We start from the raw sequence: 140,397 nt of genomic DNA, 5'->3' as shown, positions 1-140,397 counted from the left end.
GTCTGGTCCTAAAGTATTGGGATTACATTACAGTCTTGCACAGAATTGGGACGTCCATTAGCTTGAGTCAGTTGGTTTGTTCATACCTAATATAACTTAAAGTTATGCTCTATATATGCTACAGTTAATTTAAAGTTAGCAAAGAAAAATACCACCGTGTATTTCATTGAGTACAAATGCTCTTATTTTACTACTCATCTGTAATGTGATAGACATAAATTTTAAATATTATTAGAAAATATTAACATAGCAACATGACATATGTATATTGTCCTTTCCTTCCTTTAACCACACTTATGAAAACTTTCTTAAGTAGACTGCTCTGCCCTGGGGAAGTGAAAATCCCAGCTGACCCCATGGATTCTGAGAGGTCTCTCTGAAACTTTTCTTCATGTATCTATAACCATTCACAATAAGATAGTTTATATTCTTTCATTGCTGTCACAAGGAATGTTTGAGAACAGAGACTACTATATTTCAAGCATTACATGAATAAAGAAGCTAGATAAATTTCAGTAGACATTTGACAGAGCTACGGTGTAGGAAACTGCCCTTATATTAAGCGCAGACACTGGTGAATTTAGGGCAAAATTAAGGGCAATCCCAGAAGACAAACTGATCCTGGAATCTTCTGCTTGCAAAGCTGATATTCGGTCATTGACTTGTGATTTATTACTGATATGTTTCTTACAAACGTCAAGGATTCTTGCACAACAAATTTTACTATGGCATTTTTAAAAATTTGTTACATTTTTTGCCATTTACGATGGCAAACTTTACAGTACATTTTCTGTATTGTACATAATACAATCTTGTCATAAATCCTTTGATGCTTTTGCTCATACAAAGTAATGCTGTCAACCATCCAGCAAAGTTTGTATGTGTCCATGTTGTTTATATGAGGAATATATTTTGTTTGCCATATTGTTACTTTAGGCTATATGGAAAAATATGAATTCTGTATTTTTTGTTTTCTATGCTATTAACAAGCACATCTTGGTGATCTACAGTTTTGCAAGCTCATTTCTTAGTATCAGATAGATTTCTAATACCTTATCCTGCCTGATTTTGAATGCAATATTTAATTAAGAGAATAAAAATGTACAATAAATCAATACATTTAAGCCATGATCTAATAACTCCTTAGGTTTCTTGAGCCTATACATCTAAGCTTAGTGTAATCCTATTATCAGGAGACCTTGAGTTACAAGTGTAATGGAGCCTACTCACCATGATGGTAACTATACATGCAGCCAGATGCCAAGTAGCCAAGGTGCAGCCACATGATAGGGGCTGACCACTGGAACTTTAAATCGAGATGATAAGTCTCCCCAGAAGATCTGTCATAACTTCAAATGGTTGTAAATTAGAATAGAATAGAATAGAATAGCAAGATGAAATAAGTGCAAAGCACAATATTGGGCTTTATGCTTGTAACATACTGGCCCAAATGTGCCAAAATTGACCAATACTGTCTTTACCATTAACATGTTGGGGCATGGATACAATTAAAGGTGGTAGTCTTGACTACATAGTCTCTATTTTATCTTACTAAAAAGCATTGCAAGACTAAAGTCAAAGTCATGATAGTCAGGGAAGATTAGTATCTATAAAGCCATCTAGTGATGACCATGTAGAATACTAAGTCTTAGAATATAAGAATATAAATGAAATGAAAGAAAGAAAATAGATATATGGTATAATTGTGAAATTAAGAGAAAGACAAACAATATTACTGAAGGTGATCTGATCTTGTGGAGTGTGTTAAGGATAGAAAAGGGAAGATGATGGTTTAATTGTGAATAAAAGGCCTTAAATAGATGGGGTGTATAAATTGATGTTAATCTCTGGTAAAATGAAAGGGAAATGGGCATAATGAAAAGTATATGGAAACTGCTTTGAATAGTATAAAAATTATATCACAGTGTGCTATTTCATGACTACGATGATATACTAAAGGGAAAAATGAAAAATGCTTAATGGAATTATGCAATAAGAGAGTCTGGATAAGAAAAAAATACACATAAAAGAGTATAATTAAATGTTAAGAGAAAGATCCAGACTTTTGGCTGACATCATGGTGAGATCAAATGTGAGGAAAGGGCCTCCATGCTCCTGTGCTAAGTTCTCCACATTGGAGGGCTCTGAAAGAAAAAAGAAGAAAATCAAGAAAAAAAGACTCTTGTTTGTTAAAACAGCAAACAATTATACAGAGAAAAAATCCTAGACCCAAAAGGAAAGAACTAAGGGGAGAAAAGCTAAAGACTTTTTAAAACATAGAAAATTTCAAACTGGGTAGGCGGTGTTTTGGAAGGGCATTTTAAAATAGTGGAATCATCTACTTGAATAATTGACTTTGCTTGTATAAATTGAATTAAAATTGGATTAAATAATTTGTTACATTTGAAACAACACTGAAATTTAAACAGAGACACCACCTACTGATGAATGGAAAACATACCATACCCCTACAAGCCTGGGAAAGTTTCTGATAAGAAAAATAAACAATATTCATCTAGAGGACTGTAGTGTACTTACTGTTCTATAATTATCTACGTTATGATTACTAGAGACTCAACTGTGGGAATAAGGAAGACTCTTAAGTAAAGTAAAGTGACTTCTGATTTTGGGAAAGCTTCCTGGACTATCTAAATGGAACTAATTTAATCCTGGAACATAAAGAACTATGAGTATTCTACTTTCGGAGGAGCAACATTAGGCTTGAATATATTGTTTTTGGACTATTGGGTAAGAGCGGGACCTTCTAAAATAAGACAAGATGCTCACCGGGGGAAATAAGTGAAAATTCAAAAGAATTGGCATTGATGTTCCAAAGCATTAAGGATACTATGACAAAGAATTACAGGGAGATAAAGAAACTATTGTATGGCATAAATGGAAAAATAGAAAATACCCTGCAACTGATAATGAAGACCAAAATTCCAGGAAAAAGACGAGACAACAGAAAAAACAGGAAAAGATAAAACAGATAAACCAGCAAATAAATCAAGAAGATGAGAAGGAGAAAATAATAAAGATAATAATGACTAATGAAATAAACCAAGGGAAAAGTACTTTAAGAGATTTAAAAATGGAATCGGATAAGCAGGAAGATACTTTTGAAAGGAAGATAGAGGTTTGGGTAGATACTTTGGAGGCCTGGCAGCATAAAAGGATTGAGATGGGAGAAATGTTTAGACTGAACAGTGAAGACATAGATGTAGATAGAAGCAAGGATCCAAGAGAGGAGTATGGGAGGCAAGCTAAAAAATGAATAAGAATTGAAGTATTAAAACGGACAAAAGATGGTGGATAGAAAGGAATTTTTTTCTAATATAATGATGGCCTGGTTAAAAACTAGAATAGTGGTAGAAATAAGAATACACACTCTTATATAAAGTAATAGCTAAATGGAAAGATTAGAGTTTGAATGATGGTATTATTAAGTATGTTTAAACAATATGGTGATTGACACTAGAATGGCATATTGAAACATTAAATAATTAAATAATGAAGGACTATATTTTAATATAAACCTGTGTATTAACATTAGTTTTTTTGTCTTGCCAAAAATGTTTTATAAACTGGTTCTTTAATACCACCTTGAGCTCTATCTAAAAGAAAATACAGTAATTGCTGCATTGTCTACTGAAAATTACTGTTGTAATTTAATCAACCGCTCTAAAATTAATGAGATGCTTACAAAAATCTTCTTATGAAAGTGTTTCTAAAAATCTGAAGGATGTTTTATTTTAAATTTCCTGATTTGTACTAGGTATAGTAACAGTTAATAGAGAATCATGTTTTTTTGTTCTCAAAGCTCAATTATATATTCAAAAAATGCCTAAAATTATTTTTACTATGACAGATTTAACCTAGACCAGAGATCTTTTAGCACAGGGGTATCAAACTCAAGGCCCGTTGGCCAGATCTGGCCCGCAAGGCCATCCTGGAAACAGCAAAGGACCAGCCTGTAGTGCCTCTGCTAGCAAAAAAGTTCTGTTTTTGCTGGTATAGGGTTGCAGGGAGCTGTTACAGCTGGAAATGGAGTTTGGGAGCACTCGGACCATCACAGGTGCACTCAACATGAATGATGTCGAGCTAGCTCTGCCCACCCTGGCCACACTCACCCTGCCCTCCCAGGTCAAATGCAACCCTGATGTGGCCCTCAATGAAATTGAGTTTGACACCCCTGTTTTAGCAGTTGGATTTTTTAAAAAAATGTTCATAACTTTCCTTACCATGAATGCGAATCTAAATTAGGCTATTAACTTGATTTTTCTTAGCAAGGCTACATTAAATTGACCCAAAAAATAAATTTCAATTCAATACTGAGTACTAAATAATGCACATCATACTTGATATTTGTGTATGTTGCCTAGAGTAGTCACACAGTGAGATAGGCCACAAATAAATTTAACAAAAAATTATTAGATGTCTTTTAAATCCGTTTCTTTATTTTCATTTTATAAAAAGCTGAATCTCTGTACTTTTGGGGCAATAGTTCAGAAATGATTTTCTATTCTGAAATGTTTTTTCATTTATCTACTTTAGTATGGGATTTCCAGTCTCATAAAAATCCAACTAATGAACCATATAATCCAGAAGAAAGTTGATATTAAATCTACATACTAAACAGAAGCAACACAGAAACATACAGATGATAAATAAATAATAAAATAAAAATAAAATACCCTTTTTATTAATATCATTTGATGTATAACATCAAGCCTCTTTTTCAAGAAAAACATAATATGTCATGTGATTTCCCTAAAGATATGGTAATTGGTTAACAAAGTAGGGTTTAATACTGACAAATTAATGCATTGGGATCATTATTACATATTAATTCAATTTTCATACTTATTAGAAAAGGTTTTGGGAGGATAAAATTTAAAGCTTGAAGGAAACTCTATAGTGTATGTTAAACCCTGAAAAGCAGGAAATGATAACATGCTTTAAGAGTAATACAAAATAAAGCATCAAAGAGCTGTTTATATCTCTCTTACAAAAAAGATATTGCCTAAGTTACTAGTTTGCAAGAATAGAAATGGTGAGGCAGAAATACCTATGTCCTGCATATACATGAAATACATAGGAATTTGGCTAATTAACATTTCAAAAAGTTGTGGTTTCAGACTCCCAATTTATAAAATGTATATCTTAAATAGCAAAAGCATGTACTGAAATATTGAGGGGAGTTTTTCTTTTATTCACTACCTCATTTGGCAATTTTTATCTTGAAATACGTCTACCCTTTCTTCCTTTAGAGCAGTGGTTCCCAAACTTTTTCAGCCCACCACCCCCTTGGTGCTACAAACTCATCCTTGGTGCCCCCTATCCAGGGGCGGGATTCAAATTTCTGTGGGCATGGCCTAATTTGAGGGTGTGGCTTGCTGGTCACATGACCGGTTAGGTGTGGTTTGGTGGTCATGTGACTGGGTGGGCGTGGCCAGGTGACTGGCAAACAAGTGGTCCTCACTTAATGGCTGGTTGTTTAGCAAGTGTTCTGATTCATGACTGGCCTCCCCAGAGATACTTGACCTGTTTTTGGAGTTTTCACAGCCATGCACACACATACACACACACTCCCTTCTTCTAACCCTGCTGGAGCAGGTCATTGCACTAGAATCGGCAAAGCATCTCTGATTAGATTCTAGTAATGAATAAAATCTAATCAGAGATGCTTTGCTGATTCTTGTTGATTTGTTTTATTTGTATCTCTTTATATTGCTGAATTGCATTGACATGTGTCCCTTCTTGTGCACAACCCAGAAGTTTTTGTGATTCTTTGCAGCAAAAATTACCGACCTCTGGCTTTGCTCTACTTTTCAAACATGCCGCCACTGCCGCATTCTAGGTGCCGGTCCCGCAGGTCCACCCATTGAGCCCACTGCACTGGAGGGACCTGCCCAAGCAAGTCAAGTCAATGTGGTGAGCCTGAGAGAGGGAAAGAGAGAGAGAGAGAAAGGAGAGAAAGAGAAGGAGAGAAGGAAGAAAAAGAGAAAAGGGAAAGAAAGAAAAAGGGACAAAGAAAGAGGGGGGAAGGGACAGAAAGAAAAAGAAATAAAGAAGGAGGGAGGGAGGAGAAAGATAATGAGATATCTATTCTAGTTCAATCACCTGCCTCAGCAGGGTTAGAAGGGTGTGTGTGTGTGTTCTTGTAATTTATCAGTACATTTTGTTTTTGCCGTCTTCTGAATTGGCACTGTAATACATTGGGAAAAAGTAATTTTTAGGGTGGAGATCTGGTCCAATGGATCCTGTTTAAAGCCTCAACAAAATGTGAGAGCTTCCTGATAGTCTTGACCATGTTTCGTCCACAAAACCTTTAATAGAAGCCAAAGATGTTTCAATGTGGAAAAGGGCCTCAGTCTAAACTAGGCTATTTCAATCTGATGCATCAGGTCTCTCTCTCTCTCTCTCTCCCTCCCTCCCAGACTGGCTTTGCTCTACTTTCCTGATGTGCCTGCGGGGCCGGCTCTTCGAACATGGATGGATATTTGGAGAGAGAGAGAGAGAGAGAGGTAGATAGGTAGGCAGGCAGGCAGGCGAGCAGGTGGGCAGGAAGGCAGGCAGACCTTTTGGATGAATGTATGGATAGATATGTAGGTGGCCAGGCAAGCAGGCAGAAAGACAGACCTTGGCAGCATCCCCACTATCATGTGATCAAAATTCAGATACTTGGCAACTGGTTCATACTTATGACCATTGATTGCTGTGTCCTGTGATCACCTTTTGCAACCTTCTGACAAGCAAAGTCAATGGAGAAGCCAGATTTACTTAACTGGTTTACTAATTTACCATCTGCAATTATTCACTTAACAATTGAAGCAAGAAAGATTGTAAAATGGGGCAAAACTCACTAAATACGTCACTTAACAGAAATTTGTGCTAACTTCTAATCTTTGTATGAATGTTGAAAAATATCTTTTACCAAAAGGGAAAGAAAACAAATTCAAAAGGATTCGGTGTCTAGGAATTATAAAAGTAAATGTATCTTTCAAAGAAGATGTTTTTGAAAATGATTCTTGTTTACCTGCATAATTGGTTATTTAGTGAGAACAGAATACTAAATACGTAGATCTTGATCTCACCTGGACACGTTTTATGTCATTAATGCAATAAAACCCCAGAAAGATAAAGTCAAATATTTATCTGACCAATGATCCTAACATTAGGTCCCTCCCTCCCCTTACTTCTTTAAACTCTGCCCCCATTATGCTTTTATAGACCGGTTTCCAGATTAAAATGTCTTCAAATATCATCATCAATCAAAATTTATTTATTGTCTAAGACCAAACACAAGGAGACCAATCAAAAACTGTAAAAAGTAATTTAAAAAATTGTTTACAATATTTAAAATAATTAACATCTAACAATAAATAACATGATCTCAAAATCTAACTGATCAGAGGTGGAACTCAACCGGTTTGCACCTTTTCGGATGAACTGGTAGCAGTTATTTGGTGTGGGTCGCCTAACCGGTGATGACCCCTGGCTGGCCATGCCCACAACCCGGTCACCCAGTTGCTCCCTTTGCCCAATCATTCTTCTAGCTTTCCGTTCCCCACGTCCTCTTTCTCCCCCGGGGGAAAGAAAGAAAGGCATGGATGCTACAAGTATCACTTTCCCTGTGTGAGTTAAAGTGCCTCCTCAACTTTTTTCTTTTCCATAATAGTGATGTCAGGCATTTGTTAATTTAGTATTCCCAGTAATTTTTTGCTGCATTTGGACCCAAACTTCTGGCAAAGCTTCTGATGCAAAAGTGGCATTTGCTGTTGTTACTGACATATTCAATTTTTGCTTTTATGGAATTGATCTGCAGGACTTGTTCTTGTGCAGCCAAAATGAAGCCTTCAGCAACCCTGATCTCAACCATCTCTATGTTAGATTTGTATTTTCTTTTCCTTCAATGTCTTTCAGGTATAGCCTTCTTTTCCAGTTAGAAACTTGATGCTCCTTTTCAATATTCAATTTTCAATCTCGCTGTTTTCAAGAGGTTTCTCTTGTTCACGTCCTTCAGCAGAAACTCTTATGCTTTTTTTTAAAAAAAAAACATAAAATAAAACTTTATACATTGTTATCAACATCAAGACATCTTCTGTGTCTCCTTACATTTTTAAGTATATGTATTTACTTATTCCTTTACCATTACATCTTACTCTTGCTATAAATCAATATCTTTTAACCTTACACATCAATCTTCTCTATGGTATATTTACATATTTACATATTCCCTCATTCTTTTTCTAATTGCCATTTTATTTTCTTTTTATTTCTAAACCACTCATACCAGGCATCTTATGCTTTTTTATGTAGTCATTTAAGCCATGTTTTTCTTGTTTCATAGTTTGTTTCACCTGTAAGTGTCCTCTGCCACCCTGAGATCTAGACAAGTACAATTCATCAGAATCACCTTTTGAGTACAGAGCATGGTGCATTGTCATTAGTTTTCTTGTCTTTTGAACCAAGTTGTCAAGTTCCAGCTGAGTACAATCAATTATTTCACTGTGAATTGTTACAAGCACTGCCCAGGTGTTAATTGCCTTTATGATATTTCCTCCACTTAGATTTGATGTCAAAAATTTCCATACTCAGTTTATATATTTTGTTGAAGTAACTTCTCTGACTTGGTTAGTGCAACAGATCAGAAGCTTCCAAGACTCTAAGTGCTTTTACCCTTCTTCTGGTATTCTTCTATTGCTCTTATCAGCTCTTCATTGTCAAGTTAGAATACATCATCTTCAACAATTTTTCCAACCTTAACAGCAATTGTTGCACATTTGTCAATGCCAAATGGCATCTTAATGTCTTTGCTAAACTTCTCAGTGCTTTTTAGCAGTGACTCAATTCAGCTTTTGTAATTCCAAACAGTTTTAAATCATCCATGTAGAGGAAATGGGAATTTTTCAACCTTTTTTCCCACCTAATCTATAGCCACAGTTTGTTTTGTTTAAAACGCTTGTTGTTAGTGGTGCCATTGAAAGTACAACTAACAGTGGTGACAATGAGTTACCTTGGAATATTTCTCATTTTATTTCAACTTCATTAAGTTCTACTCCACAGGCCATCAACTTCATGTGCCATAGTTTCATGGAAGTCTTCAGGAATTTCTGGAAGTGGCTGCTAATTCCCAAAATTTCCAAGCATTTCTCAATCCAGCTATGTGGAACAGAATCAAATGCTTTCTTATAATTAAGTCAATTCATAATGAAATTGATACTGATATTTGCAGTAGGGTGGCAACTGGGTCCTCCAAGCAGTGGCAGCCATTTTTAAATCTTCCAACTATTCCAAAAATTATGTTAATACCTGTAAAAATATTGCAATAAAATGAAAGGGGTAATAGAAAGCCAAGTTTTGTTTTTATTTTGGAGTAGAAAATAAATAGGAAATAAGATGTCTATTCCATTATTTAAATGTTTATTTTATTTTTTTAAAAAGCTTGGTTTGGCTCTGCTGCCTTTTTTGCCATTTTCAAATTGTTGGCTTCCAGTTATGCTCAGCACTAAAGCTGGCAAAGTACTTTGCAATATAATCCTTTACATAACTTTTCCCCACAGTTTTTCCTATGGTGCTCAAGACACATTACACTCAAAGTGTAGATAAGATAATCACTGGCATTCGTATAAAATTTAAAAATATGTGCTGAAAAGGCTAAACTCTGGGACTCCTGCATAGCTCAATTTAAACTCTAAAAAGACAATTAGGTAAACAATATTGAATAAATATAGAATTAAAACTATCTCTGCTGAGGTAGCCTCTTCCCATGCTCTGCCTTTTTCCTATCCATGGCATATACTTTCAGGTTTTTTTTATGGTATTAAAGCAACATGCCCCATCCCCCTCGTAATTTAGTAATAGCCAAGGATAATTCCAACAATGTATTAAATCTGTTAGGCTTTTCCACCTATTGCACAGGAGAGAAATCAGTTGTCTGATTATGGCTTAGAACTGTAGAGACAAAAATAACTGTCAGTGGGGACAGTACACCTCATGCTAGTATAGTTTTCTACCAATTCAATAATGGGTGAATATGATTTAAACCTAGTAGTACAGAAAAGTTCTCTCCTCCAGTACATTGTAAAAGCAGTTCCTTTTAGCCTCGGAGCCTAATGGAACAACAAATGGTAGAAGGAGCCATCTATTTGATGCCTTCTGTGCAGTGGTGGGATTCAAAAATTTTTTACTACTGGTTCTGTGGGCATGGCTTGGTGGGCATGGCTGGGGAAGGATACTGTAAAATCTCCAGAGATTTGCTAGTTCTCCGAACTACTCAAAATTTCCACTATAGGTTCTCCAGAACTGGTCAGAACCTGCTGAATAGCACCTCTGCTTCTGTGTATTTTGGACTTCAAAAGCCATCAGCCCATGCTCACATAGACTAGGTTAGGGATTGTGAAGGTGTCTCCTATGGTGGGTGATAGGTAGTAGGTAGGTGTCCATACCTATTAGAGAACCTTCCATGGCTTTGTACTTTGGCTTTGTACTTTGGCACTGAACACATTCATGCAATAACATATGATGGCTCCCTATTCATTTTAATGTGGTTAAAGTCTATAAATCATCTTATTTTTCTGATTAATTAAGTTTTTGTGCTTATCAAAAAGAAAGGGGGACAAGGCTTGAAGGAAAAGCTGTTGGTTTGGTGGAAAAAATGGTGATTAACAGTTAATGTGGATAATGAAGTACTACGGTGTAGCTTCAGCTCTGGTTTAATAAAAGAGTATTAGGAAAGAATCTGTTTGACTAGTTTATCTTCGAAGTATGGTATGTTATTTTTGTTTTATGATAGCATAAATTATAATTCCCCTTTGATCCTTAACATTATTGGAGAAAATTATTAATTTGAAAATTATTAAAATAATTATGGGCTTTGAACTAAACTAGTCCCTGAGATACCAAAAACTGCAATTCAAGATTTATCATTGTAGTTCCCAAAATGTGAAGGGTAGAAAGAGACAACCATAACTAAGAAAAAAAGTGCACCAGAAAGCCAGATACATGAGTGAGATTTTATGAGTCCTTAGTAGGCAATTGCGTGCTTTGGGAAGAATTATACTATATACAAATGTAGCCATTTCATTTTTACTACATTCTTTAATTCCATAATTCTCATTTTAATAATAAAAATATAAATGGTATTGAGTTCTTGATTACTGAGCTATTTTTCAGTTAGATATTATTCAAAATCTGCTTTTTAAGATACAATGAACTCAGACACTGCTTATTTTAATGTAAAATTAAACCATTGTTTAATATACTGTGAGTGTGCATTGTCTTAAGATCTGGAAAAGTTATTTCTGAAAATACAGTAACAAGTTTTTTAATAACTGAAAGCACACTGTAGATTAATTAAAAATTATAATTCGATAAAATAATCCACAGATTTTGTTAAATGTATTTAGTTACATTTTACCTCTACCCCACCCCACAACATTTAGACATATTAACAAACAGTAGATTAAAACAAGGGTTCCAAGTTGTTTCGTGGTTGGCAAAGCAAGTAAAGAAGAGACAAGCTTTGGTTTTGATGATTGCTCTCACATTTGGGATTAAAGATTTTGGGAGCAAGATGCCACAATCAGCAGCTCCCTTCATTCTGCATGAATAAATACTTTGAGTTACTTTGGATACTAGTCATACTTTTTCAATTAAGTGATTTACTAGCTATAAGACATTGGCAGCATTTCCATACTGATATTTAACCCAAATTTGTTTCTAGAAAGTTGACAACCACTTACATCACAGCCACCCCAAGTTTTTTTTAAAGTGGGTTGACTACTGATGCATTGCGGGTCCCACTGCCGGGATGAATTAGTCAGCTGACGACCTGCACCCAGGCAGACTGTCCGGGCGGGCTCCTCTTAGTGGCAAAGATGGCAGCGACACAAAGGTTTCTTTTGGTGAGAGGAAGCACAGATAGTACTACACACCTCTCTTTTATTGTGCAGCAAGCAGGGGGGGGGGTGTTATGTTACACATGAGGAAGTTAGGCAGGAATAGGGAATATTGCCATATATGGCTACACCTTATGCTATAGCCAACTCACGTTTTACACATTGCTGTTCCAATAGTGTCGCCCTATATGTGTATTGTATGTGTATTGGGTTTTCTGTGTACATGACTTCCTACTGATGTGTCATGATATTGCAACATCTCCTCTGTTTTTTATTATTTTGAGACCTCTCTATTCTTTATGCTGCAAGATCTAGTCCTCCTCCGAGTCCAAGTCCTGCCGGCATATTAGAATGCGAGGGCCGTCTCCTTTTTCTGGGTATTCATCTTCGTTCTCCTCCGAGTCCAAAGTGAATGCCAGTAGAGACCTTTTTTCTGCTGGAGTGTTGATCTCGGACCTTATTTTTACAAGCATGTTTATGTTGGTAATCTCAGAATCAATAATGGCCAGTCGTTTTTTGAGGAATTGCATTATTTTCCCAAATACACAAGGGCCCATGGCACACAGCAATAGGATCAATATTAACGGTCCGGCAATTGAAGAAAGAAGTGTTGTGAGCCATGGGGAGAAATTAAACATATTATGATACCAAGTGTTACCTGCTTCCCTTTCCCTTTTGCATATTTCCAACCGCTCTTTTAGTTTATCTAATGAATCTTGTACTAAGCCGGTATGATCAGCATAGAAACAACATTCTTCTTTTAATGCTACACATAGCCCTCCTTCTTTTAAAAACAACAGATCAAGGCCCCTTCTATTCTGCAAAACAACTTCTGATAAGGATGTAAGAGATGTTTTAAGGTAAGAAATAGACTGTTCGAGAAGTTTGAGATCTTTGTCTATATCAGCACGCAAAGTTTGGTATTGATTATTACTAACTGCTAGACCGGCAATTCCGTAGCAGCACCTGTAGCTCCTAGTCCTAGTAATACAGCAAGGGTAAGGGTGGTGACTACCTCTCTTAGGACGCGCAAAATTGGTGTTATCCTGCAGAAAGGTTTGGCCGGAGTGGTAAGTTATTTTTGGGACTATCGAAACGAGAACACAGTAACCATTCCTTTGAGTGATGGTGGGGCCGTGAGCACAAGCGGTAAGGCCAGTGTCACAGGCCCACCATGAATTGTTGTCCGGAACAAAATACAAGTTCTGAAAAACAGTAGTGAAATTCCCACCGGTACTCCAAAGTGCCCTTGAAGTACCATTGAGCCATAAGTAAGTCTGGTTACAATGATGACTTGTGGTGTTAGGTACATTTCCCAGGCAGTATCCTGTACCTATAATGTTACCAATGGTTTGAGTACCTTGTGACCAACGACAAGATGAAGTTTTGGGCAGTGAAATTGGTGGTGCTACCAATGGCCTCATAGTAAGGGGGGCCTGCGTTAAGACACAGCCAACTATCATTGGTAATTGCAGGGTTGCTGGCATTGAGGAGGAGGTAACTAGAGTTTATTAACCGTAGCAAAGGTTGAGGAACTGTATGGCCTGGACGATATTCTACCAGGGATATGTTTCTATTGGGACCTACTTGGATAGCGGGCCGCTCAATGACGAGTTTTATGGTAAAGGTATTGCCATAGTCGTACCCATCAGCATAGATCCGGATTCCCCAGGTAAGACCTGCCTCCCACCGTGTAGTCAGCCTTTTCCCTCCCGCTGAAAACAAAATATACATGGGATTACATGGAGTCCATGTGCCCCCTGAGGGGCAAATGGCTTGATGCCAAGAACCATTTTGGAAGGCAAAGATATAATCGTCTTTGATCCGTGGCGACCAGGAGATAGAACCGGTGGAGAGACATGACCAAGCGGCACAGAAGGCGTCTGCGGGGCCTCCGCAAACACGAATATTCTCGCGAGTCTGCTTATGTCCGGGGCAAATATAAAATCGATAGCGATGGACGAATCCCGGAGAAGGTGTGGGTATCTCGGTCGTGCTGGTGTAGGCAGTGAGGCCTACCAATATCTGTCCGACGTCAGCTTTGAGGGTAGGCCACCAGGTGTATGGGTGAGTGGTGTTGCTGATGGAAAATAAGACACGATCGTAGGCATCATATATTGTTCAAGTTTGTTTCACTGGCTGGTGTAGATTGAGGGGATTTGCAGGCAACGTTTGTAGGAAAAAGGAAGAAAATAATGCAGTGAAGAAGAGGAGGCAATTATTCATCATGGAGCTTCAGCCAGTGGAGATCCAGAGGGTCTGCGTTGGGTTGTGGCTGATCAGGTGGGAGGTGTGGCAAGGGCGCACACAGCGACCAGGAATCCAGAGAACTTTTTCAGGTAACTGAATTGCAGCGTAGCCTCGCCCCCAGGTGATAAGTTCAGCAGGACCCTTCCAAGCTGGATCTGGGAGTTGCCTGTAATAAACAAGTGGTCTTGCAGTGGGGAGAGAGGGTTTAGTGAAATGACGAGACATAGCAGACGAGGGAGGGTTTCCAGTGAGGTTAAGGAAATTAAGAGTATACAAACAGACATTTAACAGATTTTGCAGTGTCGGGAGGTTGGGGGGGCTAATCCCTTTTGACCCCGTGTACTGATCAAGGGCTTGTTTAAGCGTTTGGTTTGCCCTTTCTACAATAGCTTGACCTTGGCTATTGAAAGGGATTCCAAATTTGTGGTTAATGGACCAATGATGGCAAAACTCTGAAAAGGCGGAGCTTGTGTAGGCAGGTCCATTATCCGTTTTTAGTATTTTTGGACATCCCAACACTGAAAAGGTTCGAATACAGTGGTTGATTACCTGTTTTGCATTTTTGCCCCTTTGGGGCGTGGCCAATATGAATCCTGAATAAGTATCAATGGTAACATGAAGATATTTCCATGGGGCAAAAGGAGGCTATTGAGTAACATCCATTTGCCACGTATCACATGCCTGAAGTCCCCTGGTGTTAACCCCTTGAGGGATAGCTTTCGCTTGGAGACTGCATGTGGGGCATTGTTGGATGATAGCAACTGCTTCAGCCATGGTAATGCCAAATTGTTTGACCAGAGCCTTTTTATTTTGGTGAAAATAAGCATGGCTTTCTCCTGCCGTTAAGGGGCAGGTTGTGTTTGAGCAGCAAAAACCTGTTGGCAAGCAGTATCGGCTCTGACATTTCCCTCGGAGAGGTAACCCGGAAGGTGCTGGTGGCTCGAATGTGAGCAATAAAAAAGGATGTTGACGAGCAGTAATGAGCTGCTGTAAGCAAGAGAACAGTTTTAAAAGGAAATCTCCACGGAGGGGGAAAGATAAGAGCCATATATGTGAAATACTACTTGAGTGACATACAAGCTGTCAGAGATAAGATTGATTGGGATGTGAGGAAATTTTTCCAAGGCTAAGATGACGGCCGCTAGTTCTGCTTTTTGGGCTGAGGTCTGAAGAGTTGTACGACAGGAATGCCATTGGCCATCTTCCAGCCAAGTACAGGCACCAATGGTCTTGGAACCATCAGTAAAGATGGTCAAAGCTTCAGAGAGAGGTTGTGTGGAGAGGGTGAAAGAAAAGTGATGGGTACGGTCTTTATAATTTGAATGCGAGGATCAGCTGGCAAATGACACGATACTGATCAACCCAATCAGCTAATGCGTATTGGAGATCCTCTGAATTTTGAAAGAGCTGTTCCCAAGTATGTAGTTTGGGAGGAACATATACAGTGCTGGGTTCTATACCCATGAGGGCTTTGAGACGTGTTCGGCCTTTTTGAATTAATAGGGCCATTTGCATGGGTTTTGTGGTAATTGTTGCACGAGGGTGTGTGGTAAGTGCAACCATTCAATGATCGCAACACGCTTGCGGAGGAAACAATTTGTAATAATATGGCTGTAAAAAGAGCACATGTTGGAAGGATGGCTGAAAAACGGGTACATCTGGGTGTATGCGGTCAACCCACTGTTCTCTTAAGGCCTGGTTAATTTTGGTTAGGCAATCTTTCTGTTCTTTGGTTAGTGGAATTTTCTGGGCTGGCTGTTGACAGCCAGTAAGAACTGAAAATAATGGGAAAGATCATTAGTAGAGATAGACAGGAAAGGTCTGGCCCAATTGATAGTACCTAAACACTGTTGGAGTTGCACCAGTGTGGGGCTAGGGGAAGATTAATAAGAGGAAGATCTGGTGAAGCAGTAGATCGTAGAGTTTATGGCCTAAATATTGGAAGGGATAATGGGCTTGTATCTTCTCAGGCGCTACATGAAATCCTGCAGCGGTGAGTTGCTGTGTGAGTTCAGGAATGGTTTTTTTGTACGGTGCCTTTTGGCCCTTCAGCTGCTATCAAGATGTCATCCATGTAATGATATACTAAAAATGAGGGGTGACTTTCTCGAAAGGGGGTGAGAACCTGGTCTACATAATATTGGCACATAGTTGGGCTATTCAGCATGCCCTGAGGTAAAACCTTCCACTGATATCTAGCAGTAGGTTTAGCATTGTTATATTCTGGCACCGTAAATGCAAACAAGAGGCGATCACTTTTATTCAAAGGTATAGAGAAAAAACAGTCCTTCAGATCAATTATAATGAGGTCATAATTATGAGGAATAATATTAGGATTAGGCAAGCCGCATTGTAATGCCCCCCTGGGTTGGAGGACGGTATTAATGGCCCTCAAATCCTGAAGGAGCCTCCATTTCCCTGATTTCTTTTTTACGACAAAGACAGGAGTATTATAAGGACTTTGTGATGGCTTGAGGTGACCTAAAGTAAGTTGTTCCTTGACTAAACCCTGTAAGGCTGATCGTTTTTCTACAGGTAGTGGCCATTGATCAATCCAGACTGGAGTTGAAGATTTGAGTTGAAGTTTGAGAGGGGTAAGAGTTGCCATTGGCTAAGGAATGGTTAGCGTGGCATGAAATTGAGAGAGAAGGTCCCGTCCCCACAGATTAACGTGAAGAGGAAGGATGACAGGTTGAATGTAAGCAGTAGTGGAGATGCCAGCAGAAGTGGCAGAAAGCCACTTAGAACTGACCTTTGCTGTTTGAACACCGCCCACTCCCCGGACAGAGGGGGATTCTTTGGTTGGCCAGGTAGGAGGCCACTCAGAGGTACGGATGACGGAAACGTCTGCGCCTGTATCAACCAACCCTGTAAAGAGACGACCATTTAATTGGACGGTCATCATGGGCTTATTTCCTTCCACTGGGCGATCCAAAGCTAACAAATCAGAAGGGGGAGGAAGAATGACAAGGGTGGCAACAATAGAACCCTTGACCATTGAGAAGGGGCGGTCCCCTATGCAGGCCAGGGAAAGATTCGCTAAAGATTGATCATCATAAAGGAACGGGGCTGCCACCACTCCTTCAATAGTCAGGGTGGAGTTAGGAATAATCAGCAAAGGGTGCTGTGAAGGGACAGGAAATGCTACTGTCAGAGGAAGGGTGACGACAGATCCAGGATCCTCATAGACAATGGATTCGGATAGAAGAACTGGCAAGGAAGTAGGTACAGCCTTTGGAGTGGGGCTAGCTGTTGGCCCGAAACTAGTTTTCCGGCTGTTGCTGAGCCGGCGGGGATTGGTGCGGCACTGGCTGGCCCAATGGAAACCATTGCGGCAGCGCTGGGCACACAGTTTTGGTTTAGAACCGGGGCTGGCCACGCCCACGCGGGCGCTGCCGCCACCCGAGCACAACACTGTGAATGAAAATGGCCAGGCTTCCCGCATAATTATAACAATTTCCCTTTAGGCGAGAGGTGGACAAAGCAAGAGTAGAAGAAAGAACTGAAGCTAAAGCCGCAGTGCGGTGAGATTCCGTGCCTACTTCCTGGCACGCGTGAATATAATCCGCAAGATTTTGAGTTGGCAAGGCTTGAAGGGGCTTGAGAATTTTCTGACAGTCCACATTAGCATTAGCAACGGCTAAACGCATGAGAAGTTCGCTCTGAGCGGCAATATTATCCACCTGCCTGCTAATGGCATCTGTGAGACGATCAATAAAGGAGGTATAGGGTTCAGAGGGCCCTTGAAGGATAGAAGTAAAGGAGTGGGTAGGTTGAGAGGTGTTAGGGAGCCGCTTGAAGGCGTTTAGCGCAGCTTCCCTCATAATTGGGTCCCCCTCCGCTCCCATAGTGATCTCTTGCGCGGGTTTTGCACCGTACCTTGGCATAAGAGATTATCAAGAGTAACTCCTGCTGGTAGTCCGGCTGCAGCAGCAGCGTTAATACCGAGGCGAAATTCATTGTGCCAGGTGGCAAGCGAAGCAGGAGAGAGAAGCATAGAAGCAATAGCTTTCCACTCTGAAGCAAGAACCAGATGATGCGTAGAAATGTTGGCTAAAAGTTGGCGGGTATACAGGGAGTCGATGCCATACTTAGAAGCAGCAGTTTTTAATTCCTTTAACAAAGTCCACTCCAATGGGGTATAATGAGGGACAGGATTACCCCCAGCAGCGGAGGTTTGAAGAATCATAGGGAAACAAGAAAGATCATCTGCAGATAGCTTTCCTTCCGCCAAAGACGATTGAAAGGCATTACGGACAGGAGGATCTGTTGCCATGGCGGAAGGAGGCAACGGAGAAGAGGGGTTCGGAGAAGAGTCAAGGGGTGGGGTGGAGTAGGGTGGAGGTGCCGAGGCAGTAACAGGACAGAGTTCAGCGGAAGGTGGGTCTGAGGAAGACTGGATAGAATCATCAGGAAAGAAAATATTAAGGGCGGCCATAATGGCACGCCAAGAACAAATCATCTGAGGCGGAGCCCTGGGTGGTTCATGCATCCATTTACCCATCCGTTCCCAAGAGGAACGTTTAAGAGTGCCTTCCGCGGGATACGTGGGGCAGAGTTGTTGGACATAACTAAAAAAAATCATCCAAATACTTTTTTGACAGAGGATATACATTTGTGCCGTTAGCCTTCTGCAAATAATTTGCCTTCTTCACTAAAGCGAGAAGTTCATCCCTATGCTTGAGTTGAACTTGAGAAAGTGAGGAGCCCATACTTACGATGCGCGAGCCTATTCCAGGTGCGTAGTACAGGAGTGAAGGAAGCGCATTCCTAGACAAGAATCACGCTTTGTCGGGGACGTATCTTTGAGACGATCACGTCGGGGTCACCAGTTGATGCGTTGCGGGTCCCACTGCCGGAATGAATTAGTCAGCTGATGACCTGCACCCAGGCAGACTGTCCGGGCTCCTCTTAGTGGCAAAGATGGCAGCGACACAAAGGTTTCTTTTGGTGAGAGGAAGCACAGATAGTACTACGCACCTCTCTTTTATTGTGCAGCAAGCAGGGGGGAGGTTATGTTACACATGAGGAAGTTAGGCAGGAATAGGGAATATTGCCATATATGGCTACACCTTATGCTATAGCCAACTCACGTTTTACACGTTGCTGTTCCAATAGTGTCGCCCTATATGTGTATTGTATGTGTATTGGGTTTTCTGTGTACGTGACTTCCTACTGATGTGTCATGATATTGCAACAACTACAGTCCTTGATGCTGTTATAAAAAAAGGAATATAATCTTACATACAAATTCATACATTGTTATTCAGATTTTTCCTATGTTTTTGCCATCAGCTAACACTCTTGTTTTCATGGCTCCCAGAGTTTTCATCAACCAAAGCTGCCAAAGATGTCAATAGAATCATTTCCCTGACATTTTCTAATGAAAATGAAAATTGTAATACAGTCCCTTAAATAAGCATAGCACAATTTTTAAAAATTATATTTTCTTTTTACTAAAGTTAAAAATATTGTTTCAGATCTTAAATGTGATATATCTTTGCCCTCTTGACATCATTCTTCCTGCTTTAAAAATGCCCCCACTTTTGCCATTCATATTCATTCTATTGGCATTGTTGCAACATGCTAGATCAGGGGTGCCAAACTCAAGGCCCACAGGTCAGATCTGGCCAGCCGGGTGCTTAGATCCGGCTTCTGGTACCAGCCTGGAAATAGCAAAGGATCAGTCTGTTCTGATTAAGGCTTCCTGAAACAGTAACAATCAAACACTGTTCCCCAAAACCTTGTTTTTATTTCAACAGCTGTGAATTATATGCATTCATAGCCCGTAATGAGTCCCAAACCGTTTATGAATAGTCCAACAGAAGTCTGCCACAATCTTTTGGGATAAGGCTGATAAGCACTCACCATTATCTCCCTTGAAATGCTGCCAACAACTATTTGCCAATTAGCTGTACAAGGCCAAATGTCAAAGTCAACAGAGAGCTTCAGATTTTACTCACCAGAACAAAGTTTCTTCCTGCAAAGGCTCATGTCCCTTTGCTCCTCCTGTATGTCTTATGGGAGGGGCCAATCATCTCCAAGCCTTACTACTGAGTCGCTCCTTTGGTCTTAACTGTTTTTGCCTTCTGACAGCTCTATTTTGTATTTTTTAGTATTTATTTGATTTGTCAATCGCTTACAAGATACAGGTATAAGAAAAAATATAGTTTTGAATACATGAGATGGATACTTATAAGAAAAATAAAAAAAAACAATAGGACAGGGACAGTAGGCACGATTAGTGTGCTTATGCATGCCCCCTATGGGGCTCTTAGGAAGGGAGTGAGGTCAATAGTAGACAGTCTAAGGCTACCCCTGTTCCTCTGCCTCATTGATGTCAGATTCTGGAGGCTCTGGAGTCAGCACATAACTCTCAGATGGCCCTGAGAGTCAGATGCAGATCCCTCATCTGAGTCCTCCCCACTGTCCAGCTCTGCAGGCCACCAGTGGACCACAACTCCAGCTGCGATGCCTCTGCTAGCAAAAACAGCATAGGGGGGCCAAGGAGGGCCCTGTGTCCCGTTTTTGTCTGAACAGACTTCTGTAGCACTCTCCTGGCCAAAACAGAGCACAGGGGTTAGGGTGGCCTGTTTTGGCTGGCTGGGTGCTGCAGGAGGCCATCCAGGCTGAAAATGGAAGTAGGGGGCGTTCTGCAGCCCCCCTATTTTGGCCGGCAGGGTGCTGCAGAAGACTATGTATCCTCCTCCCCCCCCACATCTGGTCTGCAGAGGACAACTACAATGCTGACCCAGCCCTCCAAGAAATCATCGTCATTACATCAGCCTTACATTGCATCAGCCTTATATTGCATCAGCCTTATATTGCATCAGCTCTTAAATCTCAATGCCTTAACAAAAAAGCTCCTTTGCTTGCAAAAAGCTGCCTTAAATACCAATCATTAGATTAAAAATGGGGGAATACACACTGAAGATCAATGTGTCACAGTTGTCATGGAAAATTAAATCATTCTGTCTGAATACTTTCCTTTTCATCAGCAATACCTGCAACCCAGAGTTACAAATCAGACTGGGTGCCAGAGCACCTTGAGGAATTAAAATAGTTAAAATGCAATGATAACCATCAGCAGCCAATTCTTGGTCATAAAGTGAAACCCTTTAGCAAGGGTTGCCACAAAGAAGAGAGAGTCAAGCTATTTTCCAAAGTACCCAAGGGTAGGAGAAGAAACAATGGGTGGAAACTTATCAAGAAGGAAAACAACTTAGAACTAAGGAGAAATTTTCTGACAGAACAATTAATCAGTGGAACAACTTGCCTACAGAAGTTGTGGGATTGCCCCTTCCCATCCTTAATTGAGGATGGAGGAGGTAAGGAGTGGCTTCAGCATTGTTGTCACTTGGAAGGGGATTCTGCCATGTTGGAAGTATACACCAAAAGGATAGTGCCAGGAACCATGAAATCAGTGTAAAAAGCTTTAAAAAACCCTCCCCCTTTAAAAAAAAAAGTCAAGCCGCAGAATAAAAGGAAAAAAACAACTGCAGAGAATCAGCTCTGGCTACGGAAAGTCTGGGTGTACTGCCAAGAACCATTAATGGGTGTTATAATGCAATGGTTGTAACTGCAAAGGCAGTTTCTGAAAACACTTAAGTAATAAAGATAAGCAGGATTGGGCTAGAAACATTACTCAGAAACAGACTAGAATGGCTCCTTCCTAACAAAAGGCTGTTGAAAGGAGATTTCTTCCAACAGCTGGTTCTCTAAAATGCTCAGAAAATTAACAACCTGAACTGGTGAGAACCGGCTGAATCCCACCACTGCTGTCAGGCATGTGTAATTGATTTTATCCTGTTATGGTATGTATTGCTTCTGGCCTGTCTTTCTTAATGGACCAGTGTTGTTTCCACTTTTCTCAATGAATGAGGTTCCTTAACCCCATGATTGCAATATTGTTTCTCTTTCTATTAGGGGAAGAAAAGAGAAAAAAAGGAAATGGTGTTCTTTTTGTGTGTGTTTGTTTTCTTGGCTTCTCTGTTTCTTAAGGTTTTTGGGGGTGTACAGAAGGAGGCTTTTGTGGGGCTAGCTGCATTTTCTTTCTACACTTCCAACATATAAAATATATAGTCCATATACAGAAGAACAGAAGATTAGATTTAATCTGTGTAGTTTAATTCAGATAGCAAAAGAATTTTCAGAATTTGGAATAAAACTGCTGGTGTCATCCATATGATGCTTGTACATACTAGTATGTTCATGGATACCTCTTTTGAAGCATGACTGTTTTCCATATCATGCCATAAACATTTTATGTTTAAAATATAAAAGTATACATTTTTAAAATTAAGTGCTTGACATATTCAAATTAGTAGTCTCCTGAGTAATTCCATCCCTGTGCCCTTACTTCTTTTACATGCCTGTTAATATTTTACTCATAACTCCCCCCTTTTTGGTAATGCTTTTATCATGTATATCAAACAGAATTGTTATGAAGCTGGGTAGCCTTCTAAATTTATTATATAAGGCAAGTTAATTTAATTTCTGATTCAGCTTTGGGTAAGTTTCACTTATTTTAAAAATAATTATTTAAAAAAATTCTGCAAAGAATAGTTACAAAACCAAACTTCATAAGCTAGATATCTGGATTTTATTTTATTTTTTTATTTTTTTTGGGGGAGATGTGGGATTTTTAATGCAGGTTAGAAAAAAATAACACATTAAAGACAAAAATATTAACACCAGGAATTTTTTTTAAAAAATCATCTTCTGTTACTAACTATATTTTGCTTTTTAAAAATATATGGCCCTTGAATACTTACTCAAAAAGCTTTAATTACAAAGCTGGTAAGACATATCAGTATATTTTATTGGCATTCCAATTTTCAAATAGGTTTTCCTCTTCTAGATGTTCAGAGAAAGTAAAAAATGTAATTTAAAATATAAAATAATTGGTAGTTGTTTACCCTAACATTTGAAAATGTAGAGGCTGAATCTCAGCTGGGAAGCAATGTGCTACCATCATATTTTAACTATGCCCAAAAACGGGAACACATTTTCTGCAACACATTTTGAAGTTCTGCCATCTCATTTCCTAGATGGGAGATTTAATAATAATCCTTTTAATAACCACCCTTTTTTTCTTGTGTTTTTAGAATTGTTGAAATAGTTGCCCTCCATTATCAGGTCTTGTGGTTTTGATAGAATTTCAGGTAATGACTTTTTTATTTCTTCCTTTCTGGGATGTCAAATATTTTTTTGTTGCTTTTCTTTTGTTAAATAAAAAGCCTATTCTACTTTCAAGGGGAAGTAATTAAATTCTGTTTTCATCAGTGAAGGTCACCCAAAAGTAGTAGTGGAGTCTAATAATTTGCAAATAGATGATCTATTCTTTTTTATTTTCAAGTTTTATTATCTATCTATCTATCTATCTATCTATCTATCTATCTTTGGTTGTTCGGGTTTTCTCCCGCGTAAGATTCGAAGTATCTAGGCAACGTTTCGATGAAGTCTCATTCATCATCTTCAGGCTTCTGTCTCCGGCTCTGTGCTTCTCAGAGTGATGATATATATATATATATATATATATTCCAATCAAACAGTGTGTTGTCTGGGTACAATTATTTTTAGGCAATCATAATCAAGGTGTTTACAATATCGTGCATCACAATAACATTAATACTGTAATAATATTTTGTTTGTCCATTTTAACAATTTCCCATTTTAACATTTATCCTTTTTATATCCCTTTCTTTCTAACTTCTGTTTTTATTGTCTAACCATTGATAAAATGAGTTCCATATCAAAAAAATATTTAGTTACTTCTTTGTCCTTAATAGTAAGCATGTCAACCTCCAAAGAAAAAGACTCCAAGACTAGGATCCCTGCACAAGTGGATAGCTGCGTTCCTGTCAAACAAGCAACAAATAGTCAAAATAGGGAGGACTGTATCAAATCCGGCACCAGTTAACTCTAGTGTCCCCCAAGGCAGCATTTTAGGACCCACACTCTTTCTGCTTTACATCAATGACCTATGCGATCATATTAAAAGCAGCTGTGTCCTCTTCACCAATGACATAAAATTATTTAACACCACTGACAATACTGCTGCCTACAAAACAACCTTGACTATGTGTCAGAATGGTTGTGTAATTTCAACTAATAAATGTTCTGCCCTACACATTGGCAATAAAAGTCAGAACACCAAATACAAGTTGGGCAGAAACTATCTTGTAGGTGACCCACACTCTGTCAAGGACCTAGGAGTACTCATCTAAAATGATCTAAGCCCCAGAGCTCACTGTAACAGCATTGCCAAAAAGGCATTAAGAATTATTAACCTTATTTTGCGAAGCCTCTTCTCCGGTAAGATTGAATTGCTAACTAGAGCATACAAAACCTTTGTCAGACCAATTCTTGAATACAGCTCATCCACCTGGAACCTACACTGTATATTGGACATTAACACAATTGAATGGGTTCAGAGGTATTTCTCGAGAAAAGTACTCCACTTCAATTTTAGGCTTGGAGAATCTAGAACTGCCCCGCCTGTGGTCCAATCTAAGCATAGTACACAAAATTGTCTCCTACAACATCTTGCCTGTCAATGACTTCTTCAGCTTCGACCACAATAATACACGGGCAAACAACTGATACAAAGTCAAGGTAAACTCGATTGCAGAAAATATGACTTTAGCAACAGGGTTGTCAATGCCTGGAATGCTCTACATGACTTCATTGTTACTGCCTCAACCCCTCATAGCTTCAACCTCAAACTGTCTACTGTGGATTTCACCCATTCTTCAAAGGTACTGAAAAGGGACATGCATAAGTGCACCAGCATGCCTACCGTCCCTGTCTTACTGTTCCCATTTATCTGTATTTACTTCCTTGGTTCATATTTATGTTCATACCTGTTCGTATACTTGTTATCTTGTACATGTTTGGCAAACAAATAAATAAAATAAATAAAAATATAATCTTCCCAAAGATCCATTTTATTAGAGATGTCATATTGGCATATTGGGGGGAAACCCGAATTGGAAAGTTCTGGGTTTTCCCTAGCCCAAAGGAAACCCAAAATCCAACCCCACATCCAATAGTCCATCACATGGTCCAATTGCTACTTTGTTCCAACTGGAGACTATCCCCAGTCACTCCCCTCCAAATGCAGGGTAACATGTCCTTGACTTTCTGAGAAAGGAATGTTATTGTGGCTAATCTTCCACTGCTCCTTTAAGTCACCCTCCTAAATTCCCAGGCACTGAGTGTGGCAGCCCAGGAGTCTCAAAGAAAAATGGCTTCCAAGATAACAAAGGCAAGTCTACCCATTCTGCACATTCTAATATTTTCTTAATTACATTCTCATCTGTTCGGGATCTCATCCCACGTCCATTGTTCAGCATATACAATTCTAGCTGCAAATAACATTTTTGACTATCTGCATATCAGTTCTTTCCATCAACACTTTTTTGTGTATCTGTGAGATTTTTAACTAAAATCTTTGTCATGTCTTTGTTTATTTTCAATTCAGCAACTTACCCATACTCTTCTATCTTTTTAATTAACTTCAGTCCAGTTTCTAATGGGTCTTCTAGACCAGGGGTCACCAACCTTTTGACCTCAGGGACCACCAAACTCATAATTTCAATCCTGCGGATCACTAGTATGAATTTTGCCTGACAGTGGATTGCTGACGTTGGTGGGAAAGTTGGTCCCATATTCCAGAGCTGCAGTCGTCACAGGACTGGCCTGTCATGGATGAGCTGCTCTGGGATGACCAAAGGGCCAGTCTTGTGACTACTGCAGCTCTGGAATATGGGACTGGCCCATGTTGGGGTTGCAAATCTCTGCCATAGGAGCTGGCACCTGTAATGTGCAAATTTGTGGATGGTGCAACATGCAAAAAGCAGCGCAGCCCTCACTGACCAGGATGAGGTAATGGTACTGTTGCAGCAAGAGGGGGCTGGCAGCACAGGTGGGCTGAAGCAGCAATGAAGATGGCCAGAAGGTGTAGGAGCACCGTGCTACTTGCATTTGTGTGGCACTCCCGCACCTTCCAGCTCACCTCTCCTGGCCTGGGCTCTTCCTCGATGGCTGCGGACTGTAGGGACCACACAGGGCAGGAAAAGTACCAGCTGGTGGTGGGAAGGGGAGGAGTGGGCCTGTGCTCACCCTCTAGTTCAGAGGCCCAGAATGGGGCAGAGTTGGTGTTAGTTTTCTCATCCCTTTCATCCCACACAAAAGGACTTCCCAAGAGATGTCGGATTGTGTCTTCTGACACTCTTGCACTTGCCTGCAACTCTCCACTTTCCTCCAGACCCAGCTTGCTGAATGGGGGGAGCAGCTGTGACTTCTCTGCTGCCCCCCCACCATCCATCCCAGTCATCGCTGCCTGGGGGAGGCACAAGAAAAGAAAGTGAGCAGAAACAGAAAGTGGCGTTTTTCAAAGGCGGCAGCTTGTGTCTTCTGTTGCCTGTGCCTTCCTCGATCTCAGCTCTTTCACCTCAACGAGAGCTGTTTCTGCTCACTTTCTTTCCCTGTGCCTTCCCCGGGCAGCAATGGCTGGGGCCATCCTCAGTGTGGAGGCCGAAGGGGGGTGTGTTGAGCCCAGAAAATCAAGCTCTCACCTGCACCAACAGTGATGAGGCAAACTATGGGGCTTCCAAGGCGCTCAGCTCAACCCAACCCGGAGTTTCCATCGGTCCCAGAACAAGTTGGCAGTGAAGGTCGGATGCCCATACCAAAAGTGCACCGAGGAAGACATACTCCTAATAACCAGGCAACACCCACACCTTCAGCCTCCACACAAGAGGAGTCCCCCGAGGCTAAGCTCCAGTTTACTCCTGCCACTTTTAAGTAGAGAGGTCCCTCCCTTCAGGCCTCAAAGCCTCTCCCTGGAGCGTGTGTGTGCTGGGCTCTCCCCACAGGGTGAGGGCATCTCCCAAGGAGGCATCCACCCCCAGCATCAAGCCCAGGTCAGAGGAAGGGGTTATAAGTGCCTGGCCGTTGCGCTGCACCCCACCCTTAGCAGAGCAGAGCATCGAGAAGGATGAGAAAACTGATGCTGATACCCCATTCCAGGCCTCTGAACTGGATGGTGAGTGTAGACTTGCCCACTCTGCCCCCTCCCACCACCACCAGCCAGTAATTTTCCTGCCTGCGGCCATTGAGGAAGAGCCCAGGCCAGGAGAGTGCTACGCAAATGTAAGCAGCATGATGCTCATGCACCTTCTCCATTGCCACTTCAGCCCGCCTATGCTGCCAACCCCCTCTTGCTGCAACAGCACCATTACATCCTGGCTGGCGAGGACTGAGCTGTTTTTTCAGGTTTGCTCTCGGCCAGCGGGTGGGCAAGCCATGTGGGCAGTGCAGCCTTGTGTTTCCGCACAGCCTGGATTAATTGCTTTGGGTGGGACATTTCTCTAGAGACCACCAAAATTTTCTCATGGACAACCAGTGGGCAATGGCCCACTGGTTGTTGACCATCATTCTAGACCAAGTTGTCTGCAAACGCCTTCTCTCCATATATCTTAAATTCCTATTTCTTCTGTCATTTTAAAGAAGGATTTAGGGGAGTGATTTTCTAACAGTTTTACCTGTTTTGCTACTTTTATAGTCAAGTTCTGTATCTATAATTGCATTAACGTCTCCTACCTTACAAATATTTCATATTCCAATTCTATAATTTTCTTACGAAATCTCCCATAAAACTCATCTTGGTTGTTATTAGGTGCTATTAACAACATCTGTTTTTGGTTCATTGTTACCTCCACCATTAATATTCTCCCATCTTCATCTGCAAAGTTTTGTTTAGCCTTTATGGTTTCTTTAATATATAAAACCACCACCCCTTTTCTTTTGTTGTGCTAATTAAAAATACAGTTTCCCAATTTTGGGTTACTCTTAATACTTTACTATATTGTCTTTTAATATGTACCTCTTAGAGAGAAATTATATCTATTTTCAATTTTTCTAATTTATTAAAAATCCTTTTCCATTACCAGCTCAGCTACGAAATAAATGAAATCATTATAAGTTAATTATTTTTCCTATGGTAAGATTCCAGTTTGTTGTTGGAGAGAGTTTTGCATCACTTTTCTTTTGAGCTCCTTTAGGTCCTTCAAGTCTCCTCTATCTGTATGTATTCATAGTTATATGAAGTTACTTCTTAAAATTTTATATTCAATATATTATTATGGTTGGTCACATAGCCAGATATTTGGACTGGATTTAGCATTTTTGTCCACCTTGAGTCCTTTCTAAAAACCTGGAATAGGCAGATGTGTGAAAGGTATCATCACAGAATGTAGGTTGTTCCAACTAAAGCTTCCTTTGCAATTGACTGATGGTGATTTTGTCAATGCCGATGACGTTCAAATGGTGTCCCAGATGTTTGGAATTGCACCTCTTGCCTATTACTACTGGTACTATCTTTGCTTTTTTTCACAAATGAAGGTGAATATAAATGTCCCAACATAATGTTGCAGGATCCAATTGGGGTCGATCACTGATACCAAAGGTTTTGTCTTCTGAACTTTTGGACTTGTGATGGAATCCATCTTCAGGGAACTTCTCTCTTTGCTTTCTTTTGCCATAGTTGTCCTATATCTATTTTCAGGTCTTTGTATTTTGTGATTTTCTCCAGTTTTCTATTCTGTGGTCTCCAGATACCACAATGTCCATTATCTAGACTTTTTTGTCTTTCTTGTCATCAGTTGTTAAGTCTGAAGTATTATGTGGTAAGTACTTGTCTATTTAAATTCTAAAGTCGCAGAGCACTTCAGCTTTTTCATAGAGGCCGCTCCAAAACATTTTGGATACTTATAGCATACCATATGTACAGCTGAAACAGTCAAAAACATAACAAAACAGCCCAGACAAGAAAACAGTCATAGCAATCAAAAGAACATTACAGTAGTTCTACAAAGATACTACTCTTCGATCTCAGGATAAAGTTAGGAAAGTGAAGATTATCTGTATCTCTTGGGGAGAAGCTCTTCTAGAGGGCAGGGCTACAGGTAGTCCTCGACTTATGACACAATTGAGTCCAAAATTTGTTGAGGGAATTTTCTCCATTTTATGATTTTTCTTGCTACATTTGTTAAATGAATCATTGCAGTTGTTAAGTTAATAATATGTTTATTAACTGAATCTGGCTTCCCCGTTGATTTTGCTTGTTAGAAGGATACGAAAGTGATGACATGACTCTGGGACACTGCAATTGTCATAAATATGGGTCATTTGCCAAACATTTGAATTTTGATCACTTGACCAGGGCATGCTGCAACAGTCACAAGTGTGAAAATCGGTTTTAAGTCACTTTTTTCAGTGTTGTAACTTTGAACGGTCACTAAATGAACTGCTGTAAGTTGAGGACTACATTATAGTAGAGGAGGCATGTTTCTTCAGTCCCACAAGATTACCATGTTCAGTTGAGGGTATCTAGAACATATCTATTCAACCTGAACATGTTGCTTGGGAGAAAACAATAGGAAACGGGAAACATAGATAATTATGTGTTGCTTTTGTTTTATCTTCATCAGCTGAAATGAATAATCAGAAGGAAAAATCACAGAAGAAAAATTCAATCTTAGTTGATGGAGTTATTTTAAATGGCCCAGTAGCAGATTCAAAATCAGGCGAGAAATTTGTGGAAGAGGTCAGTAAGATGATAATGGAAGAAGTGATAAAGAAAGCATCTGATGCAACTGAAAAGGTAATTTTTTTAAATATAATTGGAGTAATATCTTCTAAGTACATGATATAATTGAAACTAATTAACTAAATCTATGTTTTTCAACCTGAGCAAATTTAAGAGATCTGAACTTCAACTTCCAGAATTCTCTGGCCAGAGTCCAGACTTCTTAAAGTTGCTCAAGTTGAGAAACACTGATCTAAATAAAGAAAGCAAATTATTAACTCAGTAATCATATTCAGAAATATGTATATAAATACATTGCTACTGATAAATGTTAAAATACTTCTGATATAATACTCATAATTAAATGTACTGAATTTTTAATAACCAGAAATGTTTATATATCATGCTTTTACTTCTTAATTTCTTGGATTTAGTAGTAGAAGAACTTAAGATCTTCCATGTTTGTGCTTAAATTATTTGTGAATCTAAAACATTTTGTAAAAACTATAAAAATTTTCACAGATATGTTGAAATTCTAGATTACTTAAATAAGTAAACCAGATGTTTTTTTAAAAATAAATTTACAAGAGGATTTTAAAAATTATTTAGGGCACACTCTGATTAACTTTTAAATTCTCTGATCAACATTTCTTTCCAATGACTTCATGCAGGTGTGTGAATGGCAATCTCCTGAGAAACTGAGAACACTTCTTGACTTGGAATTGAAAGACACTGGAGAGAATCATCCCAAACTCTTGCAGTTATGCCAGGATGTTATACAATTCAGCGTCAAAACCTGTATGAATTTAATATTTCCAATTGCTTTTTATCCTTCCAATTGCACAGCAAGACTGCTCTTGCTTTTATTTATTTAGAAAAATGTAGCAATTTGGCTTTTCTAGCCAAATGCAGAAGTTGACATGAAAAGGAGTGGTATGTCTACATAAAAGACTACTTCAGTATTTTCATAATTTCATCTATACAATGTAGATCATTCTTTTTTTTTCAGTTCTCATTTAACATCCTGGTTACTGTTAAATCAGAATCTTATTTCAGATGTGACAATACTCATTTTAAATAAAATGAAATCTTCATGTTGAAATTTTTGTGTTGAAAGAGAAAGAAGGATAAAATAAAATCTAAACACTCCTTCATGGTTTCATAAATACTTGGAGTTTACATCTAAAATGGACCACTGAGCTGGTCTAAAATTATTCCACCTTCATGGTGATTGCTGATAGATTTTCTGTCTCTCCTGCATCTATTACAATAATATAAAACATTACTCATTGCATGAATGGAAGTCCTACTGTAATGAGTTACTCTGAAAAAAATAGTGGTTGGTGATAATGGTGATTCAAAGCATGTTGAAAATTGATAAAAGTCACTTGCAAATGAATAACAAAATTTAATAAATAAAACTAGTGTATCATAAGTGAACTTTTTAAACATAGTATGGAAATCTAGGCATAATTGTGACAAAGTGTGAATGCTTCCCTGGGAGTGGAATGAATTGACTGTGGTAATTGAAGAAGACAATTTGGAACATACAGTGGCATTTGCAACAAAACATTTTACTGCTTATCTTCAAGCTCTGTTGAATAGCTATGTGAGTACATTTTTATTAGTTTTTTAAATTGAGTTTAGTGTCTACCTATGATTTGTTTTATTTAAAATTGTTTCCAACCTGTTTATTTTACTTAATCCTAAACAATTCATAGGAACAACAAATATATCCAAGGTCATTGAAATATATATGTGCAAAAATGTAAACAGGGTTGGAAATTCTAAATATAGAATTTGGGAAGCAAGAAGAAAAGGGGCCTGGAACCTAGTTGCAGACATGTTAGCAGAGACAGATCAAAGATGTAATGTGATAGAAAGATTTTGAAATCATTGGATAACAAGTATACTTTTTAGTATTCCTGCTAATTTTAAGTATACTAGACTATCTCCCTTTTTATGCTTTATATTTATACAGTAAATATGGATATAATTTGAAATGCATTGGGGATCTATACAATATAAAATGTTCACAGAATAGAGATTTTTTTCAATTAGCCTCTTAAATTTCTGATTGCAGTTATTGATCAGCCCATACAGACAATATTCAAATTCTTTCCATGTTTGTTTGATTTGGGCTTAATATCTTAGGGGAAACTCAGACACTGAGATTTGTAATCCACAAGCCTCTCTCTTAGTCCAGTAGTTGGGTATGAGGCATTGGTGCCATATTCAATAAGCTGTGTTTTAGTTGTCAGAACCTGTAAGCATCTAAAGCAGTAATTCCCAAAGTGGGCGATACCGCCCCCTGGGGGGGTGGGATGCCTTAAGGGGCACTAAGAGGCAAGTGGGGCGTTCAAGGCGCCGGCCCGTCAGGCTCACCCCATTGACTGTTGCACTGCTCCGTAGCCAATGCCTCGAATGCGGCAGCAGTGGAATCTTATGTGCCGCTGTGGCTGCGTTTGATGCGCCAGCTCTGCAAGTTCACCCCATTGAGCCCCTTGCACCATTCCAGTGCAGCCTGTGGGGCCAGTGCCTCGAACACACCCTGCACTACTAGAATCTAATCAGAGATGCTTTGCCGATTCTAGTACAATGGCCTGCTCCAGCAGGGTTGGAAGGGAGTGTGTGTCTATGTGTGTGCATGGCTGTCAAAACTCCAAAAACAGGTCAAGTAGCTCTGGGGACACCAGTCATAAATTAGAACACTTGCTGAACAACTGGCCATTAAGTGAGGACTACTTAGATTTGGTTTGCCAGGCCACGCCTACCCAGTCACATGACCCACCAAACCACATCTACCCAATCACATGACCAGCAAGCCACACCCACCCAGACACATGACCAAACCGCATCCACCCAGTCACGTGACCAGCAAGCCACACCCTCAAATTAGGCCATGCCCACAGAAATTTGAATACTACCCCTGGGTGGGGGGCACCGAGGATGAGTTTGTAGCACCAAGGTGGTGGTGGACTGAAAAGGTTTGGGAACCACTGATCAAGAGTTACAGTCTGAGGCCAAGAGGAGATTTTAATACCTAAGATTAGCAACCCATTAAACAAGAATCAAAGTATTATCTTCAAAACAATGTTTATTTTTGTAAATAATGGGAGTGATCAAAAGGTTAAGTACTTTTCTGGAACGCTAGCTAATGAGAATTCACAGCAATTTTCTGAATATAATAAGACTGCTAAAGAATATTATTTAATCAACATTTATATAAAAGGAGCACTTAATTATATAGCTGTTTAGAGGTCACTTTTATAAGAACATTGACCAATAATTCCTTTATCACTTAGCTTAACATATCTTTAAGTAAACTTTAAACAAGTTTACTTTGTTATTGAAAAATAATGTCCAGCCAAAGTACCCATTACACTATTCATTAATTGATGAAAGATTCAGAGGTAACATTTCTAAATTTATACTGTATTTTTGTTGAGATGAATCAAAATAGGAAGTCTGGGGTCTGATTCATGCTGTTTTTTTATCTGAACAATTATATATAGCTTTAAGATAGTTTTCTGATGCCATTTTATCTATTATGTAAAGCCTTAAGCTATCTCTGTGTAAAATAACCTATTCTAATTGCTTAATCTCTAAATGTATTGAAAAATACATAAAATAGGAATTATAGGAAAGTCAAATTCAAATCTTTTGTGATATTGTTTGTTAAATGATGGACCATTTATACATCTCTTAATATATTTCTGAAAGGGCTGACACTATTAAAATAAATAAAATTAATTAAAACTGAACATTTTAAATAGGTAACTTAAGCTCCATTCTTCCAGATACATAATTAAAATCTTCTCAACTAATTTTTTTTGGATTATCAAATACAAAGTTGAAAATAATAAAACTAGGAAATAAATATCTTAGAACATCCCTTTAAGAAAAGGAAACTCAAATTGGAGTAGATACAGAGGATTCACTCTCACGTTCAAGTTTCTCTGTGCCTTTCACTGTTTTCCTTTCTCTCCTTTGCTAACAAAAAGGTTTACATTGTATAAGAAAAATCTGACTGCAAACACCTATTATAATGAAGAAGTTCTGAGTTGGGTTCATGAATCATCTCTAAACCACTACATTTTTTTATTGTATGTTTATGGATGAGCTCTGCAGCTGCACCTTGGCAATATGTGTGAATTGGATTACATTATCTTTTTCAATGATCACTAGTGCTAATCAGATATATATCTTTGTCATCATTATTTACAGATCACCCAAGATTTTTAATCAGCTCTATGCTGGTATTGATTATTATTCTTTAGCAGCACGTTTCATTATGGAGGCATTAAACCCAAGTGTGTAAGTGTATTTTGTTGAATTTGCAGTGCAGAATCATGGCAGATTCTATTTCCTTTAAATTTCTATTAATAACATTGATGGGGTGCATATTGCAGATATTGAGTGGATTGGTCTATTAACTCCCTAGAGAGCCTACATTAAAATTATAAAGGATTCTTTGAATCTATTAATTAGAAGTGTTCTTTTTAATTGGTTCATTTTTAGTTCTTATTTTTCTTCTTTCCTTTAAAAGATTAAATGTTCTCTAAATATTTTTCTCTCTCATCTTTCCTGAGTTTATCTTTTCATAACTGTATGAAGCACTCTATTTGACCAGAAATCATTTGTTAACAGAGCAGTTAAATACAAGTGACCTTTTAGTGACGATATTTGGACCAGCAATATCATTATACAAATTGGTAGCTAAGTGAAACCATGATGCTTATGCTTATTATTTTAGTTCAGTTTTCCTTATTTACAGACCAGTGAAAGTTGTAAATGTAAGACTTGGTCACAAAGTTACTTTTTCAAAGTTACTGTTGTAACTGCAAGTGGTTGAAAAATGAGTCAGTGACTATATGAGGGTGCATTGTGTCCATATGCCCAGAGATGGTATTCAGCTGGTTTGGACCGATTTGGGTGTACTGGTAGCAAAAATTTTGAGTAGTTCGGAAAACCGGCAAAGACTATCTCTGACTGGCCCCGGCCACCTGCCCACACTCTTGCCCTTTCCTGCCCTAAATAAGGTTAAAAACCCTTGTTTTTTAGCTCAGCTGATTCACGTAGCAGAGCAGATTGCTGTGCCTTAGCTGAGCTAAAAATAGCTCACTCGACCAGTGCTGACACCGAGAGAGGTCTTTGATTACTGTTCTGCTCCTGTGCAAAGCACTCTCTCATAGAACCAATTAAACCACTGGCTGGCCCCACCCAACCTGCCCAGTCCTGCCCACTCTACCCTGACCTGATCTTGCCTTCACCATGTGGCCCAGCTAATCTCTGTGCCTCGCCTCCTCTGCTCACCAAAGGTAAGCAATGCATGCCACCCACTCACCATTTGCCTCAGCCAGGTCGAGGAACACACCATTCCCTGGCTCTGCCCTTGCCACTACCCGCTCACTGTTCACCTCAGTTGAGTTCGGGAATGCACCATTCCACAGCTCCAGCCTTGCCCTGGGCTTCCACCTGCATGCTGCTGCCCCTCTGGCCTTAAACTACTCCCATGGGCTGAAGCAATTTATTCAGCCTGCAGCCTTCCATGCTAGATCGAAGGGTTGCTGGGGGTGTGGGTACAGAAAGGCCAAAGTGATTTGGGAATGGATCAGATGGTTCTTCTTATCTTCAAGAAGATCCATCTGGAAAGCATTGCAGCAGAGTTGCAACCGCTTCTTCCATCCCTTGCCACCGAGTCTTCGCTCATGGAGATGCTCCATGTGCTCTCCAGATCAGCAGGTGCTTCTCTCCACTGCTGCTCTTGCTAGGAGAACAGATTGTAATTTAGCAGCTGTCAGTCACCACTTTGGGTCCTCTTAAGTCCCATCTAGAAAGTGCTGCAGCTAAGAGAAACAGCTTTCAACATGGCTGCTGCTTCTCTGTGCTGCAGCGCTTTCCAGATGGCACTTAGAGGACACAAAGTGGCGGCCGACAACTGCTAAATTTCAATCTGCTCCCCCAGCAAGAGCAGCAGTGGAGAGCAGAGATGGAGCAGAGCAGCCCCCGAAACACTGTTCCATCAAGCCTTGCTGCGTGGCAAAAGCAGCACATGCATGGAAGCCGTGCGCTTGTGCCTCTATGGAAGTCATGTGTGCATCCCTGCACAGAAGCCATGCGCAAATGCCTGTGTAGAAGCCATGCACACACATCTGCGTGGAAGCTTTGTGTGCACACATGTGCACACACTCACATTTTCAATGAACCAGTGGTGGATTTTGATGCTTCAAATTAAAAAGTCCTTTGTCTCTTTATAAGAATTAGAAGAAAGTACACGTTTTCTCAACTGAGATAGGACAAGGTGAATCTGGGTACATGTATCTCAACAGTTCTTAGAACAACATGTCTCTTGCAATGTTAACATACCATGCACTTCAACTGCTGGTTGAAATCAAGCAAGTTGAAGTCTACACATTAAAATTGCCAAAATTGAGAAACGGTGTCTTAGATGAACTGAACTTTGTTTTCCTAGGAAACTGTAATCACACTGTCCTTTATTCAAAATCACAGTTCTCACAAACTGTTTTCACAGTTTATTTTTGTCTGTATCCTCTCACTTGAATGCTATAAGAACCTCTAGATCAGGGTGTCAAATTCAATTTCATTGAGGGCCACGTCAGGGTATGGTTGTCCTCTTAGGGCCATTTGCATGTAAGACTATAATGAGGCCTCCTTCCTTCCTTCCTTCCTTCCTCCTTCTTCCTTCCCTGTCTCCTTATCATTCCCATCTCCTTTCTTCCTTCTTTCCTCTCTCTCTCTCTCCCTTTCTCCGTGTCCAGGCCACATGCTGCTGGTAGCCGTGGCTTTCCCACTTAGAGCAGGGGCCATCCCAGTGAAAGATGAGTGCTTATGGACTGTGGGGCCAACTGGAGGCTGGATCGGCAAGTGGGCCATAGAGGTGGTGGAGGTGCTGGTGGCAGGCGCTACGCTGCTAGTGGGGCTCTACTACACACTGATCTACATCAACTTTGTGCCAGCCACCCAGATCGGAACATAGTCAGCCTTAGATCTGGCTGTAGGGCTGCCTTAGAGACAGTAAGAGGCTGTCCCCGACACCTCAGCCCCTGTCCACCTCATCCCAACCAGGTACTCTCCCTGGGTGAGGTGGCAAGTGCATGGTGGCTGGCATCCTGGGTGACCGTTTTGCCACATAGGTGTTCTGATTGCTTCCTTTTCACTGGGGATGCAAGCTCCTGTGCGCTCGCTGCCTCTTGTGCTTGTGCCCAGGGGAGTGACCCGTCCAGGGCAAAGGTGGCTGGAGCTGGTCCTTCGATATCTCCAGGATGGCCCCACAGGCCAGATCTAACCACATCATGGGGCAGATCTGGCCTGTAGGCCTTGAGTTTGACATGTCTGCTCTAGATGGTAAATGAAATTTACAAACTACAAAATTTAGATTTAATAGAATCTGTGTATTAATTGTTCCACATTAATTTTATTTGCAACATATAGCAACATTGGTCAGATCAGGAATATGTAGATATTTTGTTGACCTCTGGGTCTACAATTTTAAATGGTGGGGTGAGAGAAATTTACACGGCCAGATTGTATATTAAGGTCAATATAATGATACCAGTATTCTATGGAGCATAATAAATTAACAGGAATTAGATTCCAAAGGATTTGAAATACTTCAAATACAGGGCATGGATGGAGAATCCATTAATTACATCCAACCTCGATTATGAACTTGGGAAATGAAGTAGTAGGACTTAGCATTTAAAATGATCAAGACAGACTAGAGCGATTTATATCTCAAGTTAAAATTTTATGTCATCGATGTCTTTCAAATCTATTATAAAAATCTTGGCTGCATTGCAGAGTAGGAAGGAATCAATTATATACTCATACTATCTGCTAATTTTCTTTTTAATTTCATACATTTGATAAAACTCAACTAAGTAAAACAGTTTCTTGTCACATTCTCCTTCGTTCAGATATACCTATGAAATTTCTCCAGTATTTTTGCTAGTGGAAGAAGCAGTCCTAAAGAAAATGATTGAATATATTGGATGGGAAGGAGGAGATGGTATATTTAATCCAGGTATGATGTTCCTTAATGTAAGAAATATGGCAGTGGCTGCATAACAACTATATAATTTATACATTGTAGCATCATGTATTGTTTTACCTTCTGGACTATCCTGTTGCTTATAGCGGGTGGCTTTTTATACATGTAGTTCACATGTTAGGATCAGGTTAAAATGGCAATTGGAACCAGAATTGCCATTGATAAGCAGTGCTGTTGTAAAATGCAACATCACTTGCACTTAGTGATGGTAATCCCAGCTGTCTCAGTTGCCATAATGCAGAAAGGGATAGAAGAGCCAGGTAAACAATAAGGAGTTGCTCAAAAGGGGGTGGGGGTGGGGATGGGAGGTTCTATTGGCGGTAGTTGACTAGGGAAAGTTCTAGGAGGCCTGGCAGAGGCACTGCATGGGCAGTGATGTGCTGTGGGTGGGAGCTACTTACTGGAATGAATTTTGACTTTCCTGCTAACTTCCCCCCATTGCCTTTGCTTGTGGGGAGCCAACAGGAAAAGTCATAAATAGATCGTGTGACTTTGGCTCCATGCAATGGCATAATGATGAGCTACTATCCAAGCACCTGGATAGTGATCATATGACCATGGGTTGCTGACAGGGCTAGAACTACAGGAGCTAGTCATACATCATTTTTTCAGCACCAGTGTAACTTTTAACAGTTGCTGAATGAATGAAGTCAAGAAATTATTGTATTACAAAACTCATTCTAGTTCTTACAGTGTTATGCTGTCTGAGACGTAAATATTCTGCTTGTAGTCATATGATTTTCTCAATGTGCAAGAAGCACTTATAGCCATACAACATTTATAGCTGGATACTTGTAAATTTTACAGCTGAGAATCTGAAATATTTATTAATATATGTAATTGTTTTTTAAGGTGGCTCTGTTTCCAATATGTATGCAATGAACTTGGCAAGATATAAATATTTTCCTGACATAAAAGAAAAAGGCCTTTCTGGGATACCTCAGTTGGTTCTGTTTACATCAGAAGAGGTAATTAACTTTTCTTACAACTTTTCTAGCATAGTACTTTTGAGCAGGAAAATATGCATAAAAGGTTGCAAAAAGAACCAGCATATATGTACACAGACATTAAATCAAAACTAGGATATTAAAAAGGTTCTGGCAAGCAATATCTAGTCTGACGTGAAGTACTGGTAAGATTTGAAAAGTCTCAAAAAGCTTTATTGGAAATATTTCTGCTTACTGAACCTTTGTTTCCTTTACTGAAGTTCTAAACCAGGGGTGTCAAACTTAATTTTTTGAGGGCCACATCGGGGGTCGAGGTGTCCATGGCTGGGGTAGACATGGATAGGATGGGCATGGACAGCTCAATGTCACTAGTGCCAGGGCACCTGTGGTAGCCAAGTGCTTTAGTTTATTTTACTAGTCCTCTGCCAGTGAAAATAGAGCTGGGGGGGGCATGCCCATCCCCCGGGTCCTGTTTTTGGCACATTGTCTCCTGCAGCTCAGGGAGAGGGCCATGCAAAATGGAGCCCAGGGAGCCCCCCTGAACTTCATTTTTGCTGGCAGAAGTGGTGTGGGCCAGTCCTTTTCGATGTCCAGGGCAACCCCATGAGCCAGATCTAAGCACCCCCAGGGTAAGAGCCAGCCTGTGGGCCTTGAGTTTAACAGACTTTAAAAAGTCTGTACTTCAACTGCTAGAATTCCCTTGGAAAATGTTGTGCAGGTAGTCCATGCATCTTAAAGCTGCTGAGTTTAAAAAATACTGGTCTAGGTACTGTAGAAGGTTCATTTTTATGCTTTTCCAGAGAGGAAATATGACATTGCATTTTGGCAGCATAATTCATTTCCAAAAATTAGCAGCGCAGATATAATTAAATAATTAAATTTTTAAAAAGCTCTTAAAATATTACGAGCAACCACTTCCTGTTAGTGTTCTATGTCTTCTACTTGATCAAATGCCACACCTAAAATATTTTAAGTGCAGTTTCTAATTGAGGTTGCTTAGCTGACTCTGCTGGTTTTTGATAATTAGCAGGTGCTCCTTGGTTCTTGGATAAATAGAATGGGAAAATTGAGAAAACTCGTGGTAACTTTTTTCCACCTATTTTTGTATGTGTTTTTCCTTACTTCTTCTTTTTCAATTCTCCTAACTGGCAAGTTGCTCTCTAATAATAGTTTTTAATGAAGAAACCAGTTCATTTATTATTATTTTTGGTTCTTGCGAAGAGTCCAAGACTCCATTCCGTAGGACGCCATTCTGAACGGGTGAGAATTGTAAAGAACTGGGACTGGCAGATAGCAAATAGTGTGGATAGTGCAAAGAGCATGCAGAGAGTGGAGAGTGGAGAGCAGATAGTGCAAAGAACCAGGACGAGCTGGGATTAGATGAGAGTGTGATTCTGACACAGAGAAAGTGATTCTGAGAGTGAGCCATTCTGAGTGGCATGGAATGAGTGGCATGGAATGAGCTGTGACTGGTGGAGAGCGTGATTCTGAACGCAGTAAAAGAGATGAAACTGACAGAGAAGGTGATCCTAAACATCCAAAAAACAGCCGGGACTGGACGAGAGCAGGAGAGTGTGATTCTGAATGGCCGAGAATTGCAGAGAACTAAGGAGAGTCACGGAGAATCGATAGATCCTATCTGAGAAGAATAATCTCTTAAACAGGCTCCATTTAAATCACCCAACTGGTCAGCCTCCATTAAAATCCCAATCAGCTGATTGGACAGCCTCCACTTAAACCCACCCAAATCTCATCCATTCCAAACTCCCAAGTAGATGATTGGAGAGTTCATTCAAATCTTCTTCATTCAAATCTATCAAGCAGCTGATTGGAAGATCTCCATGATCTAATAATACGTAACTGATAAAAGAGTCTTCCACAGAACACTAACAAAGCTCCCTGAAGCAACACTTCCTCTTTAAAAACAAAACAAAACAAAAAACAAACAGCGTGGCTTTAAAGAAAAACAAAGGAACTTTTCACTACCAACCTCCAATACTTCACTACCTCCACTATTTCATTAGCTCAAGACCAATTATTGATAATGCTTTGTCTAAAATAATTGATTTATTATTTAATAGTATAATAATTAATTGTTAAATGACCAATAATTTACTGATTTATTGATTGATAGTGATTTAATACTGTATAATTGATTATCTAGTTGATTGATTGTTTTACTTTTTGGTAATAAGTAAGCTTACTTTTGATTTGTTCTTTAACTTATCAATTAACATTTATTAATTACTAACATTCATTAAATAATTACCTATCACATTAATTAGCTATTGTAATTGTTTAGTGTACTATTGTCATTGACCATGCCAGTCAAAAATTCCAAACCCTCCACTACCAAACACTAACAAAAAAATAATATCTCTACCAAAGACCTCCCAGACTCCTGCACATGCTTCAAATGTCTTGAAACCATCAATGAAAGCAAAAATAACATTAAATGCCACCTATGTGACAATCAAGCCCACCTTACCTGCTTAAATTTAACCAAAAACCTAGCTGATCTACAAACATCAGATACATTTCCTTGTCTATGTCCATCATGTTTACCTAAGCTAAACAAACTAAGTACTCTGTCTGACAGAGTGAAAGCTCTGAATCATTCATTCATTCAATAGAAGAACGCTTAGCAACATATTTTGAAACAACTATACAAGCAAGCCTAATCTCTCTTGAAAAAAAAAATACAGCTCAGATAAGCGAATACCTTACAGCTCAAAATCAAATCCCAACTCAACAACCATTACCACAATTACTACCTCAACTACAATCACAACTACAAACAAAAATAACCATAAACTACAGCCACAAATAATCACTATCCCATCAAATAATGCCACAAATGATATCCCCTTACTCATCAGAGACATAATGGAATGTGATCAGAAACATCCAAATGCTGTCTTATTTGGTCTTGAAGACACCAACAAATCTCATGATATCACCAAAGTTCACAATATCATAAGCAACTCCAATACAACAAACATCTCTCCTGAAGATATCATTGAAATAACCAGAGATGGTCTTGAGTTCAAATACAATGATGGCTCGGCGGCTCCAAGATTCTGTAAAGTTGTTTGCAAAAATGAGTCCAGCAAACAGATATTTATTCATACAATAAATGCCATTGTTAAAACCAATCACATCCATAACAAACTTCACTCATGACCAGACTTATCCATACTGCAAAGAATCCGCTCCCGTGAACTCTGCACAGAACTCAAAAGACATCTAGACAATGGAGAGAAGGATCTGTACATTGACTACCGTGCTGATTGTATCAAAAGTAAGTCACACAACCCACAACTCCACATCCAACCCTATCTCATACAATCCACCATCACTCAAAACTAGGCACGCACACCCCTAACTACCTCAATTCCAACTACAACTAGCCTTAAATGCAAGCTACTCAATGCAAGAAGATATCATTGAAATAACCAGAGATGGTCTCGAGTTCAAATACAATGGTGGCTCGGCGACTCCAAGATTCTGTAAAGTTGTTTGCAAAAATGAGTCCAGCAAATGGATATTTATTCATACAATAAATGCCATTGTTAAAACCAATCACATCCATAACAAACTTCGCTCATGACCAGACTTATCCATACTGCAAAGAATCCGCTCCCATGAACTCTGCACAGAACTCAAAAAACATCTAGACAATGGAGAGAAGGATCTGTACATTGACTACCGTGCTGATTGTATCAAAGGTAAGTCACACAACCCACACAACTCCACATCCAACCCTATCTCATACAATCCACCATCACTCAAAACTAGGCACGCACACCCCTAACTACCTCAATTCCAACTACAACTAGCCTTAAATGCAAGCTACTCAATGCAAGAAGCCTTGTAAATAAAATACCTGAATTTCTCCTCTTACTAAATATGGCTAAATTCGACATCATATTTGACTGTGAAACATGGCTCAATGCATCTCTCCCTGACTCCATTACCACAATAAGAGACTATCATGTTTACCAATCAGATCATGAAATCCGTAGAGGAGCTGGTGTTGCTATCTTCTATAAAAAGTCCCTACATCTAAAAAACATCCTAGTTACCCAGGAGCTTGCTCTTCCTGATACCATTGTCTGTGAACTGTCCTTAAATATATATTTTGATTCTTACTATGTTACAGAGCCCCTTATTATGACATCGAACATGAAACAAGTTAAATTCACTACTAACATGGGCAACATCCTGCCCATACGCTTTTATCTTTTTTGGTGACTTCAATCTACCTCATATTCACTGGACCCTAAACGAATGTACAACTGAACCCATACATACCCAAACCTAAACCATTTGGTCTGAATACTTTCCTTTTCATCAGCAATACCTACAACTCAGAGTTACAAATCAGGCAGAGTGCCAGAGCACCTTGAGGAGTAAAATAGTTAAAATGCAATGATGACTATTAGCAGCCAACCCTTGCTCATAGAGGGGAACCCTTTAGCAGAGAATTCATTTAAGCTCTTCAGAAAGTGGGTGGGCACACTTGGGCTACAAAATGCCAAGCTTAAGAGACAAATTTATGAAGTATACAGGGGGCCCAGGCTCAACTCTCTGCCCTTCCAAGCTTGTCAGGATCACAATAAAATTAGTATATATCGCATATATTTAAATAAAGTTCAAGTCTAGTGTCATGTTACTAAACCTTATTATCATGAGAGAAAACTAAAATGAATTGGAGGGAGCATCCACACCCCTATCTCCTTTTTTTAAAAAAATCTTACTATCAGTGAGTAATCATGTGCCTTGGCAACTATGAAGCAATGCAAGAGACTCCTGTCCCAAAGGTGCTTTTTCAAAAGGCAACTGGGATTTCTGAAAATCAAGAACTTGCATAACTGAAGAATTTCTATAGAGAAGAGAGTGCTCAGTGAACTGACAAAGCACCCTTTCCCATTCAGAAGTAATCCTTAGATCCATTTTCAAAATACCGGCTGATCTCACTTGCCTCAAAAGATATCCTAAGGAAATAATCCAGATTCAAGGAAAAATCACATGCCTCCATGAAGGAAATAAAAATATCAGTGCCAAGCTTGCATCCAAGAGGTAGGAAGTACACCCCAAAAGGACAGTGCCAGGAACCAGTAAAACAACCATTTCCCTTTAGGAAAGTCAAGCCCCTAATAAAAGTACCAGCAAAGAAAAAAAATGCAAGAAAAGCAGCTCTGTCTACATTAAGTCTACTTGCAAAAAACATTACCAGTTACAATGTAACAAAGCTTAATGGCAGAGGCAGTTAAAATACTTAAGCAGGGCAATAAAGATAAGGATTAGGCTAGAAACACCCACACAGGCACACCAAAATGTCTCCTTCCTGCCTTCCTGACAGGAACTCTGTAAGGTGGGAAAACAAAACACTGTTTCTTCCAACAACCAATTTGCTGAACTGCTCAAAAAGTTAGCTAACAGTTCACCGGAATCGGTGTTAACTGGCTGAATCCTACCATTGTGTATCCATATGTATATGTATTTATTGTTTAAAGGGACATTTTGCACTTTGTTGATTCTGCAGTTTTCCTGGCACAGCAGTTTAACTCCCTTTTATGTTCCTTTTATGATCACTATGCTTGGTTGACTTTGTTCAGTGTCAGACATAATGATAAACAATGTTATGTGGTTACAAAAATGCCAGCATAAGACAGTGTTAACTGTCTTCCCCTTTCTTCTCTCTTTCTCCCTTCCCTACTTCTCTCTCTTTGCTTGCCTATCTCATGCATATGAGAAGATTAGAAGTGCCAATTTTCATTTTTGTCCTAACTACATTTTCTCATTATATTTGGACTAAGTGGTGTCTTTTTAAAGAAAAATAATAATAAATTGGCTTTGAATCCTGAAAAAATCAGTTCTCTTCCAAGATTGGTGATTCAATGGTCTGACTTTATAGCACTATAGATTTTGCTGATCTCTTATTATCTGAGTGTGAAGAGGTTTGGCATTTTCTTGGAATTTAGTCTCATACTTCTTTCAGCTAAGCTTAATAGGTGAATAAAAATAAGATTCTAATTCCAGAATCAAAATCTTAGCTGAGTACACTTCAGCAGGTTCAGCAGATTCTGACCAGTTCTGGAGAACTGGGAGGGGAAATTTTGAGTAGTTCAGAGAACTGGCAAATACCACTTCTGACCGGCCCCACCCCTATCTATTCTCTGTCTCCCAAGTCCTAGCTGCTTGGCCGGGTCTTCTTTTGTTGTCCTGCACAGGAGAATGGAGCTTGAAAGCAGGTTAGTGGGGTGGGGAGGGAATGAGGATTTTGCAGTATCTTCCCTGGAGTGGGGTGAGAATGGAGTTTTTACAGTATCCTTCCCCTGCCATGCCCACCAAGCCACCCTTTTATCTTATACATCCCTCAATTTATTCCCCTTTAATCCATAATCAAAGTTTATCATAATATAATCACTATATAATTATCACATTCTAGTCTAATAACAAAAATCTCCTAACTACTATATGCATATATGTATATTAAGCAAGATTTTGCATGGTATTCTTTTCTCTCATTTACTTTTTAAATCATTAATTATTTCAAATATATTGATCTATTCAATTAGTTATAGAAACTGATATTAGTCTTTTCACTGGGATCCTCATAATTCATTTTAACTGTATTAGTTTTATTAAATATAATTCATCTTCTTATCATAGCTTCACATTTATTTGTTATATCCATATATAAATTAACAATATTCCTTAAAAAAGAAGCCAATTAGAACAAAATATATCAGTTTCATTAACTTTTAAAAACTATATTCTTATGTATTACAACACATTGCAGAATGTCTTTTCTTTATTCTTTATCTATCCATTGTCTCTATGTGTCCTGACTAAACAATTTCTTATTGTTTTTGTTTGGTTTCCATATCTCCTTGTTTTGTGTTTCTTTCTCTTATTACCTCTTCTCCCCTTCATTTTTTCCTTCCTTTTCTTATTCCAATTTTTAACCCACTCCCTCTTTAAAACTTTCTTCTGTAATTCCCTTTTCTGCAGTTTCCTTTTTCTTTGTTTGGCTTTCAAGACATTTCTCTTTTTAATTACCTCCTCAAACCTCCAAGTTTTAATTCCCATTCTTTTTTCCCTTTGTTTTAATGTTCATTGCTCCATTTGTTCATTGAAGCTGGCTTGTTCTTTGATCAGCTCCTCCCCTTCTGGCACTCCTTGTTGTTCTTTGTTCTCCAGAATCGCCATTTCTATTAATTGTAAGGCAATATAGCACGATTCATTTCTTTCATGTAACATTTCCTTTATATTTCTTAATTCCATTTTTAGTTTTGCCATTTTTAGACACTTCTTTTATATTTTCTTTATCCCTTTCTTTATATTTAAGTCCAAACCAATTGTCCAGTATTTTAATTCGACCAGCATCTTTGATGTTCATTTCCAATGATCAACTTCTATTAATTCCTCTTTTAAGTTTTTTCCAAAATCATCAAATAGTCCAACATCCATAAGTTTAAATTTATGTCAAAATCACCAAGCAGTCCCAGAGTAATTTCTTCACGCTTCTTTCTTTTATCTTAATATTCTATGTTGTCATTTTTCAGGGTTTCAATTTTATTGTAACAAAGTTCCTCTTGTTTTGTATCAAGTTTCAATTTTGAAAGAACCAGGCACTTTTTTTAAAAAGTCACTGCAATTTTCCTTTACCATTAGGTGGCACTCTCTGTTACATCCAAATTCCACCCTTTCTTTCCACTTTTCCAACATTTATTTGAGGCTTTTAAGTTTCAAAAATTCAATAAGTCCAAATTATTAATCATTTCCTTTAGGCACATTCAAGTTCAATGTTTAATTATGCCTATTTAGTGCCAGAATCATATGTTTGTCCAAATTTTCTTCCAGCTTCCTCCTTCAATTTAGCTCCTGTCAAAATTCAAATCCCTTTTTATTTATTTCCACCTTGCTTTTCTCTCTCTCTGATCGCCACTTTGTAATCCTTTTAGAAAAATTCTTTACACCTTAATTCTGGGGTATCTTTATGTCCATAAATTATGCATGGTTTCCTTGCTGTCCACTTCTTCACAGCTCCAGCTGTCAGGCTACAGAACGTTTCCCAATCAATCAACTAGAAGGAACTTCTGAAAACTTACCAAAACGTATCAAAAGGAATCCTTTATTGAGATGAGACAATTCATGTAGGGGTTAAAAGCAGCATCTAAGGTCTCTCAGGTATGCAGAGATAGATAAGGGAGTTTAAAACCCATCCCCTTATCTTGATGTGTATTTAGTAAAACAAAGAGCCAACATGTTAATTCCCCCCCACCCCCTTTTTAGAACAATCTTTTTCAGAATTTCCCATGGCATACCTAATTCCCCCACCCCCTTTTTAGAACTATCTTTTCCAGAGTTTCCCAGGACACATCTCACTGTGGAATTTTTATGGTCTCTTCATCTCCTGGCTGTCTCTCTCAGAGGTGATAGGTTCTGGCCATCTGGGTTTCATCCCTCCATTGTATCATGTGTAGGTTATACAAATTCAATATAAGATTAAATATATTCAGGTTACATCAAGGATTTCTTTATCAGTCTCCCCCTCCCTTTTCTTCTTTCATTGAAGAAATGACAGATACGTATATCTGACACTAGCACAAACTTAATTCCCAGATAGCTTCCCGTCTTCAGGGCAGCCATTAAAGACAGCCACTTACTCCTGTCTTTGAGGGGAGTATACCTAGTCAGGAAGGGGAGATGTGGCTCCCCTCGACCCAGCTGGTGGTCTCCTCCTCTTTCCCCATCCCTCTGAGATGGATCCTGTTCTGTTTGGGACCCCTCCAACAGGACAAATATGGATCAAAGCCACACACAATCATGGTCTCAGTCCATTACCGATGGAAGCACCACCCAGGCTTATTTCATTATTGATGTAATTCAGTAACAGAAGATTATTTATTTACCTATGTATGTTATTCAGAAAGCAGCACAAATTAATAAATTCCACAGGTTTTCGGAAAGTGTCATATTAGAAATGACTGATTGATGGTAGCTGATGCTATATTTATGCACTTCATTAAAAATAAGGGAAAAAAGACTTCCTTGTGCAAAAAAGAGGAACTATCATGAGTTGATTCTCATTTAAAAAATGAGACACACTGAATAACTTTAATATATTCATGCCACATATTGAAGTGCTGCAGATTTTTCATAATTATGTTCATTTATAATTACATTTGTGTGAATTCTCTGGAGGAAAACTGAATTAATTAACCACCTGGCTTTACTTACTATATGTAAAGAAACAATTTAAGACTTTGTTCACCATTGTTGGCAAATATATTAACTCTTAAATAACACTAAAGATTTGCTCTATTTCCTCTGCTTTTAAAGAGTCAGATTTATTGTTCTATTGAAAAGATCTCAAATCTCATAGACTTTAGAGATCATTTGGGAACTCTGTGAACCTCTGCAGATTTTTTGGGATTCATCACTGAGTCAAGTCAATAATTAAAAATACCCATGAACGTGCAACTTTTGTGCACTACTTTATTAATGTGAAAGTTGTAGGTATAGGGCATTTCAGGTGTACTATTTTTCTAGTTGTTTTGAAATTGAATCCAACTTTTCCAAGGAATGCAACATAGATTGACCTAAGCTTTTATAGTTGTTAAATATGAGAACCAATGTAAAACAAAGAATCATTTTGTTTGGTAGTCATTTTTGATGAAGCACATATAGTGATAGAGCATGAAGGTGCAGAGGTCAACAATATGATTAAGCTTCTGGACCATTTGGACGTTTCTTGCTTTTATTCTGAATGCCTGTGAGGAAAAGGGCCCACTCATTTTTGAGTATTTCTGCTTTTAAAATACTGTACAGATGATAAATTCCATATTCTGAGGAAAGTCTTTACATGCTATTCTTGTTTTATATAAAATATGTGTGCATGTTTTCATGACAAAGGGGAAATTTTATATCCCAGCGATTAAAAAATGAAGAAAAAAAACATAGAAGTTTTGGCCAATAAGTTCTTGTGATCATATTATAATAACTATTTTTCAGAATCAGGAGTATCACTTTGAAATGATAAGAAAGATTTTGAGTCTGGTAGATGATCATGAGCAGGAAGAAATAAAGATTATTTGATTTGATTTGAAAAACTTCCTAATGTTTCATGATAAGTCTTTCATTAACTATTACATATAGTCTTAGCTTTCTCATGAGACTTAACACATCCTGTTTCTTTAATATGTCTGTGAACAGGACAGTGGTGGGATTCAAATTTTTTTACTACCATTTCTTTGGGTGTGGCTTGGTGGATGTGGCAGGGGAAGGATACTGTAAAATCTCCAGTCAGAGGTGGTATTTGCCGGTTCTCTGAACTACTCAAAACTCCCACTACCAATTTGCAGAACTGGTCAGAACCTGTTGAATACTACCTCTGGAACAGGATCCCTTGCCAGGTTTTTTTATTGACTTGTAGAAAATATATTTAAAATTATTCCAAGCTTTTTTGAGGCATAGCTGATTAATGTTTTTGTTACCTCAGTTTCAGATATGGAGTACATGTACTCCTTCATCAGGAAATATTTTCTCAAGAAAGTATGATCAGCATAGCTAATTTGCTGACTGAAAAAAAAAAGGAAAAATGGATTAAGTTATTTAAATTATGTCCTCACCAGAGACACTATTCCAGTTCAAGTGCAGAATTAGATCTGCTTAAGATTTTATTAATTACCAAACTATTGAATTCATTTCCTAATTTACCCCCTTGAATGTGTTTTCTAAAATTATTGACTTCAATATTTTAGTTATTTCAGCCCACTTAGTTTTAATTCAGCTGGTACTGACTAGTTTGTCTTTTCAAATTACTTTGATTTTGATAGTTCTGTTTGAAATAAGACTAAATTCAAATAAAATCCAATGTGATATTTCTAATTGAAAATGTTTCTACAAACATTTTCATGAATCCATGAATTTGTCATGAACCCAGAATACCTTATCAATGACAATGATATAATATATGTAGTCAGTAGAAGACTTACTAAAGTCAACAATGGACTGCTTTAATATCTGTCACCTAATCTGATTAAAGTTATGAAAGAGAAATAGAAGGAAATAGAATAGATGGAAAGATAATAAAGAGGATTTTCATTCAACAAAACTATTTTTCACATATCTTGCTTTTTTACATAGTGTCACTACTCAGTGAAGAAGGCAGCTTCCTTTTTGGGAATTGGCACACAAAATGTTTACTTTGTCAAAAGTGATGACAGGTAAGGATTCTTCACATTGAATTGATTAAATCCATTTTACCATGCAGTATTACTGTAAACAATTACCTGTTGAACATAACTGAAAAGTTTTACATCTGTGTCCTATAGAGGTAAGATGATTCCTGAGGAACTGGAGAAACAAGTCCAACAGGCAAGGAATGAGGTGAGAAGGGGAAAGTATGAAAGAGTCTACATGTGAATTTTGAGAATGCTAATCCTTTGGGCACTTTGCTTGGAAATGCGCAGAAATGGGAGTAAATGCAAGATAAAGCAGGAAAGTACACACATGGGATAATGTTTTCAGTCTACAGATTGGTCAGTGGAGCTGTGCATATCATCTAGAGCAGTGGTCCCCAACCTTTTTTGTGCCGCGGCCCGGTACCGGCATCATAAAATCATCCACGGCCCGGTACCGGCATCAGCACGCATAGCAAGGCGAGCCGAGCGACCGGCCAGCCAGCCGTCCCCTGCTTCTCCCCGCCACTTTCAACTCCTCCTTTGTACCTGTGTCGATGGGCTTCGCGACGGCTTCGGGACGGTCACTCGGCTCACCTTGCCATGTGTGCTGAAAGAATCCTCACACCTTAGTTTTGTTTGAAGCCACCACCCCCTCGATGAAACTAAGGCGCGAGGATTCTTTCAGCACCCAAACGCCACTTTCTACCCGGAAAAGCTCACCGGAAGCACTTTTTCATCAAAACAAGATGGCGGCGCCCAGCAAACCGGCGGCCCGGTAGAAATTGTTCCACAGACCGGTACCGGTCTGGGGACCGGTGGTTGGGGACCCCGATTTAGAGTTTTGGTTTGCTTTGAAGTATGCCTTCAAAATTTCTGTACTACATAATGTAACCTTCCCCCTTTTACATAGTGAAAGTGCTTTACATTGTATCACTCAACACTTTTAATAGCTGAAACGGTTGAAGAAGGATGCTGTCTCCGATGCATATAATGCTTTAGCAATACGGTTTGGATTATTCCTATAGTAGGCCTTGTCAAGGTAAAGTATCTCTACTTTGCATAGATCTGTTGCAGTAAGTCACATTTTCAAATGCTTTGATTTGCAGAAGATCAAAATGTTGGATATGTTTACAGTATGGTAGAGGTTTCAGAACATCAAAGATCCTTATGTTCTATCCCAATGACTATTGTCCATCCCAGTTCATTTTTGAGGTCTATCGATGTTATTTATAGGAAGAAAGCATAGATTTTTGTTTTAGCTTTTTATTTTATTGTAATCCATAATTATAAGGGGGGGAGGTGACCCTGAATTATTCTAGTTCCTCTCTTTCACTCTTGGTATTATTTTCTTATTTCAATAGAGTCTCAAATTGGCATTGAAAATGGTCAATATTGCAGCTCTAAACTTTTCTCATTGCTTATTTCACTGCCAGTGTCAAAATAAGGAATATCTTGCTTATTCTGTGCTTTAAGATTGTTGAGAATACCTGCTTTAACGGTGTTCATTATTTGATCAGAGATTTCATCCAATTTGAACAGAAAAAAAAAACAAGCTACCTATTTTTGAAAAGCAAACCAGTCTTGTATTAAATAACTATTCTATTCATTGTCTTAAGAAAATATCAATGAAATTTTTATTATTTTAAATGAAAATAATTGCAGGGGTGTTCTGTGTTTTTTTAAAATAATAATCATCCATAATGAAAATTAACTTGAAATAGAAACTATAAGAAGTTGAAATATTATTTTATCTCACTGTTTTACATCTAGCATTGGGGCAAGTAATATTTATTGTGTTGCTTAATAGATTATAGGAAAGTCTGCATTTCTATCATTTTCACCAGTTAACCATATGAAGGTATCACAATAGAAACAACTGGAAGTCCCAAGTTACTCGAAAATGACATAATGTCTATATACCAATAGAAATATAGACATAAGAAATATATTGTTTTTAAACATTTCAGAGTTTTGTGGTCTGGAGAACTGGATACAATCACAGATCAGTTTCAAACTGCTTAAGGAAGCAAAAATACAAAGCTGGTTTCATGTTTTTTTTAAATTCATAAGAGATTAGTTTGACCTAACATGAAGTGTGGAGACAAGAAAGGGAGTGGAATTTTCTAATATACAGGATGTCTTTTTTCTTCCCACACTTGATTTGTTATTTATTTGTAAATAACAACTTTTTACTCCTTTTAACAATTGCAAAGCTGTGTGCAGTTCAATTAAACTAAAAATAAATCACTTGGTTTTAAAACATTTATAATTAAAATTGGATAAGTCTACCAGCTTCTCACATGAATAGAATCATATAATTGGAAAGGACTCTTTAGGACATCAAATCCAACTCTGTAATCAACACAGGAATTCAAATTGAAGTGTTCTCTACCATCCGTTGGACCTAACTAGGCATTTCTTTCTCTCCTAATGTTTAGTCAGAATTTGCTTTCCTGTAATTTAAACCTGTAATCCCATGTCATACATTCTGGAATAATGGAAGGATATATGTATGCACACATATCAATCTGTGTGTCAAAAATAGCATCATATCTTGTCTGTTTTAACGTCTCCCTTCAATGGATTCGGTTGTTGACTGTCTTCTGTGGTAGAAGAATAGATATGAAAGTATTCTTCAGCATCCTCAAGGCTAAATATTTCCAATGTCTTTAATCTTCTTCTGGGGAGTTAGTTTCTTAGTCATTTTCATTGCATTTCTGTGAACTTCTTCCAATTTTTCAAAATCCTTTTTAATGTGGGATTCCCAGAACTAGGCACAATATTCAGAGTGGGCTTTGACCAATACAGAATAAAAATAAACTATAATTTCTTATTATCATTTACATTCCTAATTATATTTCTATAATTACATATTAACCTATTGTTTATGCAGCCTAAAATTATATTGCTGTTTTAAAAGAAATTTCCCCTGGCAGACTCATATTCAGCTTGTAATAAACTACTGTTTCAAAGTCATTTCCCAATTTTATTACCAAGCTAATTTGACTCATTCTGTACCCATGTATTTGATTTTTATTTCCTAAAGCTATTTCTTTTTTCTATGAAGATTAATTTGAATTTAATTTCTGTCCAGCAAATTTTCGTGATGTGTATTCTTATTATGGTTTGTTGTACCATCAACCAGATATTTAGATTGGGTTTGGCAATTTTGTCCACCTATTGAGTCCTTCTCAAGGACCTGAAATGAGATGTTATTTAATAATATTAAAAATATTATCAGAAGATGTAAACTGTTCCAAGTAAAGGGGTCTTTTACAGTTGACTGATGGTGATTTTTCAGTGCTGACGGTATTCAACTGATGCTCAGGATGTTTGGAATTGCACTCAAGGCAGCTATTACTATCTTTGTTTTCTTTTGTCACAGTTCTACTTCTATTTTATTCTTTCTGAATACCATCCAAGATTCTTTTTTTTTTTTTAATAAAAGTTTTATTTAAGTTTTCACAAAACATACAAATACAAATAAAATATCTTTTTTTGAGAACAGCGTGGCCCCGGGTTATCACTTCTCCATACAGACAAAAACTCAATACATATTTATCTTATACATTCTAATCCATATCTTATAACTATTTTTGCAATTTTTTTCAATAGCTTTTCCCTTCCTTTACTTCCTATAGCCTTATTTTAAATTATCTCATTCCTTTCTTAATTCAATTACATATCTTTTCCTAATTTTTAAAATCTTTCTAATCAATGTTTTTATACTTTTGTCTGTCCTGTTTACAATTTCATATTATCTTTTCTCATAAAACAAATTTTCCCCTGTAATTACTAGACTGGAGTGTAAGACCTTTGTATCTTTTTTCAAATCTTATATAAAAATTTAAGTTACACCTTTACAGTTATAACATTCATTTTCTAACCTCTATTTTATAACACATACCTATTTTCAATTGAATTCTGCTTGGTACATTCCCTTAAAAATACACACTAAATTCTTAAAAGAAAAAAGTATATATGTATATATATCTGAGTATATATGTATAACAATAGTAAATGGAATAATTATTCTATTCAAGTACAGCTCTGCCATTAATATTAATAACAATCTTTTACATTTCTATTTCTTTTAACAAACATTACCTAATAATATCAGTTGTCATTTACTTTAATCATCTATATTTCATATTTTACTTATTACTGCCTTTAAATAAAAAAACCAAACAATAGTTATTAACAGTAGTCAATAAAGTTATTATTCTTATTCAAGTTCATCTTGTCAACTGATAAAAATCTTCCATGTTTCTTTTCAGTTTTTTTTAATTGTTCTTTTTAAATCATTGGGAGCCTTATTATCTTTACAAACAAATATTCCACTACACATCAATAGTATTTTTTTCTATCACTTTAATCATCTAACATATTTTCTAACCCTTTTCTATTTCTAATATAACAATGCTATCCCATGCACCCTTGCAGAATCCTCTCAAGTTAAATTTTAACTATTGCCTCTGTGTCTGTTAAATAGGTTTATACCTTTAATTCTTGTACACTTTTCCTGTACCGCTATATCTTGTTTCTGTCCTTTGTAGCTTCTTTTCCTTTCCCTCTTCCCTCTCTTCTTCTCCCTCCCCTTTTTATTCCCTTTTCTATCTTCTTCTTCTTCTTCTTCTTCTTTTTCTTCAGCATTTGTCTCGCGCTCGGGCGAGGTCCGCTAAATTCCCTTTTCTATCTGATTCTGTGATCCTCCCTTCTGCTTCTTCCTGATATTATGATTACTTTTCAAATTACTCTTTTTTTTGGTTGTTGCTTCAGCGCTTAAGTTTTTAACTCCCTTTCCCCCCTTTCCCTTTTTTACCCCACTTAAAATTGCTTGGTCATTAAAGATGACTTCTTCGTTGTCCTGCCCTTCTTGTTCTGCCAGCGTTTCTTGTTGTTTTTCATAGTTCAAGATCTCCATTTCTAAAAATTGAAATATGAAGCCAAACGATCCTCTTCCATCTTGTGCTTCTTTTTGTTCTTTAAGTCTCATTTTTAACTCTTCAAGGATTGATGCCATTTTAAAAAAATTTAAACAACCCCTAATTGATTTTATTTTATTTCATTAGGATCCTCCGTCCAAAGTTCTAGGAATCATCCAATAATCCAAAACTGTTTCTTGCTTCTTTTCTCACTTTGTCTTTCCAGGGGCTTTGTTATCTTGTAACAAAGTTTCAGCTACAATGTATCTTTTGCAAGCCTTGTTAAAATTCCATTATCAACTTTTTTTAAGTTCCAGGTGGTCTCCTCCATTTTCCAGATTCCACCCTCTTTTTTCTTTTTTCCCTCCACTGCTTTCTTTCTTTTTTTAAAAAAAGTTTTTAAATTATCCAAGAATCTTTATCCCTTTGACACTTTATTTTCAGCTAGAAATAGCCTATTAATGTCAAAGTGGATTAGTATCAATTTCTTATTCAAATCTCTTCTTCTTAATGTTCCAAGTCAGTTAAAACTGTCAATGTTAGAGGGAAAAAAGCCAATTGCGTTTCCTTTCCTTTTCTCTTTTGCAGCTTAAAATCTTTTTTAGGAATAGTATTAGTCTTTAAAATTCAGGTTCCAGGTACCTTAAATAGATGTTCTCTGTTCAATCCGGTCAGTCAAACTTTCTCCTTTCAACTTCCTCCTGCACAATCTTGTCCGGTCGGGTTCTTCTTTGAGGTGGCTATTTCTGACCACCACTGCAATCGCCTTTGGGAAAGGGAGTAATGGCCAGCCGAAGAGGAGAGATGTGGCTCTCCTCAACCCTGCTGATGGCTCCCCCTTCTTCACCACCTCTACGGAATGGCTTCAGCCCTGAATCCGGGTGGCTCGGGGCACTCCAGCGGCAAGCACAGATCAAAACCACGGACGATCATGATTTCAGTCCATCGCCGAAGAAGCCCAAATCGGAAGTTCCCATCCAAGATTCTTTCTTTATGGTACCTAATGTATTGATAACCTATGGGAACACTGTGGTCAGTTTATGCCATAATCTTTCAACCTTAATTTTCAGATTGTGATACATTGTGATATTTTCCAAATCTATGTCTTCTATTCAACTATTTCCTGGTATTGCCACATCAATATTCACAGTCTCTTGATTTCCAACCACAGTCAAAACTGATGTGTTCTCAACCAAGATTTTATCAGTTTATATTTGGAAATCCCATAATACTTTAACTTGCTGTAGACTGTATTGGTTCCAGTCTATTTAAAGTCCATTCATTAACAATGCAGGAACCTAAAATGTCATAGTTATTTAATGTAGCTTAGCATTTGTCTTTTACAAGTAAATAGTATATCAATCTGTAAACCATAGTTCTATTTTCATTTGATTATGTCTTCTCTTTGAAAGGGCATGGTATGTTCATGCTGCAAGTTGATTTTTGTTTTGTTTGAAGGAACATGGTGATTTGATCATGGCATAGTGGAATTTTAACAAAGTGTGAGTCTCCTTGGCATCTGTGTAGAAATAAATGCAAATTGTTTTTCCATGTGCAACTCTCACAGATTCTTTAGCAAGATTCATTTTAAAAAGGATGGAATTACAAGAATTCCACCAACTAAACGGTTTTTCTTCTACAACCAATATATCCCAAAGTACATGAGAGCAACCTTTATCATTTTCTTTAAAAAAAACCTCCTTTTCTCTGGGTGGGTAAACAAAAAAATTTATGGATTACAAATGAGTTTGCAGATTGATTAGGAGTAAGAAAATAATGTGTGTATTATTTTATAATGTGTGTATCAATCTTGGATTAACCTCCAATTAAAGAAAGAAGTGGCTTGCTTTGGATTTAAGGACCAAGACATTATCGGTCTGTGAAAGAGCTGGTAGTAGATCTTTGACATTCTAGTATTTAAGTAATCCAGGCTTCAGATATGTAATTTTAAGAATCATCTCTTTGGAGAGAAGCTGGCTGTTAATATTATTTTTGCGAAAATGTTGATTTCTCTAGGGTTCCACACCATTTTTTGTCAGTGCTACAGCGGGTACCACCGTTTTGGGAGCATTTGATCCTTTGAATGATATTGCTGACATATGTGAAAAACACAATCTTTGGCTGCATGTTGATGTAAGTTAATTTTAATAACAGTGGATTTTTTTTCATTTATTCTCATACTTCTTTTTCTCGCAGAAATATTTTCACATTCATTAGGATGCTGAAAGAGTTGGGCAATATTTTCTGATAAAATTAATGGAGAGCACTGTTTTGGTGGAAATATAATGACTTTAGGCAAAGCTGTCCAATGTGTAAAAATTTCCATCCCAAGAATTTTATCAGCTTCCTTACTTTAATTATTTATAAATGTTTCATATTTTGTGAAAGATTATGTTGGCTTTAGCATTTTTCTAATATAGCCTTTTTAAAACAGACACCTATCAACTATGCTTGAAGACAGAATTTCTTTTGATGCCAGTTTACATTCAACTACATTTAACCATACAAAAGCTTTTCTAATCTGGGGAAATCCCTCTTCCTCCCATTCTTCTTTTTTCCATCTTTCTTCTTTCTTTCAAAAAAAAAATAATAATAATTCTAAGATTTTAGCAACCCCACGTTTTCACCAAAGGTTGCAATTTGTTATAGTGATTGAAGTTGGTCATTTCTTTATTTGTTATTTACATTTATAAAAACAACTTGTTTTTATACTGCTCTAATCAATCAACCAACTCTGGTAATGATACAAGGTAAAATAAACAACCCATAATACAATTAATGTTATTCTGTGTTTTAAACAATGCTTATTTACAGGTACTAGGAAGGTATTATTCAAGATTGCCAATGAAGTGGGAGGGAGAGATTGTCCTTGAGCAGCACAGATTCTCTTATTATCTCATATGCACAAATAGAAAGAAAAAGAAAAGAAATAACTGATCCTCTATTTCCATCTACAAGGCAGCTTATAAAAACTGAAAAGAATTCATAAAGCACACAAGGGATTTGCATGTAGCGCCTCTTCAGTATGAACTCTTGTCAATGTCACCTGTTTCTCTTCTGCCTGAGCTATTGTGTTGGTAGGAACCGTTTCCAGTTTGATCATTTGTTTCTTCTTCTTAGGAGAAGAATGTCTGCTGTTAATGAAGTAATGAACATGGTTAAAATCTCCAAACTATGTTCTCAGAAGCCAAACACAAGGCTGATTAATTGGATCACTGATCTTAGCCCACTGTGGCAATTATTAGAGATGTCATTATCCTACTGTTTAATGGGGATTGAGTTATTTCAGATGATTATCTAGAATTATTCTTAGATTTCAATAACAGCTATTTTCATTTATGAAAACTCTATGGAATTGTTTTTGGTTAGTGTTTCCAGAGTCTAAACTGGTTGGGTACATTTCCACTTACACAGGAGAATGATTGAAAAATCATTCCCTGCATACAATTTATGTTAATTTGTGGAAATCAAAGTAAGCGAGATTAATGTATAAAGGTTTTATGAAATAGATCCTATTATACACTGCTCAAAAAAATAAAGGGAACACTTAAACAACACAATGTAACTCCAAGTCAATCATACTTCTGTGAAATCAAACTGTCCACTTAGGTAGCAATACTGATTGACAATCAATTTCAATGCTGTTGTGCAAATGGAATAGACAACAGGTGGAAAGCATAGGCAGTTAGCAAGACATCCCCAATAAAGGAGTGGTTCTGCAGGTGGTGATCACAGACCACTTCTCAGTTCCTATGCTTTCTGGCTGATGGTTTGGTCACTTTTGAATGCTGGTGGTGCTTTCACTCTAGTAGTAGCATGAGACGGAGTCTACAACCCACACAAATGGCTCAGGTAGTGCAGCTCATCCAGGATGGCACATCAATGCGACCTATGGCAAGAAGGTTTGCTGTGTCTGTCAGCGTAGTGTCCAGAGCATGGAGGCGCTACCAGGAGACAGGCCAGTACATCAGGAGATGTGGAGGAGGCCATAGGAGGGCAACAACCCAGCATCAGGACTGCTACCTCCGCCTTTGTGCAAGGAGGGACAGGAGGAGCACTGCCAGAGTCCTGCAAAATGATTCCAGTGGGCCACAAATGTGCATGTGGCTGCTCAAATGGTCAGAAACAGATTCCATGAGGGTGGTATGAGGGCCCGACGTCCACAGGTGGGGGTTGTACTTACAGCCCAACATCGTGCAGGATGTTTGGCATTTGCCAGAGAACACCAAGATTGGCAAATTCGCCACTGGTGCCCTGTGCTCTTCATAGATGAAAGCAGGTTCACACTAACTACATGTGACAGACGTGACAGGGTGTGGAGATGCCATGGAGAACGTTCTGCTGCCTGAAACATCCTCCAGCATGACCGGTTTGGCAGTGGGTCAGTAATGGTGTGGGGTGGCATTTCTTTAGGGAGCCGCACTGCCCTCCATGTGCTCGCCAGAGGTAGCCTGACTGCGATTAGGTACCAAGATGAGATCCTAAGACCCCTTGTGAGACCATATGCTGGTGCGGTTGGCCCTACCTAATGCACGATAATGCTAGACCTCATGTGGCTGGAGTGTGTCAGCAGTTCCTGCAAGACGAAGGCATTGATGCTATGGACTGGCCCGCCCGTTCCCCAGACCTGAATCCAATTGAGCACATCTGGGACATCATGTCTTGCTCCATCTACCAACACCACATTGTACCACAGACTGTCCAGGAGTTGGGGGATGCTTTAGTTCAGGTGTGGGAGGAGATCCCTCAGGAGACCACCCACCACCTCATCAGGAGCATGCCCAGGCATTGTAGGGAGGTCATACAGGCACATGGAGGCCACACACACTACTAAGCCTCATTTTGACTTGTTTTAAGGACATTACATCAAAGTTGGATCAGCCTGTAGTGTTTTTTTCCACTTTAATTTTGAGCGTAACTCCAAATCCAGACCTCCATGGGTTGCTCAGTTTGATTTCCATTGATAATTTTTGTGTGATTTTGTTGTCAGCACATTCAACTATGTAATGAACGAAGTATTTAATATGAATATTTCATTCATTCAGATCTAGGATGTCTTATTTTTGTATTCCCTTTATTTTTTGAGCAGTATATTTGCTGTTCAGTAAGTTTCTGCTTTTCTTGTTGGTGAATTATCAGAAAAAAATAAGATGTTCATATTCAGAATGTATTATCCCTTGTTTACTTGATAATAATTATTTTAAAGTCTCTTTGTTTATTTTGATTTAATCATTAAGAGAAACTAAAAATTCCTAGTATTGTATTTCAAGCTAGCTATTGATATAGCTGTGATAGAGATAGTGTGTTATTATCAGCAAATAAGAAAGCAACTCTCTCCATTTCCTCTATAACTGTTATAAAGACTTATCCAAAGTTAAACATACAAAAATATGGAAAATGCTTTACAGGTACAAGCTGTAAGCTACCTCCACTGTAATTTATTATTCTTCCATTCTAGCTTTCAGAGAAGAAGCTAGATAAAATGTGCTAAATCTGTAATGGCTAAAGACAGATTCAAATCACCAATAGGATGTTATTTATCATCTTAGTCCATTTTAAACAAAATGTCAGCACAACTTATTAACTGAACAATATCATTTGAATGGACTCTATATAATCCACACTAAATTCAGCAGAATTTTTTCTAGATGTTATAGAATTGTAAATTAGTTTTTACTGAAATTTATATTTGTATTTCTATATTTACCATGCATTTTAGGCAGCAGGCAATTTAGGTATGATAAAAAGTTGTGTTGTTTTTTTCTTGGTACTTGACAGAGATACTAATGTTGGAAAATGACATCATGTGAGACTATATCTTTAAGAGATAGAAACCTCTGGCTTGCCAGATGTTGTTAAATGACAACTATAATTTCCTTTGCCATTGGGTTTTGTCACTCAACAACTTTTTGTAGGATCAAAATGCTTCTTGCTCTATTTTAAGATTTCTGTCAGAAAATATGATTGTTCTTAGAAACTTGTTCATAAAGATATAACGTTTATTCACGCAGAAATTTAAAATAGTTTCTCCTCTTCCAAAATTTTAACATTTTTAATCCATTCTCCTGATCTACATCCCTACAATTCTTGGATTTCCTTACCTTGGCCATGTTGCAAGTCTCCTTGTAGTTTAGCTCTTTTTTATCTTTAACCGTAACCTCTTCCTGTTAATTTACATAATTTGTCATGTAAAGATTCCTTCTAGTTCCATGCATTCTTTCTCTTTCCTAGTTTCTTGTTTACAGATTATTAGCACCAAATTCCTATTTGATGATGGTTGTGGTGCATTGATGATGTTACCTAGTTTTCATTAATAATAAAATGTCTCAATATAACAAACAAGTTCAAGAACAGCAAAGAGCCTTCTTAGTATCAGTCTATTTTTTTATTTCTTTGTCTGTCTGTCTATCTGTCTGTTGTCTATCGTCTATCTACATATACTTTCCCCATACCCACACATAGGTACAAACAATTATTCATTCTTTCTGTACCCAATGCTTATAATCCCACTACTAGAAGTTGTATTATCAGTTCTGCTTCATTCCCAGATTGTTGCAGATCTATTGTTGGGAGAAATATGTTGACTCTATAAACTGCTTAGAGAGTGCTGTAAAAGCACTGTGAAGCAGTATATAAGTCTAAGTACTATTGCTATTGCTATTCTCTTTCAATTCTTTAGAACATATTTTTATTCAGTTTTCAGACTTTCTATTGTATCCCATCAACTATTTTCTATCTAAACTCATCTTTCTTTTCATTTGCATGTTCTCAATGTTTTTCTAATTCTGGCAACTGGAACTTGCATGCATATTCATGATATCAAAGCCATTTCATTTTAAGTTTGTATAGGAAACTTGTAGTCTTGTATAAGAAACCTAATATTTCCTCAGTTTTTAAAAAAACATCAGGCTAAATAAAAGAACTTTTTTCCATGTCTGAATTTATGCCATCTAAAAAAGGATAAAATTTTCAGAATGCATTGGAAACATTGTTATAGTGAAAATTGGTTGTTGATTGGCATAACATTTAGTGAGTATTCTTTCTCTCTAAGATCACCACCAGTTTGTATGACACCAAAACACATGAATAATTACAAATCATTTTTGAAGAATTTATAGGTTATGGGGCACTTAATAGCTTTTCTCTAGCATTTCTTAGAATTGTGAATGTGACAGACAAAGAATTTTCTTCTGGGATGGCATTTTGAAATCATGGCCTGTCCATCCATTCATGTGTTAAATAAATGTATCATTGCCATTGTTTTCTTAGGATTGCCATTTATAAGAGCAATGAATATAAATATAAAATATTTATCTAGCTTAATCTTTTGAATATGCTGCAAGTGAAAAATTAAGAGATTCAAACCAGTATATTATAGAAGATTCAAACCAGTATATTATAGAAGATTCAAACCGGTATATTGTAGAAATATTGTATTTGAGGACAGGGGAAACTTTTTTAAAAGTTTAAGTCTACATTCAATCAAAGAAACTCACTTGTGTCAGTTGCTATCTCTCAGCCTACCTTATAACTTTTAATGAATGATTTTTCTCCACAGGCATCATGGGGAGGCTCAGCTTTACTGTCAAGGAGGCATCGCAAGCTTCTTCATGGCATCCACAGGTATATCCATTTTAATTGAAAATTTAATAGTTTATGAATCAAATTTTATACATTTTGCTATTTTAAGTTGGAGCAACTTTGCAATCTGTTGTATGAGAATTTCAGGGTCTATAGCAGTGACTTCTGACATTACTGAAAAGAGTGGGGCTTAAGCTTCTGACTCTTCCCTCCCCTTATTTTATTTTTATTATTTATTTATTTATTTATTCATTTATTAAATATGCCGCTTGTCTCATGGTTTGAAGCAACTGAGTAGTTCAGGAATGTCAAATTCAAGGCCCACGAACTGGATCTGGCCTGTGGGATGCTTAGATCTGGGCTCTGGACACAGCAAAGGCCTACAGTGCCACTGTCAGTGAAAATGGAGCTCTGGAAACCCTTGCGAGTTCTGTGCCAGCCCAACCCCCCGAGGTTAAATACATCCCTGATGCAGCATCAGTGAAATCAAGATTGACATCCCTGGAGTTTGTAAAAAGAAAAAGGATTAATATATTTATTTGACTGCTTATGTGTGTCAGAAACCCCACAGTCTTGTGATCAAATATTAATGTTTTCTAACTGAATTTCACTGCTGTGTTGGTCTTTAGATTCTCCCTTTGTTGAATTAGAAATGAGCTGCTTCCCGTTTTGTTTGATCTATGTGCCTTTCCTTATACATATCAATGGCACAAACATTGCTGCCATATCTTCATTACATGGAGAGATTTTTTTCATCAGGAATGACTGAGGTTATGGAACTCTTGCATTGGTCTCTATTTCATGTCCTGCTCATGAATCAGATAGGCCTAAATCCTCTGTGTATTGGGATTAAAATTGTATTTCTTCCCTTATTACAGTTCCAGTGGCAGTCTCCAATGACATATAAAAGCTATTAGGCTTTGTTATCCATTATATTGGGGAAGAAAGGTTGGTGATTTAGCAGCAACACGAAAGAGAGGAAAAGAGTGACGAGAAGGATTAGTAATGGGAATAGCAAATTTCAGTTTGTATGTTTTTTTCCTCCCAACTCAAGGATGGATGGCATACACTTCAAGTCAGCAATGAAGACAGATTTCTGTTTAAATTATCTATATGTATATTTTTGCATATACTTTAAAATGAAGGCAGTATGAAATGAAATATGAATTTTTTTATTTTTAATTAATTAATATTTTTAATTTTAATTTTCTCATTAAAAGTTTTCTTCTTACATTTCTTACGTTTATAGGTCCACTTCTGTTGCATGGAATCCTCATAAGATGCTTATGGCAGGAATCCAATGTTGTGCACTTCTGGTGAAAGACAGTTCTGTAAGTCCACTTTATTCTGCTACAATAAAAAAGAGAGAGCAAAAGTTCCTCCATTAACATTGTAAGTACATAGTATAATACAGCAGGAATGTACAAAGAAATTATTTCTGCGGTTGCCTATAAATTAAAAGTTTAGTTTTCTTAATAGCTTATATATGTAGCTTATATTTCATACATTACACACACATATACAGAAATTGATTACAAATTGAAAGGTCTGTAGGCAAAGTCAGTGGGGAAGCCAGATTCATTTAACATGTTATTAAGTTAACAATTGCAGCGATTCATTTAACAACTTTGGCAAGAAAGTTTGTAAAATGGGGCAAATACTTACACCAGTGCCATGGTCTTTAAAAACTAATAGTGTTTTTTCTAAAATGATAATTTGGCTACTCAAACAACTACACAATTCAACTTTAAATCCTGTCCCTCTCTTTTGAAGAATATTGGTGTTGCTGAATTTGTGGTTCCATGATGTCTTTTTTACCTATTTTAAAACAATTTCATTTTGTTTCTAAAGATACTAAGTTATGCAATATTAGCTATTTTTGTTATATGCTAGAATTTAATATGTTGTCCTGAACACTGTAAAGATTTTTAATTCTGTTTCATTTTGTTTTACATCTAAAACAGGACTTGCTTAAGAGATGTTACTCTGCCAATGCCTCATATTTGTTCCAACAAGACAAATTTTATGACATCAGCTATGACACAGGTGATAAATCCATCCAGTGTAGCAGAAGAGCAGATGCATTTAAATTCTGGATGACATGGAAAGCTCTGGGGACAACTGGCCTTGAAGAAAGAGTAAACAGAGCCCTTGCTTTAGTCAGGTATGATCTTTCATTGATAAAAGTTTTTGACACACTACTTAAAATATCAAATTGGGTGAGGTTGGGATAACTCCTATAAGGAGTTGAAAATTGGAAATATAGTTCAAATGTACTTAGAATAAAACCTTGGTTTTTTCAATTGAAGAACAAACATTCTCACATTTTCCTTCTGTTTTCCCTCATATAAATATATTTGAGAAGTTAAATTATGTTTTGCATTATCTTGCTTTTTTCTGTTTGTGATTTTCAATGGATATTTTAACTTTTGATTTATTTTATCTATTGAAAACACTGTCTTATAACAAACTCTAGGTAACCCTGACAACAGTTAACCATCAGGAGTCCTTGTAGATTAAGGCGGTGTATAAATAAGAAAAAAATTCTAGCAAAGTTGATATTGTGCTACGTTCAAACCAAGGAAAACTGTTATATAAATGTCATGTTCGGGTGTTTAGTGGTAAGAAATGCAGACAACACAGTTCAATGTGGAACTTTATATCTTGCAAACCAACAATTATATAAAGAAAACTAAGTAAGTGCTACTGTGGTTTAACCCTCCATCCTTAAATGCTTAGATCTATCCCTCCCCAGCGGTCATACCCCTTGGACCCTGCTCCTGGACCCCATCCCATATATTCCTCACCCGCTATGCACCACCCATTCGTCTACTACATTTCTGCAGTGTTACAGCTGCTCGTAAAGTTTCCAGCAAGCTCCCTGCACCTGCACATGGTCCGCCATTCTGGCACTGCCACTCAGCTGTTCTACCGCATATCTGCTGTGGGGGATGCCTGTGGCTCAACTGATTGTCCGAGATGGTCCCATAGTGGTGGTGGGCTTCCAGCAGGTTCCCATTCTGCCACGGCTCAGCTGAGAGATATGCTTTCGGCAGGCTTCCTGTTGCATTGGGTGTGCTGCTTCTCATCTGCACGGAGCAATGACGGTTCCTCCCAACCCAAATGGCAGCCTCAGGATGGCATAGCCATGGCTGGCTGAGATGTGGCCCTTCCTATCATAAGGACGACACCTGAAAGGCAAAGGAAGCCATGAGACGTCTCTTGGCTGCAACCCCCCCTCCACCTGGTTTGCAGAAGTTTTGTCGGTGAAACCTTTTCACTAACCAAGATGCCCTTATATCTCCACTCCTCAACCAGGAGGCATCTGACAGGGGATATCCTTTCCATTGTACTAAATACTGTAGTACCCCACTATGCCTTCAGCAGCCTAAGATCTGTGTGACTTTGTAGTGAAGCTCCCCTCCCACTTGGATGGGCCAGGGCACCTGGCTTGCCCCCCCCCCATATGTTTGCCATCCTCACAGGCCATAGCAGCCTGCTATGGAAAACTGAGTGGATTTTACCTAACAGCCGAGGGAGTGAACACCTAGCCCTAACTATAACTAGATTGATAAACCTCACAATGGGGAATGGCCCAAGAATTTTGGGGCTAGCTTTTGGCAAGGTACCTTGAGATTGAGGTACTTAGTGGATAGATACACTTGCTCCCTGACTTGGAATGGGACTTGTGGACTATGCTTCCTATCTGCGTGAATTTTGTAGGCGTCTGCCTCATTCTATAAGGTTCCCCTCATGTCTTAGTAAAAACATAGTTTTTAATCTTCCAGTTCAGTACCTTATAACAAAATATTGAATTATGGCACAGAAAGTAAAAGCATTGGAGTGATTTTATTAGAAACAGATTAGTATGGACTAATATAGTTTTTTATTCAATAATATTTCTAATACATTTGAAAAACACATCAAAATATTTTTAAAAAGCTTAATATACATTTGATTGTATCAGCAAAATTTTTATTAGAATATTACTGAAAATGACAATATTCCTGCTATTCCATAACAGTGTTCAAACTTGTCAGATCCATGTTTCTGCCATTCTTCAATGGAAGAAGTGGGGGGAGTTGGTACAACTAATCCTTTTTGATGTAACCTGAATATATTAAATCCTATATTGATTCTGTATAACTTGCATATGATATATAACTGGAGGAGTGTAGCCAGATGTCCAGAAACTCCTGGGAACTCTGCTTAGATATGTTCCCAGAGAAGGGGAGGGGGGAATTAACATGTTGGTTCTTTGTTTGACTAAATCCACATCTGAATAAGGGGAGGGGTTCTAACTTCCTTTATCTATGACTGTACGCCTGGGGATATCTTAGACTCTGCTTTGTCTAGTGTTGAGATAAAATCCCTTTCAATAAAGGATTCCTTTTGAAACACCTGGTCTTCAGAAGTTCGTTCTTTTCAATTGAAGGGAAAAAGTCCAATGGTTATTTAATGTTATTTGGCTAGTAATGAGTTAAACAGAAGTAATGGGTTTCATATAAGTAACAAATTAATTACATCTAAAACAATATTAGCTGTATTTAATATTGGTGTATTGTTTAAGTTATAATCTTTTATTAAAGTCCCAGTTACTGGTAGATTCAATAGGCTTTTTTTTAAAAAAAGAATAATACTGTATAATTTTCAAAAAGCATATGCAAGAATTATTTTAGAAAAAGTGCCCACCTTTTTAAATTTTTTGCCTAAAAGCCACTTGCCAGTCTCTGTAGAGATAACATTATATATGACTAATGCTATAATTGTTATAAGGAATTATATTCACTACATTCCCTCTAAACCTTGGCTTTTTCAAAAGCTAGTTTATAGGATAATTATTAGTGATGTAGCAACACAATAATGCACCTTACACTTAAACATTCTCTAAAAGAAGTGTCAACATTTTGCTAAGAATTGGAAAGATCATGCAATTTTTTGTGCTAAATGACCTTCAGTTAAAATTATTATTGTTATTACAATATGTGTGTCAGTAAGCAAAACTTAGAGCTCATGTTATGTGTAAGAAAAACAAAGCACTCCATTTTAACAAATGTTCCCATTTATTCTGTTTTAGAAACTAGATAAGGGAAAATCTTCAAAGAGAACTTGTCAGTTAATAACATTGGTAACTTTAAAATGAAATGCTATTGGTGAATTGCTTAATGTTAGATTATAAACAGAAACTCATTATGATGCTTATTTCTTGAAATACATTTAAATGTTACTAGATTATTACTACATCTTACTAGATTGTTGCTACTTGTGGTTGGTCTTCCTCTTATTCTTCTGTAATAGCGATAATAGCTATGTTATTATCTTCAGTGGTGTTTTGTTTCTGTTTCAGAACACCAAAGAAATTCTAAGGCTGTATTTCTCATACTTGTTAGCTTTAAGGGATATGTTGATGGGGGAATTTTGGATTTGAAATCCTACAGTTGCAATATTTGAGAAATACTGTTCTAAAGCAAAAAAAAAAGTATTATATAACGAATATAATCTAATTTAAATATGAAGTTCTTCCCTTCCCTTCTGCCTTTTGGTGATAGAAAGAAAAAGTAAGTTTCCTATAAATATACGTATCGCTGTTTATATGTATCATAGTGATGATTTAGTTCAACATGTTCTATTGCAGAGGTGATATTCAGCAGGTTCTGACCAGTTCTGAAGAACCGGTAGCGGAAATTTTGAGTAGTTCGGAGAACCAGCAATACCACCTCTGACTGGCCCCACCCCGTTCTATTCTCTGTCTCCCAAGTCCCACCTGATCAGCTGGGTCTTCTTTTGTTGCCCTGCACAGGAGAATGGAGCTGGAAAGCAGGATAATGGGGTGGGGAGGGAATGGGATTTTGCAGTAATCTTCTCCCAGGAGTTGGAAGGGATGGAGATTTTACAGTATCCTTCCCCTTGCCACGTCCATCAAGCCATACCCACCAAGCCACACCCATAGAACCAGTAATAAAAAATTTAAATCCCACCACTGTTCTATTTTAATTGTAAAATATAGTCTCTTTTTCATGCTTTCTGTTGTATAAAGAAAAGGAGCTCTCTCTATTAAAATTCCTACACACTTACATATGTTTATAAGAAATTATACTGTAGTTCATTCCTCTCAAGCTCTGCAATTTCTTTTTGCCAATCAAAGCAGCAACATCATCCCAAAGTTTCTAATACTTTATTGTCTTCCCTGAGTATCTATAAGTGATTTGTTTGAAAAATGTTCAAGAATTATAATTGAATAACAGAGTTGGAAGTAATCTGGGAGGTCTTTTGTCAAATTCCCTTCTCGGGCAGGAAATCCTATATTACTTTAGATATTAAGTAAAAATACCAGCAAGTGACAATTAGCAATATCAATGTGTTTTTACATAAATATATATTAAAAATATTATGTACTAGTACATGGCATAAAATTATATTACACTATTTTGTCAAGCCTTTTATTTTATATTCTTTATACATATCAATATGTGAATGGTGCGATACCTGGGTGTCATACATTTTGATATAAATAAGCATAATATTATTGCTCCCAATTATTACATTTCATTTTCATTATTTCCTATTATTTATGCATACCTTATACTTCCACCCTTCATTTTCTAAGCCGCCCTCTTGTTCTTTCATATATCTTGATATGTACTATTGTTCCCCACTTATTTCTAACTCTCTTTTAATTTTAATTTTCCCCCATATCATTGTAATATTCAAAGATTTGTCTTTTTAATCATATTTTCTGTATTTATGTCTTCCATCTATTTGTGTTAATATTTCATCCTTCTTTCTTTCATTAACCAATATCTATGTACACTTCTAGTACCAATCACAATCATTTAAACATTTAAAATACTTCTATACGTCTATTCATGTTCTTACAATCATCCAATCCATGTTTCTACTGTTAATACCTATATTTACATTAAAATATATTATTTCATTATTTAATCATCCATTGTTTAATTTTATCATTTTACTGCTAATCATATTTTATGCATATTTAATAATGTCATCATCCAGTCTCTAATTTTCCAATTAATACTTAATTTTTATTCATAATTCCCATATTTCACGCTTCGTATCTATTTATCTTAAAATATTATCCTAATGCCTATCACACTGCATGCAAGATAGTTATCCAGCCTAAATCTACTCTAATATTTATACATCTATGTTTATTAAAATGTATTCATGGGAGATTTTTACTCTCTTTTGTTTTTTTATCCATCATCTCTTGTTTGCAACATAACTTTTATTCTTATTTTTTTTTACTTGCCTCCCATATTTTACTCTTAAATCTTTTACTCCATCTAGTTCTAGCTCTATATTCTGATTCTGCAATCCAACTTGCCCTCCCTTCTTTACCCTTTCCCATTGTCTGTTCTAGCCTCTATCTCTTTCCCCCAGATATCTTCCTGTTTCTCCCATTTCCTTTTTAAATCCTTTAAAAGTTTTCCCTCCTCCTTTTCCCTCATTAATCATTATTAATTTTAGTAATCTCCGCTTTGTTGTCTTCTTTCTGCTCTTTTCTCAGTTCCGCTTTTTCTCTCCATTCTTTCTGATGGCTCCTTTCTTTGTTCCTTGTCCTGGTCTTTGCTCCATGTCCCTTGTATAATATTGTCCAGTTTTTGGTCTATATGATCAAATATTTTTACCATTGCCTTATGTTGTTCCTGTAAAAGGTCCTTAATGCTTTGAAACATCAGTTCCATTCCATTTAAAACTCTGCTCCTTTCTGCCTTGCGTTGTTACTGATTTGGTTTAATAATTCTTTTTGGCCAGGATTTTTCGATTCAAAACAGAGCTTACCAGATTACAATTTTTAATATTTCATCACTAGTCAGTCAAGTCAATTTTAAATGCACCAGGATGTTTTTCACACCTCTTCAAGTCACTTTTGTACATTCAGTAACATTCAAGGGTCTTTTAATGGAAATTCTTGTTTATTATTCAAATTTCCAGTGGTCTTAGAGTAGATGCATGTAATCCAATGAGTATTTTCAGCCCTTCAGATGTTATTTCCAGACTTGCGCAGTTGCCCTCTCATCAGCAGATGGCACTCAGCCTGTTTCAACCTCTTTGCTATGTTGTTGGCAAATATGATTTTAATCATTTTAAATTATAAATCCAATAAATAGGCAGTATTTATAAAAAAGATTTTTGGTCCATGATTCCAGCATTTTAAAATTGCCTTCTCAATACCATATCTTTTTACTTTGAGAGTTCAATTTTTATATATATATATATATATATATATACATACATATACATATACATATACATATACATATACATATACATATACATATACATATATATATATATATATATAAATTCTCTTCTTAAATTCTCTGGTATTTTTCCAAGGTGCTTGTTCGCTGCTTTCAGAAATAGTTCTGGATTCATATTCCCCTTAAATTCTTTGGGGTCAGATTTCAACAAAAGCATTCTCTCACCCAGTTCACACACCATTCATCGTCTTTTCGCTCCTACACTGTCTTAGGTATCAGACTACTCCTGGCTTCATGGCAGCCATATTGCTGCCACTGCACCTCGTCTTTGGATGAGGGGAAAATTCCAAATCAGGGAGGAGAGATGTGGCTCTCCTCAACCTGCATAGCAATCCCCTTTACTTCACCACCCCTCCAAGGTGTCTTCGCTCCTTATGGAGCCCTCCAACAGGGAGAGCTCGGAGTGGGGCCATAGAGTTTGCAGTCCTCACTTCCGAGAGCGCTGGAAGTTCAGTCGGAAGTTGGCATAAAATACTTAAAATAATAGATGAGATGATAAAGAAACCCCCATGAAATAAAGTAATTTGAATAATGATGTTTAAGTGATCCTGTCTTTCTTGTTATATTTAATTTCTGCGTAGGAGAACATAATTTCCAGATTGTTTTACATGGCGTTTAAATTCTGATAAAAACATTCTTTTATGTAAAAATAATTAGGGCTATGTGACTCAAAAGTTATCAGTCTCTCAGAGACATCATGCACTACCTCAAAGCAAATAGTTTGGGATCTACATAGCCTTAAGAATAATATTAAAATATAGATATTTTTAAAATATGCCTCGGTTGTAGATAAAAGCTGAACTAGTTTAGCTATTAGCTTTAATACAAGAACATTTATCTGAAAGAAATGTGTTGAAAATAAAGTCCAGGTATAATTTTAGTGGTTGAATGTTCCTTAGACTTCTTAGGTAATTAATAATATATTTGCATTATATTTTATTAAATCATAGTATATTCAGATTTGGCAGCTGATTCTTCCTATAGGCCAGTGATGGCTAACGTTTTTGACACCGAAAGCCCTAAGTGCAGGCATGCATGCATATCTCCAAAATGCAATGCACACGTGTCCCCTGCACATGCATCCCACCCCCCACATGCACTCCCTCCCCCACATGCACAGCAGAGACCTGAAGACCAGCTGGCTGGCGGGAGGTATGTGCGCATGCACAGCAGAGCTGGGCTGGGCTGATGGCTCATGTGTCCACAAAGAGGACTCTGCATGCCACTTCTGGCATGCATGCCATAGGTTCACCATCACAGCTATAGGTCAAAGTCTTTACCTTTGCTAGTTGCTAGTCTGGCAGATGTTTTTATATAGACAGCAGTATGGTTTGGTTTTTGAATTAGCTGTTGTATGTATTTACCATTTTTCTCTTGCTTTCTGAAGAATATTGAATTCCATGTCTTCAAATTCTACAGATCTGAGAATGGTATAGACATTTTCCTTGCAGGGATACATAATATTTTAGGATGATTGCAATAGAGTGCTCAGTTGATCCAATAGGAAATATTTGTGTACTTTACAGATATCCTGTCAAACTTCTATAGTCATCTGTGCTTGTAGTAATATGTTCTGAAGCAATGTTTGCCTCTGTTACAGTGCTGCCACCGTGCAATCTTTGATACCCTGGGGTAAAGCAGTAACTTTCTTAATTTCTTTCTGTCCTTAAAAAGGTACTATAACAACTGTCTTTTGGTGTTTTTTGAAGCAAGTGGAACATAAGGTGCATAAAATATTATTTAAATGTATAATCCCAGGAATATGTTGATGAATATAAATCAAAACAGTACTTTTAATTATTATAGCATTCATTTAGATAGTGTTTATGCTAGTGGCAACAGAGCACCATGGCAATCTGGTTGCATGGATATGCACTGAAGAGGGAAGAGTCACATATACTTGCTCATTAAAAACAAACATCTTGGCAATTGCCCTTGATTCAGTATGAATAATTTCTTTGTTGTTCTCTTTAATGAATCCCAGGACAATCTTTGCAAAACATTATAAAAAATGTGAGATTGTTATATAAGTTATGATGTAAGTATTTAAATTCAGTATTTTTAGAAATATATTCAATGTTGTAAATTTATTTTCTGAGCATTTCTCCAAACAAAGTTTTGTCATATGTACAATTTTTAATCTAAGACGATTCCTAGAGTTAAATTCTACATGCTTGCAATGATTAATAGATTTGGGTGTAATTCTGATCCATCTAACTAATTGGCAGTCTTAAGAAATGCATTATCTATTTCATCTTAATTCAAAATGTCAGCTGTCCAAATAGTGAACCCAAAACAAGAAAACACACTTGGGAGAATTGAATTCCCAAAAGTAAAACATTATTGGATACAGCATATTGGTACTGAAGATACAAAATGAGCTCCGATTTTCACGTGCATATGCTTGCCTAGTAAAACATTAGCTTCCCCTTTTCCCCATGCTGGGTGATCACATTGTCCAATTATTAGATGTCTTCTTGTTATGGAAATAGTCCATCTCTTTCTCAGCATCTGTAGTCGTGACTTTGATGGTTCTCATACACTCATGATCTCCGCATACAGTCTCCACATTCCATTTCCCCCTTCCATCCCCGCAGTTCATTGGCAAGTTGAAAAGCATTAGGCTTTGAAAGAAGCAAAATGATTCAATCTTGACAAAAATATAGATAAAATATTCAAGAGTAATATAATATAATTTCTGTGCAGAAAGAGCATAGTTTCATTTTTAACTATCAGCTTCAATTTGATTTTGGAATTTGTTTATTCATTCAATATCTATAACAGCCCAGCCCATCTCAGCCACTGATTTAGCCAGTAACTTTGAGCGGCTTACAATTCTAAAACTGATTTATTTTGGTGCTTAATAATTCTTGGTAGCTCCCAGCAACTAAATCGACTAAAAAACCTATAACAAGTGAAAAATAAGTGAAAAATAAAAGCTGTCAAAATTACAAACCGACTAGGAACAAAGCAAAGAGTCACCATTCTCTCTTGTCAAAAGCCTGGGTGAAGAGCCAGGTCTTCAAGGTCTTTCTAAACAACAGTAGAGTAGAAAACAAGCTGGATCATGGCGGGGAGGCACCTGATTGCGGAAGCAAGTATTGCTGCAGAATTGTCTCCTTGCTTCATTTATTTTGGCTAATATTGCTGGCTGGAGAATTCTGGGAATTGAAGCTGCACATCTTCAAGTTGCCAAGTTTGAAAAACATTGGTCTGTTGGCTTACAAAATGGATAAGATTCCATCAAATCTTAATTTATTTGGAATTTTTTGACAATATCATAAAAATGATTTATCATTGCCTTCTTTAAGTGTGTAAATTTGACTTCCTAGTCTACTTTATACCGCTGCAATTTCCTCTGACTTCTCATAAAAATAGGATAACAGATCTAATCCTTCTTAGCTTTTTTGAAATCAGAATATCTGTTTATAAATTGACATGAAATCTACAGCACGGGGCATCAACCTTTTGGACCTCAGGGACCACCAAATTTATAATTTTAAATCCTGCGGACCACTAATATGAATCTAGCAGGCTGCTCGCTAAAGCGCCTGGACTCCCACTGATGGGATGGGGTCTTTTAGGCACCTAGCTTGGCTGCCCTGTTTCTGCAACCTTAAATTCTCAAAGAGTCATTTGGACCCATTTCCCACAGAAAACAAAACACTGAGTCTCTCTTCTCTCCCCCCCTCCCTTTCTCATTCCCTCTTTCTATCTCTATCTTGTCTCTCTCTCTCTCTCTTCCCCCCTCTCTCAAAAGCGATGTGCTGAAAGCCAGTTGGCTGGTGGGGAGGTAGGGCAATCCTGCAGTCTCCCTAGCAAACCCATGTCATGGCTGCTGCCTCCTGTCTTCTGCCTCCTGCCTCCCTGCATCGAGGAGGTTGAGCAGCAGCAGGAAGAGCGCAGACCTCTTGAGCTGCAGGAAGCGGCTGCCAGCAATGCCCAGCAATGTGAAGATGTTGCAATGGGAGGCTCAATCCCTCCCCTCAGGAGCTGCAAAGCGTTCACTGCCCCACTGGGACCCGCAAAACCTCCTCCTTCCTTCTGGGCATATGAGCGCTTCTGGGGAGGAAGAAGAGAAGACAGTGGGAGGAGGCTTAGCGACTGCCAGAGGGGTGGTGAGCACTTTGCTACTCCTAAGGAGAGTGGCATGGGAAATTGTGCCCTCCCCTTGCAGGACAGGGAACACCCAGGAAGAGCTCTGATGTCGCGATCTCCTGTGCGTTACCCTCTATCCCCGCGCGCATCAGTCCATCTGCCAGCGGTATTACCCCTGTTGCAGACACGTGTGTGCTGCTGACCACCAAAATTTTCTTATGGACCACCAGTGGCACACAGACCACCGGTTGGCGATCTACAGTATGCTAGTCTTGGGGCTATTGTATTTTGATTGTTTCAAGCCTTTTAAAGGAGGAGGAAATAGATATATCTATTCCTTTTCATTTCTAGCACATAAGCCGGCAATATTGTGGGTTTTCCTATGGTTTTCACATTGAAACCACTCTTGAACATGCTGCATTTCTCTGATTTTCTGCTGTTTCTTCCATTTCTCCCAATCTCTAATGATCTTTCTACCCTGCTCACCAGGATTTATAATTATATCCATCACCTTTGCTTCTTTGGCAAGCCCCTGATCATTCTTCCTGGCTTCAGATTAAGATAGACCTGGAAAAATGGGAAAAATTACAACTATCACTGATAGGGAGAATAGCAACAGTTAAAATGAATATATTACCAAGAGTACTATACTTATTCCAAACAATTCCAATAAAGTTGGGAAAATATTTTGATGATTTAAATAAGATAATATTGAAGTACATATGGCAAGGGAAGAAAGCTAGGATTAAACTTAAACTGTTACAGGATACAAGATTGAGAGGAAGATTTGGACTACCCAATTGGGAATTATATTATCAGGGCATGGTTTTGATATGGATGAAAGTATGGATTGCATTAAGAAACCCAAGGCTTTTAACATTAGAGAGACATGATCTACAATTGGGTTGGCACGTTTTTTATGGTATAAGAAAAATAAGAGGGCAGAGCTGACATCGCGACGATACGGCAGGTCTGAGATTGCAGCCGATATCTTTGCCTCTGGATGGTCCCAACAGACCTAAACTGTCCCGAAGAGACAATGATAGTGAAGGGTGCATCCTGCTGATCCCAGGGATATCGCAAAGTCCCTGGACGATCCAGGAGAAGCCCTTCTTGCCAGCAGCAGAGAGGCAGCCATTAAAGCTGCTGAAGTTGGGACAGCTCCGGAACGGAAGAGACTGGAAAGAGAAAGTGTGTCGGTTTGTTGAGAACCTTTTTTTAATCATTATTCTAAGACTGAAAGGGACACCCTAAGGAAAAGAAAAAATCTGTAAAAGTTTTGACAGAACTGAATAAGCAGTGGTTTTTAAAGGAAATGGGTCAAAGTGAGGTTTGGCTTTTTATTTTTTTATTTTTTCTTATTACTGGACTTGTATTGTGATTTAGCATTTGCTAACTGGACTGGCTTCTTTCTTATTTACATTTATTTTTTTCTTCTCTTTTTTGATTTTGCAACATTTTAGGTTAGAGGCTCCCTTTAGTTACTTTTCCTTTATATATATATATATATATGTATATACATACATACATACATACATACATACATATATATATATATATATTCCCTTTTTTTAACTTCTATTACGTTTTGCCTGGGAAAGGAGGGGGAAAGCGAGAGTAAAGAAACTTTGTAACACTGTCAACTAGAGGCTTGAAAATATTTTAGATGAAACTGAGAAAGCTCGAAAGAAAGATCAGAGACTACCTTTCAAGGACATTGCAATGTGGTAAGAGAGGGAAGAGCACGGGATAGTGTTATTGCAGGTGTTCTTCTGGATTTCTATCAACAATTGATGCTTGGTTTTGAAGTCTGTGGAGAAGAGAGTTATAATAAGAGCCTTGGGTGATTAAATAAAGTGCAGTGTGTCCTTTTTATTTTTTTAAGTTGTGCTACCCTTCCTTACCAGCTTTACTGTATTCTTTAAAAAAAAAACCTTTATTTTTGTAATATTTCCATTTTTTCCATTTTTTTTGTAATATTTCCATTTTTTCTATATATTTTAAAGGGAAAGCCTCAAAAATTTTCCTCTTTTTTTTCTTCTCTGGGATTTTTTGCTTTTTCTATCCATACTCTTGGTTCATTTTTATGTTCTTATTTTTTCATTTTTGAGACCTCTTAATTGGATTAAGGTGGTGAAGAACCTGAAGAATTCTTTTCTCTCTTTCTTTTTTTTGTTCTTTTTTTGTTCTTTTTTAAAAGATTTGTTTCTTCTCTTCCTTTTTACTTAACTATTGATTGGATTAAGGCTTAGAAGAACCTGAAGAAATTTTCTCTCCTTCTCTTTTTATTACTACTGGGCTTTTTTCTTTCTACCATTTTTATTTTTCATCTTGGATTATAATTGGCTACTTCATAATTGCATTAAGGTTCAGAAGAACCTGAAGATCTTCAATTGTTTAAAATGAGCAGGAAATTGATAGCTTCTGGCTCCTCAACTTCTACTTCCGCCTCCCCACCATCTGGAGGACAACGTTCAATCCAGACAATATTAAAGCAAGACAAAGAACAAGAAAAAGTGACTTTACAGATGATCATGCAAGGAATCCAAGACCTTAAAACAAAATCAGATACTATTGAAAAGAGAATAGAGAACATTGAGCAAAGAACAGAGAATATTGAGCAAAGAATAGGGAAAACTGATGAAAAAGTGGAGAATATTCAACAAATGATGGTGAAGTATGATGAGAGATTCCAAAAAATTGAAGAAGATAAACAAAGAGATAAAAAGATTGGAGATATTGATACCAGATTAACAGTGATTGAACAAGATAAAAGTGGGATGCTAAAATGGGAGATAGACAAATCAGAATTTTATCTCAGGTTTCAAAACATAGAGGAAGAAAAAGGACAAAATCTAGCTGAGATAATGATAGAAATATTGGCTGAAGCTTTGGAAATAACAGAAGAGAAGATGATGGATGGAGTAGATGAGGTATATCGAGTTTTTACAAGATATGCGATGAGAAATAACCTACCAAGAGAAGTTCATTTCAGATTTACAAAAAAAAACCATTAAAACACAAATATTCCAAGTGGCAAGAGAGAAAACGCTGAAATACAAGGGCAAAGAGATTGTGGTCTTAAAACAAATACCCAGAAAAGTGAGAGAGATAAGAAGAGAATACCGATTCTTGACTAAAATGTTACTGAAAAAAGAGGTGAATTATAGATGGCTAATTCCAGAAGGATTAATGTTTACATGGCAAGAACAGAGACACAGAATTGATTCAATTGAGAAAGCAGAATTATTCTACGCAGAATTTTTTGGAAGGAGAGAGGAAGAGGCAGAAAAAGAGGTCTCACTAATTGAATTTCAAGAGGAGCAAATGGAGACTGAAAAAGAAGAAGGCGCAGTAGGTGGACAGGTGGAAACTAAAGAACAACGTGAACCAAGATCTACGAGAGCTACCAAACCTAAATGGACTTAATTCAGCTGCTAAAAGAAGGAAAAAAATTCACAAATTAGAGAAATTAAAATTTGATATAATTTGTCTACAAGAAGTACATATTAAAAAACAATATGAACAATTGTTGGTGCAGCCAAAATTAGGGAAAATATTTACTTCTTTGACTCAATGTAAGAAAAGAGGAGTGGTTTTATATATTAAAGAGACCATCTCAGCAAAATTGATCCATACTGATGAAGACATAATTGGACATAATTAAACACAAAATGGGTCAAATAGAGAAAGAAGAATTAGCACAGAAAATTAGAAGTGCTAAACAGAATTATTTTGAAGATGTAAACAAACCAGGTCGATGGTTAGCATACAAATTGAGAAAAGAGAAAGAATCAAGGAAAATATTGCAGTTAATAGATGACCAAGGTCAAGTTTGCCATGGTAATAAAGAAAAGAAGGAAATTTTTCGAGACTTCTATGGGCAACTATATAAGCAAGAGAATATTGATGAGGAAAGAGTCAAACAGTATTTACAGAATGCTAATCTACCTAAGATACCTAAAGAGACTGAAAAAACGTTAGAAAGCAATATAACAATGATGGAGTTAACTGAAGAAACAAAATAATGGAAAGGCACCAGGTCCAGATGGACTTCCGGCAGAATTTTATAAAACACTACAAGAATCGTTGAACCTTCCATTGCTAGAAGTCATGAATGAAGTTATGTTAAAGAAGAAGATACCTAAAACATGGTCAGAAGCCTATATTACACTTATTCCAAAAGAAGAGGCTGATCCATTGCAAATTAAGAATTATAGACCTATTTCTTTATTAAATGCAGATTATAAAATTTTCGCTTCAATATTGGCAGAAAGACTCAAAAAATATTTAATAATTTTATTCATCCTGACCAAAATGGATTTCTGCCAAAGAGACAAATCAAAGATAACATGAGAGTAATTTTGGACACTTTGGAATATTATGAGGCACACCCCGAAAAACAAATGGCTTTGATATTTTTAGATGCACAAAAGGCATTTGATAATGTGAATTGGAGTTTCATGTTATTATTATTGGAACAGATGGGTTTTGCTAGAAAATTTATTCAAGCAATAGAAGCCATATATCATAAGCAAACGGCAAAGATGATGATAGAGGGAGAATTGACAGATTCTATTAATATAAGAAAAGGTACAAGACAAGGATGCCCACTATCACATTTGCTATTTGTATTAACTTCGGAAGTGTTAAACAGAAATATTAGAGACGAAAAGAGTATAAAAGGAATGAAAATTAAAAAGGAAGAATTTAAGCTGCAAGCTTTTGCAGATGATTTGGCTTTTATTTTAGAAGACCCTTTAGAACAGTGGTCCCCAACCTTTTTGTACCAGGGACCAGTTTCACGCAGAAACACTTTTTCAAGGACCGGCGGGGGGGGACTTTTTCAAGGAGGGGGAGGGGAGGGAGTCCAAGTTTGGTGGTTTGCTTGCAGACGCTTCATTACCTGACTAGATAACATCTAATGTTGTTACCTAGTCGGATAATAAAACGTCTGCCGGCAAACCACCAAGTTCAGGGAGGCTCAGGACAAGTCCCTGCAGGATGGCTGAGAAGCCCCGCCTCTCAGCCCTGCCTCCCTCAGCCTCATCCCTCAGGTGTCTCCCTCCCTCCCTCAGCCTTATCCCTCAGGTGTCTGCCTCGTTCCTCTCTCAGTCACTCTCTCGCTCCTCCACCAGCCCAGGAAGAAACTGCTTCAAAGAAGCCAGCAGGGTGGCTTTTCCTGTCGGTGCAGCTCCTTCAAAGCGCCTGTTCACCCCCACCCCACCGCCCGCGGTTCAATCCAGTGCTCTGTTCTGCCTGCCTGCCTTCGTTTCTGGTTGTTTCGGAGTAGCTTTGGCTGAGAATAATAACTATTCGCCTCTTTTACTCAGCCGAAGCTGCTCCGAAACAACCAGAAACGCAGGCAGGCAGGCAGGCAGAACGGAGCACTGGATTGAACCGCGGGCGGCGGGGTGGGGGTGAACGGGCACTTCGGAGGAGCTGCGCCAACAGGAAAAGCCACCCTGCCGGCTTCTTTGAAGCAGTTTCTTCCTGGGCTGGTGGAGGAGCGAGAGAGCGACTGAGAGAGGAACGAGGCGGAGGAAACCGGCCGCTGAGCCGGAGAGCAGGACAGGCTTTGGTTGCTTCCTCCCTCCCCCTTCTTTCATTTGTGTCCTTGATCCCTGATCCCAGCAGCATTCACCGAAGGCGAAGAAAGCTGCCATTTTTATTTTATTTTTATTTTCTTTGCGGTCCAGTACCAAATGATCCATGGCCCGGTACCGGTCCACGGCCCGGTGGTTGGGGACCCCTGCTTTAGAAACAGCACCAAAACTACTGGAAAAGATAGAGGCATATGGCAAGGTGGCTGGTTTGAAAATAAACAAAGATAAGACAAAGATTGTGACAAAGAATATGCTATTAAGACAAAAACAAGAATTGGCAGACTTATTGAAAATTCAAGTCACGAACAAGATTAAGTATTTGGGGATATATTTGACAGCAAGATATAGTACACTAAAAGAGAACAATTACATTAAACTTAAACAACAGATAGTGTTAGACTTGACGAAATGGGAAAATCTACAACTGTCATTAATAGGGAGAATTTCAACAATCAAAATGAATATTTTACCCAGAATTTTATATTTGTTTCAAACAATACCAATTAGGCTTGGAAAGGATTATTTTGAAGATTTAAATAAAAATGTATTGAAATATATATGGCAAGGTAAGAAAGCAAGAATAAAGTTAAAACTTTTACAAGATGCTAGAATTAGAGGAGGATTTGGTCTGCCTAATTGGGAGTTGTACTACCAAGCTACAAACTTGATGTGGGCTAAGGAATGGATAACATTAAGAAATACTAGATTGTTGACATTAGAAGGACACGATTTATTGTTGGGGTGGCATGCTTTCCTATGGTATAAGGGAACTAAAACACAGGGCTATTTTAGAAGACATCATATACGGGAGTCTCTGTGGTTAAATTGGGAGAAGATTAAAAGACAATGCTATTTGAAAATTCCAGTCTGGTTATTGACTATTGAAGCATTTTCCTATCCTATAATATATAAGAAGGATCAAACAGTTAGATATGGGGAAATTCTGAATGAAAAGGGTGAACTTAAATCGATGCAAAATCTAGAGGAATAAGGTATAAAGATGAATTGGTTTTCATATGTGCAAATACATTCAAGGTATGATACAGATCTTAAAACAGAAGGATTCTATGACAAATTGACTGACTTAGATAAGATTTTGACAGGTACTGATGAAAAGGTGATTCAAAAACTACGGATATTTATTAGAAATTAAATTAGAAGAAGAACAAGTTAAAGAAACTATGATTGCTTGGGGGAAGAATTTTAGATATGGGATTGATTTAGAGAAATGGCAAAAATTGTGGTCTCAAAATTATAAAATGACAATGTCAACAGCATATGAAGAAAATTTGAATAAGATGTTTTACAGGTGGCATTTTCCCCTGACGAGAATAGCAAGAATGTTCAAGAATAAATCTGAAAAATGTTGGAAATGTCATCAGATACCTGGCTCAGGGTGGACCTGTGCAGATGCTACAAAAATACTGGACTAAAATCCACATGTGGTTGGAAAAAATGACAAAGAAACATATAGACTTGAAACCAGAGATATTTTTATTGGGAATTTTACCTGATACATACAGTAAAGATTTGAAATACCTGATTGTAAATGTATTAACAGCAGCTAGGATTGTATTTGCTAAAAATTGGAAAAATGAGAAAATACCATCGCAGGAGGAAACTATTAAGAAAATATTGGAATGTGCTGAAGTGAGTAGATTGACATTTGAAATTAGAGAACAAGAGGATAAACAATTTTACAAAATCTGGAACCTTTTCTATCAATGGTTAGATAATAAAATACAATAATAGAATATGTAGAATTTTAGAAAATAATGAATATATAAAGATGTATTTCTTTTCTTTTCTTGTTATTATATCTATAAAATGTCTTTAGGATAGATTTGAGAAGACTATAGGAATTGTTATAAAATAAACTAAGTAAATTATAGTTATCTCGCAAAGTATGAATGAACAAAATTACAGTCAAGTGATTGTTTAATAGTGATACTAGGGTATTCAATTTTTGATTGATAATATGAGTTATTATGCAATGTAAGTGTAATTGAAACTATGAAATGGATGCACAAAAATTTTGTAAACCAACCGACACACTGCTTGTACACTTATGAAAGAAAGTTGGATATTTTTATGTTTTGTTTGTTTTTGTTTGTCTTTAAAACTTGAAAAAAGAAAAAAGAAAGAAAGAAAAATAAGATACACAGTTATTTTCAAAGACATTATGTTAGAGATGCTTTATTGTCAGTATGGGAGAAAATAAGGTAACGACGTTATATGAAAATACCAGTCTGGTTATCAATAATGGAGGTGTTTATATATCCAAATGTTTTTAAAATTGTTAGATATAATTGTTAGATATAATGATGTTTTAAATGAAAGGGGTGAACTCAAAAACAAAGCAAGAATTAAATGAACAAGGAATCGATATGAATTGGTACTCATATATGCAATTACATTCTAGATATGAAAAAGATGTTAAAACAGATGGGTTTTATAATGAATTGACCGATTTAGATAAAATGTTAACAGGCACTGAAGAAAAGATTAAAAATTGTATGGGTTTTTTTTATGAGTGAAATTAGAAGAACAAGTCAAGGAGACAGTGATAGCCGGGGTGGTGGTAGAATTGGCTATGGGATAGTCTTAGTTAAATTGCAGAAACTATGGGATAGAAACTATAAATTAACAATGTCAGCAGCTTATAAAGAAAATTTGTATAAGATGTTTTACAGATGGCATCTTCCCCTGGCAAGACTGGCAAAGATGTTTAAAGACAAATCAGTGAAATATTGGAAATGTCATCAAATACCTGGATCATATTACAATATTTGATGGACATGCACAGAAGCCAAAATATATTGGACAAAAATACATACATAGTTGGAAAAGATGATAAAACAACATATAGACTTAAAACCTGAGATATTTTTACTGAGGTCCTACCTGAGAATTATAGTAAAGAAAAAATATATTTAATTATACATACATTAACAGCAGCTAGAATTGTATTTTCTCAAAATTGGAAAAATGAAAAGATTCCAGTGGAGGAAGAGGTGATTAAGAAAATATTGGAATGTGCAGAAATGAGTATAAACATTGGCAATTAGAGAACAAGAAGAAATTATTTGGGATTTATTTCATAAATGGTTGGAAAATAAAGTTAGAAATGAAATGATATTGCTATAATGATATATAATGCTGAAAAGGTTATAATATGAATGTAAACTTAGTAAGAAATGTATACAAATATTAATATGTGCACAAGATACTGTATAACTGAAAGATGGTTTTATTTTTTGTTTTTGTTATAAAAATAAAAAACTTTTTATTAAAAAAATGCAGCTGGTAAGATAGGAACCAGTGGTTCCCAAGCTAGAGAGAAGTTTTTTTTAATGTCAATATAGATTACATCCCTTGCAAATCTATCAAGATACTAGTTAGATATCCACTGATTAGAAATGTGGGGGGCGGGAAGCCACACATTCAAACTTTGAAGCACGCATGTTTGTAGAAGTTTGGTTCTTGTGTATTGTAATGCAGAATTCTTTCTATTTATGGCTTCATTCTTAAATTATAAACATGTATACTTTTATTGAGAGTTTTGACAACAGTAAGAACTAATGCAAACTAAAATGAAAAGGAGTAAAAAAGAAAAGGCTAAAAGCATAGAAAAAATATATATATAAAACAGACAAAATATATAAAAATGTGGCTTCTGACCTTCTTCAGAGCATTTATAGGTACAATTATATTTTACTCTCTCTGTGTAAAGTTGTGCCATAAGTTTCTTCTTTCTATAATCTATTCTATCTAATCATCAAAATCATAAAATTTCTTTTTTCTTTTTTATGCATAAGTCCCTTCATCAATAAATGTAGATATTGTCTTTTCCTTAAATCAATGAAATTAATTTAGCCATTTCAGCAAGTTCTGTCATTTTCACCAAGCATTCCTCCATTGTAAGTTTTGCCACATCTTTCTATCTTTGTGTATAAAAATGGCATTGGACGGCTCTTTATTACAATTTAATTAACTTTCAGTCCTAGAAATAAAAATTCTGGTTTCAATATTCTAACTGGAATTTCTTTAAGCACAGTTGCATTGGTATTATCCATTTTCAGTCTAGTATTAAAATGCTGCTTAGTCTCTAGACTTGTTTCTAACAAAGTACGCAAGTATATTTCTTGGGATATTTTTTTAACTTTACATATTTATCCTATCCCCTTTACTGATTTCAGCCTCTGTGTCTCTCATACGATTCTAAAAAAAATGAAAAATTTACTCTAATATTTTTACCAGAATTCTCTGGATTCACACTGACTCTCAAGCAGAGTTCTTTCTCCCTCAATTATATTAATACTAAACCAATTTAAACTTTTTTCATGTTTTAACTTCTGCTTGCTTTCAAAATGTCCACTTTATCATTAATTTATTTTACCTCTCCAAAACTTACTTCCATTTCCTCTTTCATCTTTAGAAGTCTTTCTTCCATTCTCTCTTCAAAAACTGCCCAGTTAGTATTAACTGATTCAGACATCTGCTTGCTCAATAACTCCAAGTCATGAGACAGTATCTGTGTGAAAGCTGGCACTTTTAATTCACTTGCTGCAATTTGTTTATGTTTTTGTGTCTTAAAATGCATGTTTGCATTTAAATTAAATTTTTTTAAAAAGGGTTATATTATTAGAATAGCTAAAAAAACAAACAAACGAATAGTTGCAAATGTATATTTATCACCATGCCGTACCATTGAAAAGACTCTGCAATTTAAAAAAAATATCCCTCACACACTTTCTTGAAATATTGCTACTCTTTTTTTAAAAAAAGAAATACAAAATGTAATGATGCTTAATGTTATTGCAGTTGGTTCAGAAGTAGCAATCCACACAGTTCTGGGGGCTCTTAGGGTGGCACCTATAAGACCAGAGATGTGTGAGCTTCATTATTTATCATTGCTACTCTAACAAATTCAAGATGCTATATGGCATGGTTCCAGGGATCTAAGAAATGTCTCACCCCAATGGGACTAGTCCATCCCATTCATGCTAGTGGAAGAGGCCTGGGGATTCCATTTATTAAGGCAGGGGTCCCCAACCCCCAGGCCATGGCTCTTTTGAAATTGGACCGCACAAGTGTCAAGCGATTGCTCCATTTGTGTGAGCAGTGTGTGCCCGACATGCGCCTGCCACTGACACAGAACCATTTATCTCCCCCCCCCCCCCAAGCTGAAAGGTTGGGGACGACTGTGCTTACAAATTATGTGAGAGTGGTCATGGAGACTTTTTCTCTGTGGCTCTGAACCCGGGGAACACTCTATCACCAGAACTGAGAACTGCCCCCACCCTGTTGGCCTTACAAAAGGGTATAAAACTTGGCTTTTCCAGTTGTCTTGGTACCTCAAAGATACCGTATTTCCCCATGTATAAGCCACCCCTTTTTTCCAAAATTTTCAAGCCCAAAAAGTAGGGGGGTGGCATATACAAAGCAGGTACACTTTTTATACATGAAAAATGCATAAAATAATAAAGTAGGAATAAACTGGTTTTCCAGCAGTATGCTATACTTTTTGTAAAATTGTACGTGATGATACGATTACGAGTGCGGTATGCGATAGAAATGCATACGCTAGGCATCGGCCTGAATGCTTCGTTCCTACTCGCTCCAATGCGTAGATTGCTAGCGCCGCCGCACCGCTTTCGGCGTCATGACCGGTTGTAGATCTAGACGTCGAATTTTGTTTCTTTGTAAATTTTCTTTCTTCATAACTTGTTTCTCTAATAAAATATTTTTTTCAAAACTTCACAGTCCAAAAATTGGGGGTGGCTTATACAAAGGGGTGCTTATACATGGGGAAATACGGTAGCCCTCACTACTGGAGGTGGCTGACAGCGTAATAAGACATCATCCTTGTAGCATCCATCTCTTGGTTCCTGGGTTTGTTTTTTGTTTGTTTTTTGCATAGTGTTAAATTTTAATTCTTTTTTATTCATCTTTTTATGATTTGTAAGCTGCTTAGAATTGCCTTTTCAGGAAAGTAAGCAATACATCATCATCATCATCATCATCATCATCATAATAGCAGCTATTATTATTATTTTAAAATATACAGGGACAAATATATAAAATAAACAGTGATCCCATCTACTGGACTTAACCTCACCTATATTTGGAGTGTTGTTTCTCAGGCTGAAGGAAATTATAGATGCATCTAATAACCTGAAATGTGAACATCTGTATCTATGTGTACATTATTAAATTAACTCTAGACATTATGCTTTTGTTTTTCAGATACTTAGTGGATGAAATTAAGAAGAGAGAAGGATTTCAGTTGCTTCTGGAGGTAAGTTAAATACAGTTTGTTTATTTATTTGTTTATTTATTTAGTTTATATTGCTTCCTATGGCGACTCGAGGTGGCTAACAGGATGTAAAATCATATTTAAAATTAAATAAAAATAAAAAACAATAAAAACTAATGAAAAGAATCAAATAAATTAATAAAGTATAATAGAACAAAATCTGGAATAAATAAATAAATAAATAAAAATCACCACACCACCCCCAATTCCCACCCAACAAAGTTTAGCACTTTGCGCCATCATTTTGGAACTAATGATACAAGGAATGCTAAAAGGTATGAAGTATAGGCAGTATTTTAGATCATCACCTTGATTACTTGTCATTCCTTATTTAGATAATAAGAAATAATTCACCATGCAATTGAACTGAAATAAAATAGAAACAATTGGATTGAAACAAAATATGGTATTTTACATAAGGATGTTTTCCTCCTTATTTCTTAAAATAAAATCTTCCTCATTAGAATAGAATATTTCGAAATAAATTTTTGTGTTGCATATGAAAGATAAAAATATGTAAAGCTTTAGATGTTCTCTTGATAAGCTGAGTACTTTAGAATAAATGACTGCTGTGAATTGATTATGAATTTCGCACTATCCTAAACCGTCACATGTAAGGAGCCTACAGTATCATGCCCCAGTTATTTGTAAGACAATTTCTGTAGGGATTATTACACTGACATGAGTCTCCTAGTTCCCAATCTAATCTTTCCAAAATTGATGTACTATCCACGTTGACTTGAAATTGATCAGAATTGCTATCCAACACATCAGGGATCAGATTGGGAAAGCTGTTATAATGTGAAGAGTGGGTAATGGAATATTAAAAAAAACCAGGAATGTAATCCTGATAGTTATTTTCTGAGACATGTAACATGTAATCACTTTACATTAAGTTCTGCTATATATCGGAATTCTCTTAAGCCAACTATAGCATCTACAGCTGTTCTAAAACATCTTAGCTTAGTATTTTAAAACATCTTTTAATTGAGATAACGAGCTTAAAATATATGAATGTCTTCATGCTATCCTGTAGCATATTTCTATGCCAAAAAAGGCTAATTCTACAATCTGTTTTATTTGTTATGGACATTAAGTTGCTGTCATTAACAACAGATCTTAGCTGTTTAGTAAGCTAGATTTGGATTCTGTTCAAGCCTAAGAATAACATTTCGGAACAATGCCAAAAGAAAGGAAATGAGATTATGATATTATGGAACCAGATCTCTAATGCTGTCCCATTATTTCTAAAAATTTAATATCTGTATATATTTATACCAAGCAGAAATATAAAGTTGCAATTTCCTTGTAGTGTAGTAATGGAAAAAACATCTACTGCAGCAAAAGTGCTATGCTTCCAGATCAAATACAGCTATAAAAAAAATAACTGTCAGCAACAGGATCATTATTTCACCTCTGACTGTACAAAATTTCAAGTTTCTTCATGCATCCATGATTATGGATGATTAGTGTTACATTCTGACCTATCTGATGACCTCTGCATTAGGCAAGGCTGGTCTGCAATACCCCCAAAATATGCAAAAGATGCCAAGACCCATTCTTAATTAGCTTTCCTAAAATTATGTTTCTCGCAATGTCAGCAAAGAGGAGATAAAATGCATGGGTTGCCACACTTCCATTTCTAGACTTCAAAAACTTAACTTGCAGAAATAAAAAAGAAACATGGAAGTCTTTCCAGTGTCATGCAGAATAATATTCTGCTACTATTTTAAATTGGAGTTAGGATTAGAGACAATTCTGAACAAGAAGTTAGAAATAAATAATAGAAAACCAGACAATATAGACACATAGGTGGTTAAAATATAAATGAAAATTAGCTAGCATCCAGAGGAAAAGTAAAGGAAAACAACTGCATTTCTCTAGATAAGGGGATTTGGATTGCAGATTCTGGTAATTGCTGACTAGTGAGTGCTAGGATTTTAATGGATTTCTTGTTTTAATTTCAAAGCAGTACATCCAAACAAAAAGTAAAAAAAAGGCTGTTTGATGTAAAAACATCAATGAATGAGAAAACTTCACAGAATAAGCAGAAATTAACAGAGAATTGATTGTCCAGAGTTTACTTATTCAAGGATAGATTAGGAGTAGCAATATCAGCACATGTGGCATAGTAAGTGATACATTGAAGGAATAATAATGTGATATATAGTCTAGGTAGGACAGAATTAGAGGGTCATACTTCTGTTTATACTTAATTTAACACTTCTGCAACGAGTCATTTTCAAGATCAAAACTTGCTTGGGAATTTATTTATTTATTTTTTTGTTTGTTTAATTTGTCAATTGCTTACAAGATAATACATATTAGTATAAACATGATTAAGAATACAGAAAATAGGTATGAATAAATGGGGACAATAGGACAGGGATGGTGGGCATGATGGTGTACTTATGTATACACCTTACAGACCTCTTAGGAATGGGGTGAGGTCAATAGTGGATAGTTTGAGGTTAAATGAGTGGAAGTTAGAGGATGTAACAACAGAGTCAGGTAGTGCATTCCAGGTATTGACCACTCTGTTGCTGAAGTCATACTTTTTGCAATCAAGTTTGAAGCGGTTTACATTGAGTTTGTCTCTATTGTGTGCTCTTATATTTTTGTGGCTATAGCTAAAGTAGTCATTGACTGGTAGGGTATTGCAGCAGATAATTTTGTGTGCTACGCTTAAGTCTAACTATAGGTGGCGTAGTTCAAGGTTGTCCAAGCCCAAAATCTCAAGCCTGGTGATATAGGGTATTCTGTTGTGAGTAGAGCAGTGTAGTACTCTTCTTGTGAAATACTTCTGGACCCGCTCAATTGTATTAATGTCCGATATGCAGTGCAGATTCCAGACTGATGAGCTGTATTTGAGTATTGGTCTGGCAAAAGTTTTGTATGCTTTAGTTAACAATTCAATATTTCTGGAGGAGAAGCTTCATAAGATTAGATTTACAACTCTTAATGCCTTTTTGGCAATACTGTTACAGTGAGCTCTGGTGCTTAGGTCATTTGATATGAGAACTCCAAGGTCCTTGGCAGAGTGAGGATCATCAATGAGGTCATGTCCACTTAGTTTGTATTTGGTGTACTGAATTTTTTTACCAATGTGTAGGACAGCGCATTTGTTGGTTGAGATTTGGAGTTGCCAGATGTTTGACCATTCAGACATGTAATCAAGGTCTCATTGAAGGATAGTAGCATTGTCGGTGGTGTTGAACAGTTTTACGTCATCCGCAAAGAGGACACAGTTGCTTATAAGTTGATCGCAAAGGTCATTTATATAGAGTATAAAGAGTGTGGGTCCTAGAACGCTGCCTTGGAGGACACCGCTGTTAACTAGAGCAGGGTTTGATATAGCGCTCCCTATTTTTACTATTTGTTGCCTGTTTGACAGGAACGTAGTAATCCACTTATGAAGGGATCCGGAAATGCCATAAGAGTTTTGTTTTAACAGTAGTTTGTCATGTACCACTGAATCAAAGGCTTTGTAGAAGTCTATGCAAATTGCATCTATAGCTTTACCCTGGTCAAGTAGAATAGTCCATATGTTTTTGCAGTATAGGAGTTGAAGATTGTTACATAATTGATACTCATACCAGATAGTTGCCCTAGGAATCTTTTCATATTCATAGAGTGACTATTTGGTTACTCAAAACATATCCACTTGATGGGGGTAAGCAATTGATCCTTCTTGCCCCAACCACATATACACATATATACGTAAGTACATATATGTACATAATTCATAGATATGTACATACATTCCCTAAATTTCTGTTCCTACTGCAGCTTTTTATTGTGGGCTTCATAGGTGTATAATGAAACAGAAAATTGTGCTGGATTCCTCATTTCAACTCTTGAGTTTTCCTTTTTTAGTAGAAAATCAAGCTGTTTACAACCCCAACTAATAATCTCGGTTTTTATGTGTTACAAGTACTTTGTGAGAACTTTGAAACATTATTGGAAATAAAGCTAATCCTAGAGGCTGGCGTTTTCTTTTTTCTCTTTTCAACATGTCAGATTCCCATTTATTTTAAAATAAAAGGCTCTTTTAATTAAGCGAGTGGACAGACAGTCTTATGGATAATCAATATTTCAGACTCACCATGATACCCGTTCTTATCCTGCCATCCATACCAAAAGGTCTCTTGATTGTTTGAAGTGTTCTGTAACTTTGTCATGTCTCCTTCTTAGGGAAAAATATGAAATAAAACCAAAAAGGAGGTGGTAGCATCTGTCAGTGTTCATTTTGCAAATTGTACTAAATTAGGGTGCACAATAAATCACAATCTGTTGGGTTTGCAAAAGATATCAAGATAACTCAGTTAATGCAGCACATGAAGACATAACCAAAATAAACTACTTTTAGTTTGGTTCTATGTGAGCCTTCCCTCTCCATTTTTATTAATTTAGTTACTCCATATTTCAAGTGACTAGTGTGTTTACAGTATAATATATAAAAATAAAGCATAAAAGAAGAAAAAAATCCAACCTAGCATCTATAAATAATGACAATAGCTCTTACATAATTCCAGCTTGACAGTGTTTTTAAATACAAGGAGAGAGGGCACCATAGTTTTTGCTCAAGTAGAAAACTTGGTAATGATTGCCCCAAAAAAAGAAGAGGAAAATGAACTGATTGTGTAAATTAGAAAAACATATTTCCAGATAATTTGTAATTCTTTTCTATCTCATGAGAGCTAATATTAAATTCAGTATTCTAGAAGATAAAGATTACTTTGTCTGGATGTGCTTAAAAAAAGTCATTTTATTTCATCACTACCAATAACACACTTGGCCATCTCTTCCTGCTGACAATGGAATTATCCTTGATAATTAAATGTATTTAATATATTCTTTGAAAGAAGGAAAAAATGATGTTATAAACAGAGTAAGTGCTCTTTCATAAAAGAATTCAGCACTGTTAGTAGTTTCTATTCATTTGGGAGGAAGAATAGATTGTAATGGAGATAGCGTTCATTTTCACAAAAATAGAATACACGCTAGCTAAATCCTTCTATCTCTTTCCTGTTTTCAGCATTTCCATTCTGATTTAACCTCATAAGTATTGAGAACAAGTTATTCAACTATAACAAGAATATCATGTCAAACTTGCAGCCCAGGGCTGGAGGGTAATGTTCTGGCCACGCCCACCCCCAGTTTAGTAAAGGGGGGAAAGTTGCGCTACTTCATGTGACGACACCATGTGGTAACGAGTTTGACATCCCTGTCACAGAACAACATTCATGCTGAAAATGCAAAATACAAATTTAACAGATATAAACTTTACTCAGGAATTATCAATGGTTAATTATACAAGCCATCATCATTTTATATAAACACTGAATTAGATTAACAATCTTTGATGGAATTGATAACAAAACTTTTGTGTGCATTTGTGTATGTGTGAATTGAGGTAAGATTGCTCTCTACCCATTTGGACAGTTACATTTGTATTGATTTAGTAGTCTGGTAAATTTTCTTTTTATGTATGGAAGATTATTTTTCCTTATCTTTTCAGCCAGAATATGCAAATATTTGTTTCTGGTATATTCCACCAAGTCTGAGAAAGATGGAGAAAGGACATGAATTCTGGGAAAAACTCAGTTGTGTGAGTACTATGCTTTGCTAAGAAATGTCTTTTCAATAACCAGATTCCTGTTTTTTTAATAGATACACAACATTTCCTCCAATGTTTTGTATTAGCATACTGGTACGACTGTGTCTGATGAATATCTGCCTAGTACCCTCTTCTTTAAGACACAGAAGAGAGACTTGTTAAAGAAAATATTGGAAACGTGTGCATTGTCTTAGAGGTTTATATTCCATTTATGGTTTGTGATAAAATTAAGCTCTGGTCTTTTAAATATTTACAGAATTAAGACCATCTGGGTCTTAATTTGAACTCTGGATAAGAATTTATAGCATTTAAAAAAAACTTTATCATGATTTCAGTTTAGGCAAGGCCAACTAAATTTCTCTATTCATATAATAGATGCAGACATTGTGCCATTATTTTTCTCACTTGCCATCAAAGCTTCTAACAGATGGGAGAGCTAAGAGAAGATAAATGACATTGTCTGCATCCATTGTCTATTCATTACCTGTTTTAGACATTTAATATTGTCCTTGAGACTCACTTAGCATTATTGGTGGATATTAGGACTAGGAAAATGTTTAGGAATAATTTCCGATGTCAAATATCTTGCATACAATACAGAGAATATAGTAGTTCATGCTGTTCATGGAAGCCAGTTAAAATTTTCTTCTTTGCATAGAAAAAATATTAGACAACCAAATTGGATCAGCTTTAGGAACATCCTGTAACCTAATCTTAAACTGTCCCACACTAAGAGAGTAATTTTAAAAATGTTATAGCCTACATAAGCTAGAAATTTGTAGATGCGTCCATTCAGTCTTTCATTTTTTACAGTTATCACTTAAAAAAAAGCTTACATTAATATGAATATTTTGTTACACTTTTTTTCTAAAATGTGCTAAAATTTTGTTAGCAAAACCTGCATACAGGCAAAAGTACACACAGTATATTTTGTACATTGTTTTCATAATATATGTATTTTTATACAAATGGATTTCTGATGTATTTTTTTATATTTAGCAAATGCCACAACAAAATACAGGGAAATGCAGATTTTGAATTACAATTATCTGATTTACAAATAATAGGATAACAGAGCAGGAAAGGATCTTTGAGTCTTCTAGTCCAACTCCCCCTGCTGAAGTAAAAACCTCCATACCATTTCAAGCAAATAGTTGTCTTCTTAAAAATCTCCATTGTTAGAGCACCCACAACTTCTGGAGGCAAGTTGTTCTACTGATTAATTGTTCAAACTGTCAGAAAATACAAGAATAAATTGGTCTGCATTCAGATGTGAGCCAAATAGGTTTCTGTCCCTGTATATTTTCTCTTCTTTCCAACACAACAATCAAATATTGTGGTAAGTTGGTAGTAGTAGACTAATGGCAGATTATGTTATACCATGTGGAAAGAAGCCTTGAAAATACCAATACTGCAGTGTTGATGTGTATATTCTTGTATAGTATATGTGGCATTTCTGGAATATGGAACAGAATCTGGTAGCTGAAATTCACATACCCAGATTTGCTGTTCTTGTCTTAAAAACTGGGATTACTCAAATAGAAATGTCTATCCAGGGAAGGATTACTGATTCACCAAATTAAAACAGTAATTGTGTTGCTGTAGTTGTAGGGATGATACATTTATGGTATTGTACATTACTGATCACAGTAATCAGTAATCACATAATTTTTAACACATATACTAATGACTAGAATAGGCAACCCTCTTTGGAATGTTAAGCTTCTTACCAGAAAGACCTTGAGGAATACGCCAGTCAAAAATGACACTTAGAAGACAAAATGATGAGGGTGCTTCCTATTACCTCTTCCGGACTCCTTTAATGTGTTCTACCGGCCTTAACATACTAATACTTTTTTCCTTGGATTGGGGACCAGATTAGGTAATAAAATTAAGTAGAGTTATTTTGAATCACAAGATGGATAATAAATAAATAATAAAGGATTATGTTGCAATCGCTTGTCATTACTATTCTCTAAGGATACATTTGGAGCTTCTGGAGAAACCAGAGGTTTAACTTAAAAATAAAGATGGTAAATATTTGTGTTTTGTTTGTAGTATGTTGTGTTCCCTATGTCCACAGAGGTTTCAAAACATGCACTAAAAGTTTTTTTTCCATTCACCTGAACTGTCTCTCCCACCTGGAGAATAAGCAATGCAGCATTAAGAGTTAAAGTGGCAATGCAGAGGGAGGGGGAAGGCCTCACTTGCTGAGAATTATAGCAGCTCAGGTTTCAAAATGTGCACTGAGGATGGAAAAAGGAAAAAAGATGCCACTAAAATTCCCCCAATGGTCCAACAAGAGAGACTGCTGTCCTTCCTTTCCCCCACCTCCTGAGCTCTTCAGATCTTCACAAGGTAAGCAAGCCATTGGGAGGTGGCTACAGACACCCCAAAGAGTGGGAAGTGGAACATAGGGTGTTTCAGGGATGGGGGCAGGCCTTGGGAAGCCCATGGCAGGCATCACTGATGCACCCCATGCACACTTAATGTATGCATTATTTAACATATGCATCATTTAACATATGCATTCGGGACTCCAGGATCAGAGCATGTTCACATAATCTGATTCACTTAAGATTATCTTGAATTGTGACTGAAATATTCAGGCTCTATGACTGTCATAACTCGAGAATTATCTGTATTTGTCAATTTAAAGAATAAATGAATGAATATAAGCTTGACAGAGTTTTGAATAAGTCTAATTCACTGTTCCTTGGTATTGATGCAATTACTTATAAATTACATCCTTTAAAGTGATATCCCCCTGCCTCTGTTCCTATGCTCAGACTTACAGGTATCTTCACTGTGCCAAGGGGTCAGTGGGCCACATCCATCCCCAGGATTATTTGGGGGATAAGGCTTATATTAGGCCCACCCACCCCCCAAAAAACCAGTCTAGGGCTTATTTATGGGGTGGGTCTTATTTTGGAGAAAACATGGTAATAGGAAGATTATGAGAAAAGTGACATCTAATTAGGCTTTATTCATAAGATTATATCTTTTGCAATTAGTTCTGAGCAGTTAGATGTTTGTGAATTTTTTTAAACTACTGAATAAGCATGATCTTGCAGGGATAATATTTATTTCACTAGCTGATAACCCGGCATTGCCTGGGTATTTATTTATCCCAATCCTGTATTAGACAGGAAAAGGAATGAATTATATCTATAGTGTCAAATCAAAGTAACTTTATTTACAGGGTTTTAAAAGTTTTAAGTAGAGTAAACAAATTACAAAGGAAGCTGTATATGTAACAGCTCTATCTCTCCTATAGTGTAGTCAGGCTGCACAGTGTTGTACTGTCTCTAAATGTCTAGATGTAGCCGCTCTCTTACACAGCATCACAAATCTTCCATTCCTCTCCTTGGGAGTTTCTTGTCTACACTGGAGTTTCCTTTTTGTAGCCTTTGATTGCACTTGGCCAATTACCTGACATTTCCTTGGAGGCATAATTTACAGCAGTGAAATATATTATTATGGAATACAATAAAGTAAATATAAGAAAAAGACACTTTGGCCTGGCCCTGTTGCCTCAACCACTGTGGTGAGAATTAGAGACCTAATTGCCCTGGCCAACAGCCTTGGAAAAATTCTACAGGGAACAGCCTTTGAGGTGGTTATCTGAGTTAGCAGGCACCTTCCCGACAACTTCCCCTCTTTGCTTGAAGCTGAGGGTCCAAGGTGTTATTTTTAAAGAACCAATCTTCCTTACCAGAGGGAGCTCCCTTGGTTTTTTTAAAGAACCAATCCCCCTTACCAGAGGGATTCCCCTTGTGGAGTACTATAAAGTCGTTACCATGGCAGCTCCACTGTGCTGTACAGTAGAAGCCATTTTAAGGCACAACAGGCTGTATCTTAACAGAACATGAATCCAAATATATACTATCACTGTCAAAAGTACTGTGATTTGACACTATACCGTGTTTCTCATATAATAAGGCCAGGTCTTATTTTTTTTTGAGCTCCGAAAAAATGGCTAGGTCGTCTTTTCGGGGGTGACTTAATTCCCCCCCCTTGCATCTTCGGGTGGGTGGGCGGCAACAGCTTGGATGTTGACCTTGGCGTTGGTGGGGCACTTTGTATCGGGGTCAACGCAGGCAGCACCATATCCGTGTGTGCAACAAAAGTACTTCCTAATGGCAAGCCCCCCCACCATTCCCCCCATTTCGCATGTTTTAATATAGGCCTTAATTTGGGGGGAGGGGCTTAATTTCATTTCATGAAATTTTTATCTTTCATTTTTATCTTTTCAAAATACCTGGGATAAGGAGCTAAACACTACAAAGGCTTCCATACAAAGTTTCTTTATTGGATTATATCAGGCACCCTCAAGGTATAACTCACAGTTATGCTGAGATTCATCTAATGTCATCAAAACATGCTGGGATTTCCTATTGGGGGAGGCCGTATTGTTGGAGAAACAGGGTAGATATAATTCATTCCTTTTCATTTCATTCCAGAGTTATGATGGAACACACACACAGAGACGCACACACACCCAAGACATGTTATCCCTACAGTATTTTTTTCCAGAGGGCAAGTCATCTGTGTACCATGTTTGGTTGAAATTGCTCAAGGCGTTCCAGAGCTATGCTGGAACACACATACACAAACACACACACACACACACACACACACACACACACCAATTTATATATATTATATATATATAATTACAAATTATAATCTGGTAAATATTAAAATCATATATTTTTGAAGATATTAAAAAATATCATTGAATATATCACTAAAACTACTGCTGAACCGAAACAGAACTAATTTTTCTAGAGATATTGTATCTTAAATGGCTTATGTGAGTTCTTCATGTGCCCCCTGGTGGCATTTTCATTTATAAACTTTATGCAATTACATTAAATTTAACAAAAACTTTGACAAAGATAAATTATTTTTTTTTTACATCTTAATTTTCTTCATTCTGTTATGTTTGCAAATGTTGCCATTTATACATAAGACAAATCTTACATTAATTAAAATAGTATTTTAATTATTATATCTGGATATGACTGCAATTTCTGTGTTGCATTAATAAAGTACTGATTAAGGAGAATGTTTGTAACTCAGATTTGAAATGAGGGATTCTTGGTTAGACTCTGAGCTTGGTTATTTGGTTATTTTCTTGCAGACATTTCATTGATCAAACTAGGTAAGATAATCAATGCTGGTAGGGAACAAGGTTTGTTCTCAGTTTACATTCTAGTGGTTTTCCCTGTCAGTGTTGGTGGGAATGGTCCTGGTGGATATTTTGGCCCTTTTGTTCCCTTTTTTGCTTATTGATTATCTCTTTTGTACAATATGTAGATGTTGTTTATGTGGCAATTTGTCTACTGATGGCTTCTAAGAATTCTCTAGTATTTTTAGACTTGACTTGGACATAAGCATAGTTTCAACTGGGAAAATGTGACCATCCTAGACCTGTAATTTGTGAGCCACAAAATGGACAGATATATAAGTCTTATAAATAAGCAGGAATGATAAAGTCGAGTGGGGAGTAAATTTTGGCACTCCAGAAAGACCATTTAGGAGAGAGTGAGAATATAAATCTGGCAGATTAACAAGTCACCTCTGTAGCTAAGATATACATTGTCAGAAATCAATGGACGGTGCACATCTAAGGTGCCTTGATCACATAGAAACACAAATGTATTTGTATAGAAAGTCCTTTGAAGAAGTTAGAAAAGCTTGTTCTTTTCATAGGGCGTGAATTTTCATTTTATTTATTATTTATTATTAACTTTTCTATGTCTTAATAGAGAAAGATTCTCCAACTATAATTTAAACCAGGGGTCGCTAACCTTTTGGACCTCAGGTACCACCAAACTCATAATTTTAGACCCCGGGACCGCTAACTGGTTCTGTTGGAGTGGCCTAATTTGTGGGTGTAGCTTGGTGGTCATGTGACTGGCTGGGCATGGCTTGTATGTAAATATTATAAATATTGATCTTTTTAATAAAAAAGAGCAACTTTTCCCCAAAACCAGGCAAAGCCGGCAGATTGAGTTGCTCACAGAATCACAGATTAATTCAGTGATCTATCTATCTGCCATCGGCTAGCTCAGTCTCTCAAATTTGCTTGCTGTGAGTCTGCATTCAATTTGCTTGCAAACAAAACTTCAGTCCTAAGGGAGGTTCAGCTGTGCTGAACCAAAGATCTAAAGACTAGCTAGAAAGCAAGAAATCTAACCATTTCCTGCTTCCTAGCTAATCTAAATCTCAGCAGAACAGATGATGGTCAGAAGAAAGAAAAATATTAATTTAGCAGGCAAGTTTACCTGGTAAGGAGTGAGTGGGCAGGGAGGGTTCCCGCAAGCCATGTGTTTCTGCCTGGATTAATTGCTTTGTGGGGGTGCTGTGGGGGTGAGATTTTTCTCCCTTTGTGTTCTATCCCAAGAAACACAAAAGTTACTTTCAGCTTTCTAACTTAAAGCAGTAGATTATTCTGGTTTATTTTGAAGGCTGACAGGCCATGTTTTCCAGTCATTACTATACCATTTGTGCTGTTTCAGAGTATGTTACAGGTACTAAATACTCCTGATTTCAGCATCTCATTTTAAAAATATATAAACATTCACTTAAAGATAGGTTGCATGGAAGAATCCAAAACATATTGTGAAAATTCTCCATAAAGTATCATTTGACTCGAAGGTGAAAAATATTTGAATAATTAAACTTTAATTATAATATATTGGATTGTTCTTTAATGTTTTGCCATTTACAATTGCATTGGTTATTGAATCAGTTCAGAATCGAATTGATTATTGCAAAAAATCGTGAATATATACACAACTTTTTTTTCCCCTACTGGAAAAAATTACTTGGCTAGTACTATAAGTATCTGCCATCAGGGGGCACCAGAATCACATAAATATATTTAAATCGTAATTAGTATATTTGCTAAACTCTTTTTGAAATAATCATAGAAATCTGCAACTACAAAAAAATATTGAGTGCTCCAGTTCTTTATCTTATCCTTTTTAAAAAAATCTGTATTTTTCTTTTCACTTTTTTGCAGAATACTGTTCTCTGTACTCTTAGAATTTAAATTGTATTCACTTTCTAGTTGACCAACCTTATAGTAAAAGGTTCAAGGGTCAAAACTCTTCATTAGTAGAGAATTATCCACTGAAAATCTTATATAACAGAATGCCTGGGTTATTGAAATTGTGAAAACATTATCATGAATTTAACAACATTGATTATGGGATGCTTTTTATTTTGTTTTGGTTTTGTTTGTAATGCCCTTGGGTCAATGTTGACTCTCAGTGACTGCCTGGATCAAGCAACCTGCATTTCTCTTGGCAGTAGTTTCAAAAGTGGTTTGCCATTACCTGCTTTTTACTGGGGCTGACAGAATTTACCCAGCTGCCTTTTTGGACTAGAATCAGACCTTCCATTTTCTAGTCTGATACCTCAACCACCATATCAAACTATCTCTCAAGATGTGAATTACCTATTTAAAAAATAATTCTAGTGCGGGAACCATGGTGGTGTAAATTATTCCTATCTCCTGGTCAATATCCATTCAGCAAAAAATATAAACACGTGATATAGACTTTTTTTTTTTGCCAAGCACTTAAATTTTTCTTTTCCTTCCTCAAAAGATTAACCTTCTGTCTTGGATGTCAGGGAACAAAGAGATTATTTATCATGGGTGCAGTCAAGTCTCTTTATTATATTGTTAGATAGCCAGAATCTGCAAAGACGAAGTCAGGAAAGCAAAGGCTCAGAATGAACAAGGATTTGCAACAAAAGATAATAGAAAATGTTTCTTCCAACATATAAATAACAAGAATCAAGGTAAAGTCAGCCCACTAAAGAAAGAAGATGGCAAGGAAGTAACAGGCAACAGAGAGAAAGCAGAGCTGCTTAATTCATTCTTTGCATCGGTCTTCATGCAAAAAGAAACAATAGCCCAACCTACCAAAAAATTAACTGTAAAAGACAAACTAGAAATAAAAGTTAAAATAAGCAAAAAAATAGTAAGAGAACATCTGTCTGATCTTGACAAATACAAATCACCAGGACTGGAAAAGGAACTGACAGATGTCATCTCAGAACCACTGTACCACATCTTTCAAAAATCTTGGAGCACTGGGGAACTACCAAAGGACTGGAAAAGAGCTGATGTGGTTCCCATCTTCAAAAAAAGAGGGGTTTGGGGTGCAGACCCAGGAAACTACAGACCAATCAACCTAACAACCTAACCTAAATTAGTAGATGAGTGAAATACTATGGGCATAATATACTTAGACTTCAGCAAGGCATTTGACAAAATAGATCACAACTTACTTCTTAGTAAGCTAGATAAAAATGGAAGAGATAATCCTCACCACCAGATAGATTCATAACTGGCTGACAAACTACTCAATGAGTAGTCTTTAATGGGTCTACATCTATATGGAGTAAGCAGTGGGGTACCACAAGGTTCCATCTTAGACTCACTACTTTTCAATATCTTCATAAACAACTTGGATGAGAGAATAGAAGGGGAACTTACCAAAATTGCAGATGATACTTAGCTGGCAGGAACAGCTAATGCCCTAGAAGATAGGCTCAAGATCCAGATGGATCTTGACAGACTTGAACAGGCCCTATTTAACAAAATGAAATTCAGTGTAGAGAAAAGTAAAGTCTTACACAGTCAAAAACCAAAAGTACAGTTATAGACTGGCTGAAACCAGGCTCAATAGCAATAACTGTGAGAGGGATCTTGGAATCTTAGTGGACAACCAGCTAAATATGAGCCAGCAGAGTGCAGCAGCAGCCAAAAAAGCCAATGCAATCCTAAGCTGCATTAACAGAGGGATACAATCAAGATCAAGTGTGGTACAGATACCTCTCCATAAAGCCTTAGTAAGACAACACCTAGAATACTTTATTCAGTTTTGTCACCACACTATGAAAAGATGTTGGGACTCTAGAAAAAGTGCAAGGAAGAGCAACCAGAATATGATTAGGGGACTGAAGACTAAAACATATGAAGAACGGTTACAGGAACTGGGCATGGCTCGTCTACTGAAGAGAAGGACCAGGGGAGACATGATAGCAGTGTTCTAATATTTGAGGGGCTAGCCACAGAGAGAAAGGGATCAAGCTATTTTCCAAGGCACCTGAAGGCCAGACAAGGAATAATGAATGGAAACTGATCAAGGAGAGATGCAACCTAGAAATAAGAAGGGACTTTCTGATAGTGAGATCAATCAACCAATGGAACAGCTTGCCTTCGGAAGTTGTTCAAGCTTCATCATCAGAGGCTTTCAAGAAGAGGTTGGACTGCCTTTTGTCAGAAATTGTGTAGGGTCTCCTGCTTGGACTTTAACAGATTAATGAAGTTGGAAGGGTAGGTAATCTAGTCCAACCCCTGCAACTCTGTTAATCTGTTAAATATAATGGGTTAAATATATTCTGGCTCATCTTTGTATAATTGTATTGAATTCTACTGAGGACATAACTTCTTGATCTGATTATTACATCTTAATTGTTTAAGTTGCAATTTTTCAAGAAGGAATCAGAGCCAGGTCTTGGTTTTGCTAGCAAGGAACATTTTTCCATCTTTGATTATGGATTATGTCATATTTTTGATTTGGTGTCATTTTTATATTGAACTTTCTTTACTTAAACTCCATTAGTTTGTCTCCTGCTTCATTTTATTTGTGTTATATATTGAGCCCATATATTTTCATTATTCTATGGACTATTTTACTTACAATTTTAGCTTCCAAGTTTCCCAGAATTTGAGGTTATATCAACGTGTTGCAAATTCTCAGAAAATTGTTCATCTTCTACTACCTCAGCATTTGTGGTTGGAGTACAGACTTTGATCATTTCTATACTAGTTGTATTCAAGCTGAAATTGTTCTGTCTTTTGGGAGCATTGTAGTTCTCATAAACTTGACACCTTTTTGCTAATATCTGTGGTGACTATGTCTATGATTTATTTTGTCTGAAGTAGGAAGAACTGGTGTTCCTCTGATCTATTCTAATTCTGCTAATTTATAAAACATTTATAAAACTCAATCTTGACATTTTTACTCTTTCAACGTGAAGATTGCCTTGACTCATGGTTCTGACATTCCACAAACACTAATGTTATACATATCTTTGGGGCACTTTCCTTTTTCTCTTGTCTGTATCAAATATTCGAAGGTCCTTTTGGCTTTAATTCAGTAACATTGTAAGCACCAATTCTACTCATGTTGCCCTTTGCTCCACTCAAATAACTTGTTAATGGGTGTTCATAGCATCATCTTTCTGTATCAAGTACTATTGTCATGATTTCCTTTAAGATCATTTTAGTTTGGGCTGCTCTGCGGTTTTGATTTAATTTATTTTTATTGTGTGGGGGATAAGGGTCTTGTGCAGCCCCAGAATCTGTTGGAGTTGGGTGGCTCTAACAAATTTCAATGAACAAATGAATAGTAACAATAGTTACCTTCTAAACCCAGACAATACATGGCAGGTGCTTCCACCGAGTCAATAAATACACAGATAACTGTATATTCTTCCATCTTTTCCAAATAAGATGAGGGTTTTTTTTTGGAAGTGTCCTTCTTAAATGTGAGTTTTTAGTAGCAAATGGGAGAGGGTAGTATATTAATTGCTCTCCGTGTTACTGATAACAGTAATATTTTTTTCCCATTGAAATTTGTGGCAGATTTTTTTTACATTTCTGTATATGCAAAATATTATGCACATTAATCATTCAGTTCAGATTATCTGTAGCATAATAGACATAGCCCAAAGAATATCAGTACCATAAAAATCCATGAAGTATATAGAAATGAAATTAGAGAGAAATGTTCCAGTTGAAATAAAATACATGCCATGCTTGGAATAAGACCTAGGGAAGGAATTTCAGATGCCATAAATTTTCGTAAGTCATACCAGCCAGACTGCTGCTTACATGTGGAAATGGGAAAAATTCTCCACAAGTATTACATTGCATATGTTTTAAGGAAAAAAGCCATCGTTTAAGAAAAATATGAAAGATGGAATTCAGACTGCTTTTCTTATGTGTGCACAATTTACATTGCATTCTTTTTTTAAAATTTCAGTTCAGCTTTTTCTGAACTGCTACTCTCCAAATGTTTTAGGATTATAATTCCCAGGAGTCTCCAATTGGGTCCACCTTTATCCGGGAGGAGAATTGTAAGAACTGCACAACAATTGGGGAGTACCAGCTACCAAAGCTGCTGTCAAGTTTAATTAACCTGGAACATTCTACAGAGATGGAAAAATGCTAATCCATACATTTAAAAAAAAAAAAGTAAATGAAATATGAAAGATACAGAAAAAAGACAATAGAATCAGATTTATGAAAACATAAATGAAATTGAATTAACATGGTCAAAATGTATCAATTCTTTTCTGATTCTTTTACTTAGCTTTGAGGATCCTAGAAATTTCTAGGAATGCCATTTCAATAATGTCATGCTCAATAACCATTTTAAATTTCTGTATATGTTAATATTTTCTTAGATCTTTCTGAAACAGAACAACAATGTTGTAACTCTTTAATACCAACTACTTTACAAATTTGGAGAGTACAATGGAGAGTTCAGGTAATGATAATCATAGTTTTGAATAACAGAGACTCATTCCAAGTGTCTCAGGGAGCATTTATTTTTCTATCAGATAAATAGGTTTTCTCCATTTTTTAAATAACTAGTCATCAAATAATGTATCACTTCTAACTAAATGTACATTTCCCACATTGCACTATGATTTTTATTCCCCAGATGAAAAGAACAAAAAGTCATCCAGATACTAGCAAAGTATAAGAGGGATTTTTAAAACCTTTTTGAGATGACATGCTACCATTTAATTTCTCTCCGGAGGCTGGGAAATCACTCAGCAAGCTGTGAAAAAAACCTTTTTCACTGAACATAGTTTTAACCCTATACTCCACAGATGAGACTTGAGTCAACGAAATTGTGCTTATTATTTTTCTTTTTTTAATTTTATTTTTTAAATATAGACTGATATTCAATTGATTATGGGGTTTCTTTGGTTTGTTCTAGGGTTTGAAATATCCCTTACCCTAGCAATAAATATTACTGCTGATTACATATAGAATTCTATCACTTGCAGTCTGCCTTAGATTGTACTTTTTATTTCTACAATCCTCTTTTAAGCTCAAACACTGATTGAAAGAGCCAACATATTGAAATATATAAAGCAGGATTTCTCAACATTGAAAATTTTAAGATGCATGGATTTCAGTTCCCAGAATATTCCAGTCAGCATTCTGACTGTCACCAATAAAAGGGAATATTTGCAGTTCAAGGTTAAAATGAGAAGGTTGGTTTTCTTGCAGACATTCCATTACCCAAACTATAAGTGCTAGTAAGGAATGGGGTTTACTCTCAGTTTATATTCTAGTATTACCCTGGCAGTGTTGATGGGAATGGTCTTGAAGGGCTGTTTACTATTGGTGTGTTTGTCAATTCTTTGATGGATATATTATTTACTTCTTGATTGTTAATCTGATCTTGGGGTTAAGCTATGCTCATCTGAATATTGATTGCTGGTGGGAAGATGTTTTGGTCTTTTTGTTCCCTTTTTGGCTCATCACTTTTGCACAGTGTTGTTTATGTCTGTGTCAATTGATAGCTAATTTATCAGAGTGCCAGTCTACCAGCAATTCTCTAGCATTTTTGGGCTTGGCTTGGTCTAGGATGGTCACAGTTTCCCAGTTGAAATTAAGTCTGTTTATACATTGTGAAATTAAATAATTTTCATCATGTCTTCTGACTTCTAGTTGATGTTTATGGATGCATTCTGCTAGTCTTTTGCCTGTTTGTCCTATGTTAGTGGCTGTAGTTGCAGTCTTTACACCTATGTTGTAGATGACTCATATTTTTTCTTCTAGAAGGATTAGAATTCTTCTAATTCTTTTGAATTATTTAGGATGTTTTTGAGGGCTACAGTTGGTTAGTGTACTATACTGATTTCCATTCTCTGTCTGGGAATTCTGGGAATTGAAGTTCACATGATTAAAGTTGCCAGGGCTGAGAAACTGTAATATAGATAGACCATCATTACTCAATTTTAGATCTGAGTTGTTTGTTATACTATAACTGCCTGGGATTTTAGGTATTATGATGGTTAGTAGTAGCCATTTTGAAAGACTAATTTGGGAAGAGCTGAATAGAGGTTGGACAGGGATGGAGATAATGATTTCTTTGGTTGTGAAATGGCATTAATCGGTAACAGTAGTCCTGTTCAGTTATTAGGATTTTAGCAAGGAATATTCCCTCCAGTCTTTCCAGATTCCAAACTTAATACTAATACAAACTTGATGCTATTATTTTTTATTCCTTTACTCACATATATCTCTGTTTGAGCACTGGCTCAGTGGCCTTGAAATGGAGATGAGCACTGCAACAACTAACTATTGTCAACAGCCAGCAGAAAAAAATCCGCAGGGACTCTACCTTTTATCTTTTATTCACATACATACATAGATATTTTGTTGCAACCTTAAATCATTCGTTGCAAAACAAATGATTAAATCTTAAATACCATCTGCATTCTATCAGTGCCCTTAGGCATCTTAGAATATATAATTACTCATTTGTCAGACAGATATTTTCCTTAGCAGGAAAAAGGATACAGACAAATTGAGATTATGAAGGAATTATAGCAGTCTAGAACAGGGGTGTCAAACTCCTGTCGTTGTGGCAGCTTCATGTGACTTTTTCCCCTTCACTAAACCGGGCATGGGTGTGGCCAGAACATGACGCATCCAGCCTGTGGGCCAGGAATTTGACAGCCCTCTTCTAGAAGTAGTGGTCAGTGACCTGGTTTGCCTTCTAATAGAATAGCAAAAAAGAATTTGGTATTTGTGGGGAGATGGCTTCTGCAAAGACTTTATTTTATTTATATGGTACCCATTTAATTTGCATGATTCTGGGCAGCTGAGTAGTTTCATTGTCTCCTGTCCTTTGTTGAAGTGTTAATATGCATCCAAGCAAGTCTTATTTCCTAGCCTAATATATCTCACAGGGAAATTGAATTTTGTGGGATTTTTTTCATACCTAACTGATTCCAAGCCCAATAGGTTATGTGTATCTTTGCTAGTCTGTAATAAAAATTGACTGATTAAATGTGTGTCTGTTATTTATTTATTTGAATGAATGCAGGCATGCATGCATGCATTACTTTTTCTTCTTTAGTAAATTTTGTAACAATTCATTTATATGAGTGTTCAAATCTGCAGGATTTTCAAATCTGCAATCCATTATTTACTTGGTAGAGAATGTGCTCTATATGTAATGGACCCACTTTATATCCTTTTAAGGGGATTCTAACTTTATGAGATGGTGGATGCAGCATCACAAATCTAGCCCTTTCCTTATTGTATGTACATTAACATTGCATGAACTTACAATAAGGGTAGTATTCAGAAAGTGATGTTGTACCCATCACGTTGCTTCTCCATCTTAGACATCTCTAGTTGTAAAGCTGAGGAAGGTCCTTGGAAAGATATATCTAGGAACAATATATCCCACATGAATAATTAGACTAAAAAGATTGTTCTGTGTATGCATAGTCATATGTTAAAGTAAGCAGCCCAAAATACATAATGCAGACATTAAACTGCTTCTTTACCTACATTAACAATGAAATTGTGACTTTACCTTCTTTGGGACTGGATGATAGTCATAGAAAGACTAACTTCTAGAAATTGTTTTGAAATTATAAACAATAGAATAATGAGTACAAGATGCATAAAATAAATAAATATTGCTTAAGCATTTGGGCTGCTTTCAGAAAAACTGATTACTGAAATAATCCACAGAACTCAAATTAGAGTTCTCATATCTAAGCTGAAAAAAGCCAGCCGTTGCAGCCATCTATGACTATAAGAGCAACATTTGATCTCCTGTAAGAGCTAATTAAGTGCCTGATGCTTTAGAGATGTTGCAACCCTCTTTAAAATAGGAGAGGCACTAACAGTGTGCAACTGAAATTGAAAACTGTTACTTTGAGTCAAAAGTCCTTTTTTACCAACCTTACTGTGAGTGTTTTTACAATGTTCCAAGTTGTTCCAACCATTCTGGAACATTTCATTTCAAAAGGCTTTATTATGAGTTCAGAACAGGTGCTTTGAGTTTGTAATGGATTATTGGAAAAGTATTGGAACATTTTCTGTAACTCGAGTTTGGAACCAAATATTGTGAATTCCAAATGGCCCATATTGATTTTGAAACATTTTGAATTTGAAATGCTTTCATAACTCTAATAGACACCAAGAATTAAACTTCTCATTACTGTTTATTAACATTTGTTAAATCCATTACCTACTGAGCCAGTGGGTTCACTCCTCATCCTCAGATAGTCTTTCTATTAACTTCATAGGCTTTGAAAACATGAGAAATTCATCTCAATTCTGACTGGTGATGCTGAAGAATACCATGTTGATCCCCTCAGCAGGTGTTTTATCACAGCATGAAAGTATCCTTAGTAAACTTTGTTTGTTCTTTTTCCTTAAGCATCTATCTGTAGATATTAAGGGGCTTGATTCTATTTAAATATGTGTGCTCTATGCTCTGTTCAATTCACAATATGTATGCTCTAATCTACAATATGTAACCGAAGGAGTCTAAACAAAGTTTCCTCAAAATTTTTGCTGCAAAATATCTCCTCAAGAAAAAAAAGCACCAGTGTCATCGTCATCAAATTGCAACAGAATCACAATATCCATGCATGCAACAATATCATCATGTACAATAATGCCACTCTTAAACACCCTTAAACATATCTTTATACCCATACCCTTAAACGTATCTTTATATTCAACACAAATAATTATAATTATAATTAAATCTCACATGTTCTCATTCTCACTACCACCACCACTTCCCACAGATGCCCATGAAAGGCACTTGATGGGAATCTGGTATACTTCTATATAATGCCTGCTTAATCAAACCTATTGTCTGGGAAACTGTGATTGTAAGTTCTTAATGAGACCACACATGTACCCTTCCTAAATAGCATTGTCTGGGCAAATAAAGACATCAATTTCTTCCTTGAGTAATATCCACTAGTTCTGAAAAAGTGAAAATTATTAATTGTAATTTGACAACCACATTTATCCTTCCATTTTGTTGTAGGATACAGAAGAGATATTCTGTTTTCAGTCATGGACTGCAATAATTTATTAGTGGTTTAAGAATCTGGGCCCAGAACAAATTCTAGACAAAAGAAAAACATCTTTGTGTTTTTACTGTCTGTCTTGGCAAAAGGACCAAAGCTGTGCCAACAGTTGAGATTGCATTTGTTCTAGTCAGAATGACAGCTAACAAATGAACCCAGTTTGGTTTTAATTAGTGTAGAAGAAGAAAACTTGTATATTCTTCTGTGATCAGCTTTGCAAAATAAGTATAAAAGCAAAATATCCATGGTACTTTACTCATCTGCATGTTTTTTTTAAAGATAAAAAGGTCACCAATTTGAAATAAAAAAATAATGCTTTTGGTAGTTATTATAAATTGTGATGATAGAAACCAAGCTTTGATGTAATATTAACCTTCATTTCTTCTAGTTTTAATCTCCTCTGATATATGAATTATTGAATAAATCTTCTATTCATTTGAAATTTGGGACTTTTGTTTTCAATTTTTAAAGTGGCATATTGGCCTACATAACAATATTTAGTTAAGTGAATGTATCCCAGTAAAGATTATTTAGTGGTTTAGTGAAACTCCCAGGAATAGCAAAGATAGATGAGTCATCCAAACTATTCATTGTAGAGTATATATTTAAAGAACTTTATGCTGTGCAAAAGAAACAACTTCGGAACCTACCAATATTTTGAACCTACCCAGAATTGGAACCTACCCAGAATTGGGTAGGATACTATTGTTTGCAATAGAAAGCCTTGTCAAATTAGATGTTTATTTTAATATAGTCACATTTTGTTATAAAATATTTGAGATCCTATTTTTGTCAGTGGACAGCTGAGCAATTCAAATAGGCCAATGACATTTGCAGAAATAAGAGGTTGGGCAATTAGAGCCCCCCCCCCCATTATTTTTTTCTCAAATAATTGCAACCAGCTGCACATTTTTCAAATTAACATAAATTAATAATCTGCGCATATCATCTTGAAATATATCCAAGAAAGCTGAAGGAAGTTCTGTGGAATTTAATAAATCTTTCTCTGAGATGTAGACTACACTCTGAGAATTTTATGAATTTTCATTGTCTTGAAACAGTAGGATTCCTCATTACCTTTCTTCTTTTACTTGCATTATTCCCTGAATTAGAAATGTATTTATATAATTGAAATATTTATAGTCACCCATCTTACACTGAAAGCAAGATCTCCCAATAAAACTAATATGTTAAATATCCAGCACCAAAGTTAAGCTTTCACATGTAAAGTTCCCCATTAAATCCTCTTATCTACCTAAGCCTATCTCAGCATTTGAACCAGGTCTTAACTGCTTTTTGGAAGGATGGAGGCCTGCCTGCTGAACTTCAAGGGGAAGGGGGTCTATAGAGCAGGGCTGCCATGCAAAAGAATTTACAAGATCTCATAAAATAGCAATGTTTAAGGGAAGGCACTAGGAGCTTGCTACCTTATCTGATAACATAGAATTGTTAGATATCCTTAGGGAGAAGCAATCCTACAGATAATCTGACCACATACACTTTAAAGATAATAACCAGCATCCAGAGGGAAACAGGGAGCCAATGAAACATATGCAGTAGAGGTGTTACATAAGTAAACATCACTATCCATGCCCCCACATTATGGACCAGTTGTAGAAGCTCATTGCAGTAATCCAAATAGGAACTGATTAAGACATGGGTGATCATAACAAAGGCTTCCTGTTCCAGGAAAGGGCACAAATGGCATGCCAGACAAATCTGAGGGAAACTCTCCCTCCTCCCAGCTATGGCTGTTGCTTCAGTAAATGCCATCAGAGTTGCCAAACTGCACAGTTCAGGAGAATGCCACCTCATCCAGATGAAATATCACTGGGTCTTGGTGCTCCAAAACACAGAGTGATTCTGTCTTGCCATGAGATGAGTTGAAGCCAGTTTATTCCCATCCAGTGCCTTGAACCTTCAGGCCCTTGAACAGCATTCATGATTCAGCTGGATAATTTTAAATGCACCACCAGTTTGATGATATGCTTATGTTTTCCTGAGTTTACCATTAATATCCATTAATAGCCTAAATAAAAGTCTAAATAAAAATTACATTCACTCTAGAGAGAAGTAGAAATATGCAGAGACAAATGAAAATGAAAATTATAGATGCCTATTTCTATTTCTCTCTAAAGTAAATGTAATTTTTATTTAGACTTTTATTTAGGATATTAATGGATATTAACGGTAAACTCAGGAGAACATAAGCATACCATCAAACTGGTGGTGCATTTAAAATTGTCCAGCTGAATCATGAATGCTGTTCAAGGGCCTGAAGGTTCAAGGCACTGGATGGGAAGAAACTGGCTTCAACTCAATTCATGGCAAGACAGAATCACTGTGTTTTGGAGCACCAAGACCCAGTGATATTTTTAAGGCAGTTGCCTTATACATTAATGGACTGGTATTGAACATGTGGTTTAACTGCAAAATATATTGTGAGTGTCTAATATTTATATAAAATTAATATTTAAGTTTTATCAAGTGAAATGTAGCTTGCAAATGTTGCAAGAGACATATAACACTATTAAGTCAAATAAGACAGCATCCTATTTTTTCCAGAGACTGCCTCTGGCTTTTTCACGTCTAGAAAATGAGTACAAAACAGAGTCAGCAGGGTATTTGTTCTTTGTAAAGAAGTCCCCCAGAGCATGTTGAAGAGATATGGCAAGTATTTATTTTCTAAATGGCTACTTATCAGGCTATGGTTTTCAGCAGAGACTGAGAAGAGTTGATTTTGCTTCTTTTGGGTGACATTTTTCCTGTAATTTTAATGGAACTGCACTGCTGGCATTTATGAACCTTATCATTTCCACATGCAGTTGGACTATGAATTCTCTACCCTGTAGTTAGAAGAGACCATATTGTATTGTAAACATATCCTGGAATGTACAAACTATTTGTAGGACTAAAATAAATTTCTGAACAAGTGTGTGAGGATGTAGTTTAGCAGGAGAAACGTAAGTTGAACATGGTATCTAATTCTGAATAAACTTATTACCTGTTGTTAGACGATTACATGTACTCAGGGTGGGGTTCTATCAGTTCTATCTGGTTCTATAGAATCCCTTGTTAACTTTCTAAGCAGTTCGGAGAACCAGTAATTAGAAGCAATCTCCCTTTGTTTTGTTTTTTTCACCCTTATTACATTCTTGGCAGACAGCCTAGACTTCCTGTCTCCGGAGCTTTGGGGGTTTGGCTTTCTTAAAGGGGAAGGGTTATTTTAAGATTTTTACACTGCTGTTGGGAGGAAATACTGTAGTTCCCTGGACAATCAGCACTTTGAAGAAATAATTGAATAATGAAACAAAGCTTTAGTGACAGGGAACCAAGATGAGTGACATTCAGCAGGGCTTCTTGGCTAGCGAGAAAGATTGACATTCAAACATGAGTGTTCATACCCTTTCTGAGTTTTGGTCTAAAACTGGTTTTGGGGGAAGGTTAACTCTGTGCTTGGTGATGTTTAATCTTGTGTTTATTGATGGGATAGTTTTCCCTATTCAGCTTCAACAAGCAACAGCTACTATTGTGATTTAAATATCTGTATTGTGTTTGAATTTTTTCTTGCCTCATGGTTTCTTCTTCTATCTGGGGAGGGGGTCTGCCTTCACTGCTTTAGTACTATCTAGCACTGTACTTCCAAGAGGCAGGATGCAAGCTTGGCACTGATTTTTTTACTGCCTTTCTGGGGGAGGTCATGTGATCTTTCCTTAAATCGGGATGAATTCCTTAGGATATCTTGTGAGGTGAGCGAGACCAGCTGGTATCTTTAAGTGGTGCAAATGGATCTAAGGATTGCTTTTCCTCGGTGTGCTTTTTCTGGAGAGCTTAAATGACCTCTCTGCTGAAGGGTTGCACTTTATGAGCAAGAGTTGGCTGCTTGATAGTTATCACTGCATTTTAACTATTTTCTCATTCCTCAAGGTACTCTGGCACCCTGCTTGATTTGTAATTCCGGCTTGCAGGTATTTTTAATCTAATGATTAGTATTTAGGGCAGCTTTTTGCAAGCAAAGAAGCTTTTTGTATTTTTGTACAGGTAATCCTTGACTTACAACAGTTCATTTAGTGACCATTCAAAGTTACAATGGTACTGAAAAAAGTGACTAATGACCATTTTTCACACTTATGACCGTTGCAGCATCCCCACTGTCATGAGAGGACAGGTGAAGAGAAGCACCCCTTGACATGAGTGATGTCAAGCTGGCCACACCCACCCAGTCACATGACCACCAAGCCATACCCACCAACTAAGCCATGACCACAGAACCGGTTGTTAAAAAAAACTGAATCCCACCCCTGATGTACTCCCTGACTTACATCCATAACAGGACCTAGAAAATTCAATGTTTAAGTAGAGTAGTTGTTAAGTGAGGCATCACATGACTGCACTCAATTTTACATCCTTTTTTGTTGCAATCATTAAGTAAGACAATATGTGAACATGACTTGCGGTTTCCGTGGTAGCTTTCCTATTAACTATGCTTGATAGAGACTGGCTGATAAGTTCACAAATGTTGATTCCAGATGCTGTTGACTATAGTAAAACACATGACAATTGCCAAACACCCAAATCACAATCATGTCATTTCAGGGACACGACAAAGATTGTAAGAATAAACATCAGTTGTAAGTGACTTTTTTTCAGCCCCATCATAACTTTGAGCAGTTGCTAATTGAACAGTTGTAAGTCAAAGAATAACTATGTGTTTGTAAAATGAAAGATGCCAGAAAGCAAAGAGTTCTTGTTTGACCTGTCCAATATTTTTATCCAGACTTTCAAACAAACCATAGCTCTTAGCCATGGTGCCAGAGAGGCACTATGCATATGTCACAATTATTATTTTTTCTCTGTTGCTTATTTTTCCTTTGCTGGGTTTGGAATTCCTATAATTCTTTTTCTTCTTATTAATTTAATGTTCCTAAACTCATGTTATTAACTGATTGGGGGATTATTTAATATTATTCTGTTTACTTTTTACTTTAATAACAACAAAAAACCAGCACAACAGAAAACATATTATAGAATCATTCTTTCAAAATAACAAAGTCAACCAAATAAATGAATTGGGGTAAGTTTGATAACATAAATCTGTATATATTAATAATTGTGCACCATAGTATTTAAAGATGCATGTTGATTTCTGTCCATAAAGTTACACCATTCTATGCTTTTTCAGTATTGACACTTTTGAATTACTTTGTTATACTTTTCTCTTTTTTATAGCAAATATCCTATATTTTTTATTGAAGGGCTTAGAATAAATGGGAAATACACTATGAAATGCAATTGGAATTAGGCTGCTTTGGTCTTCGGCTAGATTCACTATTTATTTATTTAATTAGATAGTGTTTTTCTTATTTATTTAATTAGATAGTGTTGGGTATAGAAAGTTTTTGTTGCATAATACAGTTTATACATGGATGGGAAATCAATTGACCAGTCAGTCAACAAGTTGGATTTTTGTGTGAAGGAGTATCAAGTATGGAATGGAAAGTTTCAGTATAGCACATAGATTAACTTTCTAAAAGCTACTTCAGCCCTAAAAAGTCTTAATACAACTTGCATAAAACCATGCAAATGGTTGCTTCCCCTTTCTTTCTTTATTTGTGATTCTTATCCTATATCAAATATTTCTTTGCTAATTATTATTCTGAATGCATATTTCACTTCTATATTTCAGGTTGCGCCCATCATTAAAGAAAGAATGATGAAAAAGGGTAGCATGATGCTGGGTTATCAACCTCATCGTGGAAAAGTTAATTTCTTCCGCCAGGTCATCATTAGCCCCCAGGTGATCCATGAAGACATGGACTTCCTACTTGATGAGATTGATTCGCTTGGGAAAGACTTGTAGCTGATGCCCCCAAACACTAGGAGAAGCTTCTGTGTGTGGAGTTTATAGACTAAATTAGTTAATGACACAATATTATTAGACTTTATGATCCATATAAAAATGCTCAGAGGTGTGTAGACTTTTTATACCAAGCATATGTTTAACATTTAAATTATAAAGGGAATTTTATAATGATGGAGTGATATATAAATCACAACCCTTTAGAAAAATAAAGTGTTACATGAACAATAGGTAGGATATGTCACCTTCATATTTCCTGAATACATTCATGTTTTTGAATAGAGATTCAAATAGATCCATATTGTAAAATATCACCTAACTTTGGACAGTTAATTTCATGTAGCAGCCTTTTCCATTGATAGATTGGGATTGCCACTTTTCTTATTCCAAACAGTATGACTAAAAGCTGGGATGGCTGAGAATTATCCTCCAACTGGAAAACATGGGTGAGGTAAACTGATTTGTGATGTCTGAATCTGTTTTAAACACTAAAATATCAGCAGGCATTTTAGAAATGTATTCAAGTTTTAAAAAGATTGTGCATATGTTCACATATAGATTTTAGTGTTTTTTTAAATGTAGTATAGCTATTTAAAGTAAGGATTTTGGCACTTATTTAGTATCACTTATGTGATAGTATAAAAACCATCAGCATTCATCTACCTAACTATAAACTTGTTAAAGAATATACTAAAACAATTATGCAATCATTTGACATATGCTGTAATATTCAAATACATTAGTTAAATGGTATTGTGAAGATGGAAAGGCCTATAATATTTCCCACTATTTATTTGTGTATTGCACTACATATTAACAAAACTGATCTTATTTTTTATTGATTCATATAGGGATTCTATTATATTTGCTAATTTAAATGTTGACATTACATTTGAAGCATGATATAATATTTAATTTAGTAAAGCCCCATGTTGTTTCTTCCTGCTTTTATGGTTACAAAATTCTCTAGATTCAGTGCTGTAAGAGATATGCCTTGTAGCAGCATATTTCAGTTTAGCAAGTACACAATTCTTACGTTTTTAGATGATTGATATAAATGCTTTATAATAAATACTTTATCAAAAAGTCCCTGATTATTCCTCCTTCTATAACACTACCAACAAAATGTATGAACAGATTATTGTAATCACAAGATGTTACAATAACACACAAACCAACTAAAGCCATCCAATATATAATACTGTGTTTCCTGCAAATAAGCCGTACCCAAAAATAAACCCTAATCTGATTTTTTTAAAGCCCTATCCCCAAAATAAGCCCTAGTAAAGATCATCATTAGCGCAGGGGAGATCATGGCCAGACCAGGAGTCAGTGAGCATGCAGGGGTCGACAGTGTCTGGCAGCAACCATGGGCAAGCAGAAAAATGGGGTGGAGTGGGCTAATACAGCAGATGTGTAAATCTCCCAAATACAGTTAGACCAAAGGGCAGAAAATAAAACATTGCAAAAAAAATTATAAGTAAAAGGAGGGTATTCTATCTTACTTCTGGGTATACTGGTTCAGAAGCCCACATAAATTAAAGGCCTGATGAAGCTGTAACAACCCTCCTCCCCAGATGAGGAAGCAGTGATGAAGCTAGAGACAAAACTTGTCTTCCCCGCCCTCCAGGCTAGAAACAGCCAATGACCACCCACCAATCACATGTTCTCTCAAACATGGGCAGCAATCCTGGCTCTTACCACAGTTGCTCCTTCTCTTCCCCAGTTACCTCATGGAGGCTTAGCCCCTTCCCTTCCCTTCCTGACAGCCTGACTCCAGTGTCCAGGCTTTGGCGCCAAGCATTGCTTGTGCATGGGAGGGGCACAAAGCATGACTCTGTAGTGGTGGAATCAGCAATGTGCGAAAAGTGCCACCCTGAGCTCAGCCTGGATGCAACTTGGGCCCTTAATCACATGATTGGCTGAACACATCAGAATCACCTTCCCCTTGTGCCTCTGCCCAGCTGCTGGGTCTGCTGCACCTTCTGCTGCTAGTCTTATGGGGGCTCTTTGCCCTCCCAGCTGAGTTGCTCTCAGTCACTCTGCTTGGCTGGTCCTGCCTGGGAGTTGGCCCAGATCTACAACCTCTGGAGCACCTGTCCCCACCACTAGCCTACCAGAGTCCTTCACCAGTGGGCACTAGTAGAGCCATACTGCTCATACTGCCTCACTTTACTTATACAAGTGCAGGTTCACACATTCACCTGCCACTTGCATAGCCTGGTTCCAATGGGCCGTGGCTCAGCACAGCTGTAGACTGGGGGTTGGGGGACCCTGATCTACAATACATAATTTAAGGACTATAATAGCTACTATGTCCTACTATGTAGGACAGATAGGCAGAAGATTAGCAGAGAACATCTGTGAATACTAACTTGCAATGAGAAGATACAATGAAATCAAACAACACATAAACAGACTCAATTATAGTTTCATCTGGGACCAAGCTAAATCCAAAAATACTATGGAATTCCTGGAAGCTTGGCATTCACATATATCAGCCATTCAAAGATACATAGAGAGAAACAACATTTACACATCGTTCTTTAGTGCAGCCATGCTAGTTTCTTTTGAGGTATCTTATTTTTCTTCTTTGGAATTGTCGGAATTGTGCTAGACTGGGCTTTTATAATCTCACTTTTCAAAGTTTCCCAAACTTCTTGAGTTCCCTTGAACTTTCTTATCCATGGAATCCTTCCCAAGCTGTCCTAAGTTTATTGAAATCAGTTATCTTGCAGCCCAAGACTCTAATGTGATTTTGTTCTATTGCTTGTATTTGCATAATGTCGAATTCCAGTAGCAATACTACTTCACAGCCCTCTCTAACTAGTTTACAGCATCAGCATATTGCCCCCAATAATATAAGTCCTCATTCTGCCTACCTTGGAAGGATGGAAGGCTGAGTTAAAATTGAGCTTGATGAGATTTGAACTGCCATATTGCAGTCAGCTCATAGTCAGCAGAAGTATCCTGCAGTATTGCATTCTAACCACTTCAACACTACAGTGTACATGCCCCCCCCCCAAGGTTCCTGTAACTTCAGTGTTTTCAATGCCTTCTCATTTTATCTCTGTTAGAAAGAATTAAATCCAGTATGATTGACTCCCTTTATCTTTTGAGAGACAAAGCTGGAATCTGTTGATCTTCCACTAGGTGTAGCAGTTCTCTCCCCATTGATGTCAGGGTAGTTAAAGTCCCTTATTACTAGTGCTTCCTACATACTGTGGTAATTGACTAGCAAAAAGTTCATTTATTTCTTCTGTTTGGTTGGGTGGCCTGTACCATATACCTATGGCAATGTTATTTTTTCCCTTTTATAATAATCCAAAGCCTTTAAGCTGGTTTTCATAATTGTTCTGCTGAATTTCTGTGGAGCTATAGTTATTTCTTATATATCAATGCTGGCGAACCTATGGCATGTGTGCCAGAAGTGGCACTCAGAACCATCTCTCTGGAGACGTGGAGCTGTCGCCTGTTGCTCTTCCTGATTCTGGTGCGTACATGTGTGGCATACATGTTTTCAGGTTTCTGGCATGCATGCACGTGCAAAGATCAGTTGGCTGATGCGCATGCCAGAACCTGGAAGAGCAACGGGCGATGCCCAAAGACACAGAGAGGGGATCCCAACAGTTCCTTCCAAGGGGAGCAAAGCTGTCCCCTCCCAAATGGGCTTTTTGCACGGCCCTAGGCTTCCAGCTCACAGCACTGACATGCATCCACAGTCCACAGCACCTGGCCGGCTTGGATGTTACAGAAGAACAGTGGCGGCGGCAGCAGCAAGGGGAAGGAGCAACTGGCCAACCCCCACAGCCACTTTCCCACCAGCAAGTCAGGCTCTTGGCAGCGTCTCCATGGGTGGGGAGAAGTGTTTTCCTCTGGCCCTCCTGGGGCAGCTCACCTCCCCAATGGCAACTCATCCACTTCCTCCTCAAGCATCCCAGCTGTAAGCAGCAGTGCAGGGGGCTGGCAGCGGTTCTCATGGTGCCAATTCTGGCCAGGATGCTGGAAGGGGAGCCACTGTTGGGGAGATGAGCTGCCCCAGGAGGACTGGAGGAGAGCACAGCTCTCATGCATGGAGATGCCGCTGAGGGCCCAGCTCGCCACTATGGGAGAGTCTGCAGGGGCTAGCCAATCACTCCTGCCCATCACCCCACTCTTCTGGGGTGGCGGAGCTGCACAGGAACTGAGTCCATGTGGGAGGAACAGCTATCTAGAGCTGGGGCAAGAGGCGCACTGGCTGGGAAGTAGTCACGCTCCCTTGGCAGAAGTGGCGGGGGGCTTCCATGGCCGGCCATGGGATTGGAATCGGCTGGCTGCAGGAATCAACACTGTCCATAGCCCTGGTGCACTGCTCGCTTACATGAGCCAGCCTTACTGTTTGGAGGCTGAATGGAGTGGGAAAGCATTGTGGAGCCAGGCCATTCACAGCTGCCTCCAGCCAGCCAGAGTTTGCTGCGCTGGGACAGGAATGAGACTGCTCCACCTTGGGTGGGGAGGATGAGGAGGAGAAGAACAGCGAGGGTTTGCCCCAGCTGGCGAGGCAGGGTGCAGGTCAGATGGTGCTGGCTGGCTGGTTGGAGAGTGGGCAGTCATTAGGTAGCTGCTGCTGCTGCTTCAGTGGGGAAGACGAAGAGAAAAACAGCTCCTGCCCCTTTCCTCCCCTGCCATTGCCAGTAGCTTAAATGCTCCAACTAAAGCAGAGATTGTACAGTCGCTCTCCCATACAAACACACACACAGAGTTTGGGAAAAAACCCTCCCCCCTCTGTGTTTGTGTGTGTGTGTGTGTGTTTATGTGTGTGCATGCATGCACAACGGCAGTTGCACGCTTCAGTGCCTGGCTGGAAGGGTGCTCAGATAAGCCAATAGGAGGTGGGGGGGGGGACGACTCCACTCCTCCCTGCCTTGCTTCATACTTCACCCCCCCCCCAACCGCCTCACTGCTTAGGCAGCTCCTGTTACCTGCACCGCTGCCAGAGGCTTGGCTGAAAATCACTCTCTCCTCCCAACACACACACAGAGTTTGGAGAGCCCCCCTCCTCTCTCTGTCTCATTCCATTTGCATGCAAGCTCTATGGAACAACATGGTCTCATTAAGTACAAAGTAGTTTAGTGGGGGCAGCAGGAGACTGGCAAACACTTTTTGCAATGAGAATGAAAGTTTCTGGCAGGTTTTTCGATGGCTGTCAAAGTGGTGCCTGTCCTATTGAGAGGAATTGCAGAAGAACAGTGGGAGGGCAGCAGTGGCAGTGCTGCTGAAGTGAAAGGCAGAAGCTAGGAGGCCATGCTCTTCATGGGGAGTGCCGCTGACTCCTGTGCTGGTGGAAGAGGAGAAAGAAGAGGCAACACTGTTGGCTGCAGCCATGGAAGCCAAGGCAGCGGATTCGCTGTCCTGGCCCTCTCCATCAGGCGCTTCTGCTGCCAGGGAATTCATTGGCAGCAGAAGCTCCTTATCCTTATGTGCCTGTTTAAGGAGGAATATCTGTCCAGCACCGGAGTAATAGGTGTGCCAGCTAGGAAACGGTCATGTTCCCTTGGCAGAAGTGGTGGGATGGGGGGGCACTTCATTGACACTTTTGTGGTTTCCGGTGCACGCATGTACACTGGCTAGCTGATCTGCACATGCGTGCCAGAACCTGGAAGACCAGATAGCCAGCGCGCATGTGCACGCTGAAAACTGACTACTTTTCTGGTTTCTGGCACACAGGCTTGTGCACATGTACGCATGCTCCTGTTTCAACACTTGGTGCTAAAAAGGTTTGCCAGCAGTGTTACATATAGTGCAACTCAATCTCTTTTATTAGGTCTGTTTCTTTTAAACAGTTTAAATCATAACAAATCTGCAAGGTTGATTAATCTCAAAGAGTATAATTAACACAATGCAAACAACTACATTCCAGCTATACCATCATGATAGCCATAGGATTGATTTATGGGCTGCATTTCTCAGAAGTGTCTGCTGCTTCCTTCAGTGATAGCCAGCACATAGAAATATCTAGCATACCCCAAAATATAATAGTTCAAAAACAATGACATGTTTACTGTTCTTTTCATTTGAAGATTTTTTTTTGTAAGTTATTTAAGAAATTCCCATTATTTTATCAACTTAAAGTATTTGGCAGTGATGGTAAGCCTGTGATGTGTGTCAAAGATGACATGCCATGATGACATACATTGCTAGCATTTATCAACACCTAAAAACTGTTGAAAGCACCCCTCATATGACTTTTGGCAACAGAGGCTGCACAAGAATGGAGTGTGGTTTCACATGGTATGGACTTTGACATCATACAAGCATAGTTTTCCTTGGTTTTCAGAGGCTGCAGAGGCCACATGAGCATTTTCCAAAGCTGTTTCAAAACAAAAGTTGTCTGTGACCTGAATAATTTGCAGGACTACCTACAAGAGAAAGAGAGAACTGTCTGAAAATAAGTGGCAGATTCTAAGGAGTCCTGGGTCATAAAACAATCATGCTGTTTTCCAAAGCTTGCAATTCTTGTGAAATGGCATGAGGCAGTTTTTTATTGGCAGTAACCCAGTCAGCATTGCCACCAAGTGCCACTATTCAGTGTGTTCTAAATCAGCAGTTGCCAACTGGTGGGCCGAGAAAATTTTGGTAGGCCACAGAGAAATCTCACCCCCAGACTGAACTAGCCAACGGCAGATAGATAGATTTCTGAATGAATCTGTGATTCTGTGAGCAACTCAATCTGCCTGCCTGCTTTGCCTGATTTTGGGTAAAAGTTTCTCTTTTTTATAAAAAATTCAATATTTATATAGATATTTATAATATTTACATACAAGCCATGCCCAGCCAGTCACATGACCACCAAGCCACACCCACAAATTAGGCCATGCCCACAGAACCAGTTAGTGGTCCTTGGGATCTAAAATTATGAGTTTGGTGGTCCCTGAGGTCCAAAAGGTTGGCGACCCCTGTTCTAGATGGTGAGGTGGGGTGAGGGTTAAGAATTGTTTCTCTTTTGTATGTGTGTGTGTGTGTGTGTGTGTGTGTGTGTGTGTGTGTATGAGACAATCCAGCAGAGTCAGGTTAGGCATTTTCTGAATTTTTTATAGACATCAAAATTTTTAAAAAGTTCAGTATGTGAGCTTTGTGCTCAAAATAATGAATTACAATAAAAATTATTATATTACTATTCACTAAATGTACATTTCCCCCAGCTCTCTTAAATGATAGACCAAGATGTTTCTAAATAGCCTTTCCAAATTGTAATTTTGAATCTTTTCCCTCCAAGTCTTTACTCAACTCCGTCTGACCAAAATATTATACATACATTCTGTGTTTAAGTACTTTCAGTTTAAATGCCATTCAAAGTAAACATTGCCACAGTGTCTAGCCAAAATAAAATTCTGTCAATAATGCAACAGTCCTATAGATTCAGATACAAATTCTATAATCTTCAAAGAGGTTTACTCCCAGAGAGTAGTTCAAAGTTTGCAATCATAAGGAGCGGAATGGGACTTTTCGGCTCCTACCCTTGGCTGTGCCTGCTTCTCCACCAGGGTTCTGCCTCCACACATTCACCTCTAGCTTTTCTCCTCAGCTGGCACGGCCCTAGCTGTTCATTCCTGGCCTTTTGGCCACCTGGGACAGTTTGCTGTCCGCCAATCAGCTACCTCAGAGGTTGCCAACCTTTTGGGCCTCAAGGACCACCAAACTCATACTTGTAAATCCTGAAGACCATTCATATGATTTTTTTAAAAAAGATAATATAAAATTTTTATTTTTATTTTTATCAAACATAAATATAAACAAATAATATATATATATATATATATATATATATATATATATATATATATATACACATACAAATATATATTTAAATATAAAAATGCTTATTTAATTATAAAAATCATAAATGCTTAATCATAACAAAATAAAATGTTTATTGTAACAAAATTATTAAAGTTAGTACAATTATTACAAAATATTGAAATATTTGGTTCCGTGTTTACTTTTTGTGTATTTAAGATTAAATCCTTTGACATCCAAATCATGTCTATTCTTGACCATGATAAATGTCTATTAGAGTAAAATGTATATTGTCTGTTCTTGTTATTCAATTTCTTCCATACGTCTTTAATACTCAATTCCTCTACCATCTTAAAAAAAGATTTTGGCAATGTCTTTCTATTTTTTTTTTATTTTCTGTGTTTTGTAGTCCAATTCTATAGCCACTATAGCATTAAAATCTCTAAGAATACATATGTTATCATATTCCAATTCAGTTATCTTCTTATGTTATTTCTTATAGAATTCTTCTTGCTTGTCATTTGGTGCATATATTGCTATTAAAAGCATCTTTAAATTATTATCTGTTATTTCCACCATCAATATTCTCCCTTCTTCATCTGTGAAGATTAATTTAGCTTTTATTGTATTCTCGATATATAACACTACTCCTCTTTTATTTTGTTGTGCCAATGAGGGGTATAAGTTCCCAATTCTAGGACAATTCAGAACATGCGCATGTTGTTTTTTAATGTGCACTTCTTGTAAGCAGATTATATCTAATTTTAGTTTTTCTAACGTATGAAACATTGTTTTCCTTTTGATGGCCAAATTCAGTCCATTTATATTTATAGATATTAATTTCTTTTCATCCTGCATTATTTACACTTTATATATAGGATTTATTGCTCTTGTTGTTCTTTGCTCTCTTGGTTCTTTTCTCAGAATTTAATTTCCTCCTCTCTTGCTTTTTCTTCTTTTCCTCTAAAATATTCAACATAAAATAGCTCTGCTTTCTCTATTGAGTCCAATCTGTGTCTTTGCTCTTGCCAGATGAACATCAAGCCTTCAGGAATCAGCCATCTATAATTTGCTCCTTTCTTAATTAAAATCTTTGTCAAGAATTGATATTCTCTTCTCAAATCTCTCACTTTCCTTGGTACTTGTTTTAGGACTTTGATCTCCTTTCCTTTATATTTTAATGGGTCATCTCTTGCTTTCTGTAATATTTCTGTTTTAATTGCTTTCTTGGTAAATCTCACATGGACTTCTAAAGAAAGAGAGAAGGAGAAGGAAGTCTCAATGCAAGAGTTAAAATTAATAATGCAAGCAATACAAGGGAAGACCAAGGGAAGTGCATGGAAGAAAAAAAAGAAGGTGGAAGAGAAGATGGGAAAGATGGCAGAGAAAATGGAAAATATACAACAAATGATGATGACAAAAGAAGAAAGAATGCAAAAGATAGAAGAAAGACAGAGATCAAGCAGAGAAGAAAGTAGGAGAAATAGACAACAGGCTGACAGCAGTTGAGGAAGATAAGGGAAAGGAAATGATTACCTGGGAGATGGGCAAAGCTGATTTCTATTTAAGATTTGAAAACATAGAGGAAGAAAAGAGAGAAAACCTTGCAGAAATAATGACATAAGTCTTAGCAGGAGCCATGGAGATATCCAAAGAAAGAATGATGGATGGAATTGATGAAGTATTCCGAGTATATACTAGATCCAACAAGCCAAAAAGCCAGAGTCAAAAACATCAACAGAGTATAGTCCAAAGTCACATTAATCTTTTCTCTTTTGTTTCACTATCCAGCTGTTTTCATAATTTTCGAGAGCAACACCTGTTTTCAGTGCTCACTCTATCTTCTCTTACTTCTAAACACATCCTGCAGCCAAAACAATTCAATCTTTTAATTTCTTTTAATGTTTTCAACTTTTATATATATGTGTGACCTCTAGATGACAGTATTGCTCAGCGTTCTCTTCTTGTTATATTATATCCAATAAGTTTCTAGACAGAGTTCATTTTAAAAAGTGAGAGTAAAAAGGGGAAAATAGTCCAAATTTTAAAATTAAAAACAAAAGTTAAAATTTGTCTTCTATTAATTATCACTATAAAGTCCAGTACAGTTAAAAAGCAAAAAGTCTCTTAGTAAAAAAAAAAAACAGTAAAATAATCCAAATTAAACTTGACAGCTAGCAACATGCACTACTTCACTGCTATTATCATTTTTCTGTCTTCTATCTTCTTAACAATCTTTCCCCTTAGGGTACTCTTCTATTTTTAACCAAAGAAAAAAATTAAAATCTCACCCCAACCGACACACTTTTCTTTTAAATTTTCTTTCCTTCCGGGGCTGTCACAGCCTTCCAGTGGTTTTAATAGCTGCTTTCCTCCATTGCCAGGCTTCAAGAGTTTTCGTGGATCAACCAGGGACTTTGCAGTGTCCCTGGGATAGACAGGATGTGCTTTCTTCTCTTACCGTCTCTCTGTGACGGTTCAGGTCCGATTGGACTGTCTGTCTGTGGGGAGTTTGGTGGCTTTCCTAGAGCTCCAGAATCATCATTGTCCTGCTGCAACACCAGACCCATCTTCCCAAAACCAGAAATATTCCTCTTAGGAATTTTACCTGAAACTTAAAGCAAAGAAAATGTATATGTGATTATTCATGTGATAACTGCAGTGAGAATTGTCTTTGTTCAAATTTGGAAAAAGGAATAGACTCCCACTGAAGAAAATGTGATTAGGAAAATGTTAGAAAGTGCAGAAATGAATAGATTAACACTTGTAATTAAAGAAAGAGAGCAAACTGAATATTTTAAGGTATGGGAATTATTCTATCAATGGTCAGAGAAAAAATATGAAAGCTAGATATAATTAATGGATTAGTTAAGAAGGATAATAAATATTTTGTTAACAGAAATAAATAAGCTAAAAACAAATATAAAGAGATAATGATATTAAGTACAATAAATATAGTAAGATAAGATTAGAGAATAATATTATGTAATGAATATGTCTGCAAACATTAACTGTGTTGCACAAGATATTAGTAACCAGATTATATGTCATCAAATGGAAGAAGATATGTTTGTAATAAAAATAAAATTATAAAAAAATTTTTTTTTTAAAATATATATATATTCTTAAGTTTTCGTGGGTACTTACATGTATTGTATTCAGCTTTGTTCGGGTATTTTCCCACGTCATTATAGTTGTGCTTTTAAAGTTGTAGCAATGTTTTGGCAGAATCTCATCTGCCATCATCAGGCTTCTGCAGAAGCCTGATGATGGCAGATGAGATTCTGCCAAAATGTTGCTATAACTTTAAAAGCACAATGTTTTGACGAGGTCCCACTCGCCATCTTCAGGCTGGTGCTTTCGACTTTGTGCAACCTTTCGGCTGACCAGGACCTATGAGAAATTCCAAGTCTGAAGAGCCACCATCTTATGTGACCTCACATTCCTACACAATTGTTGAAACAAAAGTTATCTACACATGCTTCCAACTCAAACTCCATTCCAAAACTTCAGCCACTGAACGGATCCTGAAAAGAATGGAATTAGCCCTAATCAGAAATGAACTCCACAGGAAAAGATTCCTACTAGACCAAACCAACAGGGATCTACTCACTCTCCACCTCAAACTCAGTAACAAAATCCACCCAGCACTCTGGGACAAATCCAAACAATTAGTCTTCATGAGAGCCGAAACAGAAACCTCCCACAAGATAGACACACACATCAACAAACTCCACAGACTAGAGAAAAGCCAGAAGCCCACCCCCACCCCCACAACAATGCACGAAATAAACAGTACACAACAATCAGATGGAACCCTCACCATAGCAGAAACCAATGTCCTCTCCAAGGGATTCAACTTTGCAGTCGCCCCCAAACGCATCCCCACTGAAAACATCATATACAGAGTTGAAGCTAGCCTAACCAAAATTAACCCAGATGTAGCCAATAAAATCAGACTTGAAGTCACCAATGTCCTCTGCTCCAGCAGTCCACCTAGAAGCAACTTACACAGAGAAGAACAAAAAGCACTCACCAACTTGAGGAAAGACAACATAATCATTCTCCCAGCAGTCAAAGGCAACGCCACAGTCGTGATGAACACATCGGACTACCAATCCAAACTATCCAACCTACTCCAAGACCCTGCTTACAAACCTCGAAGTACAGACCCCACCACCTACCTGGAAAAAAACAACCAAATCCAAAATAAAAGCCTCTCCCATCAGTGAAGAGATGCAGCAAAGAATCATCCTGTCAGGCTACAGAACTTTTCCCATTCACTCAACTAGAATTAACTTCTGAAAACATATCAAAATGTATCAAAAAGGAATCCTTTATTGAGATGAGACAATTCATGTAGGAGTTCAAAGCAGTGTCTGAGGTCCCTCAGGCATACAGGGAAAAAATAAGGGAGTTTAGAACCCCTCCCCTTATCTTGATGTGCATTTAGTGAAACAAAACCAGCATGTTATTTCCTCCTCACCCCTTTTGTAAGGAATGATCTTTTTCACAGTTTCCCAGGGCATACCTAATTTCCCCCACCCCCTTTTTAGAATGAACTTTTCCAGAGATTCCCAGGACACATCTCACTGTGGAATTTTTATGAACTTCTCATCTCCTGGCTGTGCCTCTCAGAGGCGATAGGTTCCAGCCATCTGGCTTTTCTCCCTCCATTGTATCATGCGTGGGTTATACAAACTCGATATAAGGTTAAATATATTCAGGTAACATCAAGAAAGAATTTCTTTATCGGCCCCCCCTTTCTTCTTCCACTGAAGAAATGACAGATATACGGATCTGAATCCTGTCCTCCTTAAAAAACAGATAGGTCTACCTGGAAAAAACAAAAATCATGCATAACATTAGCAATTCAGGATGGCTTATCAGGGTATTTTAGGTGGAACTTACGTAGTAATGTGGTTGCTTTTACGTGTCGTTTGGCTACCCACTCATTTTCGGAGGAAGGAAAGTGTTTCCAAGCTACTAAATATTGTGTGGATCCACGGTGAGTGCATGAATCAAGGATATCTTTAATTTCAAAATGTTGTTCCCCATGACCATGATGGAGGTTGGAGGTGTGGGAAGTTGGGAAGGTCTGAGGTTTGAAGTGATCTCTGGTTTAATCAAGCTACAGTGAAATACTGGATGAATCTGCCTAAGTGTTTTTGGAAGTCAACGATCCATCGTCACGGGGTTAATAATTCTGGAGATGGGGAATGGGCCAATGAATTTTGGTCCTAATTTCTTAGAGGGTTGTAATGATTTTAAGTATTTTGTGGACAAATATACACAGTCCCCAATTTTGAAAAGTTTAGGTTCGCAACGTTTTTTGTCTGCTTGAGTTTTGTAAACTGCTCTAGCTTCCTGTAAAGATAAAGCCATGGACACATGGCTTGTAAATTATCCATCCATTCCTTAAGGAAGGGGATTTAGGGTTCTTTGGTGGGTAGTTCTGGCATAGGGTTGAATTCTTGGCCTGTGGCTACCTGGAATGGGGTGAACCCCGTGCTACTATGGACTGAGTTATTGTATGCTACCTCTGCAAAAGGAAGAGGTCAGTCCAATTGTCCTGTTGGTGATTAATAAAACATCTTAAATATTGTTCTAGTACGTTGTTCACTCTCTCTGTCGATCCATCAGTTTGGGGGTACTTGATGACAACAACCCCAGGGTGGAGCCTAATAGGTTTAAAAATGCCTGCCAAAATTTGGATGTGAACTGAACACCCCTAACTGAGATAATCTGTTGGGGGGGGGGGGGGCTCCATGAAGGCAATAAATGTGTATTAGGAACATCTTTGCCAATGCCTAGGCAGTTGGGATCTTTTGGCATGGAATAAAGTGAACCTGTTTGGAAAAAAGATCAGTTACAACCCAAATGACAGTATTTCCAGCATTTTCGGGAAACTCCACTATAAAGTCCATAGAGATCTCTTTCCAGGATGTAGAAGGGTCTGCTAGTGTTTGTAAAAGTCCAGGATATTTTTCTTGTCTTTGCTTTGCAGCAGCACAGGTGGGGCAGCTCACAACATAGTTTTCAATGTCCTTTTTGAGGGACGGCCACCAAAATTGTCTTTTGATGAGGTGCAGAGTTTTTACAAACCCAGCGTGTCCCACTATTTTGGAGTCGTGGCAGCATTTCATGAGGTCCATTCTCTGGCTTGCAGGGACATAAAGTTTGTTCTCTACCCAAGCCAGTCAATCTTTGAGTAAATAAGCATTTTTGTTAGCCTGGAGCCAGTCGTCCTTTAGTAGTGCCTCCTTAAATATTGATGTCGTTGTGTCTTCAGTCAGGGATGATTTTAGTTTCTCTTGTGCCCAGGTGATTACTTTGGCTGCTAGTTGGATTGGTTGGATCATCTGTATTATAACCTCAATCTTTTTACTGTTGTATTGGGGTTTTCTGGACAGTGCATCTGCTAAGAAGTTCTTTCTCCCAGGAAAATATTTGAGAGTGAAATTAAAATGTTTAAAGTATTGAGCCCGCCTTGCTTGTTTTTCAGAGAGTTTCCATGGATTTTTCAGGGCTTCCAGATTTTTGTGATCAGTCCATACTTCAAAGGGGATTTGGTTTCCTTCCAGGAAATGTCTCCAGGTGAGCATTGCCCACCGCACAGCATATGCCTCTTTCTCCCATATGGCCCATCTTTGCTCGGTTTCTGTCAGTTTCTTGGATGTATAAGCTCAGGATTATAATTGTCCACTTCCATTCTTTTGGAGGAGGACTGCTCCAACTGCAACATCACTGGCGTCTACTTGGATGACAAACGGTTGTTCTGGATCTGGGTGCTTAAGGACAGGTTCTGCTGAGAATAGACATTTGAGCTTCTTGAATGCCACTTCGCATTCCATTGTCCAGATAAGGGATTGCCTTGGTTTGGGTTTCTCTGTCCCTTTCATTTTTAGCAAGTTTGTGATAGGGAGGGCGATGTTTGCAAAAGCTGGAATGAATTGACAATAAAAGTTCCCAAACCCCAGGAAGTTTTGCAGTTGTTTGCGGGTGTGCGGTGCGTCCCAGTCTAGTACAGCTTTTACTTTCTGTGGGTCCATCTCTATTCCTTCCTCTATACCCCAAATAGTCAATTTTTTCTGGGTGGAATTTGCATTTAGAGAGTTTTGCATATAGTTTAGCATCTAAGAGTTTTTTGTGGACTACACAGAGTAGCTTGATGTGTTCTTCCATCATTTCCATGTAGATTAAAATATCATCAAGATACACTAGAACCCCTCTATATAAAAATTCATGAAGGGTTTCATTGATCAATTGCATAAACACATCAGGAACTCCTTGCAGTCCAAAGGGGAGCACTTTAAATTGATAGCATCCCAATGGTGTGTTAAAAGCTGTCTTCCACTCATCCCCTTCCTTTATTCTGATGCAGTAATATGCCTCTCATAGGTCTAACTTGGAAAAATTTTTCCTTTCAAGAGGTAGGCTAACATGTCCTTCATGAGGGGGAGTGGATACATATTCTCTATGCAAATCGTGTTTAAGTTTTGGTAATTCACACACAGATACATGGAGCCATCTTTCTTTTTGAGGAATAATATTGGGCAGCTATTTTTGGTTGGGTGGGTTTGATGAAGCTCCTTTTTAAGTTTTTAAGTTTTTATCAATAAATGCTCTGAGTTTTTGCAGTTCTTTGGGAGACATGGAATACATTTGTGGTTTTGGAAGTTTAGCCCCTGGTAGGATTTTGATAGCGCAGTCTGTGGCTCGATGGGGTGGGAGTCATCACAAGCTTCCTCACTAAATGCTTGGGCCAGATCCTGGTACTCATTGGGGATGTTAATGGGTTCAGCCCAGTGTCCGGTGATGGCTGATTCTCTGTTCTCTGTCCCTTTTTTATCCTTTCCTCTGAGCTTTTTGCAAATATTATGTCTCTCTGGAATTGTACAGTTCCTTTCCTCCAATTTATATTTGGATTCCATTTCCGCAGCCATGTGAGACCTAGGACCAGCGGCTGTTCCATTCCTGGGGCTACAATGAATGTGAGCATCTCCCTATGATTCCCTAGTCTTATTTTCAATGGTTCTGTGGTAAACCTAGCTGGCTCCCCGCTATAGTTCCATCTAATTGGCAGAAAGCAATGGGATTTTTCATTTCTTTCAGTTGAATTCCCAATTTATCTGCAAGGGAGGGGTTTATTAGGCATTGAGTGCATCCCGAATCCAGCAACGCTGCGACTTCCTCCCCCTTCCCTCAGCTGGGGATAAAGAGTCTCAGGGTGTTTCGTTCAATTGGATTGCTTACCAGTGGGTCATCTTCTGGATTGCTTTCAGACTGGCACAGGTCCCCTAGGAGAGTTTGGGATGCTTCCTCAGGGTTAGGGGGTGATCAGAATCCCACATCTACTCAGCCTCTCAGGCCAGTCTCCTTTCCTCGAGGGCTGGATGTTCTGGGTTTCCCCCCAATGGGTGGTCTAGCTTTCTGGCAGAGGTCTTCGAACAGGATGTCACAACAATAGAACTCAGAAGGTCATCACACAGCCCATTAACCAGGTCGTTACAACACAGGAGGCTGATAGACACACAGCCAGTACCTCAGCCTCCAACCAATCAGAACACGGCTAACCCCCCAACCAATCAGAACACAGCCAAACCCCCTACCAATGAGAACACACCCCCACCCAATCAGAACACAGCCAAGCCCCCACCCAATCAAGTCCCACCCCACTGGCAGTTAAAAGGAGGAAGCAGCTGCAATCTCACATTACTCTGAGAAGCACAGAGCCGGAGACAGAAGCCTGAAGATGATGAATGAGACTTCATCGAAACGTTGCCTAGATACTTCAAATCTTACGTGGGAGAAAACCCGAACAACCAAAGATACACATACAAATACCCGCAAGAACCTCAGAAAACAAATATTGCACCTCTACGGGAGGAAACCCTCCATCTGACCAGGACTTATGAAAAACTTGAAGTCCAAAGAGCCTCCATTTTATGTGACCTTGCATTCCTATGCAACTGCCAAGATCAAAAATTTAATTCCCACAAGCTTCCAATTGAAATTCCACACCAACACAGCAGCCACCAAACGCATCCTAAAAAGAACAGAACTGGCCCTAATTAGAAATGAACTTCACACAAAAAAGTTTCTCCTAGACCAAATCAACAAAGATCTCCTCACACTCCACCTCAGACTCAGCAACAAGATTCACCCCTATTTTGGGACAACCAAACAACTCGCTGTCTGGAGAGCCGAAACACAGACCACCCTCAAGACAGACACACACACCAACAAACTCAGGAAACTACAACAACGCCAGAAACCAACTCCTCCCCCCACAGCCACACATGAAACAAACAGTGCACAACATCTCAGACAAGATCCTCACTGAAGCTGAAACCAAGGTCCTTTCAAAAGGATTCAACTTTGCTGTCGCTCCCAAACACATCCCCACAGAAACCATCATATGCGGAGTTGAAACCAGCCTGACCAGAACCAACCCTGATGATGCTAACAAAATCAGACTCGAAATCACCAACATCCTCTGCACTAGCAAACCACCCAAAAGCAACTTATCCAAAGAAGAACAAACTGCACTACTTAACCTGAAAGAAGACACCAGCATAATAATCCTACCAGCAGACAAGGGCAATGCGACAGTGGTTATGAACACATCTGACTACCAAACCAAGTTAACCAACCTACTCCAAGACCCCGCATACAAACCCCTAAAGACAGACCCCACCACCTACCTAGAAAAAACTACCAAATCCAAAATAAAAGCCTCCCCATCAGTGAAGAAATCCAGCAACGAATCATACCCAGAGAGAAATCATCCAGATGTCCCAAGCTTTATGGTCTCCCAAGATACACAAAGAAGGAACCCCACTCAGACCAATAGTCAGCTCCATAGGCTCACCTCTACAAAACCTGGCCAAATTTCTTGCCAAACAACTACAACCCTATGCAGAATCCATCAACTCACATGTAAGAAACTCATTCCAGTTCATCGAGATCATAAAGAAACAAAACTTACAACCTAACGACCTACTAGTAAGCTTCGATGTCATATCCTCTTCACCCAAGTGCCAATAAAAGAAGCCTTGACAGCCATCCAAAACAAATACAACGCCCCAAGCACATCCTAGATCTGACCAACCACTGCCTATCCAATACATACTTCACCTACAATGGACAAAAATACAAACAAATAGAAGGAGCACCCATGGGATCACCCCTCTCACCTGTCATCGCAAACCTCTACATGGAACACTTTGAAACACAAGCTCTAGAAAATACGACCACAAACCCAAACTCTGGCTCAGATACGTAGATGACACCTTCTTAATCTGGCCACACGGGAAAGAAAAACTGAACAACTTCCTCACACACCTCAACAGCCTACACCCCAAAATACAATTCACCATGGAAACAGAAGCCAACAATCAACTTCCTTTCCTAGATGTCTTGGTATACAAAAGATCCAATGGCTCCCTAGGACACACCATCTACCAGAAGAAAACACATACTAACCGCTATCTACATGCACTCTCACACCACCACCCAGCACAGATCAATTCCGTAGCTAAGACACTCATCTCCAGAACAAAATGCTTAGCCGATGAACAACACCAAAAACCGAACTACACACTCTCACCAACGTACTTACAGCCAATGGATTCCAAAGAAAGAAGATTACCCACCTAATCCAAAAAGAAACCCCAACCAAAATCCAAGACAGAGAACAAGAAAACGGCAAAGCCCTCCTCCCATATATAAAAGGCACTACAGACAAAATTAGCAAGATCCTCCAAAAACACAACATCAAAACAGCATTCTGCACAAACAGAAAAATATCCACCATCCTAAGAAACCCCAAAGACAAAATCGAATTAGAAAACCAAGGAGTATACGAAATCCCCTGCACTGCCTGCCCTACCACATACATTGGACAAACTAACAGAAGAATAAGTGCACGCATTGAAGAACATAAGAACTCAATCAAAAAGAAGAAATGACCTCTTCCCTGGTCCAACACCTCAAAGCCACAGGACATGAAATTGATTTTAAAATACCAGAACCATCGCCAAAACCGAACACTTCAACAGCAGAATAATCAGAGAAGCCATAGAGATAGAAAAACGCCCACACAGCATGAACAAACGAGATGATACCTCCCGCCTTCCAGCCATTTGGAAACCCGCCCTCATGAACAGACGCAGTACCTAACATGAAGAAGGACACCAGACCCACACCCATGAGAGCCACACAAGATGCCACCACCACACTTCCATGTAGAAAACAGACTCACACCCACTCAGAAGATGAGACACGACCATGGACCAGAAGCTGCACTGCAGCTGCATCACTACCCACTTCAAACCCCTCCGAGCCATACATGAAGCAAACCGACACCCACTATGAAGATGCAGCACGACCACGAACTCGAAGCCAAACAGCAAGATCACAACTCACCAGCTCAAATCCCCAGCAACTAAGACTAACCTGAGCACAACCAAGCCCCCACCTGAACAGAACACGCCTCCAACCAATCAGAACACGGCCAACCCCCAACCAATCAGAACACAGCCAAACCCCTACCAATGAGAACACACCCCCACCCAATCAGAACACAGCCAAGCCCCCACCCAATCAAGTCCCACCCCACTGGCAGTTAAAAGGAGGAAGCAGCTGCAATCTCACATTACTCTGAGAAGCACAGAGCCGGAGACAGAAGCCTGAAGATGATGAATGAGACTTCATCGAAACGTGCCTAGATACTTCAAATCTTACGGTGGAGAAAACCCGAACAACCAAAGATCCATATATATATATGTATGTATGTATGTATGTATGTATGTATGTATGTATGTATATGTATATGTATATGTATATGTATATGTATATGTATATGTATATATATATATGTATGTATGTATGTATGTATGTATGTATGTATGTATTCAGCATTGTTCGGGTATTTTCCCATGTCATTATAGTTGTGCTTTTAAAGTTGTAGCAACGTTTCAGCAGAATCTCATCTGCCATCATCAGGCTTCTGTATTGTGTTCATCAATGATGAGACGAGATTCTGCCAAAATGTTGCTACAACTTTAAAAGCACAACTATAATGACGCGGGAAAATACCGAACAAAGCTGAATACCTCATATATATATATATATATATATATATATATATATATATATATATATATATATATATATATATATATATATATATATACATACATACATACATACATACATACATACATACATACATGGATGGATCTTTGGTTGTTCGGGTTTTCTCCCGCGTAAGATTCAAGTATCTAGGCAACGTTTCGATGAAGTCTCATTCATCATCTTCAGGCTTCTGTCTTCGGCTCTGTGCTTCTCAGAGTGATGTGAGATTGCAGCTGCAATCCAATGCTGGAGAAATTAATTAATGGGGAGAAATGTGCACAGTTCTGTGTCTCTTTCCTTCCCAGCCTCCAGGCACCAAGTGGCTTCTTTGGAATCCTAGAAGTACCACTCCTGTAATCAAGCCTCCTGTACTCAAGCTGCTCCTGTAATTAAGCCTCCTCTCTATTAAAGCCCAAACAGCAGAGCAATGGAAAGGAGTTCTCTGGGGATAAATAACTAGGAACAGTTTATTATGATTGCACTATTAAACAAGAATATTAGGGATTAATTTGGATAGAAGACAGATTCTATTTGTCGGCTTCTAATCATTCAGTTAAGGATCAGAAAACCAGCTGACTTCAGCCACACAGCTGGAGTTTTTCCTCTGTCTATTGCCCTTTAGGGATATTATCATAAATTTTTCTTGACTGCTACAGAGTGACCTATATCAGGAAAATGTTAGATAGTACTGTGCATTCAAATGTTTCTCCTATAAAGACTGGAATGAAAATGGAGTGGAAATGGTATTTCGTGCTTGCTGACAAACTTTCATAAGTGTGAAAGTCTAGGGGGAAAATACTAGTTATACATTACTCTTAACAAAGATAAAACACCAAGACTTTGGATCCCCCAAAGGATTAGAGAGGCCCTTCCATCCCTTTGCTCTGCCCCACAGTTCCCAACCTTGCCCCCCAGGACAGACCCCACTTGCCCTCTGCCTCTCCCCCTCATTCAGCCAGAGCACTGCCTTCCCCCCCAGAAGGGCTGATCCTATATTCCAGAGCTGTAGTAGTCACAATCATACTACCATTTGGTCATCCCGGAGCAGTTGCCCCAAAGGACTAGTCCTGTGGCTATCACAACTCTGGAATATGGGACTAACTTTCCCACCACCATCAGTCTGCTTGTCTTCATTTTCCTTCACTCAGACTGACGAAGCTTCTTGAGAGAAGGAACACAAAAGAGGTTCCTGGAAGACTGTTATGCCTGGAGCAGATCCTAGACTCCTGCCCAGAAGCCAAGAGAAAGTTCCTGGTCCGGACACACAGCACCCCAGGGTCAAGCTAAGTTGATTCTTTTTTGGGGAAGTTTGACCTTAACTTTATTTTCTTTGACTGTAATATTTAATGGCATCAAATAATTTGATTTTGACAACTATCATTACTTGTTTGGTTTTAGATTCAGATGGTTTCCATGATGAATGAAAAAAAGCAAAGGAATATTTTGCATTTCTTTAGCAATACAAAAGATAATGTTACTAATGATAATAGTAACAACAACAATATGTGTACTTCACTTAACCATGAGCTGATAAATGAATCAGAGCCTCCACAGTCCTCATCAGGCACCATTAGAAAGAACATTCAAACTGGAGGTGGAAAGAAAAAAAAACTCAAAAGTATCAAGAAAAAATGATTCAGACTATTTGAAATATAGATTTATTCAAGAACCTGGTAGTGAGCTGGATCCACGGATGCTTTGTGTTGTGTGTTCTGAGAGTTTATTGAATGAAGGCATGAAACCTTCAAAATTCAGAAGACACTTGCAAACAAACCACCCAGATTTAGCCAACAAACCACTTGAATATTTTCAAAGAATGTGTGAAAATATGCAAAAGCAAGTGATTGCTTTAACAAAAATGACTGTTGAAGATAAGTCCTTATTAAAGGCTTCTTTTCTGATAGCACTTCAGATTGCAAAAAATAAAAAGCCATATACAATTGGAGAAGATTTATTTAAGCCTTGCATGTTACAAGCCTGTGAAGAAGTTTTGGGAAAGCAGACTGTTCAGAAACTGAAAGCAATTCCTATGTCCGCTAACACTGTCAAGTGCAGAATTGAAGACATGGCTGAAGATACTGAAAATCGAGTTATAAAAATGGTGAAAAATGCACCATTTTATGCAATTCAATATGATGAATCAACAGACATAAGTAACAAGGCACTTCTCCTTTGTTTTGTGAGGATTGAGTGTGAAGGAGAGTTACAGGAAGAAGTACTTTGCTTGCTCAACTTGCCAGGTAGAACAACTAGCTCTGAGATTTTTGAAGCACTGAACAGTTATTTCCTCGAACACGGAATTGAATGGAAAAAATGTATTGGGATATGTACAGATGGTGCTTCAAACATGACACAACATCTTTCAGGAATTGTTGCAAAGCTGAAAAAAATTGATCACCCAGACATTTTGTCAACACACTGCATTATACATCGTGAGCAACTTGCAATTAAAAAAATGACCCCAGAACTACACAAAGTGTTATCAGATGTTATTAAAATGAAATTTGACACAAAGGACTCAATTCTTGAATGTTTGAGGCACTTTGTGAAGAAATGGGTTCCGAATATACTCATCTTCTTCTTCACACTGAGGTGGCTGTCAAGGAGCAAAATACTAATCCAACTCTTTGCCTTGCATGAAGAAGTGAAAGTATTTTTCTGCTAGTAAAATAATCCAAAATTTCAAGAACTCTTGACCAACAATGAGTGGGTAGCCAAGCTTGCATACCTGGCAGATATTTTTTCATTATTAAATGAACTAAACTTATCTTTGCAAGGACAATTTCAGGATGTGTTCACACTATGAGGTAAAATGGATGCTTTTCAAAAGAAAATATCACTGTAGCAAACGCGATTGGCTAAAGATCTGCAAATGTTTTCAAATTTTGATGAGTACATGAGAGAGAAAGATGTCAACTGGCAGGTGGTAACCATTATTCAACAGCACTTATAGTCACTCACAAAATCTTTTGGTCATTATTACCCAAAGAAAGAAGATCCGAGACATGGCAATATGTGGATAATAGATCCATTTGCAGGAAACATTGAAGATAGCAATTTAAGTATGCATGAAAAAGAAAGCCTCATCGATCTATCATCTGACGACCGTCTCAAAACTAAATTCCAGTCATCTATCTCAAGACCTCATTTCTGTCTCAAACATTGCTGAGTGAAAAAGCAATGAAAATTTTGATTCAATTTTCAAAACATATTTGTGCGAAAAGACACTTTCATCTGTCACAGCAATTAAAACTTGGTACTGATCTCATCTTGAAATAAAAACAACTCTCCATCTTGCAGTGACGTCATTGGAGCCAAAAATCCACAACTTATTTCAAACAAGCAGGAACAAATATCACACTAAAAATGTGTAATATTTAAAACAGAAATATTACAAAAAGCAAGAGATGACCCATTGAAATATAAAAGAAGGGAGATCAAAGTCCTAAAACAAGTACCAAGGAAAGTGAGAGATTTGAGAAGAGAAAATCAATTCTTGACAAAGATTTTAATTAAGAAAGGAGCAAATTATAGATGGCTCATTCCTGAAGGCTTGATGTTCATCTGGCAAGAGCAAAGACACAGATTGGACTCAATAGAGAAAGCAGAGCTATTTTATGATGAATATTTTAGAGGAAAAGAAGAGAAAGCAAGAGAGGAGGAAATTAAATTCTGAGAAAAGAACCAAGAGAGCAAAGAACAAGAGCAATAAATCCTATATATAAAGTGTAAATAATGCAAGATGAAAAGAAATTAATATCTATAAATATAAATGGACTGAATTTGGCCATCAAAAGGAAAACAATGTTTCATACGTTAGAAAAACTAAAATTAGATATAATCTGCTTACAAGAAGTGCACATTAAAAACAACATGTGCATGTTCTGAATTGTCCTAGAATTGGGAACTTATACCCCTCATTGGCACAACAAAATAAAAGAGGAGTAGTCTTATATATGAAGAATACAATAAAAGCTAAATTAATCTTCACAGATGAAGAAGGGAGAATATTGATGGTGGAAATAACAGATAATAATTTAAAGATGCTTTTAATAGCAATATATGCACCAAATGACAAGCAAGAAGAATTCTATAAGAAATAACATAAGAAGATAACTGAATTGGAATATGATAACATATGTATTCTTGGAGATTTTAATGCTATAGTGGATACAGAATTGGACTACAAAACACAGAAAGTAAATAAAAAAATAGAATGACATTGCTGAAATCTTTTTTTAAGATGGTAGAGGAATTGAGTATTAAAGACGTATGGAAGGAATTGAATAACAAGAACAGACAATATGCATTTTACTCTAATAGACATTTATCATGGTCAAGAGTAGACATGATTTGGATGCCAAAGGATTTAATCTTAAATATACCAGAAGTGAACATTGAAACAAGTGGAGGTGGGGGGAGCCAGCTGTCTAGGAGAGAAGATGTGTGAGCAGATCTCTCTGCAGAGCATGATCTTTTAAACTTTGTCTTGCAGGACTTTTCCGGGGTTAAAGGAGATTCATAGGGTTTTTGAAGGTGTAGGGGTGCTGAAGAACTTACACGAGTGGTGGTTCATGTGGGGGAGCGGAGAGAGTCTGGATCGAGCAGATGAAGGAAGGACAATCAGCAGACCGTCCATAGAAGAAGACAGCTGGTCATGCTATCAGTGAAATAGCAGAATGAAGGTGCATACGAAATGGACAGCCTTAACAACTTTAAAGTGAGTAAAAAGGGATACCAAAGCAATTGGTATAGACAAAATCCAGCATTAAGAGTCAGCCCTAGTTAAAAACAGAAGGAATGATGAATTTTATGGCAGGCAAAGAGATCGGAAGAAGATAGGGAAGCCATAAAAAAATCTGGCAAATAAAAGAGAGAAGATCGGTGCATGCTGCTGTAAAAGAAAAAATGATTAGTTCAGTGCCTGGAATTAATGTAAGAAGATAACTCTGGATTATACTTGTAGAAGGGTGATTTTTGAAAGTGTCAAGTGTTGATTTGAGAGAGACCTATGGGATTACAAAATAAAAAATGGAGGGGATTTGAATGATTTGAACTAAATGAATTTGATTTTAAAACTTGAGAGAGAATTGACAATTTGGATCAAATATCGTGGGGAAATTGGATTTTTTGGATTTTGGCTCTATATATCTTTTTGAACTGTTCTGGACTTTTTCAGAAAAAGAAACTTGGAATTAATTAAAATAGACAGTATGAAGAAAATGAGCCGGCAATTTGAAAATTGACAGAGACATTATAGCGCTTCAAGAGAGACACCTGCTGGCCACTGAATGGAAGAGAAACTCTAATAAGGGGGGGAAAGGGATACTTTGTTTCTTTTCCCTTTATGTTAAAGTTTCTGTCTTTTGGCTTGTTTTGTTGATTCTCAAATTACTGCACATATAAGTAAATATAAGATTTTGCTGATCACTGCATATACTGGACAATACAGATTGACATAATTATGCAAATATAAATTACATATTATATACTTGGCAGTTAGGTTGATTAATTAAAGCATAAGAAAATTTTTTTATTATTACATACTTTGATACTTTGATATATTGGTATACTATATATTATATTATGGATTAATTAGATATATATTTACTATCTTTAAGATTTGATTAAGTGGGATTACTTTAAGCAAATTGTCTATTAAAATTAAAATTAATTATTAATTAAAATTAATTATTATATACTGATTGTTGATATTTTGGATACAATTTAGCATATTATTGAATATTGGATATTATTTCTAGGTTGACTTTATTATTAATATAAACATTCAGATAGTTGATATATTGGATAGTGGATATAGAACTGATATAAGAGGGGGGGGAGTCAAATAGCGTAGTGTGATGTGTTAAAGTTAGAACTTACAGAACTGAAAGGATTTAAAAGAGAAGAGAAAAATTGGAACAGGTGGTGGAAAAACAATATTATAGTAAAGATATTTAGTATGACAAGTAACACAAATATACCTAAACCAGGAGCTGGAAAAAAATATACCCACCCAAACATTGACAAT

The 140,397-nt window shown here is 37.4% G+C and overlaps 1 protein-coding gene across 2 annotated transcripts; it reads left to right on the top strand.

The window, feature by feature from the left end:
- Positions 1-23,259: 23,259 nt before the first annotated feature.
- On the top strand, positions 23,260-115,532 carry GADL1 (GAD like acidic amino acid decarboxylase 1). Of its 2 annotated transcripts, XM_087916794.1 has the most exons (15): positions 23,260-23,317; positions 29,651-29,823; positions 30,420-30,546; positions 33,976-34,065; positions 37,689-37,795; positions 38,675-38,790; positions 49,930-50,009; positions 50,118-50,172; positions 56,909-57,025; positions 62,451-62,515; positions 63,723-63,804; positions 64,438-64,637; positions 86,715-86,766; positions 92,306-92,395; positions 114,276-115,532. In XM_087916794.1, exons 3-15 carry the CDS (start codon positions 30,512-30,514, stop codon positions 114,447-114,449), a joined length of 1,263 nt encoding a protein of 420 aa, XP_087772920.1. In that variant the 5' UTR covers positions 23,260-23,317; positions 29,651-29,823; positions 30,420-30,511; the 3' UTR covers positions 114,450-115,532. The 2 variants fall into 2 exon arrangements, with proteins under 2 accessions (XP_087772920.1, XP_087772921.1); XM_087916795.1 differs by lacking the exon at positions 23,260-23,317 and having other exon boundaries at positions 29,655-29,823; positions 30,420-30,544; positions 33,973-34,065.
- The last annotated feature ends 24,865 nt before the right edge of the window (positions 115,533-140,397 follow it).

This window comes from Pseudonaja textilis, chromosome Z (assembly GCF_049901715.1).
Source record: "Pseudonaja textilis isolate UNSWEBS1 chromosome Z, rPseTex1.2, whole genome shotgun sequence".
NCBI lineage: Eukaryota > Metazoa > Chordata > Lepidosauria > Squamata > Elapidae > Pseudonaja > Pseudonaja textilis.
Note: the sequence above shows the minus strand (reverse complement) of the source record. Positions and strands in the feature narration are given on the sequence as shown.

Excerpts from the sequence above, each read along its gene's own strand:
- GADL1 (XM_087916795.1), top strand. The coding sequence starts at position 29,656 with ATGAATAATCAGAAGGAAAAATCACAGAAGAAAAATTCAATCTTAGTT. Across the intron at positions 62,516-63,722 it reads CTTCTTCATGGCATCCACAG|GTCCACTTCTGTTGCATGGA; the intron begins GTATATCCATTT and ends TTACGTTTATAG. Across the intron at positions 86,767-92,305 it reads GATTTCAGTTGCTTCTGGAG|CCAGAATATGCAAATATTTG; the intron begins GTAAGTTAAATA and ends TTATCTTTTCAG.